Genomic DNA, 124,201 nt, shown 5'->3' on the forward strand with positions numbered 1-124,201 from the left:
AAGATAGTGCCAAATTAGTGGAAGTTCAGAGAACAACAACAACAACAAGGATCAGGAGTTCAGAGGGACTAACTTGTGAAGAAACATCAACTGTACTAAATATGTATCAGCAATGGATTAAGAGGGAACACAATAACCTTCTGCAAATGCTTTAAAGGTGTAAACAGCAAGGAGAGACCATAAGTGACAGGAGCAGTAGGATGAAATTAACCCATGGCCAATTCAGTCTAAATAGCAGAATCACTTTCTGATAATGAGATCTGTTAGGCTGTGAAACAGTTTTCCCAGGGAAGTACCCCAGCTAAGCATATTTGAAACTAGGCTGACAATGCATTGTCTAATGCTGTCCTGGACTGACAACAGGGAACAGTCCTGCATTGATAAGTGGTGAGGTTGGATGATCTAGTCTGGCTTTTCTCTAATTTCTGTAATTTTACACATTCATGTCCAAAAGAACAGATAAAATAAGTAATATGTTTGAACTAGAACTGAGAGAACTCGCACTGAAAAATGTATCCTTTTTCTGTTTGAATTGTATGTGCAAACATAGTTTGATTTTTACAAATGTATTCATCATTCATAAAGGTTCAAATACTTTATGCAACCATATTACGGTCTCCGGGTTTTTCAGGAAGTATTTGCTTTGACTATGGCCTTGGCTACACTTGCAAGTTACAGCGCTGTAAAGGCTCCCCCAGCGCTGTAACTCACTCCCCGTCCACACTGGCAAGGCATTTGCAGCGCTGTATCTCCGTGGTTGCAGCACTGCATGCACTCCACCTCTCCGAGAGGAATAGCGAGTATTGCGCTGCCGCTGCAGCACTGCGGCACCACTGTGGCCGCCCAATACGCTGTGAATGGCCTCCAGAATTATTCGGCAGTATCCCACAATGCCTGTTCTAGCCACTCTGGTCATCAGTTCAAACTCTACTGCCCTGGCCTCAGGTAACCAACCATGTGACCGACCCTTTACATTCCCCAGGAATTTTAAAAATCCCTTTCCTGTTTGCTCAGCCCGGCGTGGCGTGGAGTGCTATCAGCGAATCTTTCCAGGTGACCATGTCTCCACGCGCCAAGCGAGCCCCAGCATGGAGCAATGGCGAGTTGCTGGACCTCATCAGTGTTTGGGGGGAGGAAGCTGTACAGTCCCAGCTGCGCTCCAGCTGTAGGAATTATGATACCTTCGGGAAGGTATCAAAGGACATGATGGAAAGGGGCCATGACCGGGACGCCCTGCAGTGCAGGATTAAAGTGAAGGAGCTGCGGAGTGCCTACCGCAAAGCCCGCGATGCAAACAGCCGCTCGGGTGCTCCCCCGCGACCTGCCGATTCTACAAAGAGCTGGATGCGATACTTGGGGTTAACCCCACCTCCACTCCGAGCACCACCATGGACACTTCAGAGCCGGTTTGGGGGGGGGAGGAGGAGGAGGAAAACGGGCGTGATGGTGGTGGGCCGGATAGAGACACCCCGGAATCCCTGGAGCCATGCAGCCAGGAGCTCTTCTCGAGCCAGGAGGAAGGTAGCCAGTCGCAGCGGCCGGTACTTGGTGGAGGACAAACAGAAGAGCAGGTTCCCGGTAAGCGGGTTTTTTTTTTTCGGGAAGGAATTTTTTCGGTGCGGGCTCTTTGGGAGAGGAGGGTTAGGCATGCATGCCTAGATGTGGAATAGTGCATTGATGTGGTTTATCGGTAATCGGCCTTGGTAAGAATGTCTCATCCAGAACATGTGCAATGCGCTTGCGCAGGTTTATCGGGAGAGCCACCGTGGTCCTTGTCCCAGCCAGGCTAACGTGTCCGCGCCACTGTGCCACGAGGGGCGAGGGGACCATTGCTGCACACAGGCAAGCTGCATATGGGCCAGGGCGGAAGCCGCATTGCAGTAGAAGACCCTCCCTTGCTTCCCAGGTCACCCTCAGCAGCGAGATATCGTCCAGGACGAACTCCTGTGGAAAATGTTGGGACAGTGTTCAGTGTAGGTGCCCCCTGAAGCTGTTGGCTCTCCCCAAGGCACAGAAACCCAGAGGACAGTGCAGCCCTGAAACAATCAGTCTCCCTTACTCACCATTTTGAGGCTCCTGTGGGATATGTGTGCTCTGTTTCGGACGGGAAAATTATGCTATTGTGTAGACCCTGTGTGTTTTCTACTCCTTAAGTGCGGGGAGAATCATTACTCTGTCTGATATAAACAATGCTGCCTCTGTTAAATGTTGCATTTTGCCTATACAGCTGCATCAACCTTGAGACCTCAGCCATCCCTCTTATCGCCTGCTCAGAGACTGCAAAGACTCAGGAAGAGACCGCAAAAAAGCAAAGAAGACATTCTGCAAGAAGTGATGCGGCAATCTATTAAAGAGAATGAGAAAGCACAGGACTGGAGGGAGAGAGAAAGCAGGATCCACCAGGAAAATGCAGCGCACCGGCGGCAAAGCACCGCGCACCGGCAGCAAAGCACTGATAGGCTCATAAGCATCCTGGAGCGCCAAGCAGATGCTATCCAGGAGCTGGTAGCCATGCAGAAAGAGGAGCAGTACCGCAAACGCCACCTCCCTTACAGCCCTTGTCCCAAAACTCTTTCCGTTGTGCCACACTGTCACCTCCAACCCACTTTCCCCAACTTCCGTGTTCTTCACGCCACCCGCTGCCTCCAACACCAGTATCTTCACCACCCAGCCCTGAAAACCATGACCCTTATCCTCTGCATTCAACCCCCATCACCATGCAGTATAGCTGTCCTGAAGTGCAGCACTCACTGCACAGCACACCAGACAGGACATATGCGAATCTGTGATTGTACTGTTCCCCAATCCATCCCCTTGTTTCTTTTCAATAAATTTTTTTTTTCTTTTCAATAAATGGATTCTTTGGCTTTGAAAACATTCTTTATTATTGCATAAAGTAAAAGACTCCTTAGCCCAGGAAATAAACAGGCACTGCAAGTCTGCTTGTCTGCTTAGCAGACACTGATTCCTAAAGATTGGAACTACTGCACTTCACTCCCGTGCAGGGCACCAGATATCACTGCTGGTTTTCAGCCTCAAATTGCTCCCTCAAGGCATCCCTAATCCTTGCAGCCCCGCGCTGGGCCCCTGTAATAGCCCTGCTCTCTGGCTGTGCAAATTCAGCCTCCAGGTGTTGAACCTCGGAGGTCCATGCCTGAGTGAAGCTTTCACCCTTCCCTTCACAAATATTATGGAGGGCACAGCACGCGGATATAACCACGGGAATGCTGTTTTCGGCCAAGTCCAGCTTCCCATACAGAGATCGCCAGCGGCCCTTTAAACGGCCAAAGGCACACTCCACAGTCATTCGGCACCAGCTCAGCCTGTAGTTGAACCGTTCCTTGCTGCTGTCAAGGCTCTTTGTGTAGGGTTTCATGAGCCACGGCATTAACGGGTAAGCGGGATCTCCAAGGATCACAATGGGCATTTCAACTTCCCCTACCGTGATCTTCCGCTCTGGGAAAAACGTCCCGGCCTGCATCTTCCTGAACAGCCAAATGTTCTGAAAGATGCGTGCATCATGCACCTTTCCGGGCCAGCCTGTGTTAATGTCAATGAAACGCCCACGGTGATCCACAAGCGCCTGGAGAACCATAGAGAAATACCCCTTCCGATTAACGTACTCGGATCCTAGGTGGGGTGGTGCCAGAATAGGAATGTGCGTCCCATCTATCGCCCCTCCACAGTTAGGGAACCCCATTTGTGCAAAGCCATCCACTGTTTCCTGTACGTTACCCAGAGTCATGGTTCTTCTGAGTAGGATGCGATTAATGGCCTTGCAAACTTGCATCAACACGATTCCAACAGTCGACTTTCCCACTCCAAACTGGTTTGCGACCGACCGGTAGCTGTCTGGAGTTGCCAGCTTCCAGATTGCAATAGCCACCCGCTTCTCCACTGGCAGGGCAGCTCTCAATCTCGTGTCCTTGCACCGCAGGGTGGGGGCGAGCTCCTATGAAAGTGGCTTTTCTCATCCGAAAGTTCTGCAGCCACTGCTCGTCATCCCAGACTTCCATGACGATGTGATCCCACCACTCGGTGCTTGTTTCCCGAGCCCAAAAGCGGCGTTCCATGGTGCTGAGCATGTCCATGAATGCCACAAGCAATTTCGTGTCGTACGCGTTACACGGCTCGATAGCATCGTTGGACTCCTCACCCTCACTCTCACTGTCACTTTGGATCTTAAGGAATAGTTCGAAAGCCAAACGTGACGTGCTGGCGAGACTCGTCAGCATACGCCTCAGCAGTTCGGGCTCCATTTCCCGCAGACAGATTGCGCTGCACAGAAACCGTTGAAAGATGGTGCCAAAGGTGGACGGAAACAAAGGGATTTCTGGGATGCAAAGCGATGCATCACGGGGCATTGGGACAGGACCCAGAATCCCCCGCACCCACGCCCCCTTCCCACAACCCACGGCGCCAAAATGGGAAAAGGTGCTCTGTGGGATAGCTGCCCATAATGCACTGCTCCCAATAGCGCTGCAATTGCCGCAAATGTGGCCACGACAGTGCGCTGGGCAGCTGTCAGTGTGGACAGACTGCAGCGCTTTCCCTACTCAGCTGCACGAAGTCAGGTTTAACTCACAGCGCTGTACATCTGCAAGTGTAGCCAAGGCCTAAATCTTCGATTAGTCTGTATTCCTGGTGTGTGATTGGTCGCTAAATCACATGTTGTTTCTGCTCACTGCCCGGATGACCAAAGTTCTGTGAACAGAGGGCATGCACTTCCAGCACAAAGAAAATTCACATTTCAGTATTCTTGTTAGCATGTGAACACACGAAGAATTTATGCAAAGACAATCCCCTTCACACAAATGTTAGTGAGAAGGGATGGGAACTGGATGAGCTGAAAAACAACTCAGAATTCAGAAATTAATTCCACATGCTATTCTCTGAGCTTCAGTCTACACCAATATAGTAGCTAAAATACAAAATCTGGGGCATACAGAAATAGATTTCCCTAATCTCCTCCTTTCCACCTATATGAATTGGCTAACATTAGGTTCAGAAACAAGCTTAAACCCTGTGTCCAACTGAAACAGAATTATTATTTAGCACCACTGCTGTGTATGCCACTTTACAAACACATAAAACCACTAGTTCCAGGCCCTGAAGATCTTATGACAGTAGCAAGTTCCTTTTTGTCTGCCATGAGCTTGGTATCTATTTTTGGTATCAGAAGAATGACCATACTGGGTCAGAACAACGATCCATCTAGCCCAGTATCCTGTCTTCCAGCAGTGGCTGGGCCAGATGCTTCATCTGTAGACTGTCACCAGTTCCAGCTTCTGGTAACCAGAAGGTTAGCGATACGTAGAGTCTGGTGTTGCACCCCTGACCATCTTGGCTAACAGCGGTTGATGGACCAATCCACCATGAACGTATACCTTTACACCCAGTTATACTTTTAGCCTTCAAAACATACCTTGGAAATGAATTCCACAGGTTGACTGTGCTTTGTGGGAAGAAGTCCTTTCTTATGTTTGTTTTAAACCTGCTATCTATTAATTTTATTGTGCTACCCCTGGTTCTTGTGTTATACGAAGAGATAAATAATACTTCCCTATTCACTTCCTCATCTGCATTTATGATTTTATAGACCTCTGTCATATTGCCCCTGGGTCTTCTCTTCTAAGATGAACAATCCAATGCCCTTCTCTGTACTTTTACTAATTCTAATGTAGCTTTTTTTGAGGGGAGCAGCCAGAACTGCACGCAGTATTCAAGGTTCCATGGATTTATATAGTGGCATTATGATATTTTCTGTCTTATTATCTATCCCTTTCCTAATGGTTCCTAACACTCTGTTTTCAACAAATTATCCACAGTGACTTCAAGATCTCTTTATTGAGTGGTAACAACTAATACATTATTTTGTATGTGTAACTGGGATTGTTTTCCATTGTGCATTACTGTTCACTTATCAATAAGGCTACAATTCTGTCATGGTTATTTTTAGTAAAAGCCACGGACAGGTCACGGGCAATTAACAAAAATTCACAGAAGCTGTGACCTGTCCCTGACTTTTACTAAAACTGTGTATGACAAAACGGGGAAGGAGGAGGGTCGAGCACCCTGCCCTGCTGTGGCTGGGAGCTGGGGGGGATCCCCCACACGGGGACTGCAAAGCTGCAGGGGTTGCCCTGAAGCTTGCAGCAGCTAGGGAGCTGCAGGGGTCCCCCACATCCACAGGGACTGGGGAGCTGTGGCTGATTCTCCCTCCGCCTGCAGCAGCTGGGGAGCTGCCAGGTATCCCCCAGTGCCCGCAGGGACTGAGGAGGTCCAGGGGATTCCTTACACACACACACACACACACACACACACACGCGGAGGCTAGGAAGCTGGAAGCTGCGGGTGATTCCTCCACCACCAGCGGCAGCATCTGGGGAGCTCCGGGGGATTCCGCCCCACACACGCGGGGCCTGGGGAGCTGTGGGGGACCCCTACCACTCTGGGCGGCAAGGGCCCCCGCAGCTCCTGGCCACCACGGGAGGTGGGGATACCATGCAGCTCCCAGCCGCCGCGGGCTGAAGTCATGGAGGTCTGCAGAAGTCATGAATTCTATAACTTCTGCAACCTCCATGACCAAATTGTAGTCTTAATTATCAACACTGAATTTCATCTGCCATTCTGTTGCCCAGTTTTGTGAGATCACTTTGTAACTCTTTGCAGTCAACTTTGGACTCAACTATTTTGAGTAATTTTGTATGGTCTGTATACTTTGCCATACCGTTGTTTATTTCCTTTTCCAGAGCATTTATGACTATGTTGAACAGCATTGGTCCCAGTAGAGGTCCTTGGGGAAATCCATTATTTATCCCCCCTTCGTTGTGAAAACTGACTATTCCTATCCTTCGTTTCCTATCTTTTTAACCAGTTATTGATCCATGAGAGGACTGTACCTCTTATCCCATAGCTGCATACTTTGCTTCAGAGCTTTTGGTATGGGTCCTTATCAATGGCTTTCTGAAAGTCCAAGTACACTATATCCACTGGATCACCCTTGTCCACATGTTTGTTGACCCCCTCAAAGAATTATAATTGGTGAGGCATGATTTCCTTTTACAAAAGCCATGTTGACTCTTCCCCAATGTATTATGTTCAACTATGTATCTGATAATCTTGTTCTTTACTATAGTTTCAACCAATTTGCCTAGTACTGAAGTTAAGTTTATTTTATTGTAATTGTGGCGATTACCCCTGGAGCCTTTTTCAAAAATCAATGTTACATTAGCTATCCTCCAGTCATCTGGTACAAAGACTGATTTAAGCAATAGCTTACATGCCAAAGTTAGTAATTCTGCAATTTCATATTTGAATACCATCTGGTCCTGGTGACTCATTACTGTTTAATTTATCAGTTTGTTCCTAACCTCATTTATTGGCACCTCAATCTGGAACAGTTCCTCAGAGTTGTCACCTAAAAAGAATGGCTTATGTGTGGGAATCTCCCTCACATCAACAAAGACCAATGCAAAGAATTCATTTAGCTTCTCTGCTATGGCCTTGTCTTCCTTGAGTGCTCCTTTAGCACCTTGATCATCCAGTGGTCCCACTGATTGGCAGGCTTCCTGTTTTTGATGTACTTTAAAAAATTGCTGTTTAGTTTTTGTCTTTTGCTAGTTGCTCTTCAAATTCTTCTTTGGCCTGCCTAATTATATTTTTACACTTGACTTGCCAGAGTTTATGCTCTTTTCTGTTTTCCTCAGTAGGATTTGACTTCCAATTTTTAAAGGCTATCACTTTTCCAGCACACTGTTGTGCTAGCTGCTGTACAAACATAGGACAAAAAGACAGTCCCTGCCCACAGAGAGCTTACAATCTAAGTATAAAACAAGAGACAACTGATCTAATTAAAAGACAAGAAGAAGAATACATAGAATTCATACAGGGTGAAATTCACTCCACTGCAAAGGGCATGGGCAAGGCCCTTCATCCCACATCACATAAGGGATAAAGTGGTACAGAGGGCTTTTCCCCCAATAGAATCTCTGGTATTTCTAGAAAGAAATGAACTATAAAGTTTAAAAAGCTGTTAGGTTGTGATAGAATGAAGCATGTCTTGTCAAACCCAGAACCTCATAAAAGACACTAGAGGATTTTTTTTTAAAAAGGTAAATAAGTAACAACAGATACATTGTCCACAAACTAACATTTTTACACCAAAAAGCTTTCATAAAGAGAGCAGAGTCATAAAAGTGCTTTGACGTACGGAAGATCAAATATCATTGTTTTCTATTAACATAACTTTCTTTCTCAATGGAATACTGAGAGTGTCTGATAATGCAGCTTTATTAGGATAATTAGAAAAAGATTGTTCAGCTCTAGTTCACCCCATGAGCTCCCTGGCAAACTTCTTCTTTCATGTCATTCAGGTTTTCCCTCCTGAATACCTTTGTCATAAGGAAGAAATTTAAAAGTTTCATATTTATGACTCAAGAGTTTAGCCCAGCCCATGCTGATCCTAGCCAGCGATCAGTGGAATCTGGAAGACGGACCCTTTCTAAAAATTAAACCATCACAACTTAAATAATGAATAAAGAACTTTTTACATGAAATGAGACTTTTACAAAAGTAGTTTACTGACCTTATAATAAGTGAAAGAGAACGTAGGATTTTTTGTTTTGTTTTTCTTTGTTTGTTTGTTTTGGGGGGGGGAGTTGGGAGAGGCGTCATTAAGGGAAAATTTGCCCATGTGGGACTTTTGGGGTGTAATATGACCAGAAACAGAATTTGCATGACAGATGACAGACATAAGAGGGCACTTGTGAGGGAGTATTACCAGACATCCGACTAGAAACGTGGAATTCTTACCTTGTCTTGATATTGCAATGGTTATGCTTTTGAAATCCACAGAGGTAATTCTAAGGTCATGGCCAATTAGGCGGACTGGAAGAAGTCATTATTTGACCAGTCCTGAGCTGCCACCTGGCCCTCTACACTTTAATGCTATTATGAACCATTTTTAGCTTTCCTTTTTGGGCCCCAACTCAGCAAACCATCCCTCTTCAACAAAGCACTTAAGCACATGCTTATGATCCATTCAAGTAAATAGGATTTAAGCCTATGCTGAAAGTTAAGCACCTGGTTAAGTGCTCTGTTGAACCTGGACCTTGGTGAGGATCTGCTGTTTCCATCAGTTTCTCTTAGCCACATGATAAAATAGATAGGTAAATACCTATCACTAGGTAAATACCTTCTCCCTCACTCCACAAAGCTGCTCATGCATTTCCTCGTTGATCAATATAGTTCTGAAATGGCTGAAGTTTAATTTGATATCTGACATTGTTTCAGAGTCCCTGGAGCAAAAGAGGTGACAGTTGCTTTGAATAGGAGATAAGAGTGTCTGGTCTCAGGAAGGCTAAAATACAATAACAACACTTAGCACTTTTCACCCATAGACCTCGAAGCATTTTACTATGGTGAGTGCATATTCTCATTCCTTTGTTTCCGATGGGTTAACACAGAGAGGCTAATATCACTAGTACAAGGTCACATAGGGTACGTCTTCACTTACATCCGGGTCCGGATGTAAGCAATCGATTTTCTGAGTTCGATTTATCGCGTCTGGTTAAGACGCGATAAATCGATCCCGGATCGATCCCGGAAGTGCCCCGGATCGATCCCGGAAGTGCTCGTCTTCGACGCTGGTACTCCAGCTCGGCGAGCGGAGTACGCAGCATCGACGGGGGAGCCTTCCTGCCGCGTCTGGACCGCGGTAACGTCGGACTAAGGTACTTCGAATTCAGCTACGTTATTAACGTAGCTGAATTTGCGTACCTTAGTCCGAAGTGGGGGGGTTAGTGTAGACCAGCCCATAGAAAGTCAGCAGGAGCAGTGGGAATAGAATCAAGGTTTGCTGACCCCAAATCCCATGCTCAATCCGCTAACCAAATACATGTGCACAAATTCTGATCTCATTTACATTGTTGTAAACCAAGAAACTTTACTGCTTATTCACTGAATTCAGTGGAATTACTTTGGATTTACACCAGTGTCATTTAGATCAGACTCAGGCTCCCTCTCTCTCTGCACACTCCACCCCTCTTTCCAATTGGTCAGAGTAAACCAAACTGAAATAAATGTTTTTCACTACTCTAGTTCACAAAGTAAAGCCAGTGGAAGATTTAATCCGATTGGATGAAAAAAACCAGAAAGATGTACAAATACAATAATCTAACCTAAACTTTGATCTCAGTTGATCTGATAAGCCCTGGCACAAGGCCTTCAAAAACTACTGAACGTAGTGCTCTTAGAGGAGTTTCCTGAATAAAGGATGTAAACATGCATTTTATGTGTCTGTTTGAATTTTATAGTCATTGCCTCACTCATGTGATAACTGCAAACAAATATGTTGGCTGTTTACATTTTGGATTAATTCCAGTGGTCATTTCCCCGCTCCTGTAAGGTAATAGCATAACTTTGGATTTGTAATCTCCCATTTCCCCCATCACCACCACCACCACCAGAGAGTTTGACAGCTTTTTGATCAGATTACAATGGCGTCTTACAACTACACAAACACTGGACCGGGTCTTTCTAGTATTACTGCCAAGGCTACTCTACTGATAGGGCTGGTATTATCATACGGTGACCAGACAGCAAATGTGAAAAATCGGGACGGGGGTGGGGGGTAATAGGAGCCTATATAAGAAAAAGACCCAAAAATTGGGACTGTCCCTATAAAATTGGGACATCTGGTCACCCTATATGAGCATGTTGCATGAGCATTGTCTTGTACCTCCCCCTATTGCAACAGCCTGATACCCTTTGCCTTCCACCAAATGGGAAAAATAGTCAGACCCTAAAACAGCATTTTTGCTGGCCGATGCGAAACGGGAAATTGATGCCCTTTGCAGGACTGAGTAAAGATTTGCATACCCATAGTCAGTGTTTGGCTTTGCACCACTTCCAAAGTTTGTCACAAAAGTCTCTGGCATTTCAGCAGAAGATTTGACATCATTTTGCTGGAGCTGAAAGGCCATCTGCATGGTTGAAAAATGCTTTAATGAATGTGAATAGGCCTTTCTATCAAGCAGAAAGAAATGCTGGAAGAAATAACTATACCTCTCCTTTAGAGAGAATTTATAGCAGTAGGGTGTATGTTGGATTTTATATAATCTACTGACTCCCTTGTGAGCTAGACAGGCCTTCACGAGAGTCCTGCCATTCAGTAGCCTACATAGGAGTGTCCTGAAGGAACCATACAATTCAAGGAAAGAACTTCAACTACCATTAGACACCCATACTGTAGGGATCTCAATAACCCAATCTTAAAACTTTTGGTTTGTTTTCCCCTGTTTATCGAAATCAATCACTTAAAAGCTTCACTGAAGTAGCCTTTAACTAAAGATGGAGCAAAGTTATACCCAGAACCTTAGGGATAATTAAGAAGTAAAAGGGGGGGCACCTTCAGTACGGGAGATGATCGTTAATGCAATATGTGTTGACATCACAGCCTGGGTGGATTGATGGGAACTGAAATGCAATGGTGTACAAGAACTCCATGCGAGACCCTCCATGGCAGGCTACCAAGTGGGGGGGGGGGAAACACATTGGGGAAAACCCACACTAGCTGGCCAGCCCCAGTGCTCTGCTACACTAAAGGAGTTATGAAAAGCTGTTCCAAACCTAATGTATGTGACCTAAGGCCCTAATCCATATAATGGGTGCTTAGCCCTAGCTTTTCCCTGTTCTGGGAGCTCTTTTGGCATAGAATGTGCTTGCACTATCTCTTTATGGGTTGAGTAGCTCTTTCTGTCTACAGCCTCCACCTCCTGGGTCCAGCTATGTGGTCTAGTCCACTGACCCTACCCCAGCCAGGCCCAAGTGACTATGGCATTATTCCTAGAGTAGCACAGATTGTTGATGCTGTGCCTTTAAAAGCATAAAAAGCTGTCTAGCAGGGGAATTCAGCAGCTGCTGAAGACTTCTCATCTCCTCTTCCTAGCTGCCCTGACAGGAGCCACCAAGACAAGGAGCTTTGTCTTACAGAGCTGCCCCTACAGACATGTGAACAATATGGGTGCTGGTGGTGGCCCTTTGCCTATGACATTCCTGCTGCAGCCAAGTCACTCAGGATGGTGACAGCTGCACTAACATTTCCGTCTTTCTAACTAGAAGAGGAAGTTCGCTGAGAGCTTGAGCAGGGTGGCAGAGGAGCCTCAGTAGTGGGAGTGGGGAGAGCTCCCAGGAAGGGTAGATATGCTGCAGGAGACTTCTGGTGGCTGGAGATGAGGAAGGGATTGAAGAAAGTATGGCCCCCTACATAATTAACTCACTTCCTCCAAAATACCAACCCTGCACAGTTTCCTGGTCTATTCCAGGGGAAGAAACTGGCTATTCCCTTGAGATTCTCTCTTGGAAGTTCCCCAAGTGTCCACCCACCCAGCTTTCTCATTAGCTAAATTATGTCAACCTGGCTGCAAAAGGGCTAGAGAAAGAATATGAAGGAATGACAAACTCATTACATGTGTCAGAGGAAGAGGATACTGCCTAAAAGTCAGCAGGGAACTCCACGCCGAAATGTAGAGATTGCCCTCCTCATAGATAGAGCCCCGCAAATCTGCGGATATCCACGGACCATGTTTGCAGATCGGATATGGATACAAATTTTGTATCCGTGCAGCCCTCTATTTCTAGATGCAGTGGCCTTCACATAGTTTATCCTTTGCAGGACAGGGGAGCAAGTGCGGAAGGATGCAAAATTCACTAAACTGTCTGATCTTTCTATGTTTTTTGAAAAATGTAGCAATTTGCTCAGCTCACGCACCTTGAAGCTGAGCAATTCACCCAAGAATTTTGTCACCTGCTGCACTAGGCACCCATACTTACTATAAATTCACATTTAGCTGGTACTAAGCCAACTCTTTGCCAGGGTCACAATGAAGTTACTTCTTCCAGGCCTCCAGGTGCAGCACTGACAATTTCATGATTAGGTTTTATGCTCCCTTTAACTGAAAGCAAACAGTCTCACAGATAATTCATTGCCAGCAACTTAACAAGGCTCATTTTCAGTTACAAGACGCATACCACTTTATTACCAAGTACTCAGGTAAGACAGTTAAAATGACTTACAGCAGCAACAAATTTCATTATATGAATTTATTATGTAAGGTAATGAAAAAGTAGCAGTTAAAGTCTACAACCCTGTTAAGGCCAAATTTTGATCTTGGGTTCCTTGGAATCATTACTTTAGATAAGTTACCTTATAGATAGCTAGAGAAATGCCAGCTGACTTATCTAGTCACTGTGGACAACAGAATCTTCTGGCACAGAAAATCTGAAGAGTTAGAATTTTTCTGCAATGTTTGTTGTCTAGAATTTAAGTATTATTTAAAGGAAGAGACATATCTAGTGCTCCTCATTACAAAAATAACACAGCCAATGCGCTGTTGTGCCACACAAACAAACTACCAAGACAAGTGTGCTTACATTCAGTTCAATCGAATCCTGACTTGGAAACCTAACTGACCCTTCTGCACCTAAAAGTGACATGAGGATTTCTGTAAATCAGTGGCAATGCATTTACATAGCCCTGTGAGTCAGCCATTACATCCAGCAAAGCTGATCAGACTTTACCATCTTGTCAGGTCTCCAGTACTCAGAATTAAATAACAAAAAGGTCTTTTTGTCCACTTCATTCTTTTCCAGGCCCGCCAATCTGCTCCCTTCAACCAGGCCAGCCCCTTGGCTCAATTCTTGTGACCTTTCCAACCCATGCCCTCTGACCAAATTGATCTCCTAGTCCAGTTTTGCTGGGGTCAGTCAGCTGATTAGCTTCTCTGCTCCCCAAGAATCCTGCCTTTTCCCCCTGCAAATTCCTTCAATCCTAGCTCCGGCAACCTCCAAGTTCCTAGCCCTAGTCACCCCCAACTCCTGGCACACCACAGAGCAGGGAAAGTTGTCCTATCTAAAATAGTTGCTAGGCAAGGCATGACTTTCCAGCATCAACACAGAGAAATCCATTATGAAGTCTTCAGTAGCAACAATTTCACTGCTATATATCATATGTTATGATATATAGATATATGCTAACATATATTGTATGTTAGCAACAAGAAGAAAGTCAAGGAAAGTGTGGGCCCCTTACTGAATGAGGGAGGCAACCAAGTGACAGAGGATGTGGAAAAAGCTAATGTACTCAATGCTTTTTTTGCCTCTGTCTTCACAAACAAGGTCAGCTCCCAGACTGCTGGACTGGGCAGCACAGTATGGGGAGGAGGTGACCAGCCCTCGGTGGAGAAAGAAGTGGTTCGGGACTATTTAGAAAAACTGGATGAGCACAAATCCATGGGGCCAGATGCGCTGCATCCGAGGGTGCTAAAGGAGTTGGCGGATGTGATTGCGGAGCCATTGGCCATCATCTTTGAAAACTCATGGCGATCGGGGGAGGTCCCGGATGACTGGAAAAAGGCTAATGTAGTGCCCATCTTTAAAAAAGGGAAGAAGGAGGATCCGGGGAACTACAGGCCAGTCAGCCTCACCTCAGTCCCTGGAAAAATCATGGAGCAGGTCCTTAAGGAATCAATTATGAAACACTTAGAGGAGAGGAAAGTGATCAGGAACAGTCAGCATGGATTCACCAAGGGGAAGTCGTGCCTGACTAACCTAATTGAGTTCTATGAGGAGATAACTGGATCTGTGGATGAGGGGAAAGCAGTGGATGTGTTATTCCTTGACTTTAGCAAAGCTTTTGATACGGTCTCCCACAGTATTCTTGCCGCCAAGTTAAAGAAGTATGGGCTGGATGAATGGACTGTAAGGTGGATAGAAAGCTGGCTAGATCGTCGGGCTCAACGGGTAGTGATCAATGGCTCCATGTCTAGTTGGCAGCCGGTTTCAAGCGGAGTGCCCCAAGGGTCGGTCCTGGGGCCGGTTTTGTTTAATATCTTTATTAATGATCTGGAGGATGGTGTGGACTGCACTCTCAGCAAGTTTGCAGATGACACTAAACTGGGAGGCGTGGTAGATACGCTGGAGGGTAGGGATCAGATACAGAGGGACCTAGACAAATTGGAGGATTGGGCCAAAAGAAACCTGATGAGGTTCAACAAGGACAAGGGCAGAGTCCTGCACTTAGGACGGAAGAATCCTATGCACTGCTACAGACTAGGGACCGAATGGCTAGATAGCAGTTCTGCAGAAAAGGACCTAGGGGTCACAGTGAACGAGAAGCTGGATATGAGTCAACAGTGTGCCCTTGTTGCCAAGAAGGCTAATGGCATTTTGGGCTGCATAAGTAGGGGCACTGCCAGCAGATCGAGGGACTTGATCGTTCCCCTTTATGCGACATTGGTGAGGCCTCATCTGGAGTACTGTGTCCAGTTTTGGGCCCCACACTACAAGAAGGATGTGGAAATATTGGAAAGAGTCCAGCGGAGGGCAACAAAAATGATTAGGGGGCTGGAGCACATGACTTATGAGGAGAGGCTGAGGGAACTGGGATTGTTTAGTCTCCAGAAGAGAAGAATGAGGGGGGATTTGATAGCTGCTTTCAACTACCTGAGGGGGGTTCCAAAGAGGATGGAGCTCGGCTGTTCTCAGTGGTGGCAGTTGACAGAACAAGGAGCAATGGTCTCAAGTTGCAGTGGGGGAGGTCTAGGTTGGATATTAGGAAACACTATTTCACTAGGAGGGTGGTGAAGCACTGGAATGCTTTACCTAGGGAGGTGGTGGAATCTCCTTCCTTGGAGGTTTTTAAGGCCCGGCTTGACAAAGTCCTGGCTGGGATGGTTTAGTTGGGAATTGGTCCTGCTTTGAGCAGGGGGTTGGACTAGATGACCTCCTGAGGTCCCTTCCAACCCTGATATTCTATGATTCTATGATATCAGGAACATTCATTTCACGCAGTGATCTGGTGTGGCTGGGCAAGCTGGTCATGTTCAGATGCCCAATAATAAGGCCATAGGAGTTGGTGCCCTCAAATAGTTAAATACAGACTATTGGTGTTTAGAAAACAAACGCAGGAATTTGCTAGTTAAATATCAGCCTTGCTAATCTTAGACAGTAGGCAGTATACGTTAGTCAGTAAACAAATGTTATTTCTTACCAATATAGACAACAAAGTATAAGCCAGCTACTAGGGAGGCTTGTCAATAGGGATGGCCGGAAAACAGGAAGTCTGTTTCATGAAAAATGTCAAGGTTTTGACAATTGTTTTTGTTCTACATTAGAACGAAGCTGAGACCTTTTGAAATTTTTTCAGAAAAGCAGAGAGAAATCACCCTTCCCAAAAAAGCCGACAGCCCAGAGGCTGCGGTTCAAATTCCTGCTCTGCCTGATCATGTCCTTCTAGTCAGTTATATAGTTCATCACAGGCCATACTTTTAGCTTAGGGAGCTTTTTATTGGTATTTACTACAAGTCTGTATGTTTGAAGCAACTCCTGTGTCTGCATTGTGGCACTGTGCACAGGATGGTATTTTTATTTTTGGTTGGGGGACGCTAATCAAAACATTGTAAAGATTATGGGAGCTGATTGAAAGGCCAAATAACAGGAGTTTTATACTGGTAGCAGATCATGCCATATGCAGATATCAGTAGATGATGATGATAACGTGGATGTATGGGAATATGTACATAAAAACCGCAAGGTCACTGAGGTAAGGAAATCCCCTTGGGATAGGGAGGCTACACTGAGTCCAGGGTCTCCATCTGAAATCTTGTTTTCTTCATCCATTTGTTGAGCCATTTGAAGTCCAGGATGGCTCTGACATAGACACACACACAACTCTCCCATATGCTTATGGATGATGAAGAATATGGAGTTTAGCTCTTTCTTCTGAGGAAATCATTCTATTCCTTCTCCATCCCAGAGGTGTGAGATCTCATTGAGCATCAGCTTGTGGTTAATAGGGTTGCTCGAGGTGGGTGATTGGATGAAGATGGAATGCGAGGGGAGCCCTAAGTTCAAGGGAGTAACTGAAATTCACTACTTGGGTAAAAGTGATTGTGAAATGATACATTTCATGATTCTAAGGAAAGGAAGGAGTGAGGGCAGATGAATAAGGACAATGGACTTTAAAAAAGCAGTCTTAAGAAACTCAGAGAACTGCTAGGTAAAGGCCCATAGAAAGAAAATCTAAGGGAAAAAGGAGTTCAGGAGAGCCAGCAGTTTCTTCAACAGACAATTGTAAAGGCACAGCAGCAAACTATCCTGATGCAAAGGAAAGATAGGAATATGCAAGAAACCAGTATGGCTCCATCATAAACTCTTTAGTCATCTGAAAATCAAAAGAGAATCCTGCCAAACATGATCAAATTGAAAAAGATGAGTACAAAAGCATATGCAAGGGACAAAATATGTAGGGACAAAAGCAGAAAGGCTAAGTGTGATGGTGGATTAGGTCGAGAGGCCCCCTGCTGGAGGCTTCATGGCCCAGCCTCACCCGACCCCAGAAAAGAGCAGAGGAGAAGTCCTCCAGGCAGCAGCCAACAAGAGGCCAGGAGGGCTCTATAAAAAGAAGCAGCAGCGAGAGAGCAGTAAGTTGCTGCCTGAAGCTGGAAGAGAGAGGACCGGGTTCCTGGCTGGCTGGCTGGCTGGAAGGAAGAGCGGCAGGACCACGGACAGCTCAGTGTGGGCAGGGCTGAGCCCAGGAAGGGCTGCCAAAGATCCGGGGAGTTAAGAAGGAGCTCCAGGCTGGTTGAGGGGACCGAGCAAGAACTGAGCCCAGAACCTAGCCAGATCAAGTGAGGGTCCTGTGATGGGCACTGTTGGTCTGGTTAAAGATTGAGCCTCAGCTGCAAAAAAGGCTAATGCTATTCTGGGGTATATTAACAGGAGTGTCACATGTTAGATAGAGGAGATAATTGTTACGCTACTTGGCACTGGCAAGGCCTTAGCTGGAATAGCATGTCCAGTTTTGGGTGCCACACTTTAGGAAAGATATGGACAAATTGGAGAGAGTCCAGAGAAAAGCAGCAAAAATAGCAAAAAATGATAAAAGGTTTAGAAAATTTAAAAACGGTTTAGCAAAAATGATAAAAGGTTTATAAAAATCTCGCCTTAAAAATCCTGGGCATCTTTAGTTTTCAGAAAAGAAGACTGGGAGACTAACAACAGTTCATATATGTCAAGGGCTGTTACAAAGAGGATGGTGAGCAATTGTTCTCCATCTTCACTGAAGGTAGGACAAGACGTAATGGTTTTAATTTGCAGCAAGGGAGATTTAGGTTAGGTATGAGGAAAACTATCCTTATAGTTTGAAAGGTTAAGTACTGGAATAGGTTGTGGAATCTCCATCATTGGCGATCAAGAAGAGCATAAATAAACACCTGTCAGGGATAGTCTAGGTATGCTTGGTCCTGCCTCAGCGCAGGGGGCTGGACTAGATGACTTCTCAAGGTCCCTTCCAGCCATGAGCAACAGGTATAATAGGCCAGGGGAGGCTCGCTGCGGGAAGGCTCCTGTCGCAGCCACCAGATCCCTGGTTGCAGAGTTTAGGGGGCAAGTTTTTGCTTTATTATGCCCCATGCAGGTTCCGGGGTGGCTGAGGAGGTGCTATGTGCTATTCAGCTGCCTGGGTTCATCAGTAATCTCCCTGGAACTCCAGAGAGATTACTGAGGAACCCAGGAGGCTGAGTAGCAAATACCACCTCCTCAGCCGCCCCGGAACCTGCATGGGGCATATCAAAAGTGTCTTTCCCTAGGGAAGTTTTGGGTCTGGTGAGGGGAGGCACAGTGTGCTGGCCTGGGGCTCCTCCAGGTAGGTGTGTGTGTGTGTGGGGGGGGTCCTCAGGGCTTCAGCTGGACTGGGGCTCCTTCAGGCTGGGGGGAGGGGCTCAGGGCTTTGTCTGGGGGGGGGTCTCTAGTCTCTGGCTGAGGGGGGATCTGCTCGGGGCTCCTCTGGGTGAGGGGGGGCGGGGCAGAGGGTTTCAGGGCTCTGGCTGCAGGGAGGGGTGCTGGAGGAAGGGGGGCTCCACCTACCACCCATTCTTCCAGCCCTACATTTCTATGATTCTACTCGTCCATGGTCAATAGAGACCAGTATTCTGAGAAGTGGGCTAGTCTGCGTTCTGCATGCAAATCAGGCTGAAGATCCAGACCATCATTGTCATAGTGAGCTCTTAGAGGTTGCTGTCACTTCTAGTTTTGCTGCCTAATCCACATGTCCAGGATTTCTCCTGACATACTGGTCTGCTTTCCTTTGGTACTTCTGTGTTGAGGATGGACAAAAAAAAATGTTTCTGGCTGTGGGTGCTTGCTCCTCTCTGCCCCCTACTCCCTGTGCAAGAAGCAGGTGTGGTCTTGGGGTGGAGCGGCAGGTGAGCGGGCCTCGGGGCAGTGCACAGGCAAGGCCTCTGGGGGAAGAGGCCGAGCAGGGGTGAGGACTTGGGGCAGAACTGGGGATAGGGCCACAATCTGGGTGCTGGGGCCCACAAAAGATTAATCCAGCCCTGTGGGTGCTGACAACCCCCTATTTTTTTCAGTGAATGCTCGAGCTCTGGAACATCCACAGAGTAGGTTCCTATGTTTCTGCCTGTTGTTGGCCTAGTAGTCCCTTCTTGAGGCACTGTTTGGAGACAGGTAGGATTGCTTTGGTTTGGGTGCACTACTATCTGCCACTATCTTATCACATTCTCCAAACAGGAGAGAGCCTCTGAATATTGATCAGCACAGGGTTTGGAGTGGGCAACGAAGCTATACCCCAAGGGCATAGGTAGAAACACTGCCTGGCTGCTGAGCTGCATGTCATTGCACTGGCCAAGAATCTCATCATGTCCACTGAGGCATCTGTAACGAAAGCTGTTATTAGGGTTATTTTTTAAAGGATAGACTGGAGGCCTGGATGGTCCTTGTCATCCTGGGCCTTGTGGTCATCCAACCGTAACATTGTGACTCATGAAAAGGAGCTAGTACCTACAGACACAAAGTGGTGGAGGAAGCTTCAAAATCTTCAAAATCACCTTTGGAATTTCTGTGATGGTATTTTTTGCCCCTTGCATTTTAGCTGTGTATTTATACACTTTCCTTTCTTAGGATATTCCCATTCCTCCCCAATCACTTCCTCAAGGGAAGGGTGGCAGTTGGCTAAGACCCCTTAGTTGGCTAAGATCTGGATGGAGCTGCAAGGTAGATGCCAGTTTCCTCCACAATATCAAATGTGGCAGGAGGGGGGGAAACTTTTGCTGCTTTTTGTCTTTGTTCTGCTCTGAGTCTGAAGCAGAAAGCTCACCATCCTCCGAGGATGTGGAGTCTGAGTACAAGGAGAAATATCTTTTTTTTTTCTTTCCCTTTTGTGTTTCCTGTGCTTTTTTGGCTATTTTGCAGAGTCCATGCATGGCTGTGGCCAAGGTGGGGGAGGGTCTTTTGCAGCCATTTTTATTGACAGCCTTTTCCCCTTTTAGATGTGGCTTCTGAGCGCCATGCCGTGGCAGGGCCAGGGTCATGAGGCTGCGAAGAGGTAGGGCATAATTTGCCTCCTGTACAGCCTATAAATGCTGCCTTGCTTACAGAATATTGCTTTGATTTAGCCCAGTGCTTGCATGACAGAGGCAGGCAGAGGAGTCCCAGACAAGAGGTACTGCAGGAGCAGATATGGGTGGCTAAGGCCAGCATGCTGCCAATTCCCAATCCAGAGCAGGAAAAGAAGGAAAGAATATAATTTACTTGGCTACTATCCAAAATACAAAAGAAAATAAATTTGGCAAAGGAAAGGAACTAAGTACGGCAACACTTATTGCTGCCGTGAGAGTAAATGTTGAGGTTGGACACAGACAAGGGCACATATACAGCACTGGCTATGCTGCAATGGAAAGGCAAGAACAACCTGTCTGTCAGAACCGTGGGAGATGCTGGTTCTGCAGAAAAGGTAGCTCTTTTTGTGCAGACCTGAGATGATTGGGGGGCGGGGTGGGGGAAGCAAGAGAAAAGGCATGGGGCAATCAAGTTTCCCTTTGTCCCTTTTCTGTAAGCCTACATCAGGGCAAAATGCTCAGCGACACAGTCTCCTACGACTCACTGTGGGGGCTGCTAACTGGTGGCTACCACCACTCTCCTGGGCCATGGTCTCATTGAGGACCCAAAGTCAATAGGAGTCCTCAACCTAACAGGTCCTAAAAAGCTTGTGAGCCCCTAACAATCATGTTTTGCCTGTTAAGGGGAGGGGAGGTGAGCAGGGCCATGTGGATTCGAGACCCCTCCTCCCATCCTCAAAAAAAAAAAAAAAAACTTATATGAAAAGGACAGGGGGTGGGCAGTATGAGACTCATAAAAGGATGGGGATGAAATTGAAGGAGAGGAAGCAGCCATAAGCCTCTTAAGGCCTCCCATGGGGCCATAGGAGGCCCTGGATAAGCATCCCTGAAGCTCACTAGTGCAGTGGTTTTCAAACTGCGGGTCACAACCCAATACTGGGTGGCGGAATGTAAGGCACTGGGGCACGGCGGCTCTGGTCAGCACCACCGACCGGGCTGTTAAAAGTCCCGTCGGCAGTGCTGCCCGGCAAAGGCAGTCTAGTCCCTACCGGTTCCGACACTGCGCTGCATCCCAGAAGCAGCCAGCAGCACATCCGGCTCCTAGGTGGGGGGGGGGGGGGCACAGGACTCTCTACACACTGCCCCCATCCCAAGCACTGGCTCCGCACTCCCATTGGCCAGTTCCCGGCCAATGGGAGCTGGGGGGGGGGGCAGTGCCTGCAGGCAAGAGCCATGCAGAGCCACTTGTGTGCCTCTGCCTAAAAGCCAGACCTGCTGCTGGCCGCTTCCGGGGCGTAGCACGGTCCGTGGTGCCAGGACAGGCAGGAAGCCTGCCTTAGCACTCCCGCTGCACTGCTGATGGGGAGCCGCCCAAGGTAAGCCCACACCCGAATCCTGCCCCCCCTGCCCCAGCCCTGAGCCCCCCCAAACCTGGAGCCCCTTCCTGCACCCCAAACCCCTCATCCCTGGCCCCACAAGTCTGCACCCCCACCCCACAGCCCTCACCCCAACTCTCTGCCCCCAGCCCTGAGCCCTTCCTACACCCCAAACTCCTCATCCCCAGCTCCGTTGGGTCACGGGCATCAACAATTTTCTTCAATTGAGTCGCCAGAAAAAAAGTTTGAAAACTACTATACTAGTGGAACTAGAGGGGCTCATTGTTAAAACCATTCTCACCTCAGTTGCTGTAATGCTCTGCTTTCCCATCTTTCCAAATCAGCATCATCCCCCTTACACTCCTTCACTTCCTACATCCCCAGATTGAATACAAGCTCCTCCCTCTTTCAAAAACAGATTGCATTTTTGTGCTCCAATCTGTTTTATGCTCCTCCCCAGCTGTCAGTTTCATTTCCTCTCTAAGCTTCCCAACATTGCTTATACTGCTCCTTATCCCTGAGATAGTCTCCTTCTATTTGACATCCCCACCCTCCCTGACTCCAGCAAGCGCTGAACTTGTTCTTTATCTCATCCTAAATAGTAACCTCTTTGAGATAGGGAACGTCTAACTGTATTTTGTAAAATGCTGCATAAATTGTGTGCTTTACAAAAGTTTAGAAAGCATTCATGATAAAGTAGGGCCCATCTAGTGTAAGAGGGAAACCTGGCCTGCTTCAGGAAGGGAAGTTAAGAGGCTGCCCCCAGTGGCTGCTAGGTTCCTGAGACTGTTCCAGCAGAGCATGCTAGCTAATCTCCCTACGTTTAGGGAACAGATTAAAAAAGGTGTGATATTATCTAATGGAACAGAGGCTGTGTCAGGAGCAGCTGTGTAAATATTGGCTGAAGCTCTATTTAGGAGGTAGCCTTGGACTCTTCTTCCCCTCCAAAGGCCATTGAGCAATCTACCTCAAGAGAGTTATATAGTCTGATCTAAAGAACCCTCCACTCCCCACCCTGTTTCTTTGATGTGGTACAAGCTTTACCTTCCTACGTGGTGAAGGAAGAACCTAGCTCTAGCAGAACCAGTCTGGGAGCCTTCAGTATAGCACAGGGAAGGTTACCTAGTATAAGAAGTAGGGGGAGGGATAGCTCAGTGGTTTGAGCATTGGCCTGCTAAACCCAGGGTTGTGAGCTTAGTCCCTGAGGGGGCCACTTAGGGATCTGGGGCAAAATCAGCACTTGGTCCTGCTAATGAAGGCAGGGGGCTGGACTCGATGACCTCTCAGGGTCCCTTCCAGCTCTATGAGATAGGTATATCTCCCTATATAATTAGGGCAGTATGCTCCCCCCCAAACAGGAATGTTTTCTCTCTCTTCCCTTAAGTCTTCAATAAAAATATTGTAAGATAGGACCTTCATCTCCTGCTTCAGTCTGTTCAGCGATTGGTGCATTTGCTTTTGATAGAAGAGCAGCTCTCCCAGTGGTAGCAGACTGAACAGTATTCTTTCATAGGAAATGCTGTTTTATAACTTTTTCAGCCTAAGTGTAATGGAATCACTTACTTCAGTACAACCACCATCAGCTTTCAGTCACTTTTACACATGGACCATGCAGCTGACAGACAAGAGCAGACATCTTAAGCAATACATGCTCCTGTTAAAGTAAAATTAAGTTTCTCTAATTCATTTGACCATTCCCTGTAGTTATTAGATCTCACTCAACTGAGGTAGTATATTTTAAGAGCCTAATTAGATCCTGTTTACACCAGAGATAAAACAAAGTTAGCTAGAATCATGTTTAATAGTCCTTGCTACAGAAGTCACAGTAGAGACCAGGCTTACCCACATTATAAAGGGGTCACTAACACTATAACATCTCTAAACCCTCTGTTATACTGAAATCACAGCATACACTGTGCTTCACTAACAGTGTTAGTACTTCTCCAGTACAAGCTATTTTAACACAGCTTGAACTATAGTACAGGCACTATAAGACATACTGTGTTGTAAGAAGCAGGACACACACTAGACCTATTCAATTTAAATTGCTTCTATAAATAAAATGTGTATTTTGAGTAGTTTGGTTTTCTCTCATGATCCAGCCATACAAATCCAGGATTTGAAATAAGTGATTGTTTTAAAACAGAGGAGATGATGTTGCAGAGGATGTCCTTTTATGAAGTTAACCAACCATTTCATATTTCCCTTACAAACATAAAATAGTGCATAAAAGAGGAAAACGAAGTACTAAAATCAGCTAGTACTAGATCTTAAATGCGATTGTTTAAATGGTACTTTTTATTTAGTACACCAATGTATATAGCAGGACAAGACATTAGAATTTCAATTTCTAATGAAAACACTGAAGCCTTCAAGGGTGAGAGAAATTCTCCAACACTACCCAAGGCGTTTTTCTTTGAGCCTGGCCAGAGAAAATTCACATGAGCTTGTGCTGCTCTAAAAGATAACCATCTTCTTCGTCATTGCTTCTCTAATTTTAATGAGAATTACTTACTTAAAGTTACAAGTGTGTTCAGCCAACTAGAACTGGGCCAAGATGCAATTTATACACCAGAATTATAAATTAAAACAGTAAGAATTACAGATGACCAGAAGGGAGACAGTCAGTCAACTTTAAGCAGCATATCTCCAACTATATAAAGAAACCTTTAAGGCAGAGTACATCATTTCCTGAGGAAGATTTAAAACTTTAAAAAAAGTTTCTTTGGATTCAGAGTGAGCCAAATGGCTTTCTGCTACACAGATACAGAACAGTGATATCAAAGAGGTAACAAAACACGGACAATAAATATCTGTCGTGCCAAAGAACATGAGCACTCATACAGTCCAAAATCTGTAACTTTCATAGTAATGAACAATACTTTTAATAAGATTAGAGAGTAGCAGCATTGTGCTGAATTATGTATTGAGAATAATGTTCATGTCCCCCCCACAGATTTCTCTGCTTCCCCACAGAAAAATGGCTTCTGAGGGGGGAGTAAAGGGAAGCCCCCAAGAGCAGTCACGCCCCTCCCTAGCAGCACAGGCAGGTCGGCTCAGGCACCCGGAGCAGCCAATAGAGACGTAAATCACCACCAGCAGTATGTGAAGGCATGGGCAGTCGTGTGTGTGAGACAGACAGACAGACAGACACACAGTTCCTCTCACTATTGTAGCTCGCTCGGCATGGAGGGGCAGGGCTTCAGGGTGTGTCTGAGAAGGTAGGCATGATGCAGGCTGTCCCTTCAGGCAGAGCAAAATGTAGCAGCCTGCCTGCTTAGTGAATTGTTCCCATTGTCTCTGTGCATTCCCCCAGGGGTATAAAACAGGTGTAAAAATGTTAAGTCTCCTTTACATGGCCAGAACGGTGTAAAGGACAGTATGGCCTTATAAATGCTTATGGTGCTTTAGTCATTAGAACTGGTCTAAATTTTTGGACTGAAAAATGTATCAAAATGTGCTCCATGAACTGTTTGCTACGGACCTTTCTGGAGATGGTCAATAGCCAATATAAATTGTGAGTTTGATTCCCCGGCCCTCATTTGCTCTTCAGTTGCCTCTGATGTAACACTGAGCGCATATATATATATGGCTGCATATATTTGCTGACTAATAGCTAGAAATAAAGGGTCAAGCCTAGCTATATTCCTATTGGGCAAGGGGGGTTGGGGATTTCCTCCAATGTTCCCCACTCCCATTCTCCATCCATTGTATTGTAGTTTAAATAAATTATCTAATTAATTGAAACCAGCGTGATCATAGGGTGTTATTTTGACAAATAAAATATGCAGAATTTTAAAATACTGTGCACAGAATTTAATTTTTTGGCGCAGAATTCCCCCATTAGTAGTGTTTCCCTGAAATAGGGCATACATAAAAATGCCATGGATGCTTTCATTCATTAATGAAGTTTTAAATGCATTTTGGAAAAATACTTATGTAGCACATGCTGAAAACTTTCATACTGAGGCTTTTTATATTTTGAACAGAACAAAACATTGTATTTTAATTTCCTACATTGTGTTGTCTACATTAGATTCATTCAAAACTAAATCATTTTGAGCACTTCTGACTTTGTCTAACTAAAATAGAGCTTGGATTTATTGTTAGATTTTTTTCTGATGCTGCCTTGCCAAAACAATAAATGCAATAACCAGTTTTTATGAATGGGCAATTATTTGAAGTTTTACTTGTTTCTACAAATCAGGTGTATAAGTATGTGGAAGAACACAATCTTTCCCCGTTGCCCTGGCTTAGGACCGGCATTTTTTCCACTTAAGGCAAGACTACCTTGGCACATCCAAGAATCACAAACTTCAAGAAAAAAAATAATTGTTAATGAACTGATGTCATGAACCACCTCTCCTCATTTCCAAATTTGAGGCTTACCTACCCTCCCATTTGTGATCAAATCATCTCTGTGGCACCTGTATAAATTATTTATATGGAAAGGTAATAGTACAGGAGTGGCCAATCTTACTGACCCTCTGAGCTACATAAAATAATCTTCAGAAGTTTGAGTCTCAAGACACGCACAACCTGCCCCGCGGGCTGGCACCTGCCAGGGTGCGGGGCTTCTAACACAATTCACCCCTGCAAGGCTAAAGCCATTAGACACCCCCCTCCCCTCCCGCAGGGCAGAAGCCCCTAGTCCCACCACCCCTGCCACAGGGCAGAACCCCCGAGGCACCCCCCCACCCCGCCCAGTCTGGTAGGGGGAGAATGGGGAGGTGCGTGCAGGGCTCTACAAGCCGCACTTTAACTGTGAAAGAGCCACATGCAGCTCACGAGCCACAGTTTGGACACACCTATAATAGTATATAGCTGTGTAATTTGATTTGGCACATGGATGCAAGGGAGGGAGCTAGCACCATGTGACCAACCACTTCCAGCAAATGCCTGTCAGTTCACTGGATTGGCAGAAATATCCCATGTTGTAGTGTATGTCAGGAGGCCCTTTCTCCATGTCCCATATAATTAAAGAGTAGAATTATGGAATTTAAAAATGCCAGTTTCTATGATGCAGTATCTTGTACTTTCCAGGGCTGGAGTAAGTGCTGTCAGTGGTGACTGTCAAAACATGACTAAGTGTTTGTACCTGGGGCAGAAGGAGGAAAGACCTTTTGTGGATATGAAAAATATTTCCCAGTCACAAGAACTGTGACTATCTCAATCCCATTTTCATGTGATTAATAGAGAACAAATAATAAAGACAACAGCTTTCTTAAAAGTTAACTTATATTCAAAATATCTTTGTATAAACAACTAATACTACAGAGTAGTATCTTAATACAAAACAGTTCAATATTAACTGTTCTTTAAACTGTTAAACTTTATTATAAATTAAAATTTCTTTACAAAAAAATTGCACATAATAATTGACCACTCTTATTTCTGATGCACTGGCATTTGCAATAGTTTCTTTAATCTTCAAGTTTAATAGTCTCTGCCATGAGTCCAGAATGCAGAAAGGGCAGTAAACAACCCTCTTAGAGCCTTCAAGTGCAAGAAGCATACTTGTGGCCCTGGCAGTTACGCTTTCCTTAAGAGCGGCTGCTTTTGTTTTAAATCCTGTAATGAAAAAAAATCTCAAAAAGGTTTAAAAAAGGAAAAAGCCAAGTGGACTGCTTGCTTTTTACTGTAAACACAGTCCAGTACTTAACCCCAAACACAGATCTCTCAGGCATCAGCGAGAGTGTCAAGTGAATCAGGAACAGCACAAGATAAAGAAAAAGGAAAATAAAAGGAAAACATAAAAAAAATAATGTCTGTCATTTTGATTAACTATACTTACGTACATGATGTTATGAGATTCTGGCAGGGCCCAGAAGCAGGCCAAACAGGGAGTTCAATTATCCAGAGAGAGGAGGGTCATGTTAATTGTTTCCAGGTTCAAGGAAAGCAGATTGGAGACTTGATATGCTCAGCAATGCTCATCTGCCTGACACAGAGCTTAGGCATGGATCAGCCTGAAGAATCATTCAAATGATTTTGGCATTTAATAGGACTTAGGACTGACTGCACCCAGCGTTCAGTGATTCTTGCTTTCTGTTCTGTAAGTGTTTAAATTTAAAAGCTCATCTAGGCTGACTCCAACCTCTTGGCACTTGGAAACTAGTTTTCTCAGGTTATCAGTTTTACCTCCTCCTGATGCTTCAAACAAGAGTTGCTGTAAGAGATGGGGAAGCAGATATAAGATTTAGCCAGAGCTTGAGCATCACCACATCTATGGATATGGGATATGCAGAAAATTTATATGAAACCTCAAAGTGAAACATAAGGAGAAAACATTACATCTTTCCACAGTGTTGCACATAGAGGTAACTTCTGAAAGGCTCTCTGATATAAATGATGGACCTGTAAAATAAAAATAAATACCAAGATAATGCTACTCAGTGTATTCAGAAAATAATACATTTAAACATTTAAAGCACATAGAACTGTCTCAATAAGATTTCTGCGTACAAAAAACAATCTTATAAGAAAATGTAGGTTGCAAACTCAAGCAGTCAGAAGTTAGGAAATGCCAGATTTAAGCCTGCCTGTGCTTTAATTTTGATCCTTGAGTGCACATTAGTATGATTAATTACATGATTAAATGCTATTTTTTCCATAAAACCCCTGCCTCTCATTTCACAGGAGACATAATGCTCAGGGAATGAAGCAGATGTTCAATATCTTTTTCTCCTCATCATTCAACGTGTGGCCCCATGTCTTGCTTACTACATACACTCCAAATCCAGCACTGCATACAGAATTAACTGCCTCATGGGCTTTTGTGTATGGCATTCATCATTATATTATCTTGGTCTCAAACATTAATGCATTTACTTTCACAACTCCCCTGTGACAAGATTATTATTATTCCCATTTTATAGATAGGAAATGGAGGAACAGGGAGATTAAGGCAAAGTTTATGAAAGTCTCCACCAATTTGGGGTGTCTGAGTGACTGAGCCTCAAACTGAAACACCTAATCCATTTCTTGAGATTATGTTGCACTTTTAGAGCAGGCTATGTTCAAATCACTGTACAGACATTAATCCTCAGAACAACCCTGGGAGGCAGATGGATAAGCATTATTCCCATTTCACGGGAAGGGATTCTTTGTCTAAGTGCCATGTCAGAGGGAATCAGTGGCAGAACCAGAATCAGAATTCAGGACCTCCCAATTCCCAACCCTCTGCTCATTCCTCTAGTCTAGACTCTCCTGTTTTACTGCCAGAGGTACTGAGCATTCACAGGTCTCAATGACTTCAGTTGCAGTTACAAGTCCTCAGCATTTCTGAAATTCAGGAGCCAGATGTCTTAAGCTGAGCACCCAGAAAGCAACAAATAATTAGTGGTTTATGTGATGTTGGGCAAATCGGAAATTTGTTGCAGAAGCAAAGGTGGGACAAAGCATTCGACTGTCTTAACTCCAAGCCTATCCTTGCTCTTCCTGCAGAACCCTGCCTCCTTTTCTACATTTTTTGAAGTTCTAGTGCGAATGAGGCAGGAGTCCTACTGTCTTATTTCACTGTGCAACCTTGATTCACGCCCTGAGAACTGTCCATCTTGTAAACTGAATGAGACAAGGTCCTGTGGAACAAAGATAGGCTGTGACCATGCCATTAAAGACTGCATCAGAATGCATGCAAGGAGGCAGGAATTAAAGTTGCCTGAGCAACCCTAAAAGTTAGGAAATACCAGAATTAAGTGCTTGACTTTACAGCCTAAATGACTATTTAAAATAGGCTTTTCCTATATATTTCCCAGTATTTTTTTTTTTTAAAAGAGGCAAAACCAAATCCTATCATGTGCAATTAACAATCCCTATGCCATACATTCTGAACCCCAAACCCTTGGCAAGGCTGCACAAACTCAACTTCAGTGAAAGAAATACCAACATGATAGCTGGAAGTAGGAAACTGCTGTTATCCTCAGAGGACAAGCTCAGGATTATGACATAACAGAATGAAACCTTGGGTTTACATATGCAGAAGCAGTTCCATTTTACAGACCGCATACCCAAGGAGAAATATTTGTCTTTCAGAAAGAGTGCCAATCTTGCTAAGCGGCTGCGACTCAGTCTGCAGTATTAGAGATCTGAGTTCTATTCCCAGTTTGTGTAACCTGTGAGGTCTTGCTCAATAAAAAGTTCTGAAGAGTACAAAATAACCACCAGTTAGAAGAAACAGAAGTCTAGAACTCATGGCTTCCTGGTCCTCCAACACAGTGCATCTTTCCATGACCAAACAGTGTTTTGTTGGGGGCAAAAGCAACTAGAGCAGGATCAATTCTGTCTGTGTCCCATCTGGAAGTTCCATTCTCTTTGAGAGCTGCTGTAATGAAATGCTAGGGAGGGTGCATGAGCAATGCTATTGGCCTATTAAAAAGTATTTTTGGCCAACCATATAGCAAGCCTACACAAGTTGATGGCATTTCTCAGTATGTTTGGATGTAATGTGATAATTTTTTGATCAGATGTGGCATTTACTTCCAAATTTCAGGGAATTCTGAAAATCAAAAAAACGGGGAAGTGCACGGGGACCACAGACCTCCTGGCCTTTGGTTAGCAGACCCAGAAACTTTAACCAGGTCTATATGGGTATGTCTACACTGCAATTAGATACCTGTAGCTGGCCCATGCCAGCTGACTCTGGCTCGCAGGGCGCAGGCTAAGCGACTGTTTTATTGCAGTGAAGACATTTGGGCTCGCTCTGGAACCCTCCCATCTTCCAGGGTCCTAGAGCCCAGGCTCCATCCCAAACCTGAACATCTACATTGCAATTAAACAGCCCCTTAGCCCAAGCCCCAGTCAGCTGGCACTGGCTAGCTGTAGGTTTTTAATTATAGTGTAGATATACCCTAACTGTCTATAGACCAAAGAACCAGTTGATGGCATAACAACACACACCCATCTCAGATCTGGCCATCCTCCCAAGAGTATAATATGTTGACAAAACGAGCTGCCAAAAAGATTCCTTGTATTTGAAGTATCTGTTTCTGGTTTATGCCCAGAACATTTCAACTACCCCAAAATATTAATTTTATAAAATGAACTATGCTCTGGGTGCAGCCAGGTACACTGATAGTTTCATAGAATTTTCTTTGTTAAAACGATCAGTTGCAATGTTGACTTACCTCTCTCTGTCCCTTTAGAAAGCACTCGGCAGCAATGGCTCTGAGAAAAAGAAATACACAAAAATAATTTATCCATACATGGAATTAAATGCCATTTCTGGCAGAATATTGATTGTGGGATGGGATTACAAACGCCCTGAAAGTAACAGACTAACTTCCAATGATGATAATCTATAGCGAAAAGGAAGAAAAAAAAAAAAGTAGCCATTTTTTAAAGCAACCTTACATGAGCAAGACATTTCAGTGGTTCCCCATTATGAACAAACACTGAAGAAAATGATCAGTTGAGCATCACTGGATAATGGAGATTATTGCTACTGTGATATATAAAAGGGAGGGTAGAGAGGAGGAGGAGACAGAAGTCAATAATTGAATAATTAAAATACATTTTCTATATTTATCCAAACAATAATTGCCTATATATTTTTTCTACATGGAAACTAAATGACTCATTTTACATTAAAACTGTCAGTACTTCTGCTTGTCTCAACCAAATGTTGGAATTCTAAAAATAATGAAAAAAAGCCTTCCAAGTATAAATCCAATTTGAAGGACATTTCAGATTTACCTTTGTGATGCAAACCTTATAAACAAAAGTAATATCTATGAAAACAGGTTTATGATTGTTGCATTACATTTTCCAGATGGCCAGGCATGTTGGGATATTATATGTAAACATCTTGGCTTGCAGTTTCAGTATCTGAACATTGTTCTCTTCCCAAAGTTGTTGAAGCAGCCTGTAAAGGACATTCAAGGGAAATAAGTACAGCTCTGATCATAAGGAATAAAAAAAATATATTAAAGATACAACCACATTGATCTAAGGTATGATGCACTTATGTGCATAGTGACACCACCAATTTTTAGGTCAGCTGAAAAAACGTTATTGGAGGCAATCGTTTAGAGAATCACAACAAAGTGTGTGGTCAGAGATACATAAAGCATGCTCTTGGTGCACTATGAGGTCAGAGGTCAAAATTCTAGTCTTCAGCATGTGTGAGGTGGGTATACATCTCCAAGAAGAGTGGTATGCTAAAGAGCTCCAAATGGCGCTACAGTTTTATATGTTGACATGTCTAGGAACTAACAGCATGAAATCAGATCTCTCTATATCCAATCTGTAAATACAGATATTCCTAGCAGAGGATACAAGTTCTACATAGGTAGCAAACATTTCTAGTAAGTGCATCCTAAGAGTACCATTATAAACAGGTTTTGGTGAGGAATTTATTTCTTGGCTGAAAAAAAAAAAAAAATAAATACAGCCATTTAATCTTGTGTGTCATATAAAAAAATATTAAAAGATTTCAGGCCACTGATCCATAACAAGGAAAAGGGAGAGCTCTGGGATTTCTCAGTCTATAAAATAAGAAGCTGACCATTTGAGCTATAGATGTACATGACAAATAATAATGTCTTTTTTAGAGCTATGCCCAGTCTGAGTAAATATGCATTTTGAAACATTTCATAAATATGAATCATTCCCATCTGTTGCATCAACTGAAAATTCTTATAAACAGGAAAGAAGAAATTAAAGACAAATTCTTAGGACAAATTCTTAATTTGTCTTTATTTAAAAACAAAAACAAAAAATCTGAACAAATTTTAAGTTAAGGTTCAAACTAGCCCTACCACACTAACATATCTCCATATTCTTTATCCTCTGTTGAACATTTTGAATAGACAGTGATTGTATGTCTTAAAAAAAAAAAAAAAAAAAATTAACTCTTCCCTAGTGTTTCTCTACTCACCCCAAATCAAAAGAGTCTGGAGCTTCTAGCCTTCTGACCACACACCCCAGATAGCACTATGAAAGTTATCAATAATTCTTGCAAGTCACTTTTTAGCCCTTCTGTAGATGGAACAGAATTCTGTCAGGCATTGGGAAACAACTGGTAAGATGCCAAAATGCCACGGTGTTCTTCAGCAGGATGCAGCAAAGGAGTACTTGCAGTTTATTAACTTGTCCCCTTTTCAAACTCCTACATTCACTGGTCACCACAACACTTGTCTTTATTCTCTCTCTTCTATTATATTAAAAGATGTTCATACCAAGGATTTATTTTAGAGGAGTTTTACTTGTATTCTAGCCGATACATGGATATACTGAACCTGAACCTCTGCTTTTGCTAGACTCTTATACAAAGAACTTTTTCCAAGTTTTGGGTTTTTTTTTTTTTTTTTTTATTAAATACATTGAATTCCCAACTGCAACCATGTGAACTAGTCTTAAGATATATAGAACTGGTTAGCAATATACACCCTTAAGTTTATTTTCCTACCTTAGTGCAAGTCCAGGATTGGTAGGCATAGAAGAGCAAAACCGTTCCAAGGTTTTGGAATGCTGAGACTTTGGAACACAGCTCAAATAAAAGAAAATTACCTGTAAAATTCAAAGATAAAAGTGAATCCAATTTAAAAGGGTATGAATTCTAGTTGCCTGTAATTTTGATGAGAAATATAATTATTGGAACATGAATCTTAAGCATGAACCTTAATCTTAACAGTAAGTGTTTATTTGAGAGATACACTTACTATATTTTGCCTAGAAGTTTAAAAATTAAACTGAACAAAATTTCAAGTCCATTAGAGTAAAGCTTCCCCCAGCCTCCAGAAAGAAATTTGGTTCTCAGATTAGCAAAGTCACAATTACTATTGTAAAAAATTAATAAAAATCAAATAGCTGATGCTCAAGATGAGGATTCTTTCAGCTTAAACTTCATGGGTAAAATTTTCAAAAGCAGCTACATTACTCTGGCACTTTTGAAATTTTTACCATATGTATATAACACTTTAATTGGGAAAGAAGATAAAGACAAACACACCCATCTAGCAAGATTTCCATTCAAATTTAGCATCTTTTGTCATAACTGTATAAATACAAGTTTTGAACAATTTTCTCAATGTCCTTCACAGCAACAGCACAGGGTGCTCTACAACTAAACAATAAGGCCATATACTTAGCTGGTGTAATTAGTCATAGTCCTGTTGAAGTCAGTGAACTATACCAATTTACACTAACCAAGTAAACATATGAAATCTCTTACTGCACGGGGAAGGAGATGGCATGGAATTGTTTAATTACTAGATAGTAAGTAATACATTAGTATATAGTGTTATTCAGCCAAAAATTCCTTATACTTTCACTTCATAGACACGCATGTGGCCAACCTGTGGCTCCGGAGCCACATGCGGCTCTTCAGAAGTTAATATGCGGCTCCTTGTATAGGCACCGACTCCGGGACTGGAGCTACAGGCGCCAACTTTCCAATGTGCCGGGGGGGTTCTCACTGCTCAACCCCTGGCTCTGCGAGAGGCCCTGCCCCCAACTCCTAATTTTGCTGAACCACCCCCTTAAAAAAATAAAGTCACAACTCCAGTACCCTTCCCATCTCCCACTATCACAGCCACCCTCTTTGTAGACTTTTTCCACTGTACACCATGAAGTCTCTCCTTCCTCTCATGACCAAAACAGAAACAAAAAACACCCTCTCTTTTCCTCTCTGCAAACACATACATCCACTCTAATCAAATCTCGCCTTAACTACTATAACTTTCTCTTTAGTCTTATCCTCTTCTCATCTCCCCAATGTATTTAAAAATTTCTTTGCTGATGTGATATTGCTGTCTTGCTGGTGTAGAGCAACTTCTTCCTTGAATCTCTTCACTTTTTGTGTCTCACTGCATTTAATTCCAGCTCAACCTCACCTTTAAGAACGCATATAATCTTGTTACCAACAATATTTCTGTTCTAATTTCTTCCTTCTCCTACCACTCTTCCAAAACATTTTTTTCCATTTATCTTTATGCCCTCTATGCTCAGAACAGTCTCCCTTGTTCACTGCTTATTCACTGTCCTCCCTAAATTCACATTTTTTAAGAACTGGGAAATGCTAAGAGAAAATATAAGCTTGGGGTGCTCTAATGCAATAAATTACTTAAGAACATTTGCTAACAGGTCATTAGCAATACACATTTAACATACAATTGGTTACTGAAAATTCTTACCCTATTATGAAACTCATAATTGGTCCAGTAATCAGCAGTGCTAAAAGGAATAGGGTATCGGGTGGGGACTGTAACTAGACATCTGTTCACTAGATCAGTAAAAAGCTTGAATTCTTGAACTTTATTGTTGGATCCAACAACTTTGCTATTGAGAAAAACAAGGTAACTGCAAAAAAAAACAAAAACAAAAGAAAACCAAATTGACACTTCCAAAGGCCTTAGTTTTACAACTGTGAAATTAGGTAGCTTTCCCCCCTTCATTTAAACTTACTCCATCCAAATGTTCTGCACTGTTTCCTGTTGCATCACTGCTCCTAGAGCTGCTTCATAAGCATCCAATGCTTCACCAACACTTGCATGAAGAGACTGGCATAAACTGTTTGTTTTAAAAGTTAAAAACAACATTATGCCTTAGTGGGTTTGCTCTTATCTTCTTTATTTAATATACAAGATAAGGACAATGCAGAGTTTAACATTTCACAAAGGCAGAAGTGAAATCATTAATGCTGCTAAAATAAGCCTAATTTCAATTTTATCAGTCATAATTTATAAAATGACTAATCTTACAGCAGTTAACGAGTAATAGTTTGTAAACTAAATAGGTATTTATAATGCATTTAAATAAAGATTAAAAGTTTCTCTTACCTGTACATTTCTACTCTTGAAAAGTACCTTTTTTTCTGCCAATCCTTACCTAAGAGTGTTCTCTGACTGCTGCAGACTGGAGACAGGTGACCAGAGCTTCCCTCTGGAAAGCTCCAGAACAATAAAATTCCAAAAGGTATAATTAAATGTACACTTGAGAATATCAGACTATGATTGCTAGTTAAACACTAAGGGTTCAGAAACAAAACTGACGGGGAAATGGTAAACAGCAAATATATTGACACCCTCCCCCAAGAAGAGCAAGAAAAAAAAATAATGACAAACAATGGCTCAATAAACATTTAATATTGTTTTTCTGCTCCCGGAAGAAGGGGAGTATTAGACTGATGGACGGAACTTTTCCAAGAATAGAGATTAACAGATGAGACATTTCTGCCAGACACTCAGCCACCAATTTATACTTAAGGGTTTAGCTAGGAGTTTGCAAAGGAGAAGTCTTTGGCTAAGTAGGTTATAAGGAAAAAAAAAATGCATCCAGAAACTGAAAGAGTATAGAAATGAAATATAGCTAGATAGCTAAATGAGCCCTCTGCCATAGGATGGAGACTGATGATGTCAAAGGCAGCACAGTGGATAACCAAAAGCCCTGTGTATAGTACTTGGAGAAGGTGTGAACAAAGGTCCAAGTCACTAGTCACAAAAGTCACATGCTCTTTCCAAGTAAATGTTGTTGCTCCTTGATCCTTTCAGGTTTTGGTATTTCCACTTTGTGTGATTGTATAAGACAGCAATGAACCTGGCAAGATGAACTTTGAAATATTTGTCCTTTGCACCTGACAAGGAAAGAGAGGCACCTGCTGACCATCCATCCTTTTGAAGATTTGTTTCACTGCTCAGCAGGGCATAGCTAAAGATACTGTACTGCTCAACTTTATCAAGAAGGCTGATAAAGCTCAATGATTCTCCTTGCTGAAATTATTATTCTCAGAAACATCGATCATGGATAGGAAATAAGATATAGACTCATATGAATGGATAGTCTGTGACTACATGATGTACAAGGTTTCTAAAATGGGTGTTTCCTAATCTTGGCAGACATGGATTGTTTTTATGATTCAAGAAGCTAAAAACGTACATGTGGAATGCAAGACTAAGCTCACTGTCCAGACAGCAAGTTATCCATAGGTGCTTGATGAATCTTCAGTATACTTATTCCTAGTGCCAAAGGGGCTGTGTTGTCCTGAATAAACTTCAGGCTATATTGAATCCTGGTGCATATTAGTTGTAACCTGACACACTGTTCTTTTTTGCATGTTATTTATTATTTGAATCGTGGAGGCCTCATTGTACTAGATTCTGAGAGAGATGCAAAGTTCCTTCTCCAAACAGCTTACCATCTAATCTGAAACAATGCAACAAATGCAGCTAGGTAAAACAGCAGAAGTACGTTTTGAGAGGAGGGTTTTTATCTTTGCTGGCTTCAAAGAAACCTTCCACCAAATAAGTAAGCATTCATTTGGAGAGTTATTCCTGGCTCAGCCTCTCTATTCAAAAAGCCATGCAGTCAATCATGGAGATGGCATAAAACCAGACCATGAAGTAGGCTTCTTACATGACAAGAGAATATCCCAATGACATTGCCTATACTAAAAGAAGGGTCCTCCTTTGGCTGTTTGGGTGTTACCATGACAACTAGTATCGTCTCCTGGCAAATCTTTAATATCCTTGCTTTCAGACGGAACAGTAGAAAAAACAAAATAGATGAAAAAGAGAAATGAAGAAAAGTTTAAGGGAAAAAAAAAAAAAAAAAAGCCACTGGCAATTTTGGTAGCGATAAGCCACAGTCACTGTCCTGGCTCAGCAAGGACAGAACCTCTGGAACTTCTGCCAAGTGTGAGCCTTTGATGACATCCTCATTTACAGCTCCATAAATCCATCTCTGTTCTGCAGCAGCCAGGGAAGCATCTAGAAGGACTGGTGGATTAGTCATTCAAAGAATCCAATGTAATACACACTTAAATATGTAAAATGTACTCAAACAAATTAGAAAATCCACTGTTTACTCAGACCCAGTGTTCATTTCTCAGAGGATATAAAAATTCTCACCAGTAGATTTGCCACAAAAATGGGACTTGCTGGTTTAAAATATCGTCTGTAAGATGTCCTTTATACAAAGGTGATGTAAATTCAATCGGCATTGGAAAATTCAAGAGATACCTACAACAAAAATATGCACATACTTGAACATGAACTGCTTCACTATATATAGAAATAATACTGGCCAGACAAATATTTACTGATATACTTTAGAAATACAATTAACATCTCACATTCAAAATAGATAAGGTGTACCTAGCATCAGCTTTCTAAAAATATTCCTTAGCTGTTTAGATTTGATAAGCCTATTTTAAAAAGTCCTCCTTTTTTCTTTTTATTCTGCACCAAGAAAGATACTAGACTATATAAAAACTGCGAACACTGAGCTTCTTTACATCTGTTCTTGATGCAGACATATGTTTCCTTTTTCACATTATATGTACATCAACCCTTTACAACTGAAAATTATCTACCTTTGATCAACTTGTGGAAAAAATAAAAATTGCATTACCACCATTAAGCTAACAGTATATAAAAAAAATGAAATTCAAGTTTATTTGATTTGAATGGAGCTAGTCCTGTGCTTAAAGTTACGCGCATAACTGAATTAGGGCTTTATGCAGGTACCTAAATATAGATTTTGGAGTGTAATTTTAGGCACACCGCTTTAAAAATTTTGGCCTAAATATTCAACATATTTCTATTCCTCATCCCAAAAAGCAAGGAAATGAAAACACCAGCAGATGTTAAAATAAACTAAGACCAATTTAACTGTAAACTGCCTTGCACTGCTCAGATTAAATCAACAGAAATGACATGGTCAAATAAGGAGAGTGCAAACCTTAGAACAGTGCACAATCTAATGGATTGCAAAACGTAGACACAATGCAAGTTAAAAATGGAGTTTTAACAACTCTAGATTGCCTTGCTTTTGTGGGAAGGAGTCCTGCTGTTAGTTTTGCAATTTTAATAAAATCAGATACTTTACAATTTATTATATTATGACACCATAATTATACCAGTATGAACTAAATAACGCCTTCTCCAATCCTACCGTAACAGATCCATAGGACTGTGTTCCTGACATACATTCTCAAAGAAAGCTGCGACAAATTCTTGCAACAATGGAGGAATACTGTCTGCCCTTTTCTGTTTTAAAAGTAAATTAGACATTACATAAGACTTCTCTCAACCTACAGCACACGAGTTAAAAAATACATTAAACTATTTCTTAAAGGAGTACTTTCCCTTGAATCTTTCAAGGAGCAATATAATTCAATTATATCAAAGGGTGGGTGGCAGGAAGCGAGGAGATAATGCACTAACGTGTTTACATTGTGACATCCTCTACTCTTCTTGCACAAGGATGCGGTTTGGACACAAGACTGGGTGTCAGTTACTCAAGTTCTGAACCCAATTCTCACATCAATTCTTCCTATTGCCTTGCGCAAGTTACTCAATTTCCCGGCTCCTATTTCCCTAACTATAAAATGAGGATGACACATCACAGGTATTATGTAACTAACACTTGCAATTTGTTAAGTGCTTTGAAGATTGAAAGTATTACAAGAGTGCTAAGTATTATTGCTAACTATACATTGCAAGGTACAAATATACTCATTTTACAGAATACACAAGCCACAAAACTAATGAGGGTGTTTTTTACCTGGGAGATGAGGAATTTGCACATATGATAAAAAACCTGTGCATTTTGAGGATTTTTCTCAAATGCTGTAAGCCACACAGCACAGGCTTTGTCATTCTGTTCCATTCGCAAGTATAAAGTAACCAGCGCTTCCAGCAACTGACAGTTGATAGGGCATAACTCCAGCAATGAGCTACACAGTTCTATAGCAGCCTCCCACCTTAAATAAAACAGTTAAAAGTTTAAAAAAAGGAAGTGCTGAACTGAACATCCTTATACAAGTGTTCTGTCTGGTAACCTGTTCTTACCTTTCCAGTAGCTGCTGCAAAGCAATCATGTTTCTGTAAAGTGGAAGGCAGATAGCTATTCTTTCATCAGCTCCAAGATTTTCATCAGTACATGTTTGTACTGCATCTAAAAAGACAAAACAAGTTAAAAATCAAGCCTGTAAATATAAGCTTAAACACAGATTTAAATAAGCTAAGTTTTACACAAATCTATACAACACATATTTAAGTTGATTTTTACCTATGAATTAGGGAAAGGAAACATGTAACCTTCCGAAAAGTTGTTTTCAGATAGTTAACAACATGTAATTCAAGAATGAAGACTTTCTTACCTAATAATTTTCTGGTAATTTTCTCACCTGTGGAATTCAGATGGGCTGCCATGTTCTTAGTGGAGACTCCAGGATTAAGTCCCTCCCTTCACTTCAGGATACCAGAAATTCAGCAGCAGCACAAGCAAGTGGTTCAATCTCTCCCAAACACTTTATTTTATAACTTTTTTCTTTAATTAGTTTTTATGCAACAGGGACTTCATTTCAACTTTTAGCTGGCCTCCCCCCCTCTCCTGAGCTGAAGAATCACTAGAGCATTGAGGCTCGAATCCCTTGGTGCAGCACCCCTCTAGTGGAATCCCTCCCCCCACCACAACTGCCGAGAAGACCTTCAAGCACCAAGTCAAGTCCAAGACATGCTATAAGTAGCCTTGGTAGAATCTGACTTCTATTAAAAAAATAATTTTGACTGGAAAATAAAAATCAATGTTTAAATAAAAAAATCCTTAAAAATAAATGTACACAGTTGTGGGAAGTTATGGGGAGGGGTCAGAATTATTTAATGACAGTAGATGTTGAGATTCAAAAAGTTAAAGCTTTATAACCGTTAAACACAAATTGTCATCACATCATCAAAATATTTTTAAAAATAAAAAAACCAAAAATCCTTAAATCCGACTCCAATAAGTTCTCAAGCAGCATTTTCTTTGCCCCATAAATTTTGTTCTTCATCAATGGAAACATTTTTGTGTTGCTGTGTATACAGTGAAATCAAGTTTACAGATATTTACCAATAAAAAGCTAATCCTTCCAAGCCTAGCGATCGGCAGCTTTTCCAGAACCTCGAAGGGTGAGCTATGCACCCTGTTGCAAGCCACCACCCTGGATCTATTAGTCCATGGGGCTTTGAGTTGGACTCAAGCTGGGGCTTCACTTCCCACTGCCCTGCCTGAAGCCATGACTTCACCATAGGAGGCTTAACTGGGAGCATCAGGATTCCCAAAGAGAGGAGAATTTTTTTTACAGGTTGCTAGGAGTAAGTCTTGCCAACTCCAGAGGATGTGTCCCCCAAAAAGACAAAAGCTAGTGTGTCTCCTTCATACGTCAATAATTTGTACCACTAACGAGCAAGCGCTTTAATCAGAGTTTAAACCTTTTCCTTCCCATCCTGAGTTCCACAGGTGAGAGGCATTGCCCATTTTAATGAGGATAGCAGCAGTGCATCTGCAAAGTTATGTACTAAATAACTCACTTTTCTTAAAAAACAAAAAACAAAAACAAAAAAACCACTTACCTTCAAACACAGCTAACAACATATCAGGATTGGTCTTCACATCTTGAATTGTTTGCCATGGTATTAAAAACGGTTCTTTGTTCATTATCCTCGAAGGGTTGGCATTAGCAGGATCATAAAACTTGACAGGGAGAACACTGAATTCAATTAGATGTATATAAGCTAGCCAAGCCAAGCAGCGGTCACTTATGGTGAGGCGTTCTGCTATTATCTTTTCATTAGCTGATTTTAAAGCATTCTGTAAAGATAAAAGACAAACAGGATTATATTTTTGATTGATATGCTCTACATAGGAGAGTAGTATATTTTGAGATCTGAAAATGAGAGAAACAATGAGGAAACGTGAAGTTTCTATGTTCTCAAAGGCTCTCGTGATGACAGAAAGGCATCCCAAAGGCAGACCTGGAGCCAATACCTAGTCTCCTTACTCATACAAGCAGCCAAAGTACACATAAAGCAAACGTGATATGGCCCTTGAATAGCATAATACTATGGGCTTAGAGGATGACAATGACAATGACCTGTCTTACTCAGAGAAGTGACCATACAAAATGGACTTTGTACTCAGCATCTCTTCTCCCTGCACGTATTCTATCTTATCTATTTACCTGAAGACAGATTTGCACAGATGTCACTGAGGGCAGTAGTGCACCTTCAGGCTCTGCTACTAGTGCTATATGCAAGACTGAAAATAGTCCAGTATGACTGGCACATCAGAAATAAAGTTTGTGATGACTGGCTGTTAGACAAAAATCTGTGTGAGAGAGAATGCAGTACACGTGCTCTGGAATCAATGACGCACAACAAATAGAGCTGTACAATATCACATTTAGAATAATGTTTAGGGCAGACTAGCCCCAAGACATAAAAGACTTACCTAAACTGGTAGGTTAGGAAAAAGCATTACAAAACAAATTAAAAAAACCCACATGACTAAGAAAATCCCCTTGCTGGTAGGCACGAAACACTGAAGTATGCAGCTATTATAGCTCCCTTTTGCTAGGAACAGACATCAAAGTTTTGTTTCCCACTTCCAACTGCTAGCAGGTCATACCTAGTAATGATCAGAACTAGTCTTTCAGGATATCTTTCTACATTTCACAGATAAGTAGCAGAGCCCTGTCATTGCTGTGATTTTTTGCAGCCATGGAAAAAGACTACTAACGCCTCTATTGCTTATGAAAAGTGAAAAGAAAACAAAATCACACGCTGGCATGTTTTCAAAGGATGATGTAAAGGACAAGGAACGAAGGACAGATAAATAATTCCCCCACCCCAAGAAGTTAAAGTAGTACCCACAATTTTACAATGGTTCAAATATTAAACACAATATTTAAAATATTTTTTTGTAAAAGTGGATATGAAATCACCAACATCAGATTGCCTTGAAAGGGCCTTGGACTATTAAATTAGGATAATGAGTAAAGATACCTCACAAGCTGTAACAATCAATGTTGCTGCTTTGCAATACGTGTTCCAAGTTGTAAGATAAAAATTCAATAAACTTTTTTTAAAGACAGCGTTTTAGCAACAATTCATGCAATCAAGAGGGAATTCTCCTCAATAACTTTTTGAAAGTTTTAAAAATTTATCCAAATCTGCCTTATTAACACATGCACAAAAGCATCCCTCCAATTGTATCAACTTTCTGCAGATAAATGGGATAACTCGCCTAGAATTCTAGTAGCTCCAATTCCAGACACCATAAAGTAGTAAGGAAAAAGGCAATTGTTTGGGTGCTTAAATGAAAAAACAAAAACCCCCCACCATAATTAGTATTTAAGCATCCAGTATAATAGGGGTTAAAATGTGTGTAACTTGATAGTCACCTGAAGTAGAGCAAGAGCATTTTGATGTCTTCCTGTAAACATGCTTAAGTGAACTCTGTACAGCAGGGTCTCCAACAGCTGAAAGGACAGGAGATCAGAGTTTTCTTCACCCTCTGTACTTTCCATTAGGAACTGCAGCATTCTCCCACATACATAGTCCTTTCCATCAAAAGAGTTTTCCAAGTTCAAAAACTAGATAGAAATATTTCACACAAATAATTATTAGGGGGAAAACTTCAGTACAGTTACTAAGGCTAAAAGCTATATAAATCACTTACATTTTATTCACATGAACAACTACTAGCAAACTGTTAGGGATCAAATGCAATGCTCCTTTTTTATTTACTGTGTTTTTAGATATTACCTCAATGAAAAAAACACTACATTCAAATGTTATTTAAAATCAATATTCACAAAAGGCAAAGAAATTTCAAGTTAAATTGAGGTTTACCTTAAAAAAACAAAAAACAAAAAAACCCACACCTTTGTATCTAGGGAATGTAACACCTTGCTTTAGATAAATTTGATCATCAAATCAAGTGCAATAGGAATTGGACCCTGCTAAGGACAGCACTTTAAACTTAACTGTGAATTTCCTTGCTTTTTATCATTATATTAGATCTTTTTAAAAGCTAACGTATTAGCTTGGCTAGCACAGGGAAAAAAAGAAAAAAAGATACACTCTCCCTGTTGCACACTAAAATTCACTGCTTACCTATATTATTTGTATATTTTTGCACTATATTATATATAGGTGCTTGAAGTACATTGTGTTATTTTGTTTCTTACCGTCCACCAGATTTGGTAAGTAGGCGCATACTCTACTGCTGTCTCGCACATCTCCTGCACTTCCTCCTTGGTTCCTCTTTTTGAGAATAGCTTGAGGTAATGACACCAGATTTCAGGGTTCTCTTTGTTGTTTTCTAATGCTCGAGCCAGAACATTTAAAGCAGAATCCAAGCACTCAGAGGATGAACTGTGAAGGAAAAAATTGGGCCAATATATTACATCTCAATGTTTTCTTAAAGTGAAGAGTGGACTTGGTAATTTTTTAGAGCCCATTCGAGATGGAACATGGAAATGGATCATTTCAGAGGGAGGCATGTCAACTGAACAGAAATAAGAATTTTTTAAAGAAGTGTTTTAAATGCTTCTTGCCATTATAAAATGGAGGGCTGCAGAAGGACCACACTTTTTTCACATTTATATGAACTGCATACTATTATCACAAAAGGACAGGAGTATCAGCTCCCTGGAAGAAGGTGCCAGTTAACAGGATGTGGTTAACTTGAACAGGGGTTAGCCATGGGGCCTGAAGTCTCCCACCCTCTGACCCAGAAAGAAGCTAAAGAAAAAAAGTAGAAACATTTCAAAAGTTAAATAAAGCAAGAAGTTGGATTTCACTCTTTGGCAAGATTTTATCTGTTACATACAGCACATGTGGTATGTTACTCTTTACTGCAGACTAGAATGTATGTCATGTTATTTCACTCTTTTACTCTTGCCCAGTTTTAGGCTGCAACTCTCTCCCCCCCCCCGCCCCCCCTTTTGAGGATAATTAACTACTCACCACATTTAAGTAACACAAGTATAGTTCTGGGCAGAACTGCCAATCAAGTGATGGACTGCATATGTGGATCGCAGTTTATAAACATCAAGTAACTTCCATAAAACTATAGAGAGCTTCTCAGGCTAGCCATATTTATTCTATTTGAGGGAAGGATGTGTTCAGGAATTATTTTACACAGACCTAAATGATTGTGTTTATGCATGAGATTCAAAATAAGATTAAAACACCTTGTGTGTGCTCTGGGTCATGTATACAAACCTCTGAAATTATTTATATGCAAACAGACTTTCTACTGTGTATCTCAACAAATCAAAAAAATTGCAAATCAGCTACTGGACTTATATTCACAAGTCATAATGGGCCTGTTCACCTTTTAACAGCCAGCTCATCAGGAGAGTTGTTTCAGAGAAGGAAGTTCCATCCTGCCCACTGGTACTCCTTCCCCTGCAGCCCTCAAAACAACTTGTGTCCATGTTTTTAAGAAATGCAGCGTACATTTAGAGTGCTCTACAATGTAACTAAACAATTTTGGATTAAATTTCCATGTATATGATAGTTTGGTCAGCTTTCTGGCCCTAGCAAGTTATCAGTGAATCCTTGGTAGTAGTAAGTTTGGGGACCACAGCTCTATACTGTGGTTCCCTTACATATATTTAAGAACTAGTGGGGGGGGGGGGAAGGAGGAGAAGAATGGGAGGTTCCCCACAACCACATACCCCTCCTTTAAAAAAAAAAACCCATCACCACCAACTTAGGACACCAGATTTAAGAGAGACACTAGAATTTGGACAGTTGTGCAACTTTACTCAATTTCATAAAGTTTGTTTAATTATCTAATCCAATCTGGGTTTTTAGAACTATAATTTGAACATATGGATTTTTTGCATGTTCGGACATACCCTAAGATTTTAGTGAGAAGAATGGGCCTGTTTCAAACTGCACAGGGGCTGTGCAATGTTTGCTGTCAGACAGACACCAGACATAAGTAGTTTTCCAAATTTAAATGATTTCTATGTTTAGTTTTCACAGAAATCATTCCTGAAAACCCAGAATCACAGAAATAACTGGAAGCGAATGGAAGCAGCACTGCCAGGGATTTTATTAAAAAGCTTTACTAATGCTGAAACCTCACTGTTCTTTCTAGTCATAGCTGCAGTCCTGTCAGTGCACAGCCCCTCACACACACAACCCAGTTAAAATCTTCATCCACTACGAAGGTATCCAAGACTTTAGTATTTCCTCACTGGTTGTTCAGATTGGGATTTCTTTGCAAAATAAAAAAAGTTCTTCAACCTATTGTACCTATTTTGGCAAATCTCACGTAACACAAAAGCTGACACAAATTGGCTATGTTTGTGGATTCTTCAAGCTGCAGTGCAAAATACCACCTCTTCCTAATTTGTTTTATCAAGTGGTCATAGGCATTTTCACATGGTCATCAATGTGTCAACGGATGGCATCATTTGACACCGGAATGGTTTTCTGGGCCATGGCTGCTTGTTCCCCAATCAACATTTTATACACATCTATTTCTTTTGGAAATAGAAGGGTCTTGCTAATGCTGTGTGCTTGTCTGCATTTTAGAATTCACATGGTCACAACACAAGATCCTTCAAAGGCTTTCTGAGGAACTGTTTCTTTAGCAGTGACTATTTTTGCCACTTAAATTCTTCCTCTTTCCTAAGGGGAAAAAAAATTGCTGCTCGTGTTTGGTTTCCCTGGCCTCATACTTTCATTTACTAACGCTTAAGCAAATGACACATATTGTTGCCATGCATTTTCCAGACATATAAAAACATGAAAATCCGAACAATGTAACTATCACAATGTCTACTTTTCTTCCTTTTCCATTTAACTTGATTTAAATCATCACCTTCTTCAGCTGAATGTTTGCTACATGTAGGCTTAGCCCTTGGTAAAAGTCATTCCATTATAAAAAGATGCACCTGTCTTGCCTTCACTTCCCTTCCCTTATCTGTGAATGCTATTGCTGTTGGCACTGGAAGTCTCCTTGCCCTCCACGCCAGCAGGACTTTCAGTTGAGAGTCTCCCTGCTCAATGCTTCCCCCAGCAGAGAGTCTCTGTGCTAAAGGCCCCCTGCAGGAGCAGAGGGCACAGAGAAGTTCCCAGTCCTGGAAACAGGAGCAACTTTAGGCACAGACCAGTGGTTTTCAAACCTTTTTCATTTGCAGACCCCTACAAATTTTTGAATGGAGGTGCAGACCTCTTTGGAAATCTTAGACATAGTCTGCGGACCCCTAGTGGTCCATGGATCACAGGTTGAAAGCCACTGGTGTACACCAATAGATAAGATGAAGGTGATTTTTAAAGTTAATTGGGGGGGGGGGGGGGGGGGAAAGAGAGCATACTGATTAAAAAATTTTCCCCAAATGCTCATGGCTCCCCCATGAATCTCAGTTTGGCAAGCACTGATACAGAAGTTGTGGATCACTGTACTTCCTCACATAAATCAGCTTTGTACCCAGTGTTCATATTGCAATTACAGTCAATACAGAAGCTTGTTAAAATTCTCCATCTTAGCATTAACAAGTTAACGAAATTCAAAGTTATGATTCCAACAGTAGTAACTCCACTGCTGGGATGTGCCTGGGGAATTTTTATTGAACTCAATAAGTGGTTAGGTTACGCCAAAGTATACATAAGACAAACCCACACAACGCAGTAGGTGGGGCTGAACTGCAGTTCATGTGGTTATCTAAATGTTAATTTTTGAAGTCTAAATTTCTTGATTTGTTTAAATTAAACTTGAAATTCAGCACAAAAAAAGTTATTTTTCAAGGAAATATGCAAAAACCTGAATGCCATTTGAAATATACATCCATACATGTGCAAGCCTGCACATATCTTGATAATTACATTACTTACTTAATTTGGTAAGTTACATATTGCACATGATGCTATTTTCACTTCATTACAAGGAATTACTAGCTCCCAAATTGATAAGGCATAAGTTCCTCATTGAAGATTACACAAATACCAAATTTGAAATTGTAGAGCTCAAAAAATCAAGATTTTTCTTTAAACGTGGAGGAAGAGATATATTCATGTGCTGATGCTAAGGAATGAAGAGCTAAATTTTGTCCATGATTTCCAAAATAATTCGCATTTAGACAGAAAATTTCATCCTGAAGGATATAGATTTCTGAAAAGGGAAGCTTATTAAATATTTATAGTGCAGTAGTACCCAGAGGCCCGAGTCAGGATGAGGGTCTCTTTTGCTATGGCTTACACAAACACACATGAAGAGACAATCCCATTCCAGAACAGTTTATGATTTAAGAAATTTAGAATGAAACAGCCTACTCAACCATAAGTGACCAAGTTGCTACTGGGATGCTTTGACCATAAAATAAAAATATGTTGATTCTCTAATTCTAATCAGTTAAGGAAAATGGAAAAACAGTTACCGTATATACTCGTTCATAAGCCAAATTTTTTTAGTAAAAAAGGGAAGCACCAGAGAAGGGGGTTGGCTTATGAATGGGTATAGAGAGGGAGTATTGGTACCCAGCCCCTCCCCCCAACAGAGGGAGCAAGGAGAGGCAGCACAGCCAGCAGAGCCAGAAGGGAAGAGGCAGGGCCAGAGTCTCTCCACTTCTGGCCACGCTGCTTTCCCCCAGCCTCCGAAGCAGCTGCAGCTCCGGGGTTGGCAGGCTGCAGCCGAGTCGCTCGGCCCCGCCCCCCAGAGCAGGCTGTGGCCGCGCTGCCCAGCCTGCCAGAGCACACTGCGGCCGTGCCGCCCAGCCCAGCCCGCTGGAACATGCTGCGGCCACACCGCCCGGTCTGGCCCACCGGAGCAGGCTGCGGCCGTGCTGCCCAGCCTGCCAGAACAGCTCCAGCCAAGTCAGAGACGTCAGAGACATCCTCCCCTGGCCCTCCCCAGATAAGGTGGGAAGGGATGGGATGGGGAGAGTGTGGGGGTCCCGGGCTAGGGGTGGGGTCATGTGGGGGGTGGTCACAGAGGTTACTCCCCTGACTCCCAGCTTCTCCCCCCCAAAAAAATTTCCCCACCAGGGTAAGCAGCTAGCGCACCGGGACACTTTGTTTACTTAGGTTTACTTCCGTGCCTGCGGACGCTCGAGGTAAACAAACCATCTCGGCCCACCAGCGGCTTATCCTGATGGCCTGGGAGCCAAAGTTTGCTGACCCCTGAATTATAGGGTCGGCTTATGAACGGGTTATAAAAATTTTCCATTTTTACTTACCCAACTTGGGGGGGTCGGCTTATAAACGAACCGGCTTATGATTGAGTATATACGGTGACTAAGAATTCCAAAGGCAAGAAAATTACAACATGAAAAAACACACTGGAGTTAGGTTACCATTTTCCCACATAGATTAAAAACTGCAAAACACCTGGCAGTTCTTACTCTAGTGAGTCATCTTAAGGCACCTTGAGTACAAGTTGCCATCCCAAACATTCTAAAGGCAGATTTAAAATCAGTGTTTCCCTCTATTATACTTACCTTGATGTAAAAATTCACAGAACTGGACAAATTTATTCCACTGTAAACTTATAAACTGTGCATTTTTTAAAGCAATTACTGCTTTACTAATTCTCATTTCAACTACTTCCACTCTGAAATAAAATCTATCTGGAGTTAAAATGCAAATATAATTTATTACTCATGCACTGGACTGTGTACAGCAAGAGATCTAATCTGAAATTTTTTCTAACTGCTTTTAAGCAATAAGGTATTTGTGGCTTTGTCAAAGAAACAAAGGGTCCTTTGACACCAGGAAGGAAACCTGATTACAGTAGCACAGGTGAAAAGCATCAAACAAAAAATATAAAAGGGCAACAGATTTGTTTGCATATAGATAAGAACCTACCCTTCATTTTGACTCAAGTACTTGTATGCAAGTTTAATCCAAAGCTGTACATCACAGGGGTTTTCAAGTACACTCGCCTCCAGATTAGAAATGTCATCAGTCTCATTTGTGAAATATCTGACATCATCTGGAGTCACAACAGCATCCAGAGCTCGAACATTTGTTTTGTGTTCTACAGGATTGGCTGCAAGAATAAAGTGTCTCTGTTCAGCATGCAGATTACCTTTCACAGTGGAACTTGAACTAACTAATCATATATTTAAGATGAGTGAAAACACCATCAAACAGACTTCCCAAGTAATTGTCAGGATACCTTTCAAATACAATAGCCACCCACCACATTTAGAGAAAGGTAAAGGTATTCTCTCCTTAAAAGTAGGAAAGAAGCAATAAGTATGGCACAGAAAACTGGCTTTATTTCAAATGTGAAAACTGGAAAAAGGCAAGTGTAGAGGGCTGCTTTTGCAGGATCAGATTGGTTAGGAATAATTTATAGGGCAGCACTGAGAGTGAGGCAGAGCTCATAGGAGAAAGTTCATCACAAAACAAGCCTGATTCTCTGAAGATCCTTCTTGCAGGATTCACTCTGTGGGGGTTTGTGCCATTTGCACAAATCATGTGGGAAATCTCTCTAATCTTAGATGCTCCAGAACATTCTAGCAAGTTCCTTTCAAGAGAAGGGAATAAGAGCTCCCACTAAGCCTTTAAATTATTAATTTTTTAAATGGATATCCATAGATTTAATCATCCTAGAATAAAGAACAGGCAAATGAAGAGAAGGTAGCCAAGAAGCTTATGCGTGGAGTATATAAATGGGTCATATACTGAAGCAAATTCATGCTTTATCTGAATAAGTGCTTGCAACTTCTCCCCCACCCCCATTAGTTATTTCTAATGCACACCACAATTTTGCCTTACCATATTTAATAGGTCCCAGAGATTGTTCCTCCTCACTGCTGCTACTACTACTATCTAAAACAGGTTTTCTCCAGTACTTAGGTCTCCATTTCCTTTTGTCTTTCCAAGTGGTAAATGGAGGTGCTGTAACCAACCAGAACAGTAGAAATTGTTTGCTTTTGCATCCACAAACCAATGTATTTTTGTTCAAAGTTAGTCATTTTAGGTAAAATTGTCAGAAGCATTTAAGTGACTTAGAAGTATAGATTCCATTGACTTTCAATGAGAGCCTTAGGTTCCTGAGTGCACAAGTCACTTATGAAATTTTTACCCTATAACAAAAGAAGCTTAAAGACAGAAAACCATAACCATACGTTTCAGTGAAATGAACTTAAATAGAGTAAGCAGATCTTCTCTTTACAATACTATCGTAAGAATTTGTCAAGCTCATAGCAATGTTAACACTATAATACAACAGACTGTTTTATTAAAAATATCAAACAAGTTACTTACTGTGACCTTTACTCTCATTGATATTGCTAACAAGAAGAACGGCCATCTGATCCACTGACATTCGATCTCTGTTTACACCAAAAAGTTTTTCGACATATTTTTCTAAAATGAGACCAAGATTATAACTTAACTAGATACAGCTATAAATAAATGTGTACCATTTATGAAATATTAAAACATAAGAGAATCTCAGCAGAAAGCATAATGACAATATAAATACCACCACCATTATTTCAGTGCTGATCATTTCAAGTTAATATGCTTATCAAGTGTGGCTGGATATAGAAGTCAGAATTCGGAAAAGATATATTAGGCCATTTTATCCACCCCCCGAGATTATTCCTGCAGTACATTTTCTAGTGCTTTGGTCTAGTCTACTTGTAAATATCCTTAAAAAAGGGGGTTTCCATATGTGCTTTCTAAGCCACTGCTACAGATTACATCTCACAAACAAAAATTTCTTTCTGATTTTTCTAGTCTGACTTTCTTGTGTTACTTTCATCCCATTACTCCTCAAAGATGCAGAAGAGGAATCTGGGGGAGGGGGAAGGAACATGGAACTTCACCACTTTCCCCAGGTCTTTAGATCCTGATTTAAGCTCTTCCCCTTGCATTTGGTTAAGAGAACTAGAAAAATGAAACTGAACAGTACACAGCCACTATCCAAAATGAATGAAATATAGTCATCCTATATGATGAAAAGTACATTAGTTTTTAAAAATTCATTTATAACAATCCAACGTGGTGGTAGTAAAAAACAGATACTTTTTTAGAATCATAATGTTTAAGAAATCAATTTCTCTACTGAACCCTAGACCATCCCTCAAATTTGCATAATTTCAAAAGACATTCTCCAAAACCGTATCTGGATTAAAAAAAATGGCATCTGGCTCAACAGTCTCTTAGTAGCAGAATGGTGTAGATCATATATACTTTTTAAAACCAAGTTTATCTCGAGCTTTTTGGCATGGCAAAACAGAAGTATCAATAGAGTGCATATTACAGGAATTAACAAGAAATCTTGCTTCATTTTTCAATTTAAAAGATGTGTACACCAATATGCCATTATTAAGTTTAAAAACATTAATAATTAGACTATTTTAAACAGGTTAAAGTTGGATGGGTAAGTGGCAAAGTTACATAATCATCAGTCTTATCTCTAGAGATCTGGGCTTAAATAGGACTGATCTCTAGAGAAGAGTTTGTCTCATCCTAGATCCCAGGAGAATATGTACACTTTGGCACAAAATAATCATCATTAAATCTAGCCCTGAGGATAGATTAGAATATGATTGATTACATGTCTTGATTGTGGAAGAAGCTTTCCTGGTGCCTATTCACACTATACCTAGTTCCATTAATAAGTACAACATCCCATTAAGTTACGTATATAAGCAATACAAAAGGAAGGTAAAGAAGGTTTCCGCTCCCCACCCATGAGATCTTGTCTCCTTCATTTCTTGTTTGAGTGAAATGCCCAGTGAAATTAGGGAGCGTTTTCTCCTGAATAAAGAAGGAGTTTTTCCTGAATGCAGGAGTTACTGTCTACTACTGAGAATTTTACTATGGACTAACTGACTCAAAAATGGCTTTCCACTTTTCCATACAGTAACATTTTATAATGTATACAATGACCACTAGAAAGACTAATGATTCTTTAATTCTAGAACTTCTAATGAAAATAAAAGCTATCCTTTGGGGGGGGGGAAATGCCCAGTTTTACATTCAGTAGGAAACAAACTTAAAAACCTGTTGCAATGCTGATTTCCTCATCAGTGCTTTTCTCTGAACAGCCAATCAAAGTTAAATTGTAAGAAAGAACGTCCTGAAACAGTTGCTTTCGGTTAAGAGTGCAGTCTTTCATGTGCTGCCTAAAAAAAGAAAGAGAAAAGTTAGACTAAAAAAAAAAAAAAAAAAAGGATTCTCAGACAACAAAATATCACCAAAGTAAAGATTTAATATCAGGGCCACAATCAGCAAGCATTACTTAAACCCCACTAAAGCAGAGAAAACAACAAAAAATTAAAATGAAAAGATGTCTACGGAGCACAATGTGTAAGGTGCCCTGAAATTTCTACTAATCAACATCTATGCTTTTAGGCCTTGCCCAAACACAAACGTGCAATAAAATAATTAACATGGTTTTAATTCACCCCTTTTGATATTTCAGTACAAGTCTACATGTGGACCACACTTCAAAATACACACTTGCACTGACGTAACAAAAAGGTGCCAATTAAAACTGATTTTGTTATTTCAGTGCATGTTTGTGTAGACCAGTTTAGTATCCTGGGTATAGTCTCACCACACCGTACAAGGAATAGATGTGCACTACTTCTACTAAACATAAAATAGCTAGGTTTGCACATATGATGTTCCTGCAAAAGATAAGGGAAGTTGGGTGTCTCATGCCCTTGTGTATTGGTAGGAGAATTCCTCTCAGAAATAATCTAGTTATTGTTGGTTACAGATTATATACCTAGAGCCAGTGAATCAATACTCCACTTCCTCTTTTTTTGGGGGGGGGGTCAAGTCAGATCAACCTCATCATTTGAGAGGTTCCAATGGCAGGCAAGCAACAGCTAGCTAATGAAACTCCAAGTGAACAGGCCATTGTTAATATAACGGGTAACACCATTTAGTGATGTGCCTTCAAATTATACAGATTTTAATGCAGTTCTTCTAAAGCAGTTTTAAACTGATCTCTTGCATTACAATAGGATCTTTTATTAAATAATTCCTTAATACACCATGCTAGATATGTTACTAATTTATTTATAGTTTGCTAAATAGTATGCTTCCTCACCCACTGTTACATCAGGTAATAAAAGACCCTGCTGTAATTATGCTACAAGAGAGTTCCCATCTCGATACAAAAGAACCTAAAGGATCTGACATAATGGTGAACAAAATCCTCAAAAACTCAAGCAATCTTTCTTTTTCCAAGTTTAGACATAAGAGATCTCCCTCCAGGACTGGAATTGGCACAATGATTTTCTTTCTGCCAAGTGAACTTACGCAGGCAAGTATTTAATGAGACAAGATTTAGAATGGAAGGCTATAGCACATCATGCAGACAGACCTCGTTAAAAATCAGACATGTCTATTTTCATCTCTTGGCAGCAGTAACCTCTGCAACAGAGATTTAGTACAAATGCACAAGGTTGAAAGGGACTCACCACTGACAATCATCATCATTACATGTGCCTGTTAAATCAAAACGGCAGAAACACTGTTTTGGCTCAATCATATTGCTGTAGGATACTGAACTGAGGTAAAGCTTTTCCTTGGTTCGAAAATAAGGGCTAAACCTAAAGGGGGGGGGAAAAAAAAAAAACACACCATGATGTGAATCCCTGGTACACAAACAGGAAAGTGGTTTTAAATATAAATTTAAAAAAAGGAATTGTATTTTGCTTCGGGAAGTATCTTGCATTTCTGAAAGGCTGACTAGAGTAGAAATACAGCTGACCTACTAAAGGCAACACAGAAGCACAGTTCTCTCAGTCCGCATAGATTTCTACTCCAATATCCTGCTCTCCCTTCATCCACCGAACCTCATTACATGCACATGGGGAATTAATGCACACACTGTAGGGAGAGTTACATATTAGAGTTAAGATCTAATGCAAACCTGGGAGACCTGTGCTCTTGCACTTACTTAATTGGCATCAAGCAGAGCTGTAAGCAGATTGCTGAGGATTAAATAACCTCAGAAGCCATAGTACTAAAAGCTCAATATCAGAGAGCCTCCAGAACAGGTGCACAGAAACTCAGTATGAGCTGAGTCTTAATAGCCAGATGTTTTTGGTGGTTTTTCCTTTAATATAAAATTTAATACTCAACTATGACAGCATTTTAAGTTTGTCAATTTCTAGTATGGTAAGGGAATCACGATAGTCTGTAGTATATTGAAAGCATAGCAAAGCTGTTCTTGTAAGAATGTTATCCTTCAGCTTCTGCCTTCCCATTGTATTACAATGCTGTAATACAAAAATCTACAGCACATTGTAAATTTAGGAGTAGTGTAATATAAGAGCTAATATAAAACAAATACAAGGAGTACTGCAGTGATGGTGTTAATTTTTGTATTTAATTCAATGTAATCCTCCATTTTTAGAATTCGCTTAAATCTAGCACAGAATTCACTTTATGGAGCTGAAGTGCCATAGACTTTTAGGTCCATCTTGCTGCACCAAAATGGGGCCCTATAAGTAATGAATGAAGGAATAATTAAGTCTCTAGAGATAGTGTCCTGTTTCTTTGAATCAGAAAAATAATTTTAAGATGACTTTTGGTTAAAGAAAATTAGGTTTTACGTGTCATGCTTAAAAGTTTATCATCACACACAGAACTTTAAAATGTCAAATCTTCCAAAGAATGGAATCAATCCCAAGCTAAGGTTACAAAAGCTGTTCTTAAGCCAAATTTACCTTTGGTGTTATACAACTTGTAAGAAGAAATACAGACAGCACTGAAAGCAATTAAAATATTCCATAAACAAAGAAGCCACACACACAGATAATATAGTCGTCATACCTGTAGGATTTAAAAACTAGAAGGGGACTATGATATGGCCCAAATGGAAATGGTCTCACTTCAGCTTGCTTACTTTGTGCTGTAACAATATCCATATCCACCAAAATTTCCTAGGAAACAAATATATATTTAAAGAACTATAATACAGCAAAAACCTAGTCTTCATAAAAAAAAAGAAAACAACCATAATGTAATAACAAGTTAAGTATTTAAAAAGGAGTTGAGGCACAAGTTTACCTGACCACATAAAAACTCTTCCTTAGAAGTCATAACGGCAGTACTTTTTATGAGCAGCTCTTTCAAGCTGTCAGCTTTAGCATAAAGTTTTTTCAGTTCATCAATATTCAACCCGAGAAAAAGTTCAGGTTCCTCCACTGCTTTTTTAGAAAGTTTGTTTATTTCTTGTTTGGGGGTGTCCATGTGCTTAAGATTAGGTTTAGTAAAAGAACTGGATTCTCTGAAAGATCTCCTTCGTTCTCTGTTTGAGTTAGACAAAATTTCATCATCAAAATAGTTTTCTTCACTGTCTAGGGTCAGTTTGTCTTGTGTAAGGTCATGAAGTGATGGCTGAGGTAATACAAATTCAGATTCCTCTTCTGCATTTGGAGTAATATTTGGTTGTTCCCTGATTTGAAGTGCACGGGCCTCTTTAAGTTTCTGAATCTTTAGGGCATACTCATACTCCAGTTGCTGTAGTCGTTTCTTCTCCAATGCAATCAATTCTGCTGAATGTTTTTTTGGACTTGATGCAGGGGAATGATCCAATTTCAACATTTTGTTTGGCTACAAAGAAAAAAAAAAACCCTTAATATCTCTCTGCATTTACGGATATATTGACAGGAGGGTAATGAAACAGAGTAAAACATTTGACTCAGCTTAGAAGTACATATTTTAAACTCTTGCCTGAAAATTTAAACAAAAACAGCAGGAAAACCACAACATAATTTGCCACAATTCCACTGGAATGTTTGCTGGTTTTTCTATTAAATTAGTCTACACCACTCTATAAATCTTTAGCACACAAATTTGGGTTACCAAAGTTTAAATGTAAAATGCAAAGCAAACACATATAAAAAAGAGAAAACAAAGAAAAAATATAACTTACTAAAAACTGTCTCAAATTGTCTCAGAGCCTCGTTTTTCTTCCAAATTGCCTTCTTCAGCTTGTTTTTCAGATTAGTAATATCAGATCCTCCCTTACTTGTCTCAGCTGGACAGCTTGGGCAAAATCTTTGAAGGAGCTGAATAGTGATGTCACCAACATGCAGGAATCCTTCCCCACATAGCTAGGCCAGAGTCTTATTACAGCACTATTCGTTTTCTCCAGCAAAGAGATGGAAGTAAAACCCTAACACTTCTAACGTAAAAATCCAACAGAAAAGACTTCTGGAACAAACTTTTAGACTGTTTATATATTGCAACATAGGAGAAGTGTATGGAAAAAAAACTTGATTTTTCTTCACAGTTCACCTTTTAAAATACTTTTCCACTTCAACTTCTATTTGAAGATTCTGGGCTGAAGTTAGCTAAACAAAGTTATTATTGCTTTTTGACTAAAGAAAGGTGCAAGTTTATGCGACTGACTTACTCTGAGGTGATCTTGTTCCAGTTTTCGTTTTCCAATTTCTTTACTTGCCACTGCTTTTGCTCGAGCAAGCTCTTCTCCATATTTTAACGCCAGAGCTTTCTTCACTGTAACTCGTTGCTGAACTTTGTGAATCTGAAGAGAAAAAAAATATTTTAGCACTTCAAGAAAACATGCACTTTCTACCAATAAAAAGTTTGATTTGACAAAATTTAGGCACAGCTAAGTAAATTAATATGTTGCACAGTACAAATAAAGCCACATACTTCCAAGAACTGAATTTACACAACTCCAAAAATATTAAAGTTCATATAGTGATAGAAAATAAATTGAACAATTTTTTTTCCTGACAGTTCAAACCTACTTGTTCCTGAAGCTTCTTCAAAAACACCCTATTAACATCCAGAATCTTTTCAGTTGCTTGCAGTTGCTCAGCAAGTTTAGCAATCTTATTTTCAGCAATTCGAACAGATTCTCTCTTCTTTGCTTCTTGCTGCAGGAGATGTTTCAAAACAGATTCATCCTTCATTAACAGAAGTCTAAAAATTAAAAAGTTGGTTTAATAAATCACATTTTTCCAAAGACCAAGATGGCACAGAATTACAGACTACCACTTTGAACCCCAAACTTCTTAATCTGTTGCAACAGCCAACCAATCACTTTCATAGCACCTTTCATTAAATTAAGTCAAACTATTCTGCAAACATTAAGTATATAACATCCCATGAAACAGGCAAGCACGTGCATTACAGCTGGGTAATCTAGGACAGATATACTGAATGGGCAGATTTAGTCAGTCAATGCATCACTTTAAATATGGTAGTCGGATGAGAAAATGGCAAATCTTAAAAAAATATTTTGTTGGTAGTTTTAGATGTTTAAGGGCGCCAAAAATTCTGCCCCAGTTTCCGCAGCCTAGCTCTCTTCTCAGGCAGGCGTATACTTTAGCGGAGGGCAAGAAGATGCAGACTTGGGCAACAGAGGTTGCCCAAAGACAAGAAGCTGTTGCTTTAAAAAGAGCAGCACTTAGACCTGGCAGGAAAGGCAGGGGAAGAGAAAAAAATAGTACTTGTACTACAACTTGACTCTAAATCCAGAACAATTCAGTTGGGGGCCTACAACCGAAGTTTCAAACGACAAAGATGGGAGAGCAGGAAAGAGGGCAGTAGAGTACCGTGATGGTGGCATTACAACATTACACTCATTTTGTAAAGCAGTAAGTGACAACATAAGGTGCAAAGCAGTGGATAATCCAGCCCTATTGTATTGAAGTTACACATTCATGAACATTTTAACCTTTCATTCCCCCTAAACAAGCTCAGTGTGGTATACATCATACTGAAGAACTTACTTGTGCTTCTTAAGTTTTGCTTCTGCTTCTGTAACTTGTTTTGTAACTATTGCTATTCTACCAACCCCATCGACTTCACCATCAGAGTTTGCAGGAGATGAATTGTTCTTCAATGGATCAGATTTAATTAAGCGCTGCTTCTCTCGACTAAAACAGACATATTAAAAAACAAAACATATGGAATATCCAGCAATTGCAACTAGCTACACATTACGTCTTCTGACTGCATATACTCCCAGAACACAAATTAGTAGCAGCACTTTACTGAAAGTAATATGGCTATATTTCAAGTAAGAGGTAGTTTTTTGTAGTTGGAATGGTTTCCAAGCATTTCACATACTGAATAATCTTACTAAAAAGAATCTAAAAAAAGCCAATTTATTTTTACAATCTAAGGAAACACTTCACATTAATTCTACTGATCTTTAATTTAACATCTTTTTGTCAAAATTAAAAGGACGGGTTACTGGTATGGGTTAAAAGCAAAATATAGGTTCTTCAAAGCTGTGCTGTTGCACTGAAACTCCAACGCACCTGGCAATCTCTTCTTTTAAGAGTCGATATTCAATCTTCTTATCTTCTGGTAAGGCCTCTGGGGTTCTCATAGGATCATTTTCTTTTTCTGATTTTGGAGGTGCTTTGGGTTTTGAAGCCTGTTATAAAAAAAGAGAGCTTAATCAAAATATGCCAATATTACACCTCCCCACACACCAAATTAAATGCAAATGTTTGCAGAAGCCATATTATATTTAAGGGGCAATTACATTTTTTCTTTAAGTTTAAAGCTTTAAGATGTAGTCATTAACAGATTAGTTAATTACTCATTAACAGTGAGTAAAAGGTTTTTAAAGCCAAATATAGTCAATTAGCAGCCCCTTTTCTTACTTGCCACGACCTAGAGTTCTGTGTTTGGGTTTTATTTTTCAATTAAGCATTTTAGTACCCCTTCAAGTTTTATCCTGAGGTTATTTTTAACTAAAACAAACGGGAGTTTACATCATTCTTGCAACACAAAGAACAATTACTAGCCCAGGCACAGTACCATAGAAATGCACTCAATATTCTTCTGTTTTTGACACACGCCTGTATCTCTAGACCCTTGCTTGAAGGTTTGCTGTGAATTCTGAGGTTAGAAAAGTGCTAAAATTAAGCTTTATAGATAGATATATCATTTACCTCTGCAGTTCTTCTTGCTTCTTTGATCATGGATTCTAGTCCTCCAAATACACTATTAGTCGAGTTAGATGGCTCTCCATCAGATTCGCTATCATCTGAATCATTCAGTGTCACCACTACTGACTTATGCTTGGGAAGCTGCAGAGACAAAGTATTTATTTTTATACCTACTAGCAAAAGAAGTAAAACCAGATGCATTATAGTGTAGGCTTTATATGAACACTTTTAACCCTGCTCCAATTATATTCTGGATCTAGTTCTAGTATGTATGTAAAATTAAGATACTTTCCACTTCACATAACTGTTGTGAGACTAAATCCTTTAAATACTGAGGCACTTGGAAGTTCTGGTAATGGGAGCCCTATCTAGTGGGAGCCCCTTCCAAGTGCCTGAGTTTTTAAAGGATTTATTCTCACAACAGTTATGTGAAGTGGAAAGTATCTTGATTTTACAGATAGAGAATGGAGGCAAAGAAAACAGCAAGCCTGTGCTAGCACTACGCAGTGATCTTTCTAGTCCCAGTCCCACATACTCAGACGAGGTACTCAAGACTGAGTGGATCAAATAATTATAGACTTTCGCATGTACAGTTATAGGCAACTTCACCCTCCACTCTCCAGTTGATTCTCTCCCTTCCTCCTAACACAGGCATGATTAAATGTCAGTCAAGACTAGACACCTACAGAGTAATGTTTACCCTCTACCTCAGGGCAGTGTCCCTTCAATATTTTACAAATCCCAAATAAGCCTGTATTACTTCACTTTCCTACATATACCACTTCTGCAATAACACGAATTTGAGCAGCTGAGCAAAAGATGGTAACTTTGTCACTTTCACTCTACTATTCTTCTCAATGCAAGTGGAAACATGCATAGGGAGGAGTGTGATCTTATGTAGTTTTCCAGGGCTGCAGGAGGGTGGAACAAATTAGCTGTTTGTCTTCTCCCTTCACCACCACTCCCAGCAGTAATGTTAGGATCATGTACACATTGTTCCAGCACATGGTGCAGCATTGCCAACTGCAAGCATTCAAAAACCATGAGTCAGGCACACACAAAAATTATGATTTAGATTATTATTTTAAAATCAAATGTTTAGTTCCTTGTAAAAGTGTTCTGTGTTTTGAGCCTTCAGGGAACACACTGTACACATTTTCAAACTTTTCTCTGCAACCATGAGGGCTAGAAGCTTACTTTTTAAAAAGAAAACACAGTCTCATGATTTCAGGAACTCAAAGAATAATTAAAAAAAAATCCTGAATACCACAAGCCAAACAATTAAAACACAAAAAAACAAAAATCCCACACAAATTGGCCCTAACAGAGTGATGAGAATTGACAGTTATTGTGGGTAGAGGGGAGAGAAGAAGCTATGCAAGTGATCTGCTGCAGGTACCTACAGCCGTGTCTACACTACAGAGCATCTATCCCATATACAGTACATCTATACACTACTGGGAGATGCCATGCAGGCATAGCCTCCTATTGTAGCCATAGCGTACGCCAACAGAAGGAGTTTTTCTGCTGATTTAGGACCACCACCTCCCTGAATGACATTAGCTATTCTTTGTCAGCATAGCTCCAGCCTCACTGGGGGTTTTGTCAGCATAGTTATGTTGCTAGGGTATGTATTTTTTTCCACACTCTGACCGACATAGCTATGCCAGTGTAACTTTTAAAAGTAGATGAGGCCTTAGTCTGGCCACACCTCCTTTAATACACACAGGAAAATATTCCTGTTCTAGACATTAAGCTACCACATTCACAATAAGTAATGGCTTTTAACAAGCCTGAAAATTGAGTGATTTTTCTAGCACTATGCTGATTCAAAACACTTGATTAGAATGGCTATGCAAAATGAGAAGTTGTTAAAAATGAGCAAGGCTAATCATATACAAACATATCATCCATCATTTTTTAGTTAATGTAAAAAATAACTAAGCTGCTAATCATTAACTAGAGTATACAGAAAAACTTACCAGGACTTGCTCAACCCTTTAAAAACTGCCCATCATCACAGCTGATAAAAGCTATCTTGCAATTAAAAAGGCTAAATACTGCAGTTCATCTCTGATTAACTAGTACAATTTTTCTTTGTGTTTCTGTAACATAACAGTTGAATTAAATCTGACCCAGGAGAAATTCAAGACAATAGGACAAAGAACTCTTTCAAAATCCTCTAATAGTTGACAAAGTGATTCAGACGAGATTTAAATAAAAAGTTACCAAAAGAACAGTTTACAGAACACATGCAACTGCCAACTGATTAACAAAAGTATAATGTGCCACAAAGGCCAGGGGCCCTTTGTATCTCAAATTACTCTTGTATTGTTTGAAATTAGGTTAGATGTAGGCAGCGGACACCGAGGGTTAAGGAGATGGAAAAAACGTTTGCCAGAAGACGGGGGAAATATGACCTTGAAAGAGTGGGATATCATAAGATTTTTTAAAGTAAATACAGCTAACAAAGAGAGTGATGCACACGAGAGGTTAAATCAGAAGACTGAGAAGCTCCCATAAATTCTGACCAAAATGACATCAGCATAGTCAGCCCTCTTCTATCTTTCGACCGTACTGTCCTCCCTTCTCCTTACAAAACAATATGGACGCAGTGAAACACTTCAGTGGTGCTTCAGAGAGATCATGGACACCACAAAATCAGATGCGGACTTGATCTGAACCCACTTCTCAGAGCCATTAAAATAGGATTAAAAAATATATATCTATACACCTACCATATATACCATATATCGAGCGTGGACTCTGATAATCAAATACCAGATAAGTCAACTGTCAGAATAGAACTACCTCGACCATTTAGTGCTAATCATCTTATACCTCATTGATTCCCCTCCATCTTGATGCTGGTTTCACTGTTTTGTTTTATAAATTTTCTACCTCCAAGCATCTTCTGCCTGTAAAAATCTCCCCTCATCTTAAACTTTGTGTAAGATAATACCAAACCAAATAACTGGACTGTATTTAAACAGTCTGTCTCACAGACTCAGTGAACTTTGACCATGCCTCAAATGCTCATACAGTGCTTTGAATCTATAAGATGCTGAATGCTAAAAGCAGGAAAGGGTAATAATCTTCAGTGTCTGAAATTCCTACTGAAAGGTAACCTAAGGCAATTTAAACAATGTTTAAGTGACAGCTAAATCATTTTGCACTCAACTGCTAAAAAAAACATATGAAATTAAATTTGCTGCTTGCTTCATGCATCTAATCTTTTCAAGATTCTCTTCCCCCACCCCAACCTAAAATGGGAAAAACTTTAGCTCATTTAAAAGGTTATTTAAGAAGGGCCACTGCATCTTCTCCCAGCTCAGAGAAGCCATAAATTCTTAGATGTACAAGAGAATTAAATATTTCATTGCAAGGAAGGGAAAGAGAATGGTCCAACATGCCACAGGTTCCTAATCACTGATCTAACACAAAGTTATTTTCAAGGGAAATAACATGCTTTTATGCAGAAGAAGATCCTTTACTTCTAACTTACCATATGAGTTAAGACTAGTTCATAAGATGGTCTTATTAAAAGAAAACTGAAGTTATTTCCTTACTGTGATTACTGCTCGTGGCGGTCGCGGTACTCTAACAAACTTTGTGTTCTGTACCCGAGGCTGGGATACAGTATTAATACTGACTGCTGATAGATTGCTTCTTGGCACAGGCTGGGAATTATTTGGAACTGGAGGTGAAGGCGGACCACTATTACTTGATGTTTCCTACATAAGGAAATAAAAAGTCCAATCAGGAGGGGAGGGAGGAAGAAATAGTATACTATATCAAAAAAGTGTTTCAAAAGGTGTACAGCTGTATATGAAAAACAATTGAAAAATATTAGCATGTTAGCGTCTATGCTATCTCTCTAAACTTTTATAACAGAGACACTATACCACCAGAACATATTTCAATTTTCTGATCGAAGGTATATAACTATCGCCACTTGTGTAGTTACATAGTGATGCCAAAAAGTATATTAGGCAAGAATGGTCCTGCTCTTGTTTACAGGTGATCTGCAAAGGAAATATGTTTGTGGCCTCTTTTATGATGTCATATAGGCAGTTTAATTTAATTTTCATTACAAACACGGGGAGGGGTGGGGATAAGTTCTGTTTGTTTTTTACCTCAGAAATACTAGAAATGTCAAGTCCTGTCCATCTCATATTTGCTGGAAGACTGAAGTGAAGCAAGAGCTCTCTCAGCCTTCAAATGACAGGGAAGGTAGCGTTTGAATCTTTAACAAAAAGAACTTCCTTCCAATAGTTTGTTAAATAGGTATTAAGCAAATAAACAGTTTAACAGTGAATAAAATCCCTTTCAACTGTTCAAATTTTAGTCCCTTGAAATGTTATAATCCCACCAGTCCTCCAGCAAAAACAGGTTGGACAAGACCTGTAATTTGTAATGTAAGCCAAGCAGATTTGATTTAAAACTCATTCAGGATTGTTTTATACAGCCATAAAGCAGAAAGGAAAAAAAAAGTCCTATATTTTCCACCCTTTGCAGGTCACCTTTAAAGTTAGCTCAAGATTGCCATCTAGAGGCTATATTCACAAACTACAGGACTACCTCTGATTTGAAAGCTCGTTTGTTAGCTAGAGACTTGAGTAGCTCTTCTCGTAGTAGCATTTCTTCTTCTTCTTCTTCATCTGCAAATGGAGGTTTGGGTGGCTGTTCGGGTTCCTCAGGTGGAAGAGGTGGGAGAGGTGGAGGAGGCTCAAGAGAAACACAAGAAATGTCCTCCACATAAAGTTGGCTCAACGGCTGCACAGTCTGAGATGCATTACAAAAAGAAAAACAGAATTTGAAAACCAAATAGAATTAACTAAACTTTTCATTGCTAAATTATTCCAAAGACACAAAGGACATGAACTAAACTGATTAAGTCACGGTTTGATATTACAATTCAAATAGCAGTGATTTAGACAGTGACATCAAAGGCTGGAGTTAAATTGCTCCTATTTACAAAAAAGGAGGTAGGTTTAAGGGTTTGTCCCTTCAGCTCTATTACAATTCCCTTTAAGGCTAGGAATTCAGAGTTTTTAGTCCAAAGAAGGAGCACCAACTAGGCACAAAGAAGGATATGTGTTTAGTGGGAAGGGAAGGGAGAGACAGGCTGCTGGCAAATTCCTGGGTGAGAAGGCAACCAGAGTCTAATTGAGACAGGTCCCTTATCCACCCAGTACCAACAACACAGCCAGAATAGATGTTAGTCCCTGGGTGGGGAGTACTGAGGCTAGAGAGGACAGACATTTTGTATATAGGGCCGGGGGACCGGAGCCCAAGTGGGAAGTGCGGACTGGGTTGCCCTACCCTTCAGCTACACACCTGGAAGTGGTGATGCAAGAGGAGAAGGAACTGACTAGAACTCCAGCAGCAAAGAAGGTGGAAAGACAGCTGAGCCCAGAAAAGATTGAAAGAATGGTCTGGTTTTGTTGATCTCTGGAAAGGGAGGTCTTCTGTATAGTCACCCCAACACGAGAGGGGGAACAATAGATCAGCATAAAGATACAGAGGCACAATGGTACCACAGAAGGGCCTGGGAAGAACTACTTGATGCAGACTTGTTAGAAGTTATTAGGAAATTCTCACATATTTTAATGCAACATAAAATGTAGCATCCAAGACAGTGTTTCTTTAAGGCACAGAACTAAAATATATATTAAAACTGAAAATTTTAAAAGACAAATGAATTAAAAATTATTTACTGTAACCTGGGGTGGCAGAGGCAAGGAAATTGGTGGTGCTGGAGGAGGAAAATATTCCACCGGACACTCAAAGAAAGGAGGCTGCACTGGAGAAGAAGCTGCAACAAAGAGAGATACATTTAAATTCAAGAAATAAGAATGGTAAGTTACCAAACACGACTAAGTCATGTTATGCTTTAATTAACCAACTAAAAATATTGAATCACATTTCAACTCATGGCCATAAAGCTAAGTGAGAAAACAGGCAAGATGCTAATTTATATCTCAACTTTGGTAGGTGAGACCAGAACAAAAGAGGAGTATATACCTGCACAAAAGACACACAGAACTACTTAATGCCCTGTTCCTACCTTTTTTTTTTTTAAATTAACTTTATAATTTGTATTCAAAGACAACATTACTCTAAGTGAAACCCATCTTTGCTGTTCAGTTTGATTTAACTCACAAATGCATGCTTTCTGAAACTACATGCCCGAGCACAGAGATTCCAACTGATCTGGCAACCAGCAGTAAGGAGATGCAACATGCATGAAGGCTTCAGCACCAGATAGGTAAGAAACTCAAGGAATATTGAATACTGGGACATGTAGATCCAGAGGCTCAGAGGCCCCACCCTTCCATATGAAGGAGTCACATAATTTGCATGCCTGGAAACAGTATGTTCTGTGGTCCTTCTGAAAACCAGGCAGCAGAAAAATTGAGAGGCAGCTAAGGAGAAAGTTTGGGAACAGAGGCCAGAGGGCAAGGAAGTTTGCTGAGAAGGAAAAAACAAATATGGAAAATAAGAGAATAAAATCAGAAGATGAAGAACAATGGAATAAAAGGAATAAACACAGCTAGGAAAGAATAAAGGTTATTGAAATATTGGTAATGTTTCTAAATTTAACTGTATTTTCTGAAATAATTTCATTTAAGTTTGTGAGAAAATTAGGTGTAGGACAGGCTTCTAGGAAGTAGTCAACAGAGTCTTTTTCACACCATGCTTTGGGGACCCCCACTTCTACATGATTCCATATGAATTTATAAACAAGTTTGATGTTTCTAATCATATTTGGCTAAGTGTAAGCCTGAAGCTCTTTAGAGGATCCCTAGGGAATACAAAGCTAAATAAAAAAGAATCAGATTTAAAACAGGACAGAATTAGTTCCACTTAAATGACATAGTTCTCAAACCCACAGGGCATTATTACAAAGGCTGTGATTTAGTCAGGGAATCTGTGACTTCCAAAGACCTCAATGACTTCAGCCAGCGCCGGCTGGGAGCTGCAGGGTCACCTGCCGCCTGCGGAGGCAGGGAGCTGCGGGGTACCCCGGCCGCCCCAGGCGGCAGGAGCCCCCCCACAGCTTCCAGCTCCCATGAATGGCACGTGGACCCCCCGCAGCTCCTGACCGCCCCGGGTGGTGGTGGGGAAATCCTGGCCGCTCCGGGCAGTGGGGGGGACCCCCGCAGCTGTGAGCCACCAGAGGAGGGGGACCCTGGAGTTCCGAGCCCCCACGGGTGGTGGAGGCCCCTGGAGCTCCCAGCCCACCAGCAGATGCCCAGGCTCCCCATTTTGTTATGGATATTTTTAGTAAAAGTCAGGGACAGGTCATGGATTTCCATTAATTTTTCATTATTGCCTGTGACCTGTCCCTGACTTTTACTAAAAATATCTGTGACAAAAAATCTTAGCCTTAATTATTACCCATTCAACTTCAGTCCACAAAAAGAACACAGCCCTTCTGAGAAGACGGAGATTGTCCGTTTCATATTTTTTATATCACTAAAGTAATATTCCAACCATTTTTCATCATTATACTTTTCAACCATGCCAGAAATTGAAAGTTAACCTTACCTGGTGAGTTAGTTTCACTGTCTGTATCCATGGCAACTTCATCATAGTTGTCATATTGATAAATCCCTCCTCCGCTATCAGTAGATTGCTTATCTAAAGACCGTCTCAAGTCTGTATCTGAAGACTAAGCATACAAAAAAAAAGTGCTTTAATTTAGCATGTCTTAAAACAACTTTTAAAAAAATGCAAATGCTGTAACACTGCCACCACCTGTCCCCTCACTTATTTTTCAATCAAGTTCTACCCAGCAGAGAAAGGAGGAGGCAAGAAGGGGGTCAACCGTGGCTTAAGAAGTCAAACTACAGCTTTCTTCTCTATGTAGAGACGAGATTGAGGAGATCAGCTGCAGGTTTTGAATGCTGTTTTCTCTGAATATAACAGCAGTTTCTACAAGAGATTACACAAGCAAACAGATCCAATTATCAAACCCAAAATAAACTTATAAACAGACAATCAAGCTCCTGACAATTAGCCAGCGTTAAAAGTTTGGGCACCCTTGAATAAAGTGTTTCTGAAAGAAATGGTGTTATAATTAACTTCTATTTCAGAACTCTATTGCTCCTGCCAATACATCACAGTAATTACTAACGTTTCTGCTGAAAAGCAAATCTCTTTTTTCAAAAGAGCCAAGTAATGACTAAACAGGAAAACTAAATACATAGTTATTACGGAACAGCACTCAGCAACTTTATTGTAAAGGTTGAACAAAGCTTTCAACCCTCACAGAGCTCTAAAAAAAAAAAAAATCCACATGCATACTGAATTTGTCTTAAAAATTGCTAAGCCCCAGAGCCAGAGTTAGTTTTGTAAATTCTGGGTCATTCAGCCAAAGGGTTCCAGAGACAGAACTCCCACAAAAAAAGAACTGTGACAGGCACATGAGAGAAAGTGATTTGCATATGCACCATGAGACTGGTACACTTGATGCCTCATTCGACCAACTATGCAAAGGAGCTCAGCCTACATCAATCACTTGCTAGCTTACAGGAACAGACTATCTTGAACCTGAGCACACTCCCCCATTTTTCTCCCCACAAAAAACTGAGTTCAAGTGCTGCTTTTGGTAGACTTCTGAGACAAATTTCAGACTACTTTCTGCTTGCGCCCAGGGGCTTGTTTTTGGAAGTTCTGCTTCAAGTGCCAGCAGCATTAAGGAGCAACAGCAGGGACTTCATAGGTCTGGTCAAATAGAGCTCTGTGTTTAAAAGCCCACTTTTCAAAGTACTCTAAAATCCATGTACATAAAGGAGGTTGTCATGAACAGTGCTATACGACAACATGGGGTACTTTGTGGTGCCAATTTGGACTCATTTGTTCAAGAGGTTCCTCAGATACAGCCCTACGAGTGTAATGAAGGAGCAAGGAGGAAAGCAAAGCTAGTAGATGAGCAGCAGTGAGATGTATTTAGGAAATCCATCCATGGCCCCCATCACAGGTGCCCCTCAGTCATGCCCCCTCTTTACCATCATTTCATCAAACAAGGGAAATTCAATGCCAAAACCGTTATTAACTAAAGTTGGCTAGCACTGCCTTGTGCCTCACAGAACATGGAGGGAAGGGCTAAACTTGAATTTCTGAAAACAAGGAAATGCAGAGTTAAGGTCATTTCCCATCCCCCTCCCTCCAAATCTTACCTCTGCCCCCATGAGCAATACTCTAACCTGTCCCAGTTAAAGATCATATAACTATACCCTTCCTGAGTACCTGGAGGACAGCAGGGGAGAAGTGAACAAGGATAGCATATGGGGAACTCCCAAGCCTTAACTTGACTAGGATAAAGGCTGAGGTTAGGATGGGCTTAACCAAACACTAACTATCTAAGCCTGACTTACTATTCTTGACCACTTTGCCTATTCCAGGCAAGCCCCTAAAAACTTGACAGATGTTGATACCTGTTTATCCGTGTCTTAAGGATTCCCTGTGGGACATCACCTTTGGTTACTCCAAAATGAGCCACGTAGTGCAGCCTGTTGGCACACCTCAGTGCTAGAACTCCCAGAGCAACAGTGCAGGACAGAAGGCAGAAAGGATGCATGATGTGTGAATGCCAATGCAGATATAGAGTGCTGGTGAGCACTAAGAATATGCAAAAGTGTGTTAAAATGGGGTGAAATACTACTATCCCTCTATATTCTTGACTGGCTACCGCTGTCCTACAGTCCACTAAGTCTTTCTAGGGGCCCTCAAACTCTAAAGTTCTTTCTAGAACTCTTTCAAACATTGTTACGTTATAAAACCAGAAATGGCCATTGCGACTATCTAAAGGGACCTTCTGTATAACAAGCCCAAAACACAGGGATCCCCGATTCCTCTAGCTGCAGCTGCACCTCTCCTGATAGAGTGAAAACTGGCAGCTTGCTGCAACTATTACTTGGGGCAGTGCAGCTACACCTAAATGAGAGGAATGAGGCTAAAGAATTGGTTTGGGGACACGGCCGCACAAATTTTGTTAGTGACAGGGTCAAGTTTCATTTGGTGCCAGTGCCTATTGCCAGCTCCAGGATGACAGAATTGAGGTTGGGTGCAAAATATAACTATTTCCTGATTTTCAAATTTAAGTTTAGTGATATTCCACATTCTGGAAAAGCAGAACTAAGCAATCCTAACTCTAAATTAATGACACTTTTTGCCAGTGAATAGACTTTGTTTCTTGATAGGCAATATATATTGTTGGTTCACTTCTGCAGTATAACATGATTCGTCTTAAAATGAGCACTTTTGGGGAGTACTACCCCACTGAATTTAATTTCCAGAACCACTGCAACACCTAGTAAAAAGCAGTATTCTGGCTTTACACCTCCTAGAACAGGACTGACTACTAATTGGTTTATACTTATTTACAGAGTTTTTAACATCTTTCATGCATCTTATGCTCACAACACTCTTATGAGAATAACAATTACCGATCACTAATTTTCAGGTGGATAAATCTATGTAGAGAGATTGAGCCATGACCAAAAACAGTCAGAAGAAGAATAAAAACAGTCAGATCTGGGATTAAAACACAAACTTCTGGCTCCAAATTCTATGTTGTAACCACTAAACTATTCTGTTTCTCTGAGAGTTTGAAAAAGAAAGTATGCATCAATCAAGGATCTCAAATATAACACCTGAATACAAATCACTACCTTGCTTCTTGATCTCCTCTTTCCCCCAACAAGCTTCATGAACCGGTTGTACTGCTCTTCTTGATTTGAAAGGTCACGGATTTTTCGGATTTCCTCTTCTCTTTTTCTTCTCTCCTCCTCCTCCTCCTGTTTCCTCTGCTCCTCTTCTTTTTGACGTCTTTCTTGTTCCTTTTGCTGCTGCATTTTTTTCCATGCCTTTGTTTGCTGTTTCCTCAAAGCTTGCTTAGCTTTAAATAAAAATATATACAGATAATTGCACCTCATTTCTTTAAAAACCTCCACACATATCCAACAAGTCCCCAAAGGTTACATTTTGCAGAAACCCTAAAAGTGTTGAGAATGAAAGGTATTAGTGAGTGCAATATGGTGGTTAAGATTTGGTATTAGTATAAGCCTTACATAGCAGATTACATGTTAGATTTCAGATGGATGACTACTGCTAACCATTTTAATTTTGTTAAGCATATTACCTGCAGTGCTGGTTTTTTTGGTTGAATGTGGTTTTGTACTGGCTTTGACTTTTTGCTGAACAGTTTTTGTCTTTGTTAGTTTTTCCTTGCTTTCCTTCATCACCTGCTGTTCTTTCTGCTGCCATTTCTTACTGGCAGACTGAAGTGCAAGAAGTCTAAGCTGCAATTCAGACATCTCTTCCTCCTCATCCAGTAGCTTCTTTGAGGATGGGAGGGAGAAAAAGAGGGGAGAGCATAATTGAAAAGTCATGAAATTTGTCATTAGTTAAGTTCACACACAAAAAATTTTCACGCACAAAAACTTGAATGCGCAATTAGATTTCTATAAAGAGGCAAGCTTAAAATCCCACTCCAGATTTCATCATGGTCTTTGAGGATTTATGCTACCTATTCCTAAAGTGTGGCTTGACTTTACAACATAGAAAAAAAGAACCAGAAGATCATGCCACAAAATGTAAGATGATTTCAGCCAGAACACTCTTACCTTTTCAGATGTAGCATCTGAAGTGCTAAGCTTTCGTACTAATGTTTGTTCTTTGTCTTCTACTCCTTTAAAACAAAATAGCAAATTTTTATAAACATGACAAAGCTTCAGTTCACTTACCAGAACTACACTAAAACAATGTGCAGAACTGAACCCAAGATAGTTTATTAATATCATTGAGGTGTTAATACATTAAAATAGTATATTAAAAATAAAATTGCTGCAGATGTGTACTTTGAAAATGTGCTATTATAACTAGCATGACTGATCTTGCTTTGAGAAGTAACACCTTGACAGTACAGACTGGATCTTTGAGCTTTTAATAGGGGGAAAATACCTTAGATGGAAAACTTATGTTTTTCTTTCTGCTTCTATGGAACAGAGTCTTCCCTATTTATCCCATAAAAAGGATGAAAGCGGTGTCTGCCAAAAGACAGGCTATGTCTACACTATCGCAGTAAGTCGACCTATGCTATGCAACTCCAGCTACGTGAATAACGTAGCTGGAGTCGACGTACCTTAGGTCGAGTTACCGCAGGTTCTACACCGCGGGGGTCGATGGGAGAAAATCTCCCGTTGACTTACCTTACTCTTCTCATCGGGGTTAGAGTACAGGGGTCAACTGGAGAGCAATCTGCAGTTGATTTGGCGGATCTTTACTAGACCCAATAAATCGACCGCCGGTGGATCGATCTCAGAGCGTCAATCTCTGCCGTACTGTAGACCTGCCCACCAGCTGCTTTTGCTGAAGCAAGAGCAGCCTATGGGCCTTATAAAGTACAGCACTGAGCACTTTCAGTTCCACTGGAATTTAAGAAGCTCGGCACATCCCAGTAGCTGCTCAGGACCTTGTAGGATTAAGTTGAAAACTCAAAGCTGGAGAAGAACACTGGTGCACCTCCTCCACCTCCAACGAAGCCAGTTTCAGGGTTATCACTGGCCTGGTATGTAATAAAACTCACCAGCTGAACTCTACCCTGCGGATATGCTTGACTGCCCACCAGTCACATTGCCATCAAATGGGAGGGGAAAAACAACAACAGCAGAGGAATCATTCTCCAAGATCAGTGGGTCTCAAACTGTTTTTACTGGCGATCCCTTTCACATCGCAAGCCTCTGAGTGCGACCCCCCCCAACACACTTTTTAAATATATTTAACACCATTATAAATGCTGGTGGCAAGCGGGGTTTGGGATGGAGGTTGACAGCTCACGACCCCGTATGTAATGACCTGGCAACCCCCGAGGGGTCCCGACCCCCAGTTTGAGGACCCCTGTCCAAGATGCTTTCGCTCCATATAAAAAACCCTCTTAGAGTGTGTCCCTACCCACATGCCAAACTAGGAAAAGAGAAACTGACAACCCACTTTTCTCCCTGCTCCCAAAGTCCTAGCAGAAGACTCTTCCTAAATATCAAGAAAAGTAGATACAAGGCAAATGCAATCTCAAAACATAAAATAGAAATTTTAAAAGATTCAAATGGTATATAGCTCACCCTGGAGATCTCCCTGCTTGCCGTGTGCTTAAAAAAAAAAAAAAAACACACCACACATATATGAGAACAAGGGGAAATGGGATGACGCCAGCAATGCTTTACCTTCATTTTCTCCTTAAATATTTCAAAATCTTGTTACACAAGCCAGACCAACAGACCATAAAAGTGTTAAATAAAAGCACATGGAAGACATTGTAAAAGCATCTGAAACCACTTTAAAGATTTAAAAAATTAACTGAACAAGCTTCTTTTGTCATGGGGGGGGAGAGCACAAAAGGATTGCAGTACTGATTCTTGGGTTAAAACTTTACGCTAAGTGAAGCTTGGTATGCAAAGAAAGCTAACAGCATAGCTGAGTTATAAACTTTTACATTAAAACGCTAATAAGCCCTGAAGCATAAAGGCAACAGTAGACACCACTAAAATATAGCTGATGCAGATTGAGAACATTATTGGATTTATTAATAGTACTTCCATCCTTTTCACTTCCAAACTATAGCCTAGTTAGCCACAGAACATGTACAAGTATTTTTCCTAATAGCACATTCCTCAACACTTAGGAGTTTCTCTCCATGCCCCTTCAATCCATGGATTCAAGGTGGGAAAAGGTGCAATTAGTGCTAATTGTGGTGATAGGAGTTTCTACAATGTGGAACACATGCTCCCTAAGGCTATGTCTACACTACCGCTGTAAGTCAACCTATGCTACGCAACTCCAGCTATGTGAATAACGTAGCTGGAGTCGACATACCTTAGGTTGAGTTACCGCGGGGTCTACACTGCGGGGGGCTGACGGGAAAAATCTCCCGTCAACTAACCTTACTCTTCTTGTCGGGGGTAGAGTACAGGGGTCAACCGGAGAGCGATCTGCAGTCGATTTGGCAAGTCTTTACTAGACCACTAAATCGACCGCCGGTGGATCGATCTCAGAGCGTCGATCCCCGCTGTAGTGTAGACCTGCTTTTCCCCAGAGATGGACCAAGACTAATGCATATCACACAGCCAATAGTCATATGGTAAAAATATATGATGAACAGAATAGGGCTACAAACAGCACCTTGGGGTATTCCACAGAGAGGAAGATATAGAGCCTCCACCTGAGTAAAAGGAGGACAGTTAAAATTAGCATTAAAACTTTGTTTTAGAATTAAGGCCTGATTTACACAAGGAAATTAGGTCAGTATAACTACATTACTCGGAGTGTGAAAAATCCACAAAGCAGTTAAACCAACCCAACCCCCTCGTGTTGACAGAGAATTCTCTAGTCAACCTAGTTACTACCTCTTGGTGATATAGATTACCTACACTGACAGAAGCCCTCCCATCGGCATAGGTCTTGTCTACACTGAAGGCTGCAGCTGTGCCCCGATGAGGTTTTAAGTGTAAACAAGCCCTCAAATAGCTCTTCAGCTATAATGCACCCATAAGGGCCTTTTAATAGCATTTGATATAAATACCCTGTGATACAGGACGTTTTCTTATAATCTCCTATGCACTGTATGCAGCCCTGAATAGTATACACTCATTTATCTTAGAAATACCTACTTCACTTGAGATCAATTTACAGTTGTTGAAATCACTTGGGATGCTCTTGCTATCAGATCCTGGGATAAAACTAAGATTAGTGACAGGGCTCTTAGCTGAACGCTCTGCTTTTACAATGTGTTCCCTTGAGCGTCCACCAGAATCCAAGTTCTGATAAGTCTCAGGGTGTGGTGCAAAGCCCATTTATTCTGTTTTGTTTCTGGTTAATTACTATGCATTGCGATTATTAATTTGGGATGTATATTATCATTTGACCTTCTAAGGCATACTGGAGATACTCGTGGTACTGGTCATGCAAGTATAATTTAACAGTGGCTTATGTAAACTGTCTGCTTTTAACATTTTTTATGTAAGTGGGTTAGCTCCTACCATGTTAGATACGATATATGAATTAAAAATAAATTGTGCATCCAAGGATTACAGCATTCATTTTACCACTAGCATACGTCCAATAGCAAAAAAAAGGCTGAGAGGGGATATGATTGCTCCCCATAAATACAACAGAGGGGTAAACATGAGGGAGGAAGAAGAGCTATTTAAGCTCAAGGGCAAGTTGGCACAAGAACAAATGGGTATAAACTGGCCAGGAATAAATTTAGGCTGGAAGTTAGAACACTTCTAACCATCAAAAGAGTGAGATTCTGGAACAACCTTACAATAGGAATAGTGGGGACAAACAACCTACTTAGTTTTAAGCTGGAGCTTGGTAAGTTTATGAACGAATGATATATGGAGTTGTCTGTAACCACAGAGGACTGGATTCAAAGCAGGAGATCCCTTCCAGCCCTATGTCCTGCAATACAGAGTTAATTCATCTTGTGTTTACGTTCTTATTTTTATGAATTTGGGGGTTGGGAGGGGGTGTTTGTTTTTAAATAGCTCCTTTTTATTCCCCAGACTCACAGGTGTGTCCGTTTTACTCCTTTCTCTACATATTTACTCATCCTATATTATATTGGTTCTTGCTCGATCACAAGATATGACTGCTCCTCTAAGCCTGGTATTAAAGCCACATCCACACCTTTATCATTTTACCTTGATTACTGTAATAAGCTTTTGGGTCTCCGTACCTTTCACCTTCCCCGGCCCAGTTTATCTAAAGTACTATAGGTAAAACCATTTTCCTTAACCACTTATTCTCTCATTCCCTTCCTTTACTGGTTTCTTATCTCCTGTTGTATCACGCTCAAGCTAATCATCTTAACTCTCAATGCCTTTGCCTTACATTTCTCATGCTCTGATGCTTTGTATCTTCTCAGATTCATGCTTTCTTCTGTGCTGTGTCTACAGTTTAGAACATGCTCCCACTTCTGTTCATCATGCTTCTATCTGGCCCTCTTTCAAACTCACTTCTTACACAAATCTTCCCTACCTCTTTCCCCTAATGATTTCTCCACTTCTTTTCCTTACCTGAACTCTTACCGTGTGTTTTGTTTTATATTACAACTTAAGTTCTTCTGGGCAGGAACAAGTAACATTTATTACACTACAAGAAACACTTACGAGATAAAAAACTCTCACTCTAGAGTATACAATTGTCACTAAATTTCAATCCTCCCCTTTCAGCTTACCAGAGACACTTTTGCCATTGCACATTCTAGTCTCACAAGAAGGAAGTCAGTAAGGAAAAGAGAAGGAAAACGTAAGAGATGATTAAATGAAAGTCCAAGATTCCAGTTATGAGCATAATGCCTCAGGCTGTCAATTTAGCTTTAAAAAAAAAAAAAAACTCAAGAAAACAAACTACATTTCAAAAGCAGTAAATCAGCTCTTAGCACTAGTTATTCCACCTATTATTTTACACTGTTAACAGCAATGCTCCCAGTGAAATTTAAGGCTGCCACAGCTCTCGTTTTCAAGGGTTTTTTTTGTTTATTTAAAAAAAAAAAAAAAGCAAAGACAACACATGTTATAACAGTAATCAATTTTGGGCTTGTCAAAATTAAAATTACCATTTTTCAGTTAAAAAGACCAGCACTAAATAGCATTTTATTTAGGATGCCACAGTCAGGAGCCGCAAAGTATGACATCCATGTTTGGCCTTCAGGTGATGTTACCATAGTAATAAAACTATGTATTTTTTAAAAAGTGTTTCTTTAGGCTATTAAAACTGAAATTGTTTGGATTTTAATAACAATTTATTGTAATATGTGCTATATGTTTCCTTTCTATAGTTAGTTAATGTGGATAGGGGAAGAAGGCTGATTAGACAACTAGTGATTCATCAATTTCACTTTCTGAGTCTCAAGCACTAATATAGTGTTGAAAACCTAAATATAACAGAAGGGAAATATTCTAATGTTGTTCTCCTGCCCTACTCTCTCTACAAACAAGTTATTTATACTCAAGTTAGAAAATTTTGTGAAAATATTTATAATTTATTTTATATTTCGGATCAAGCTTTAATTAAATGTTGAAGATGTTATACTTCAAGACAAGTTCCAAATTTAAAATAAGTTACTTGATATAAAACCACTTTCTTTTAAAAATACCAAGTTTCAAAGAGGCACAACTTTCCCAAATATCTAGTAGAATCACAAAGATTCTTGCTGTAACAGGTTAATGCAGACAGGAATGTTCGATAGTTACCTTGACTGGATTCTGTGAGTTCAGATTTTTGTGACAGCTGTTTTGTTCCATCTTTAGTTTTTTTCAATCTGTTCCTCTCAGCCAGTGTAGACAGTTTTTGCCTGAGAGGTTTCAGTTCAAATGCCTGAAAGGCTATAACCTGATTTTTCTCCTCAGGAGACACTTCTTTTATAGCTTCTTTTGTAATACTGACATTTTCTACAGCTATTTGGTCCTCAGCGTTTGCTGTTTTAGCATCATCTTGGTGCACAGTTTCTTCTCTGTTATTCAGAGCCAGTTTTTCATCTTTATTAATATATTCAAGTTCAAGCTGAATCTGCTTGTATTTCAGAAGAAGATCCTCAAAGCTTTCTTCCACACAGTTTTCATTTTTAGATGAGTAGTTCTGTTTTCTAGATGGGGATCTTCCAAAAGTTTTGGCTGAATTATTTGTTAAGAAAACTAAACTGAATCCATTTCTGCCCTTAATATCATAGAGATTAAGATACAATCAATGAAGATTAAGCAACAATATGTAACAAATTAAAATGTGTTCTCCCACTGGAATAATTTTGTATTATAACTTCATATGGAACTCTTCTCCCCATTTTCAGAAACAGAACTTAATTTGTCAAACACATAACAATATGCATATTTTATACATTAGTCTTAAGAACGGAATATAAAGTTTACATACTCATCACACTTACCCACTGTCAAGTAGTATCTTCCTGCTCAATTTCATTAATTCATATTTCTTTTATAGGCTACTTTACAACTGTTCTCAAATGTAGAAAAATCCCACATTTTGTGTTTCATTTTTTAAGACTTCTGTTTACTCTTAAAGCTCAAGGAATTGCTCAGCAAGTCTCCTTTCTCTCCAACCACAACCTCCAACTCACTGGAACTGCAATGGTGGAGGCTGATAGGGAGGAGCTCACCTGCTGGTTAGACTTGCTCAAGGCAAATTAGTGAGCGTCAGACTTCTCTGACAGAAGTATGACTCAGCCACTGACTCTCTCTATGTGGTCTTGAATAAGTTACTTAACTTCATTCTGACACAGTTTAACCATCCATAAAATACTGAGACCAAGCCACAGCAGTTAAAATCTGTAGCAACCATGTCCCAACATCTGAGCTAAAGCCACAGATAATTACCACCACCAACTAAGAAAAGTACACCATAAGGAGCCAAGGACTCCAGGACCTATCATCAGAACAGACAGGAATACAGTAGTTTGCTTTGGAGCCACTGCTCAGGACCGAACCTTTTGGTTCACAAGGGGTTGTGCATGCATTCCCAATGAACACCGTTTTTCTATAGGGTTCTGGCTTGGCAACAGGGGCCTGACCCACAACCCAGAGCAGATAATGGAAAGACTCCTGATGACTTTCATGGATCAGGCCTTAAGTGCACATACACAATTCCACAAGGAGAATGCAGAATTATCTTATTAAAGACTGTATTTCCTGCCATAGTGACACATGGAAGATTTTTATAGTAATGATTATTAACATTAAGATCGTATATACTAAAAGTGCCTATTATGATTTGAAGAAGTCATGTAAATATATTTATTAAGAAATCGAAGTACTTGCCTCCTTTGAAAAGGTATTTGAAATCTGATATAGAGAACCAGATTATATTATTACTGCTACTAATACTAATGATCTAAACAGCCTTCTAATACAGTGGAAGCCGTGATTGGCCAGACCTGCGGATGGGGCAGGTAAACAAACCGGTCTGGCCCACCAGGGGCTTTCCCTACACAAGCGGCAACCCCAGTTTGAGAAACACTGTTCTAATACATTGTTAGACCAACGTGTATTACATACTATTGGTGCATTTACAGACTGCTGAAGGCACTTAAGATATTCCTTGTGCTTTATTGTTTACATGAAACCAGAACCCAAAGATAACATCTATTTGGACAGGTTATAGCTAAACTAAGCGCCTATCATAGTTTCTTATCCAAATAAACATGAGTTCTTGTAAATTTAAACCAACCTATTTGGCACAGTTCAGTGTGAACCAAAAACAGCAGAAGACCCTCTGGCATTTTGAGTTTACTAAAACATCTACATTAGAACTTCTTTTACCCTAGTCTAAACTTTAGAATGCTAGCATAGCTATTTAATAACTCTTCTGTTGGACTCTGCATTAATTAGACTAAACGCCTTAATTCTCCAAAAGTTATATCTATACTGCAAAAAAATTGTTTTAACCTGATAATGAGTCAGCCTTGCTCCTTGTGCAACAGGTGAACATTATGATAATTTAAGATACTTTTCCACTAGGGCTGATGTGTACTAACAACAGAGATAAAATTAAAGAACAATGAAATTTCTGTAATCTGTGAATTTAAACATGCTGTGTACTCAGATACAGAACCATAATTATCTGCACAGCATTTCAAAGCGAAGCCACCCTCATGACCATGGGGGCACGAGTGGCCTGAACATATCAGTATGTTCATCTCAGAGAGGTTTGAATATCTTTGAAAAACATCCTCCAAAAACTGCTTAGGTTATTCTAGCAAAACATTTACTATTGCCATAACATATCAAGCCTCAGCATAATGATCAACCAGGATAAACAGTGTACAAAACAAAACCAAAAAACTAAGATAGTATATACAAAAGTGCCTATTATGATTTGAAGAAGCCCTGTAAATATATATTAATAAGAAATCAAACTACTTCAGAATTCTGTAATGGGTAATCCCAAACCACCATAAGTGGGATATTTGCAAATTGATAAACATTGCAAAGGTAAAAAAGTAAAAATGCCCCTTACATTGGTAACTGGGGGGGCATTAGCAGACAATCCTAAAGTTTGGGTTTTTTTTAAAGTATCTTTATGTATTTCTTTTTTTTTTTTTTTTTTTTAAGTCTGCTTAATGTAAGCTATTTAGAACTATTCTGTATTTATTTCTCTTCTCTCCTGTGGGATGGCCTAAAGGTGAGGAACACTAAGAGGATAAGAGAAGCATGGTTTTTTTGTTTTGTTATTTTTAAAGAATAGGTAAAAAATAGTAGGGGAAATGCCCTAATGTGTCTCAAGAGTGGAAGTGGTGAGGAATTCTTAAAAATACAATTTAAAACGTTTACACAAATATCAAGAACTAGGTTAAGGACAGGCAACACAGATACAAATACATGGAGATTAAAAAAAGACAGGCTACAGCTGTTATCCTTCAAAACATTCTGCAAAACCTTCATTCTGAGCAGAAGAGCCAGTCAGGTTAAAGAAACCCTCAACTCAGCAACTAAAGACTGATGAAAAACAAACAACGAAACAGTTTGGAACTTATCTCCCCATTTAATCTACAGATTTGAAATTTCAGCCAAAAAATAAAAAAAAAATGTACAAAATATAAGAACAATCATACTGGGTAGGACCAATGGTCCATCTAGCCTAATATCCTGTCTGAGAGTGACCAGAACCAGATGCTTCAGAAGGAATGAACAGAACAGGGCAATCTCGACTGATACACTCCATCGTCCAGTCCCAGCTTCTAGCAGTTGGAGATTTAGGGACACCGAGAGCATGGGATTCTGACCCTGACCACCTTGGCTAATACCCACTAATGGGCCTATCCTCCATGAATTTATCTGATTTTTGAACCCAGTTATACTTTTGGCCTTCACATCATCACATGGCAGTGATTTCCACAGGTTGACAGTATGCTAAGTTACTTTACTTTGTTTTAGACCTGCTGCCTATTCATTTCATTGGGTGACCCCAAGTCCGTATGTTATGTGAAGGGGTAAATAACACTTCTCTATACCATTCATGATTTTTTAGCTGTCTACCATATTCCCCCTTAAGTAGTCTCTTTTCTAAAATGAAGTCCCAGTCTTTTTAATCTCTCATTAGGAGTGTGGAACAACTACCAAACCATTTTTGTTGCCCTTCTCTGCATCAGTTCCAATTTAACATATCTTTGTTGAGATGGGGTGACAGAACTGCACACAGTATTTAAGGTGTGGGTGTAGCATGGATTTATAAAGTGACATATTTTCTAACCCTTTCCTAACAGTTCCTAATATTGTTAGCTTTAATTACCGCTGCAACTATCCACAGTGACTCCAACATCTCTTTCTTGAGTGGTAACAGCTAATTTAGACCCCATTATTTTGTATGTGCAGATGGGATTATTTTTTCCAATGTGCTTAATTTGCACTTATCAACATTGAATTTTATCTGCCATTTTGTTGCCCAGTCACCCACTTTAGTAAGATCCCTCTGTAGCTCTGCTTTGGACTTAAACATCTTGAGTAATTTTGTATCATATGCAAACTTTGCCACCCCATTGTGTATCTCCTTTTCCAGATCATTTACGAATATGTTCAAAAGCACTGGTTCCGGCACAGATTTTTGGGGTACCCCACTGTTCACCTCTCTCAATGGTGAAGACTGGCCATTTATTCCTACCCTTTGTTTCTTTTCTTTTAACCAATTACTGATCCATGAGAGGACCTTCCTCTTATCCCATGACTGCTTATTGTGCTTAAGAGCTTTTGGTGTGGGACCTTGCCAAACGCTTTCTGAAAGTCCAAATACACTACATCCACATGCTTGCGGACATCCTCCAAATTCTAATAGATTTGGGGAGGCATGATTTCTCTTTACAAAAGCTGTGTTGACTCTTCCCCCAACATATTGTGTTTGTCTATGCACCCGACAATTCTGTTCTTTACTATAGCTTCAACCAAATTTGCCTGGTACTAAAGTTAGGCTTATCAGCCTGTAATTATCAAGATCACCTCTGAAGCCTTTTTTATAATCAGCATTACGTGTGCGCGTGTGTACAGAGGCTGATTTACATGATAGTTTACATACCAGTTAGTACTTGTGCAATTTCTAATTTGAGTTTCTTCAGCACTCTTGGGTGAATTCCATTTGAGTCCTGGTGACTTATTATTCTTTATGAGTTTGTTCCAAAACCTCCTCTACTGATGCCTCAATCCGAGACAATTCCTCAGATTTGTCATCTAAAAAGAATGGCTCAGGTGTGGGGATCTTCCCCACATTCTCTACAGTCAAGACTGATGCAAAGACTTCATTCAGCTTCTCCGCAATGGTTTGTCTTTGAGTGCTCCTCTAGCACCGGATTGGCCAGCAGTCCCAGCGACGGGTTGGCATGCTTCCTGCTTGAGGTACTTAAAAAAAATTTTGCTGTTAGTTTTTGTGTCATTAGCTAGTTGCTCTTATAATTCTTTCTTGGCCTAACCTTATTATACCTTTGCACTTGACTTGACAGAGTTGATGCTCCTTTCTATTTTCCTCACTAGGATCTGACTCCCATCTTTTAAAGAAAGCCTTTTTGACTCTGATCACCTCTTTTACTCTGCTGTTTAGCTATGGGGGGCATTTTTTTTGGATCCTCTTACTTTTCTTTATTGGAGGTATATATTTAGTTTGAGCCTCTATCACAGTGATTTTTAGTCTCCATGCAGTCTACAGGCATTTCACCCTTGAGACTATTCATTTTAAATTTCCGTTTAGCTAGTTTCCCTTTTGAAGTTAAATGCTACTGTGGTGGGTTTCTTTGGCATTTTTACCCTTAAAAGGATGTTAAATTTAATTACATTAATATAATATATGGAGATATACCTATCTAGAACTGGAAGGGAACCTGAAAGGTCATTGAGTCCAGCCCCCTGCCTTCACTAGTAGGACCAAGTACTGATTTTGCCCCAGATCCCTAAGTGGCCCCTTCAAGGATTGAACTCACAACCCTGGGTTTAATAGGCCAATGCTCAAACCACTGAACTATCCCTCCCCCCTACATTATGGTCATGATTACTGAGTGGTCTGGCTATATTCACCTCTTGAACCAGAGCCTGTGCTCCCCTTAGAACTAAATCAAGAATTGGTTAAAGATGTAAGGAATTGATAAGTATACTGTGAATGAACATCAGTTGCAAAGTTTACCCACTGAACTAAAAGTTAAAGCCAAAGAAAAATGGGAGGAGTACTGAAGACAAAATTGAAGTACTTATCTGTAACAGGAATTTAGACTCCCACATGTATTCCCTTCTAAAGGTTAGCTGTATCTCAGATGGGGATTTCTTCCACACCCAACAATTAATCTCCACTCTACAAAAGAGTTCACAATCCAGACTACTGACATCACTGAGGCTCCTGAGACATTAAGAAATATTTCCTGGTGCTGTTCAAAAAGGAGGGGCTGCTGGAGCCACATATGCACAAAGTCCTGGTTCCATAAGTGGGGGATACCACTTCTCCCTGTCAGAGATCACACATACTAAAGACTTCTCAAAGGGCTACTTGCCACTGGAAATTCCAAAGAGGGCTCCAGAGCCCATATGTGTATATCTACCCTGAAGCTTGGAGCAAGCCTCCCAGACAGGTAGACAGACTCACACTAGCATACTAAAAATAGCTGTGTGGACATTGTGGCACGGGCAGAGGCTCAGGCCTGGGTCTGAGCTCAGGTGGCTGGCCCAAGCCTTTTCCAGGGCTGCAACATCCACACAACTATTTTTTGCATCTGTCCACTTGCAGTGTAGACTATCACATCATTCTCTTAGCAGGGAAGTGAAGGGTGCTGCTGAAGGCATGTGTCCAGAAGTCCTCACTCCACTAATACCAACAGTAGTACAGGTAGCTGCACTATTTTAGAGTGTTGTAATATCAACTGTGGCAGGTGACAAAGGTTGGGGTAAGGACAAAAAATGATTAAGCATTTCCTTTTGAAATCCTATTTCTACTTTAGAGCATATAATTGATATTTAAAAATCTCAGTTCATTAAGCAGCAGTGACATTAGCTCCTCCTGTGTAATGTTTACCAATACATTATGTCTAAAACCCAGTAAAGCAGGGCTAGGATCTTCTCAATTGTTATTTCTTTTAAAAAATAAAATATCATTAGTTTCTTCATCATAAAGGGTGTAAAAGTTTCTGAAAGCACACCAGTTCAGTGCACCCATTCCTGACACTCCACCAATGCATGGTTTTCCCACTGTAGACCAGGACAAAGACCTAACCAACTTAAAGTGAGAGAAGCTTCCTCACTGGTTTTGCCATTTCACCTGCCATAGGAAGAACCATTAAGGCTTTGTCCAGACTGTCTGACCAACACTATTTAACATCTGATCATGCAACTGTGTCCAACAGTCACAGCTTGTATGGCTTTGTATTCTAGAGCAAACAGGACTCTGCTTCAAATGGCCACACTGACAACACTGGGCTTGATATATGCGCTATGCATACATCTCCCAATTAAAGTAGAAGCAAAGCAAAGCAAAGCACAGCAACAACCAAGATTCGAAGAAGTCACAACTCTGCACTACAACTGACAATGCTGAAAGCAGACTGGGAGATGTACTGAACTCATCACTACCCAAGAGGCGAAATTAGCAACTTTAGAATTTTACTGCTCAGATAATTAGTCTAAGTATTTAGGTTAAGGCTCCCTTCCCTGGGGCTTTGAAGGTCTCCTGTCAGGCTGGGGAGGACAAGGCCACATGGAACCTAGCCCACTGAGTTTTGCATCAGCCTTCAGGCTTTGCTCATAACAAAACCCATCAGGATCAGTGACCCAGCTTCACACCAACCCCTCTTCACGCACCCTGGGGAATGCGACCCTGAGGCTCAGCCCTTAGATATGGATGGGAGCGTGCTCAGGGTATTATGCTGTGCGAGGCGCTTATGAGAGGCCTTGTAGATAGGGCCTGAGTGATGAGCCATTCCCCTTCCCCACAGCCGGGTCCCAGCCACACATCGCTGTCGGGGGAAAAGGGACACAGCCAGGCCCGTCCCGAGCAGTGGGAAGAGGCCACTTCTCCCCCCTTGTTGTCCCGCACAAGGATACACTTCCGAGGGGAGGGCTCCCTCCAGCCCTGGCTGCAGCTGAATCCGGGTCCTCCCCCGCCCCCCGGCGGCCTTCCGGGGGGGTTGCTTCCCCGATCTCCCCCACCCCGGCTCCTGCCCCAGCGGCCCCCGCCGCGGTAAGGCCTGCCTCGGAAGCGGAACCGATCCAGCGCGTTGTGGCTGCGCTCCCAGAACGAGAGCCTGGGGCCAGAGTCGGAGTGGGAGCCCGGAGGCATCCGCGACGACGGCAGCGGCGGCGGGTGAGAGCGGAACGACTCCTTGGGCCGGTAGCCGCCGTGGCCGTGCAGGTGGCCAAGCTCCGGGGGCGGTTGGTGCCGCGAGCGGGGGAAGCGGCGCGAGGAGGAGAGGGAGGCGGCGCCGCGGAGCCCGGGAGGCGGCCTGCGCCTCGAGTAGGGCCTGGTGCTGATGAGGCCGCTGGCGGGCTCGGAGCCGTTATTGTCATCGTCGCTGATCTCGCCGTCCTCCAGTTCCCCCTCCTCCTTCGGGGACAGACCGCTAGGCTCCAGCGGCGCCGCCTCGGCAGGGGCTGTGGCCGCCGCCATGGGACCGGTCCAGGCGCTCCGGAGAAGCAGGGAGTGGCTCGTAGCGGTACAAGCGCTTTCGATTCCAGAGTAGCCCAGCCCCAAAACTTCCCCACCACGTCTGTCTTCAGGATCCCCCCGCCTTACCCCTCCCCCCGCTAGCTGTAGTCTCGCGAGAACTAATAACTCCCCTCTCTCACCCCCCCTCTGGAGGGGAGGGAAGCCATAGTAGATTGCGTCATAGAGAGGGGCCGCGCGCTGTATCATGGGAGCTGTAGTTCTGACTAGCAGACGGGGCGCGTCCGTTATAGAGGGGAGAGCCGGCAACGAGTCGAGCCCGGCCGTCCTGCAATGGGGCGGGGGTGGATAACGGTCTCCAGGGGCGGCGGCGTCTTCCGCCATGTTGGTGAAGGAGCTGGATGGAGCAGCCGGGAAGCCGCCATCTTATTAAAGGGAAAGAGCGAGTCTCCCCAGACCACCCCGTGTGCCGCCTGCGAGAGGAGATGCCGACCAGCTGCGCGGCGGCGGGGTGCGCCGCCGTCTACAACAAGAGCGTCAACGTCAGCTTCCACCGGTACCGCCCGGGGTGGGGTAGGGGTAGGCCTGGCTCTCCGGGCGGTTCTCTGCCCCTGGAGAAGCCGGGTTTGTGTTCGCGCCTTCGGCTTTCTAACCAGCGGTCCTTCCGCCGCCCTGAGAGCGGGCTATAACGCGCCGCTGCCGCGCGGGTCGGCTCCCCTCTCTGCGCGGGTCGAAGGACTCCCCACACCAGTCACCCGTGTAGACACGGTTCAGCCCTCCTCCGGGCCGCCGGTGTGGTGCTGGTGAAGTTTAGCCAGCGCTATGGAGAGCTCATGGAGTTCCGAGCCAGTCAAATGATCCCTTCAAAGAAGCGAATTCCGGGTAACTATTGTTATAGTTGCATAGCCTCGAACCAAGATCTCAAAGGCTTGGCCAGGTTTTTTGCCCCTTGACATTCAGATCTGCCCTATAACAAGAATGAAAGTTGAGCATTTGAGAAGGGAAGAAATTGTTAGTCGGTCCTGTCTAAAGCTGCCATTCGTTTCTTTTGACATCTTCTAAACTGTCCAATTAACAGCTGGGAGAAACAACCTCACCTCTTCAGACAAGGGGTGAACTCTCAGTATGTCCCTCTGAGACGCTCAAGCAGCCCTTTAGCCACACTATGGAAGGTCAGATATTATTCCTGGTATTTTTGTGCTAAAACACAAATTTTAACATTTGACAGTTGAACCTCTTAGACTTTATTTATACATTGAAGAAAAAAAGGGCACAAATCCCATTTTAAAAACTCCTTTATCAGTCATATTTAAATCTTAGTTCAGTCACTTGTGTTTTTTGGACTTAGTATTTGGAAGCTAACTTCTATGAACAGACCTGTCAAGTCACACTAAAACTTGAGGGAAACATTGTCATTTTATATTCCTTGTAAAGATGAATTGCAGTGGGTTTCTTTGAACAAAACACAAACGTAATTTACTTTATTATTTTATATTTATATTACAATAGCACTCAGAATCCCCAAAGTGGATTTGGTTTGTTTTTCCCCAAAGTCTCCCCACTTCCCCCCCCCCCCCCCGCATTATTATTATTTATCTGCAATCAAAGTAAAAAAAGACTGGATAGATTTCAAGACCAGAAGGGACTGATGGTGAGGTAATGAGCCATCCCTGAACTAGAGCGTCATTAAGCCATATCCAGTGGTGAGTCATTCCTGTGCTCAGCGCAGCCATTCCACAAGCCAGGAGCTGGTCTGGTGACTCTCCGGGCATATACCAGCCTCACAGGAGACACAGCAGCTTGGTCAGCCCAGCATGACTTTATGGCTTGGAACACCACTACCTGATAGTGGTGACAGACTTTACAGGCTTCAGTCTGCTCCAGCCCTGCCCTTGTTCCACCTTAACTCTCAGCCCTACTCTTGGCTTGTTCCAACCCCTCTCTTGACTCCAGCTCTGGTTCCTGGCCCAGCTGTCGCTGCATCAACTGGGCCGCACCCTCTACGTCTTGTTTTCTGACTTCTTGTATAACATAGGCCATAGAACTTCCCCAAAATAATTGTTGTATAAATAATACTGGTGATATCTTATCTAATTATTTCTATTGTCTTTTCTCTTAGATTTCCCTTGGATCCCAAGAGAAGAAAGGAATGGATACGTCTTGTAAAACGCAATAATTTTGTGCCGGGCAAACACACTTTTCTTTGCTCAAAGCATTTTGAATCCTCCTGTTTTGACCTAACTGGACAAACTAGACGACTTAGAATGGATGCTGTTCCTACAATTTTTGATTTCCCTGCTCATCTAAAACTCAAGGTAGGTTATTGGAATGTATGTCACTCTCTGAAGTCTTCTGCATTTTTTCAGTTTAAAAAAAAAAAAACCACGCACAAGTGACCATCCCATACAAAATTTAAAGAAAATAAACTCAAACAAAAGGTTACTTAAACAGTTTGTCCTTATTTTACAATCATAACACTATAGCATGTCTTCCACACCCATCAAATATTTTTAAATGGAAAAATGTGATTATAAAATCACCAGTGTTGGTAGGGAAACAAGAGTATGAATAAAAAGATCAGGAGTACTTGTGGCACCTTAGAGACTAACAAATTTATTAGAGCATAAGCTTTCGTGGGCTACAGCCCACTTCTTCGGAAGAGTATGAATAGTATCTGAAATTACTTTTTTAAACTTTGTTGTTGTTGTTTGTTTTTTAAATGGCGATTGTGTCCATTTATAAACACACACAACTATAAATATATTGCTGCCCAACACTCATCCCAGAGATGCTCTCAATTTAGTCATTTAGCATTGCTATGTGGTACAACATATTCCCAAATTACTAGAATAGAAATATTTAAACTTTTGAAGAAATGTGATTCCAGAGAAGTTTCTTCCATTGGCAATTCAGCATGTTTGCTAGTATGCCCCAGTCTTTTTCTTCCTTCCTTCGTCATCACTTGCTTTACTATTGTTACCAGGCAAGCAGTTTTGTAACTCTCTCACTTGCAACTTATACTAGCACAGATCATGGTGGATTGATTTAAATCATCTATACTAATCATGATTTAAATCAGCAAGCAGAAAACCTTGATTTAAATAAGCAATTTTAATCTATTTTGTATTTGTGCTTTCTAGTTATTTTTCTAAAGGAAGGTTGATTCTCATTGATTGGGGACCATTAGAACATTGATTTGCAACTAAATATAGCCTTCATATTAAACTTGGTGGTATTTGTTTGCTAACCAGGTGGATACACTATACGTATACGCATTGTTTGCGATAGTTTAACTTACATTTATTTGGATTCTGAAGTTTTACTTTTTTATTATGTTATAAAATTGTGAATCATGCATTTCTTATTTACTAGATGATGAATTTTTTTACTTGTGATTTGTCAAGTTGTATTTGGATAGAAATTCAAATCTAATTAAAAGTGCAAAAACAGCATTATAAGGGCTTTTTTATTATTAAATAAAGCTACCTTAAAAGTGCTGGATACATAAGACAAAAAGCGTATCAAGAAGTTTATCAAAATATTTTGCATTTAAAATTGACTTATTAATCAACAGAAGTGTAATATGTAGATAGTCAATTGAACTGATTGATTGTTTCTGGTTACTATGTCCTTCAAGATTTTAGAACTAACAGATCTCTCTTTCTCTCCCAGTCAGAGGCACTGACTTCTTTTTCTCAGTGGGTGCAGCACTCCTGCCCCTGTTCTGCCCCTTTCCCTGAGGCCCTACCCTCGCTCCGCTGCTTCCCACTCCTGACACCCTCCCCCCGCGCCGAACAGCCGCTCAGCCGGCAGGTGGTGAGCACCCCCTATTTTTTTTTTTCTGTGGGTGCTTGAGCCCAGGAGTGCCTATGGAGTCGGCGCCTGTGCTCCTAGTATTTATTTATAGATTGGAAAACGAGCTGTCCTGCCTTTTTTTTTTTTTTTTTTTTTTTTTCCTTTCCTTTCCTTTCCTTTCAACTCCCAGTCAGTGTCTCAACTTTGAGTGCACAAGACATTGAACTGAACTAGTTGAATAAACTGAATTGAAGAAAATGTTCTCTCTGCACCTGCAAAAGAGGCTATTTCTGTAAGAAGTTGTTTTAACACTTCAACAACCAGTGGTTCCAGGTGCTTAGCCAGTGGTTTCCACCATTGTGGTGTGAATTTCTTTAAAACTTCAGCAGCAAACATGGATTGCTTAATATAATTTTTTTGTGTAAATTATTTTAATAGATTAAAGTACATGTAGGCTTTAAAATAGGTTGTCAATTTCAAATGAATTTTAAATAAATAAACCCAGTGTTTAATTTAAAACATTAATTTGTTTTATCCACCTTTGCACTGACATTCTACAACTATTTGTTTTTCCCCACAGTGTTTGAAAACCATGAACTGCTGTTTCTTAGCAGTTTAAAGATGGCACTAGATTAGAGTGACCAGATGTCCTGATTTTATAGGGACAGTCCTGATTTTGGGGTCTTTTTCTTATATAGGCTCCTGTTACCTCCCACCCTCTGTCCTGATTTTTCACATTTGCTGTCTGGTTGCCCTACACTAGGTGCTGTGGTCGCGGCTGAGGGATTGTAGAAGTAGAGATTGAAATGACAATAAGTGGTTGGGATTACAATTGATGCTGCACTCAGTATCTGAGCTGTTTGCATTAATGAAAACAGATGATGAGATGGTCTGTTCAAATTACTTATCGCTGCGTTATTCAGCAAAGAAGCAGTTTATTCATCAATAATTGGGCTTTAGAATGAGCTGCTACTCTGAAAAGTAACTAACACTAGCGTCAGTTTTGAAAACAAAATGTGATCTCATGCATTTGATGACAGAAAGGTGGTGAAGTACAGGAGGAATTGAAACGTTTTTATTGTATTATACAGTATTTTATTTTGGTGGTGGTATTTTTTTTTCCCCTCTGAGAGAAATTGATTGAGAAATTCATACATAAAAAGGGGAAATTAACAGATGAAGAATGTCTCTAATCTCTGTTTCATAGTAGCTATTATAGCTCATCTTAGTGACTTAAATTTGAAGCTGCAGGGTAAGAGAGCTTCTCTGAGCTGCATTTGGCTGTGTGCCTTTGAAAGAGAACTGTGGTTGCTTCTGAAGCATATAAAAGTAAAGGATGTTTTTCTGTTTTGCAAGATTCTTTTGTTTTTGACACTGAAGAAATTCTCAATGAAGTGCAAATGAAATGGTTTAAACTACAAGAAAGCACAGGTCTTAGAGTACTGAAGCCAGGAGCTGTTCTGTGTTCTGCTCCCTGAATGTTGCCTACATATTCAAATTCGTGCAAACAACACCATTTCAGCAGCACACATTTGTGGAAATATTTTTTTATTAAGGGATGACAACAAATCTGCATACATCTGCAGCCAACAGCTACTATGTAGAAAAGTCTCTCTAAACTGTCCTAAAAATCTGCTTTATTTTACTAATGAGCAAAGATCACAAGATTGGTTAAAAAAAAATCAGTGTAGATTAATAAAATTAACATATAATAGGAGGAATTCTAATGGAGGCCTGTCCACACTTTTAAAAATATGTAAACTGTGAAAAGTACTGCTTCTCTCATAGTCCTGGCGATATTTTTTTTTATCAAGGTTTAGGTATTCCTGATACAGCAATTATTACAGCTGATCTTCAGGTTCATGAGCAAAATGCCTTAGCATAGATGGAAATTGGACAGTTGGCTCAAAATTAATAACAATACTGTGTGTTTTAAATGTACCTAGTTACTGCAGAAATGTAGTAATTACAGGTTAGATTAATTTGAAGTTTGGCATTTTATAAACTTGCATAATGCCATGATAAATTTAGGTTTTATTTCCTTTCCTTTCATTTTTATTTACAGAAACCTATGTCAAGAAATCTTCTGAAGAAGAAAGATGCTTATGCCCCAGAAGGGGTATCTAACTTCAAAACAAACATTAGCTGTAGACAAGTACAACTTGAACACAGTTATGCTTTCAGAAGCCCCATGGAAGCCAAGAAAAGGATAATTAAGTTAGAAAAGGAGATAGCAAGCTTGAGAAGAAGAATGAAGAACTGCATTCAAAAAGAACATAGAGCCACACAAAGATGGATAGAAATGACTTGCCTCATCAAAAACTTGGAAACAAATAATATTTTGCCAGGAGTTGCATTGGACCACATTTTACCAAATGCCTTAAGAAACCTTCCCTTGGAAGACTTCAAAAATATTTTACAGGAACAGCAAGATCATCTATAACAGCTTTGCCAATTTTAAAACTAGACTTCAAAATTTAAATTTATACTGAATATAATGCCAAAAAAATGTATCCAGCTTATTATGTTTTTCTAAGACATTCTTGTGGTGGTGAGGGACAACACTGGTTCTTATAGCTGCTTAATTAATTGCAAATACCCATCTATTACTAATGAAAACTTCACCACAAGTCTTTTAATTGTGATAGTAAGTTTTCAATCAGTTAATAAGAGTGCCTTATGCAAGAACTAGTTCTGTGAATTAATCATCTTTCATTTTTAAATAATTGAGGATTGTGTTTTGGTTGATGTTGATTGGTTGGTCTATTTTTGTAGAACATCTGAGTAATTGAAATGGACCATTTTTTGATGGAACACACACTCTATTCAGGTAAGTTTTTACTTTAAGAATAATAACCACTTTGTATTACTAACGATCAAACATAAAAATTTCTTACTAGTGAACACTGTCCCACAGTCCCTCATACCTCTGAGATTCACAGTTAAGTACCTCCAGCACCATCACTCGAGACCCCACAGAGGCCTCTGTGTGTGTCCAGGGTCTATAGTAAGTCATGGGATAGAGGCTGGACATGCTGGGGAGAAGTGGCCTGGTAAGCCCAGAAAGGAGGAGCATTTACTTTGTTCTGGCTCATTGGAGGTTCCTGAAGAAGATGAGACTTTTCCACTGAGTTCTGTCTTGTCCCAGGAGCTGCCATTGCAGCTGCCCAGGGTGATGCCGGAGACCACAGCCATTGTGGTGTTACAGGACCTTAGCTTGGGTATCCTGTGGATACCTGTGGTCTGCCATTTTGGCAGCAGGACAATGTAGAGAGCAAGTTCCATGAGGGGTTGTTACAGAAATTTGCTGTATATATGTTGTATATGTGCACATATACAAAAAGGCTAACTTGTATGGAAACACAATTAAGCTAACAACACAAACTGTAAGAGAGGCTACTTGTGAACTGACAGCAAATGCCAAAGTGATGTTGAAAGTATGGAAGTTGCATTTTGACAAAGTGCTAAAGCAAGCATTTTAGACATGCTAGATGAACAGGGTCTTTTGAAAGGCAGAATGGATGTCAGTACTGTACCACCATCAGCAGAAGAATCAGAAAGAGCAGTGAAAAAGTTGAAAAATGGGAAAGCTTCAACAATAGACCGTGTAACTGCCAAGACACTAAAAATCAGTGGGACAAGTGCTATCAAAGCATTAGGAAAATATACAAGAAGGTATGGGAGCAGGAGGAGCAACTGGATGACTGGGTAAAGGCAATAGTATGTACCGATCCTGAAGAAAGGTGATTCTGTCAATCTGAATAATCATAGAGGTTAGTCTCAGTATCATGGAAAATGAATGTAATTATCAACAGATTAAGACTGGTTTTCGAGGAAGTAGTAGGCAAGGAAGTGAGACTTCAGTACAGAAGTTGCATTGATCAGATATTTATGCTCCAACAGTTTATTTGGGCATGGGAGAATGGAAGGATGAGAAGGGGGATTAAAGATACTTGCTGTTTTCATCAATTTCACGAAGGCATTCCAGTTACTTTCCATAATGCTTTCCTCCAAAACATTAAAATCATATGGAGTTTTGATAAGATAATTGCAATTATAAACGTTATGTACAAGGACTCCTGTAGTGTGCCCTAAGAGTTGGTGGAAAGCTAAGCTGGTTGGGCAAAAAGTAGTACATATTGGTCTGGTTATTAATCTGGATAAAACTAAGTCCCTGACCACAACCTCCAGCTCCAACTAGCTCGGTATTAACCTTTCCAGGTGGAACATCAAGCAGGTGGCAACTGTCAAATATTTGGGCAGTGTCCTAGACTGTGCTGGAGGATGCTTGAAATATGTAGACGTTTGTATATCAGCAGCTGCTGCCATGTTCTGGGCCCTTCAGTGGCCTCTGTGGGAAGGTTATGACATCAGGCTTGTGAGGAAGCTATGGATCTATAGAGCCACAGTTAAAACAACTCTCTTATACAGAAATGAATCATGGGTGCTGAGGAAGCCTTAAGAACACCAGATTATGAGCATTGAAAAATGTCAGCTGCTCTATGTCAAGTGGCAGGACAAGACTCAAAATGAGGATATTTGAAGCCAAACCCAGCAGTCATCTCCAGCAGCACTGGTTTGGTTTCAGCAGCTTTCTTGATATGGAGGTATTATTAGAATGGAAGAGTAATGAATTTCAAAGTGTGTACACCACGGAATTCCAGTACATGGCCGGTGAGCACATGGGTATCAAAAACTTTGATGGCGCAACAAGATTTCAGTTGATATCCATCACTGGCATATACAACTAGACTTCTTAAACATCTTGCACAGAGATCGATCCAGTGGTGCTTGATTTGCAAGGAAGCCATGTCCCTTTGAGATTTGTCATGAAAACTAAATGTATAGTTTGTTATATTGGGATATTCACGATTTTCTACTAAAGTGATTTTTTTTATCATTCATAAGTTATCTTTAGATGAGAGTACATGCAAATAAGTAATAAAGCTACAAAAGAAATATTTCCTTTAAAAATATACTTAATAATGAATTCTTGTACTTTTTTTTTCTTTTATGTTTAGGTATTGTCCGTCTCGGAGATGTTTCATACAGGTATACACTACAGGCATTTTGCTGTACCTTTATTAAGGCAAGTGCTTTTTAAGTAAAGGATATAAAAAGTAGTACTTCAGAAGTGGCTAAGGAGTATACCCTCCCTGTACTCTTCAGCTGTTTTCAAATTTTAAGCTAGTTCAATATATAAATAAATTTATATCTTGCCTTTTATGAAGGAGGAGCATGTTAGCTGGGGGCGGGAGGTTGTGTGTTTCTCTCCCCACCTCCCTTCCTTTTTTCACCAATTAGAAGATGGCAGTTGTCACATGAAGAAAAGGGAATTTAGGATATTTTGAAGAGAATAACTATGCTAATCGTGCTTACCCTTTTTTTCTTTTTTGGCACATAACTGCTTGTATTGCTCAGAAGCAAAGTTTTGTTTTTAATTCTACTTGGTGAGTATCTCTCATTCTTTCCTTTGAACACTGAGTCACAAAAATAGTTGATTTTAAAAAGCTTGCCTCAACCTACTTTTTGAGGTAGATTAATACTCTAAAAATAGTGGTACAAATTTATTCAAATCACAGCTTCAAATGCTGATTATGTAAATCATGGCAAATTTAGTATTTTACAGATCTTAATAAGGACTCTCTTTATCAGTGGTGTGAACAATGGAATAACGTCTCAATCTTGATAATGTTTGGGTGTCAAATTCCAATAAAGACAAGACTTGTTTGTCAAATTGGATAATTTAATAGTAGCAGATCTTCCATACATCAGAAGAGATAAATGTAAAGATAACTAATGTATAAAGCAGATTATCATTAGATACATCTTAACTTGTGGTAATACCAAGGGCCCCAGTCATGGGGCAGGATTATGTTGTGCTTGGTATTTGTATAAACACACATGCCTCCTATTCACACCCCAATGAATCTAAATCTAACTATAAGACAAGAGGCCAAAGGTGGATACAGACAGACAGAGCTCAAGGAAACAGTGACTTAATATTGGTTGGCATGATAGGCTGTGGTCTTGGCATGCCAGCTACTTAACTGTAAAGTTTTTTGCAGTATTCCCTGGAGGTCAATCTCTTTGCATGAGCTTTTGAAGAAGGGACTTGATGACTAATGTTTATAGGGGACTGAAATTTTGGTGGGAAAAGTACCTTTTAATTTGGTTTCTTTGGGGGCAGAGTTTTCTGGAGAGTTGCAGCTGGCTTTAGTTGTATCTCTTTAAAGTCCAAGATTACTGTATTTTTATGTTCTAAATCTAAACATAGACTTACCTAAAGTTTCTTTTACGTCTAGATTTGTTTTGAGATACGCGAACACAGGACATACAACCATTTTATCACTTCTAACACATCCTTTATCCACTCTAAATATGTGTAGATAGTAACTTCCAATGGGAAACAGAGCACAAGTACTACGGTGACTCACTCTAAACACCTAGAATAAAATGTACTAAACTTTTGAAAATGGAGAAACCTATGCAGGGCAAACCAGGACTTCTTTGACTCCTGACAGCTTCAGCTTGCAGCAGATTGTGGTGGCAAGCCTGCTTTACTGAGCTGAAAAGTGACGATCACCTCATCATGCGGGGGATTCATACAAAGTGGGAACTTGTGATCCAAGTTGGGCCCAGAGTTCATGGGACTTGAATAGTACTTCAGAATTAAATGCAATATATTGCAGGCTTTCCCATCCTATTAATCTGATACTGATTACCAGTTTGTTCCCATCTCTGTTCATTCTCTCCTTTATTACTTTATTTTCCATAAATGGGAAGTAGGTTGAGGTTCTCAAGAAGTCCCCAGGAAACACTTTTTTTCTCCATTTTCTATTATTTTAATAGGGTTTGTTCCCCTGTATTTCAGACTTGTTATGCAGTTACTGAAATCAAATTTAGACTATTACATCCTGTTAATGTTTGATAACTTTCTCTGAAGTCTGCTCTTAGATATATCTTTATTGGTATCTATAGGAGCATAATTTGGAGGATTCAGGGTTGGGCTGTGTGAAATGTTTGCACACAAATTCAAAACTTATGCAACACCTTATTGGATATCAGTTTTCTTACAAAACTGAAACTCTAGGTTTGTCAAGGGCTTCAGTGAAGCGTGTGTGTTTAAGTAAAAGTTGTAGATGACTGAGTTAATTCAAAAGTTATGCTTGGAGGTGTGAATCTATGTCTAATGCAATGATTTGCACAAACCCGCACAAAGGGAAACCCCTGAGATTTGGAGAGCTTTAGATCCAGCTCTCTGGGAAAAGTAGCCCTACCTTTAAAGTTTTTTCTCTTCCCTTTGGCAGGATGGTTTTTAACTTTTACTATAAATAAGCCCTGAAACTAAATATTACTCCAAGAAAAATATAAAAATAGGAAGCAGAGCTAGTTCACCTGACCTTTTTAGAGTTGTGACCCAGAGTCATGTGATTTTATTGGACTTGGGCTTCGTACTGAATTACTATTTGAGTGTTAATTTTTTTTTTTTGTGATAATTGCAGAATGTATGCTTTGGACACACTACACTTTTGTTCATATTTCCTTTTTAATATTTAGCCCTTTACCTTTTATTATAGGTCTCTACCTTCTCCTTTTCCAGTCACTTCTACCAAAGAAGGTTTTTGTCTTCACCTCAATTTATTGATGGGTTCTGGAGCAGGTTATGTCCTAACAAAAGCAATACTCGTTAGTCTGTTTTCCAAAAATGTCATGTAGACTTATAAACCAAATGCTTATTTTGTATTAGTTTTTGAACAGAGTATAGGTTTTATTTGAAATCCAGCTTATTGCATAATTAATCATTAAACACCATGCTATGTAACAGGTGACCTTAAATCTTGTATGATTATTTTGACAAAGTGCTATGTTTTTCATAACTATTGTGCTAGTTTCAAATAAAAATGTCACTTTTCAACTGATGTATGAAATTTTGTTCTGAGAAATGTAGTTACTACTTGTCTTACACATCCTCATGTTTGCTATATGAATATTTATATGTGCTAAACTGAATTATATACAATCAATCTCCTGCTGGAATTTTATCAACTGAAGGAAAAAATGTACATCTATGCAACTGGCTACCCTTGAAATATTTTAATTTTATTTTTAATACTTTATGAACAAGGGGAACAAACATTCAAAAATAAACAAATTATAAAAATTGAAATCATGCTGAACTCATGAATTACATTAAAATCTTTACTTGTGAGAAGTGCCAGATTGATAGTCTTGGAGAACTAAATCCTGTGCCCTGAACAGATACAGCATCAGCAGGAACAAGTTGAGTGTGTGAGAGAGAGTGAGTTTGTTTTTTAACATCACTTTTTACAAATGTGCTTCAGTGTTGATCTGGAGGGACCGTTCTAGGGGTAAGGAAGTAGTTAAGACTGCAGAACCACAGCTCATTAATATATTTTTGGCATTTATAAATGAATGTTGATGAGATAGCAGTTGATAACATCTTGACCCATATATGATATCACTTGGGTGCTTGATGTCTGGGGGTATTGGACTTCAGGTCCTCAAAATTTGTAGTCTCTCCACAAGTGATTAAGAGAAGGCCAACAACTCCGTGGCGTACCTCTGTATAGAGGGCTTGGGATTTTTCCTCTCCTGAATTTGTGCTGGAGTTGGAGACCATGATTCCAGGTATCAGTGTCCAATCACTCCTGGTCCTCTGTGCTGCTGCCATGAAGCTCACACTGCCAGCTTTGTGTGCCCTGAATTGGGGGATTCAGTATCTTTCACCACGGCTGGTGCACACGCTGATTCCTGAACATCAGCCATGGTGCAAAGAATCAGCATTCCTGCTGCAGGAATCTGTACGCCTAATAAGTGTGCCTGCCTGGGCTAAACATTCAAGCACAGCCATTGACTGTGCTTCCCACAGCACTTTCAGTGTTTTAGGGCTCCCTATTACCAAGAGACAATTAAAGTTGTTTATGTAGGTGCAGGCTGCTATTTGGAGTTTGATAAGCTGAAGGATTCCTCCAATGCCAAGTACATGTATCTGCTAGGGAGGTATGCCAAGAGATGACTCCATAGGGAAAATCCTAACTCCCCCTGATTTTCACAGAAGCATTACAACACAACTGATCTTAGTTAAACCTAATCCAGGAATCAAGTCAGTGACTGAGAGGTACCGATGCCAGGAACATAGGCTTACTTTTGCATCATATTTTGGGCCAACTGAAGGCCAGGAAGGCCTTTCTTCCTTAAAAATGACCCCAGATACAGCTCCCATGCTCCCTATAAGAGTTTGGAGGAGCAGTAGTAGCTAGAGTAAGGGTAGGTAAACTTTTTGGCCCGAGGGCCACATCTGGGTATGGAAAACGTATGGTGGCCCATGAATGCTCACAAAATTGGGGTTGGGGTGCAGGAGGGGATAGGAGCTCTGGCTGAGGGTGCAGGCTCTGGGGTGGGGCCAGAAATTAGTTCAGGGTGTGGGAGGGGGCTCTAGGCTGGGGTAGGGGTGCAGGGGGAGGTGAGATCTCCAGCTGAAGGTGCAGGCTCTGGGATGGGGATGAGGAGTTTGGAGGGCGGGAGGGGGTTGGGGCATGGGAGGAGGTCAGGGGTGCAGGCTCCAGGCGGCGCTTACCTCAAGCAGTTCCCAGAAGCAGCAGCATGTCCCCACACCGGTTCCTACAGGGAGGCGTGGCCAGGCAGCTCTGCCCCATCCACCGGCACTGCCCCTGCAGCTCCCATTGGCCACAGTTCCCAGTCAATGGGAGCTGTGGGGGCAGTGCTTGGGGCAAGGCAGTGTGCAGAGCCCCCTGGCTGCCCCTACACGTAGGAGCCAGAGGGGGACATGCCGCTGCTTCCAGGAGCGGGGCAAGCCCCAGACCCCACTCCCCAGCAGGAGCTCTAGGGCCAGATAATAATGTCTGATGGGCCGGACGCAGCCTGTGGGCCGTAGTTTGCTCACCCCTGAGCTAGAGGGAAGGAAATTGGCTGGCTGAATTTAGAGCCCTTCACCCAGAATCTTGAATAGTGAATCTGGAATTTATTTGTAGGAAAGGTTTGTCAGCTCATGGCTGGTAGTCCATATTGTGGACTAACAAGCCTTCATGGCAAAAGGTCATGTAGAGCTATAGGAGGACCTCTACCCTGGTTGATTCTTTCCTCACAGATTGTTAGTAGCTTAAAAAAGCTAATCTATGGAGGCATGGACCTTCCCTGGCATGAGGTACAGGTGGCCTTTAATGCAAGTATGACTAATAAGGGCAGCTGCCTCAAAGGTGCATACATGCCCATAGGTGCTCTTGCTGCTTGCATCTAAGTTTCAAGGAAGTTTTAGAACCAGTCTTATATTAAGAATTTGTGGAGCAGGTACGAGTTTCTTTGCAGAGGGTAAAAGAAAGGCCACTCTGCATTCTCTTGAGTCTGTTTCTCATTTGAAGGAGGGACCTATAGACTTAAAGTCTCCACTTGAAAACAGACTTTCCTGTCAGTGATGATCATCTTCAAACAAGGTCAGGAAGCCCCTGACAGAATATGTCTTAGCAGCACCACAAGGCAAAGCATCCTAAGGTTCCTTTCAGCAAGCACCATAAAGCACCAATTACATAGACATAATTTTGGTATGAGTGCTGTGTGTTGGACTCCACCCTGTTTATCTCAATTTCCCCAGTCTTGCTTTGCTGCATAACACGAGTCACAGCAGCATTCTTTCCATGTGTCTGAAAGAATGTGAATAGAATTAATTTAGCATAGCAGAAAAACAGAAAAGAATTGAATGTTCAGTCTGGTCAGGATTTTTAGGCTGTTGACAGCAGAGGCAATGCAAAGAAGCCCGCTTCTCAGGACTTCAGCCCATCCTGCTTTCAGGCTATTTACTTTCCCTGGACTTCCCACAAGTTCTCCTGAGCCTGTTTTGACTTTTCAGAAGTCTCAAGTGGAGGTAAGGAATCATCCTATGTCTTGGACTTCTAAGTACACATTATATCCGCCCTCTTCTTCATGCATGCCTTGACTTCCTTGCTGTCTAGAATCTGGTGAAGCTACAGTAGAAGTCTTGCAGACATTGCTCCCACAACTAAGTTAAGACCTGCAAGCTGCTACAATGAAAAAAGTTTCCCGGGTTACCACTGCCCCAAGTTGGACTGCAGTTGACTATTATTAATTAGGTCTGCCTAAACCTTTTTTATATATAAATAATCATCCTCCTTGTGAATTTTTAAATTTCTTAACAATACAAAAACTTTTAATCATTTAAGAAACAAAACTAATTTATAACTGTTGGTGTAGGGGACAGGTTGCGGAAGCTTGGCGAGGAGCTAAGTGGCGGACCGAGTATGTGACTGAATGCAGGCGGAAGCAGTTGAAGGCCATGCAATGAACTTTGTTCGGCAGACCCTGCCAAAATGTAGTTTAGAATAGTTCAGCATGTTTTTGTCTGTAAACAAGTTAGCTTATATAATGAGTACGATTTATGAATGAAATGAATGTAGCCAGCTGTTGACCCCATGTAACCTTGAGATAAGCGCGGGGGGATATAGCATTGCAGCGGACTCCCTTCAGTGGAGTCCTGCCTGGCCAGCTGTCCCGGACGGTCAGAATCCCCCGCAGCCCCTCCGCGTGCCTCAGGGACTCCCCGCGCAGCTTGGAGTGTAAGTTCTTCCTTCAGTAAAGCCTTGCTTTTTACTCTCAGGCACTGAGTGTCAATCTTTCGCCGGTATCACGGCCCCCCTTGCGGGCACTATTGGCATCATGAACAGGATACCGGCGTGAGAATGCCTCTTTGGGGGAGGAAGGATAAGGGGGAGGGAGAGAGCCGCATCCCCGGGTGGTCTGCCATGGGATGGTGGGCACCAGTGGCTTGTAAGCTGGCGGGGATGGTTGCCCCCGCCGCTTGGCCGGAGCTTGAGAAGGAGCCGGGGGTTACCCCAGTTAGGCTGGAGAAGCTGATATCCAAGCTCCGGCTGGATAAAGCAGGACCCGCAGAGCGTAAAGCAGCGGGAGACCTGGGATGGGTTTTCCTGACTGCGCTCCGCGCAGTGGACGAGGCGCTGCTGGTTCAGCGCCAGAGGATAGGATGGTTAGAGGCTGATTTGCAGCAAGCAAATGAGGCACATTCACTGACCCAGGAGGTCATCACTGGTACAGCTAAACGGGCCGAGCGGTTGAAGCACCGATGCACGGTCATGGCGGCTCGCATTGCGAACCGCCGGCGGCGAAAGGGAGGGCGGCGGGATGTGCGCCCCCTCGCCATACGGGCACTGGTGCGCAAAACCAATTGGGACCCAGAGATCTGGGATGGGGACATCTGGGAGACAAGTGAAGATGAGTCCCCTGGGGAGGGGGACGGCGGGAAGATGGGGCTCTACCCGCAACTGTGGCCCATTGTCGAGACACGGCACGAGGGGCCGCATGGGGATAATGATAATATGGTGGGAAGGGATACTATCTGGGAATTTAAGTCCTCTGAGATACAGGACTTTGTGCAGCGTTTCAAGCAGCGCCCCAAAGAATCGCTGCTGGCGTTGCTGCTCCGATTGTGGGATGAGGGGGCGGACGCGATTACTCTTACCCCCGCTGAGCTAGGTAGGATGGGCTCGATGACCACAGACCCCCTCCTTCGTAGGAGTCTTAAGGCAGGGGCCGCCACGACGACAGACTTTCCATATCCTTCCCTTATGTCATGGTTAACCATGGCTATTAAGACCATTTGGAGTTCACCCGCAGACATGGATGACGGGTTAGAGCAGTGGGCTTCCATCCCAGAGGGGGTTAGCCAGCTCTGACAGCTGGGAATGCTCACCGGCATATTTGCCGAGGACTTTGAAGAGCCTGACGCTGTGGAGCTGACCCACACCATTCGTACCCGACTCCTGCGGAACGCTCCCCCCCACCTGAAGGCAATGATCCTCCCGATGGTTGGAGGGGCCATAGGGTCGGTGGGTGATGCGGCACAGCTCATGATGCAATTGACAGAGATTGATGGTATGATGAAAACCACCAAGCCGCGGCAGGTGAAAGTAAAGCAAAAGGAGAGGGTTAGCCGCAACACTATGTTCAAAGACTTACTGAAAGCGGGGACCCCCTTAGAGGAGGTAGATGGGAAAACCAACGCTGAGCTGTTAAGGCGCTGGTTACAGCTCAAGCCGGAACAGCGCACCAAGGACAAAGGGGGGCCCCAAAACAAGGCAGATGGCACCCCTCAGCGGGCACAACCATCTGCCCTGCCCGCAGACTATGTTGAGTGGAAGCTGCTCGCCCAATACTGACGGGGTGGCGGGTCCCTCCCGTCCCCGCCCCCTTGGAAGTGAGGCGGTTTATAGTGGGGGACCACCGCCCTTATGTCCCAGTAGAGATCTACTGGCCTAGCGGGGGGCGGCAACGAGTAATGGCCCTCGTGGATACGGGAGTGGAGGTGACTATACTGCATGGCACTCCGCCCCGTCGGGGCTGGTCAGTAATGGTGAGCGGCCTTGGAGGGGCGGATGTTCGGGCCGCGCCGATGCAGTTAAGGCTGGCCATCAGGAAAGCCCCTCCCATGCGGGTCACCGTTCTGATCGCCCCCATTCATGAGTACATATTGGGCATAGATCTCCTCCAAGGGCAAACCCTAGATACTCAGTGGGGACCCTTTTCCTTTGGGCGCCCACTGTATGTCTGAGCGGTCGTAACCATGCTGCGAGGGCATCCGCGGTGGGACCCCGTGGTGCTTCCGACCCCTACCACAGTAGTCAATACCAAACAGTATCGGATACCTGGTGGGCACGAGGAGATAACCGCCACCGTTAAAGGATTGCTCCAGGCGGACATCATCCGTCCCGCCATGAGCACGTTCAACAGCCCAATTTGGCCAGTCCACAAAGACCTGGCGCATGACGGTCGACTACCGCAATCTGAACAGGGTCACCCCAACCCTGACGGCGGCAGTTCCCGACATGGTCTCCATCATGGAGCGACTCGCAACGCGAGTAGGGCAGTGGCATGTGGTAGTGGACTTGGCGAATGCCTTCTTTTCCATCGCCATTGCCCCACAGAGCCAAGATCAATTCGCCTTTACGTGGGAGGACCGGCAGTATACGTTCACCGTGCTGCCCCAGGGCTATAAACATAGTCCTACCATCTGCCATCAGTTGGTTAGCCGAGACCTGGAGCAGGTGGCTCTCCCAGAGGGAGTGGTTTTGGAACACTACATTGATGATGTTCTACTGAGCGGGCCCCACGAGACGGCACTTTCCAAGGCTAAGAACAATGTTTTGCAGGTCTTGGCAGCCAGGGGATGGGCCGTCAACCCCAGTAAGATCCAGGGACCCAGCCAGGAGGTAATATTCCTGGGCATACTTTGGTCAGGACCCCAGCGTAAAATCCCACAGAAGGCCATTGAAACAATTACCCACTTCCCAGAGCCCACTAACGTAAGCCAAGCCCAAACTTTCTTGGGCCTTTTAGGATACTGGCGCACGTTTATTCCCCATCTAGGGTATATCCTGCAGCCCATACAAGCAGTAGTCCGGAAGAAAGCCACATTTAGTTGGGGAGCCAAACAGCATGCCGCATTTCAACAGGCTAAAGAGGCGCTCAGCCAGCATGCGGTACTGAGCCCAGGTAAACGGGGCACCCCCTTTGAACTTGAGGTAACGGTGGTTGACCACGTGGCCTCGTGGGGGCTATGGCAGCAAGCCTCGTCTCGGAAGGAGCCCATAGGGTATTGGTCGCGATCCCTACGAGGCTCGGCTGAACGGTATACGCCCCTCGAACAGCAGCTGCTTGCAGTAGTATAGGCCTTCCAGCAAACTGAGCCCATAACAGGCGCGGAGCCTGTGAAGGTGCGTACTCCGCTTCCAATTATGGGTTGGGTCCGGGACGAGAGCCCGCTTACGCGGACTGGAGTAGCCCAGGCCCAAACCCTATGGAAGTGGAAACACTACCTGCAGCTCCGTATGCAAATGACCCAGGCGAATATTACTGATACACACGCACGACTCCTAGGTGCTGTCACCTTTGAGGCACTGCCCTCTGAAGGGCAGCATGCCTACGCCCCCCCAGTCGAGGTACCTCAGCCGCCCTGTGTGGAGGCCCCTCCCTACGCCTCCTTAACCGAACAACAACGAGAAGCCGCGTGGTTTACTGATGGATCGGCTTCATATAGGGGAGCAGAACGCTGGTGGCGAGCGGCCGCGTACAACCCCTGCCTCGAGGAAATACTGTTTGAGACCGGCCCCGGCCTGTCTAGCCAGTGGACTGAGCTACGGGCAGCGTTTTTAACCATCACCGAGAACCCAGGGCCCCTCTTTATATATACAGATAGCTGGGCAGTCTACAAAGGCATGACGCAATGGATGGCCGTCTGGCATGCGGCTGGCTGGAAGGTACATGACAGACCCCTTTGGGGGTACGACATGTGGCCTGCAATCTGGGATGCCTGTAGTCAGAGGCCCGTTGCTGTTCGTCATGTAGACGCCCACCTGATAGAGGAAGCAGACGAGGCCCGGTTCAACAGAGAGGTAGATGACATAGTCACAGTCTACGCAATAGCTGCCCCCGGCCTGGCCGAGTGGATACACCAAAAGAGCGGTCACCTGGGGGGGGAAAGGCAATGCAATGGGCCACCGATCGTGGGTTGCAGACTACGATCGGTGCGCAGCGGGACGCCCGTCAGCACTGCCCCCAGTGTACGAGGCTCTCCCCCCAGCTCTTGAAAACAGGGAAGGGGTACCTGAAGCGATGCCAAAGACCTGGGGAAGTATGGCAGGTGGACTACATTGGCCCGCTGCCTGAAAGTCAGTGGCATAAGTACTCGCTGACTGCAGTAGACACGTATTCTGGCCTGCTCTTCGTATACCTGTGCGCAAGCGCTACACAGGAGCAGACTATAAAGGGGTTAGAAGAACTTATCCGCTATTACGGATCCCCCCTTGAAGTGCAGAGTGATCAGGGAACCCATTTCACGGGGATGGAAGTAAGAGAATGGGCTAGGGGGCGAGGAATTGTGTGGGTGTTTCACATCGCATACCACCCGCAGGGCGCCGGGCTCATTGAGCGCATGAACGGTTTGCTTAAAGAGCAGCTACGCAAACTGTCCCACACTGAATCCCTGGCCAGATGGAGTCGTAACCTCCGCCAGACTGCAGCCGCGCTCAATGACCGTCCGCTGTATGGCTCCACCCCGTATGCCAGGTTTAAGGGGGAGGTCATCGAGTGGCCCCGTGTGTTGCGAGTGCAGCATCTGCACCCACAAGCCCACCTCCCCATTCGGGCCACCCCGAGAAGTGCTGGTCTTGATCTACGGGTCCCTCAAGAGAGCCTCACCCTGCAGCCTAATAGCCGAAACCTCGTGAGTATTGGCTTAGCCATTGGGCTCCCACAAGGCTATTATGGGCGCATTGCCCCACGCAGTAGCCTGGCCCTCAAGGGCATAGATGTGGTGGCGGGAGTGATCGACGCTGACTACACGGGGGAGGTTAAGGTGCTTTTGGTGCACAATGGCCCGCAGGCAATAACCCTCTCCCAAGGCGAGCGGGTTGCACAGCTGATTTGCGAGCGCATTGGATTGCCTGACATGCAGGAAGTGGAGGCGCTTACGCCCACTACTCAAGCAGGGGGGTTCGGCTCGACTGGGCGTGCAGTTTGGGTCCATGACCCCACCAAGCATAACCCACTTGAAGGGGAAATCCTAGCCGATGGCCCCGGGGATACTCACCTCGTGTTGCTAAAAGGGGAAGACGCCCCAATTTATGTGCCCTCTAAGCGTCTCTCTTCCAAGCGACCATGACCGCTGCACTGCAGTTTGCACAACCCCGTGGAGCACCCCGGGCGCGCCACCCGAAGACTAAAACCTGTGTGATGTTCCTGCGACATGCGCTCTACAGCTTAATCCTTGAACTAGGTTTGATTGCGACTGGTGCCCAAGCCACATGGCACCACAATTCCGCTGTTCAGTGGATGCAGTCAGTGGCACTAGCAGGTAACAAGTCGGACTGCTGGTACTGCGCACACGCCCCCCAATTGTCAAGCACTGGCATCCCGTGGGCTGCAGTGCCGTGGAATGAATCCTGGGCTCTTAACGATACCACCTTTCTCACCAAGTATAATGAAACACCCCCCTACCGGCGCCAAGGGACACCGGTGGTGGTATTGGGGAATGCGCATTGGTGTGTGTAGCGATTTCCAGCAATGGACGCTGTTCGTCCTGTTGGAGAACTTCCCCTGTCCTCGTGTGCAGTAGTAGTAGAATACTTGCCAGGCACCGGGCAATTTAATGTCACTGCCAGCCTACCGGGATTGTACAGTGAGTGGATGGCTGGGGAGATGTGGGTCTCAAGTGACAATTGTTCCGGTTCTTCTGGAACTAATTTGACCTATTCGAATGGCACCACCCTCTGCCATCGGTGGTGGCGTTGGGGTGAGTGGGGACTACATACCCATGGGTTTTTGTACTATTTCAACACCAGCACGCCCGTATGGAAAACGCCCCTCAATATGATTAGACACGGGCATATCCCACGCACCCATTACTGGCCTCAATGTAACCAGAGCTCCGACAGCTGGTGTCGCAACACCTCAGGCAGCATATGGCTCCCCACAGCAGGGTTGCCAGGGTTGTACTGGCTATGTGGCCGCTGGGCGTATAAAACCCTACCCAACCAATGGTACGGACGGTGCACACTGGGACGGCTTCTCCCCTATTCGTATGGAATGCACACTATGCACACTCGTGCAGTGCACAATTATATATTGGTGACACGTTCACGACGGAGCACAAACCCCATTGTGCAGAGACCCACAGGCGTTTATCAATTTGTCTGTGCTTTTCTCCCCTGGCTAGGGGTGGCCGAATTAGAGAGCGCTATTGTAAATATTTCAGCCACGTTAGAGATTATAGAAAATGATACCATAGATGCAATCCACGCTTTGCAATTAGAGGTAACTTCTCTATCGCAAGTAGTATTGCAAAATCGCATGGCGCTGGATTATTTACTAGCTGCCCAAGGTGGTGTTTGTGCCTTGATTAATGAAAGTTGTTGTTTTTATTCAAATCAGGATAAGCGCATTGAAACTGATGTTCACAATATGATGGACCACTTGAAAGTGTTACATGATGTAGGTTCTGAGGCCTCTGCATGGAATGACTCTTGGCAATGGCTAACCTCCTGGCTTCCGGATCTCGGCGCCTGGGGGAGACGCATTGGACTCCTGTTATTAATGGGACTACTGGGATTTGTATGTGTATTTGTCCTCCTACAATGCTGCATAAACTGCTTCTCCACCCTCCTGGCCCGACTGGCAACACCCAAACCAGTGCGCGCGCTCACCGTGCGCTGGTGGCAGTGACTAAACTAACACACCTCACTCCGCCAAGGGGTGGAGTGTAGGGGACAGGTTGCAGAAGCTTGGCAAGGAGCTAAGTGGCGGACCGAGTATGTGACTGAATGCAGGCGGAAGCAATTGAAGGCCATGCAATGAACTTTGTTCGGCAGACCCTGCCAAAATGTAGTTTAGTATAGTTCAGCATGTTTTTGTCTGTAAACAAGTTAGCTTATATAATGAGTACGATTTATGAATGAAATGAATGTAGCCAGCTGTTGACCCCATGTAACCTTGAGATAAGCGCGGGGGGATATAGCATAGCAGCGGACTCCCTTCAGTGGAGTCCTGCCTGGCCAGCTGTCCCGGACGGTCAGAATCCCCCGCAGCCCCTCCGTGTGCCTCAGGGACTCCCCGCGCAGCTTGGAGTGTAAGTTCTTCCTTCAGTAAAGCCTTGCTTTTTACTCTCAGGCACTGAGTGTCAATCTTTCGCCGGTATCACGGCCCCCCTTGCAGGCACAGTTGGCCAAAGAGAACTTGCTATTTTCATATGTGTCGTAGATATGCCAAATGCACTTAACAGTATTTAATATAAACAACAAATTAAAGTTATTGTTCTGATAGAATTTTATGCTGAAGAAATTTAAATCATAAAAATCCAGTGCAGATGTGCTGCATAAAGCTGTGCAATGTGCTGCTCTGTTGTATAATTTTGGTCTCACCCGCATACTAAGGGTTTGTCCAAAGTGCAATTGGAGATGTGACTGCAGCACATGTAATTATAGTTGGGCTAGCTTTAATCTAGCTAGGCCAGGTAGCCATAATAGGGAAGCCATGGCAGCACCAGTTAGCTGCCCAAATATGTACCAAGGCTCCCTGGCGAACTTTGCTGCTTTGGGCCCTGAGCCAGCTAGATTAAAGCTAGCTCAGGTATATCTACCTATACTGTAATCACACCTCCATTTGCACTGTAGACATACCCTTATCTAGGGCAAGCCACAATTATGCAGTAAAGTTACACATTGCACAGATTTATTCAGGACATCTGCACTGAATGTTGTGACAATGTTAACTGATTATGAAACATTTAATAGTCTTACAACTTCACACATGCTGATTATTATTCAGTTCAGAAAGTTTCCTGACATGCAAGTTTGTAGGAGCAGGAGGCAAACACATCCAGCACAGTTTGAGCTCTGCATGGCAGGTACCTTTGCTGCAAGCCTCCCCAAGACTCAAAGTACTGCAGTGCCTGCTGCCAGCTCTCCTATCCTAAAGGGGCTCCTAAGTCTTGTGGAGAGGAGCAGTTTAGCTACTGCCTACTTCTTTTGGCCTTAGCCTGAATGGTAAAACTCAATTGAGAATTGAGATCATCCCCTGTGAGCAACAGTGCCTGGGGATGGTTATTGTTCTGTTTTCGCTACTTTTAATCTGCAAGCAACATCTTGCTGCCAGTGCTTTTAAAGGGCAGCAGCAGGCAAAAGACAGGAGCCAATTCCCCTACCATTTGAGGAAGACCTAGAACAAATGAAGAATAAAATAGTAGGGAGAAAGCAAAATGGCAAAGGAGCTCCAGAGCAGAAAGGTAGCATTTACAGATTTATGGACGCACAAGTGCTGGTTACTAGTGGAGTTCCTCAAGGATCGACCTTGAGACAGATCTTATTTAATATTTATATTAATGACTTTAGCACACTTGTACTTTTTGTACCAATGATACAAAGTTGGAAGGCATTGTCAATACAGAGGAACTAGTTGTCCTTTAAGACTGGAGTAACAGAAATGGGATGGAATTTAATAGTACAAAGTGCAAGGGTCTAATAATTATGTAGGGTCTAATAAGAATTTCTGCTACAAGCTGGGGGCTCATCAGTGGGAAGTTACAGAGGAGGAGAGGGACCTGCATGTGTAGGTCGATCACAGGATAATTGAGCCACCAATGTGACGTGGCTGTGAAAAAGGCAAATGTGATCCTAAGATGTATTAAACAAGGCATTTCCAGTAGAGATAGAGAAATATTAATGCCATTGTACAAGGCACAAGTAAGACCTCATTTGGAATGCTGTGTACAATTCTGGTCACCCATGTTTAAGAAAGATGAATTCAAACTATAGCAGGTGTAGAGAAGAGCTACTAGGATGATCAGGGGAATGGAGGGCCTATCTTATGAGAGGAGATTGGAAGAGCTTGGCTTGTTTAGCCTCGCACAATGAAGGCTGAGAGCTGATATGATTGTTCTCCATAAATACATTGGGGTAAACACCAAGGAGAGTGAAGAGCTGTTTAAGTTAACAATGTTGGCACAAGAACAAATGTGTGTAAACTGGCTATGAATAAATTCAGCCTGGAAATTAGAAGAAGTTTTCTAACCATCAGAGGAGAGAGGTTCTGGAACAGCCTCCCACTAGGAGTTGTAGGGGTAAGCAACTTATTTAGTTCTGAGAGAGAGCTGGACAAATTTATGAGTGGGATTGTATGACAGGGTTGTATGTAACAGTGGAGGGCAGGGTGCATGAGCCCTGGGAGTCCCTTCTGGTTCCTAAGATCTCAGGCTTCAGGGCTTCAGCCAGTCAGCTGCAGGGGTCAGGAAGGGATTCCCCCTCTCCCCCAGTGCATTCTTCTTTTTCTTTTCTTGTCTCCTTCTGAAGCACTAGGGAGGCCACAGCTGGAGATGGGACACAGGATGTGGTGGGATAGTACTCTGAGGTGGCACTGAGCATTCTATCTCATGTGCTTGTCTGGCTGGTTCTTGCTTCTGTGTTCAGGGTTTAACTGATTGCCAGATGTGGGGTCAGGAAGCAGTTTCCCCCCAGATCAAATTGTCAGTGACCGTGGGGTAGGGTTCACCTTCCTCTACAGCATAGAGAGCAGGTCACTTACCAGGATTATCTGAATATATCTCAATCAATTCCCTGCCACTGCGGGGACCTTGTGCACTGGTGCACCTCAGTATCTCCTATTCTGTCTGGCACATAATAGTCTAGTCAACTGTGGGCTGTAATACCTTGGACTATTTTCAGTTGTTGGGTTTAGTGTGTGGGTGGTGTTGGTGGCCTGTGATATACATGGGTCAGACTAGATAATGTGGTGGTCCCTCTGGCCTTAACCTGTGATTCTCTGACACATAGATTTATATAGCAACTTGACAAAAAGGCAAATTGTGGGGATTTTTTTTTACAGGATTGGACATTGAGGCCCAGACAATATTACTACTTGAAGAGCCAGAATAAAAGCTTCCCCAGAAATACTGAGTATGTAAAGATTGATATTTGTAATCTAAATTACAAAATAAAATTGGGCAAATCATATGCCTTACCAGTGTGGAGAGTTTGTTTTATATCAAGTTTTGACTGTTAGTAAATCACATGTCCTGGAAACTCAAATATTTGGACTTCATGTATATCATTGACTAAGACAAATAAAAAGATAGAAACAGTAAGTAAAACTAAATTTGGGAAGATAGGAGCAAGTAGCTAATAGCAAATAGCAAAGCTAATGTGCAGAATAAAAATAAGCCTAATTAAAATGAATATACTCTGCAGAAGATTCTGTATTCTCAACTCTTTACTATGAATCTCATCCACAGACAGATTTTTTTCAGGACTTTATTTAGACAATGAAGAATAAGCCTAAATTCTCCCTCCATTCAATGATAGGGAAGGTGGCAATTCCCACGTTTATACAGTATGATTCAATTATTCATTAGATACTCTATGTACACTTGACAAAATAGAGACACACCCTATCACATGGAGTCCTGGTTAAAGAATGCCTCAAACGTATTCCCTTAAAGTTAGAGTTAAGCAGGATGTAATCAAGGAGCTTACTTCTGCAGCGTCGGCTGTGTGTGTTTCCCCACTGTTGTAAGTTTTCCACTATCTTATAGGCTGCAGGGGTGCTTTTTGACTCTCAGGTCTGCTCCTTCCGGGGAAAACAAAAGTGCAACACAAACAAGTAGTTTTTGGACTCATTAATTAACTCTGTTGAGGCAGGCTAGGAAAGAATTTGAGAAGCAACTTGACAAAAATGCAAAAACTAACAGGTTTTTATTAGTATATCAGAAGCAGAAAGCTTGCCCAACACACAGTGGGACCACTAAAAAACAAAGGTGTTAAAAGACCACTCAAGGAAGACAAAGCCATTGCAGAGACGCTAAGTTAATTTTTTTGCATCGGTCTTCACTGTGGAGGATGTGCAGGAGATATCTACATCCGAACTATTCTTTTTGGTGACAGTTCTGAAGTACTGTCCCAAAATGATGTGTCAACAGAAGAAGTTTTAGAACAAATTGATAAACTAAACAATAATAAGTTATCAGGACCAGATGATATTCACCCCACAGTTCTTAAGGAACTCAAATATGAAATTGCAGAACTGCATATTGTCACTGAAATCAGCCTCTGTAGCAGATGACTGGAAGGCAGCTAATGTAATACCAATTTTTTAAAAGGGCTCCAGAGGAGATCTTGGCAATTACAGGCTGGTAAGCCTAACTTCAAAATCGGGAAAATTGGTGGAAACTATAGTAAAGAACAGAATTATCAGGCACGTAGATAAACAAGATTTGTTGAGGAAGAGTCAACAGGGCTTTTGCAAAGGGAAGTCATGCCTCACCTATCTATTAGAATTATTTGAGGGAATCAACAAGCATGCAGACAATGGTGATCTAGTTGATATATTGTACTTGGATATTCAGAAAGCCTTTGGCAAGGTCCCTCATGATCAAAGGCTCTTAGGGAAACCAAGTAGCCAAGTAGTTCTCATCTTGAACTGTTCCCCTCTGGTTCATCACTCCTGAAGGTGTGAAACCACCCCCTCACTTTGGCACACCTACTCCACACAGTTTGCACACCAGAGGCTGCTTGGGATGAAAGTGAGCAAAAAATTTAATAGAAAAACCACAGATTCAAAGATGAAAGAGTCCGAGGAAAGCAAACATATACAAGTTACACAGAAAACAAAGAGACAGCCTCCAGGTTTACACTTTCCTATTAGATGAAAAAAATCCCTTTTCTAGTAAGAGTTACCTATTGCCTTAAAACAGTTTCCCAGTGTATCCCCTAGCTGTAGGAGGGATCCAGCATTCTCGGACAGTCTCCCGTCTTAAGACTATCCTCCCAGTTCTAGATGCTCTCAGTTAAAACCCCTTCCATTTTAAAATGGTTTGCAGTTATTTTTTTCTTCTGCCACTATAGGTATTCAAAGTGAGGAAAATTCTCTCCTTTCTTCGTTTTTGAAGACTGGGGGTTTCTTTTCAGTTTCAAGCTATTCTCATTTGCTTTGATGGTTCCTCATTGTTTTTTCCGGGCTACACAATGACTAAGTACTTGAAGCCCATATCTCATAACAACTACTAAGTTCAGTGCATTACAAGCTTTAATAAAAGCTCTTACTTGATATACTCTTACAATAAAATATCATAATAATGCAAACAATTGGTTTAACTGGGGGTTCGAAACCTTCTGTTCTCTCCTTGGGATGTCTGGACCCTGCTTATCACAGCACCTAAGACACCTGACTACATGAGAGTGTTGCTGTTTGTGACTTGCAAGCAGAGATCGGTGCTTCTCTACAGTTTGTATTTAGTTACCTAGCTCTGTGAGAGGGGCAAGACTTCGGGTATGTCTACACTACGTGATTACTCCGAATTTACAGAATTCGATTTTTGGCAATCGATTGTATAAAGTCAAGTGCATGCGGCCACACTAAGCACATTAATTCGGCAGTGTGCGTCCATGTACCGAAACTAGCGTCGACTTCTGGAGCGTTGCACTGTGGGTAGCTATCCCATAGCTATCCCATGGTTCCCGCAGTCTCCCCCGCCCATTGGAATTCTGGGTTGAGATCCCAATGCCTGATGGGGCCAAAAATTTGTCACGGGTGGTTATGGGTAAATGTCGTCAGTCAATCCTCCCTCCGTGAAAGCAATGGCAGACAATCATTTTGCGCCCTTTTCCCTGGATTACCCGGGCAGACGCCATAGCACGGCAACCATGGAGCCCATTCAGCCTTTTTTCACTGTCACCGTATGCCTACTGGATGCTGCTGACAGACGCGGTACTGCAGCGCTACACAGCGGCATCCCCTTGCCTTTGCAAGTTAGCAAAGATGGTTACCAGCCATACTGAACCGTCTGCTGCTTTGCAAGTTGGCAAAGACGGTTACCAGTCATACTGTACAGTCTGCTGCTGTCATGGGTGCTCCTGGCCGGCCTCGGTGAGGTCGGTCGGGGGCGCCTGTACAAAAATGGGAATGACTCCCCAGGCCATTCTCTTCTTCAAGTTTTGTCTAATGGAGAGTCAGTCCTGCCTAGAATATCAGGCAAGCCTACTAAAGATCCAGAGAGGCAAACGGCCGCTCCGGGTCAGAGCCCCAGACATCCTGCAGAAATGATGAGCTGCATGCCATTCTAGGGGGTGCTCCTACAACAACCCCACCCGTTGCTTCCCTCCTCCCCCACCCCTCCCGGGCTACCTTGGCAGTTATCCCCCCATTTGTGTGATGAAGTAATAAAGAACACATGAATTTGAAACAACACTGACTTTATTGCCTCTGCAAGCAGAGATCAAAGGGGGGAGGGGACGGCAGTTGGCTTACAGCGAAGTCGAGTGAACCACCATTCTGCACTTGCTCAGCCTATAGCTGAAAATGGGAATCTGTGATAAGCACTAGGATAGAAGCACAGGCAGGACTGAATCTCCATTTGTGTGTGGGGCTTTGGTTGACACTGGTAAAATACAAAATGTCCCAGGATATGTATGTTGGGGGACAGTTCTAAACGGCAGCTTTATTTTTTTATTTGCAGCAAAATGTAGAGGTCTAAGTATCTGATTGTGAGCCCTGGGAGCAAGGGGTAGGCTGGGGTAGGTGCGACCGCGCAGTGCTGCCGACTGGGAGAGCAGCCTGAGGCAGAAGGCTCCAGCTGGCATGATATTCCAGGCAGGACTGAATCTCCATTACACAAAACTTAAAGAAGAGAATGACCTGGAGTCATTCCCCTTTTTGTCCAGGCACCCCCGACCAACCTCACCAAGGCCAGCCAGGCGCAGCCACGGGACGACAATGACGGTTACCAGTCATACTGCACCATCTGCCATCCGCAAGGCAAGGCAAGGGGATGCTGCTGTGTAGCGCTGCAGCACCGTGTCTGCCAGCAGCATCCAGTAGACATATGGTGACAGTGAAAAAAGGTGAGAAATGATTTTTTTCCCTTTGCTTTCACGGGGGGCGGGGGGAGAAGGGGGCCTGACGACATATACCCTGAACCACCCGCGACAATGTTTTTGACCCTTCAGGCATTGGGAGCTCAACCCAGAATTCAAATGGTTTTCGGAGAGTGCGGGAACTGTGGGATAGCTACAGTCATCAGTCGCCCCTCCCTCCGTGAGTGTCCATTTGATTCTTTGGCTTTCTGGTACACTTGTCTCAGCTCCTTAAGTTTCATGCAGCACTGTGTTGAGTCCCTGTTGTGGCCTCTGTCCATCATGGCCTTGGAGATTTTTTCAAATGTTTTGGCATTTCGTCTTTTGGAACAGAGTTCTGATAGAACAGATTCATCTCCCCATACAGAGATCAGATTCAATATCTCCTGTACGGTCCATGCTGGAGCTCTTTTTCGATTCTGGCTGTGCTGATGAGCTCTGCATGGTCACCCGTGCTGATCAGCACTCCATGCTGGGCAAACAGGAAATGAAATTCAAAAGTTCGCGGGGCTTTTCCTGTCTACCTGGCCAGTGCATCTGAGTTCAGATTGCTGTCCAGAGCGGTCACAATGGTGCACTGTGGGATAGCTCCCGGAGGCCAATACCGTCGAATTGCGGCCACACTAACCCTAATTTGAAATGGCAATGTCGATTTCGGCGCTACTCCCCTCGTTGGGGAGGAGTACAGAAATCGATTTTAAGAGCCCTTTATGTCGAAGTAAATGGCTTCGTTGTGTGGAAGGGTGCAGGGTTAATTCAATTTAACACTGCTAAATTCGAACTAAACTCATAGTGTAGACCAGGCCTTAGGACACATCCCTTTTGTTGTCATCTCCCATTGGCTAGCTTAGGCAGTACCTATCTAGTGGGCTGGCTTTTGTGGCTCGCATTCTAAAGTGCTTTTCTCTCCCCATTCACTGTATAGGGAGTGCTGGCACCTAATGCGGACTTTGTGGATTTTATTGTTGTTCCAGAGATTTCTAGCTGCCTAAAAGTAGGCACTACAACGCTTAGGTCCCTTTGTAGATCTGGCCCAAAGTCTACAACAACCTCTTCCTTGCTAACTATCAAGGTCTTTCAAATTGAAGTTGCAGGAGCTGTCGGAGGCCTGTATCCCGAGAAAGGGAAAATGGTTCATAGGCAGGAGATTTAGACCGAGCTGGATGAGCGAGCGTCTCAGACAGGTGATTAAGAAAAAACAGAAAGCGTACAAGGAGTGGAAGATGGGAGGGATCAGCAAAGAAACCTACCTAATTGAGGTCAGAGCATGTAGAGATGGAGTGAGAAAGGCCAAAAGCCGTGTAGAGTTGGACCTTGCGAGGGGAATTAAAACCAATAGTAAGAGGTTTTATAGCCATATAAATAGGAAGAAAACAAAGAAAGAAGAAGTGGGACCGTTTAAGACTATAGATGGAGTGGAGATTAAGGATAATCTAGGCATGGCACAATATCTAAACGAATATTTTGCATCGTCTTTAATGAGGCTAATGAAGGACTTAGGAATAGTGGCAGCGTGACGGATGGGAATAAAGGAGGGGGGGTTGACATTACTGTATCTGAGGTAGAAGCCAAACTCGAACAGCTTAACGGGACTAAATCGGGCAGACCGGATGATCTTCATCTGAGAATATTAAAGGAACTGGCGCGAGAAATTGCAAGCCCGTTAGCGATAATTTTTAATGAATCTGTAAACTCGGGGGTGGTACCGTTGGACTGGAGAATAGCTAATGTGGTTCCTATTTTCAAGAAGGGGAAAAAAAGTGACCCGGGTAACTACAGGCCTGTTAGTTTAACATCTGTAATATGCAAGGTCTTGGAAAAAATTTTGAAGGAGAAAATAGTTAAGGACCTTGAGGTCAATGGCAATTGGGACAAATTACAACACGGTTTTACGAAAGGTAGATCGTGCCAAACCAACCTGATCTCCTTCTTTGAGAAAGTAACAGATTTTTTAGATAAAGGAAATGCGGTGGATCTAATATACCTCGATTTCAGTAAAGCGTTTGATACGGTACCACATGAGGAATTATTGGTTAAATTGGAAAAGATGGGGATCGATATGAAAATCCAGAGGTGGATAAAGAACTGGTTAAAGGGGAGACTGCAGCGGGTCGTACTGAAAGGTGAACTGTCAGGTTGGAGGGAGGTTACCAGTGGAGTTCCTCAAGGTTCGGTTTTGAGTCCGATTTTATTTAATCTATTTATTACTGACCTCGGAACCGAATGTAGGAGTGGGCTGATAAAGTTTGTGGATGATACAAAGTTGGGAGGTATTGCCAATTCGGAGAAGGATCGGGATATCCTGCAGGGAGATTTGGATGACCTTGTAAACTGGAGTAATAGTAATAGGATGAAATGTAATAGTGAGAAGTGTAAGGTGATGCATTTAGGGATGACTACAAGAATTTTAGTTATAAGCTGGGGACGCATCGGTTGGAAGTAACGGAAGAGGAGAAGGACCTCGGAGTCCTGGTTGATCGCAGGATGACTATGAGTCGGCAATGTGACGTGGCCGTGAAAAAAGCTAATGCGGTCCTGGGATGCATTAGGCGAGGTATTTCTAGTAGAGATAAGGAGGTGCTGGTTCCGTTATACAAGGCACTGGTGAGACCTCATTTGGAGTACTGTGTGCAGTTCTGGTCTCCCATGTTTAAAAAGGATGAATACAAACTGGAACGGGTACAGAGAAGGGCCACTAGGATGATCCGAGGAATGGATAACCTGTCGTATGAAAGGAGACTCGAGGAGCTCGGTTTGTTCACCTTAACCAAAAGAAGGCTGAGGGGGGATATGATTGCTCTCTTTAAATATATCAGAGGGATAAATACCAGAGAGGGAGAGGAATTATTTCAGCTCAGTACTAATGTGGACACGAGAACAAATGGATATAAACTGGCCGTCGGGAAGTTTAGGCTTGAAATTAGACGAAGGTTTCTAATAATCAGAGGGGTAAAGTTCTGGAACAGCCTTCCGAGGGAAACAGTGGGGGCGAAAGACCTCTCTGGCTTTAAGATTAAGCTTGATAAGTTTATGGAGGGGATGGTTTGATGGATAATGTGATTTTAGTCAATAGGTCAATAACGTGCCATCGCTGGTAATTAGTAACAATGGTCAATGATGGGATATTAAAAGTTACTACAGAGAACTTTTTTCCGGAGGGTCTGGCTGGAGAATCTTGCCCGCATGCTCGGGGTTCAGCTGATCGCCATATTTGGGGTCGGGAAGGAATTTTCCTCCAGGGTAGATTGGCAGAGGCCCTGGAGGTTTTTCGCCTTCCTCCGCAGCATGGGGCAGGGGTCGCTTGCTGGAGGATTCTCTGCGACTTGAAGTCTTTAAATCATGATTTGGGGACTTCAACAGCTGAGTCAAGGGAGAGAATTATTCCAGGAGTGGGTGGGTCAGCTTTTGTGGCCTGCATCATGCGGGAGGTCAGACTAGATGATCATAATGGTCCCTTCTGACCTTAAAGTCTATGAGTCTATGAGTCTTTACTCCATCTTCATTCTACTTGACTTCTCTGCTGCTTTTTTCATTGTTCATTGTTTTTTTCCACTGGTTTCTGTGGTCCAGTCCTTTCTCTAATGCCATCTTCCTTGACTGGAACTTTGGAACACTTCACTGGCCCCTTCTCCTTTAGTGCATTAAATGTAGACTTTTTAGTGCCTTCAGAACCCTGTATGACTCAGCCTCTGTTTCCAATGATGCCAGCCTTAACTACCCATTTTTCAGCTTCCCAAAGGTATCTCCCTGCCTTCTTTCACACTGCCCTTATGCATGGAAGGACTTCACTGAACTTAGCCATAAGAGCCTAGATAATGTATGTCCTGTCTGTTATAATGCTTATACAAGTTTGCTAGCTATCATTGTTCCAGTTGAGAAATAACTTGGGCATAATTCATATCACATATATATGTATACACACAGGTATTTGGTAGGAACACTGTATTTGTTGTTTCACTTACCTCAGCTACTGTTTATTTTCATGTGTGTGACTATGAGCTTCTGGGGATACAGATCATGCTTTTTTTTTCCTGTTTGGAAAGTACCTAGTACAGTGTGGGTATTTGTAAAATAATAGCCTCTGTACCAACATATTCTGAATCAGCGTCATTTGTCTCACATCATACCTGTTTATATGTATTTAGTCGTCTTGTGTGCCAAATCCATTAGAAGTATTTCATTTATCATTCCCTCCAATATGATTATCCATAAGTTCCATACCCCTATAATTGGACACCTTTCCCTCTATTTGCTTTAGTATCCTCACTTAAAAACACCATTATCTTGAAAATATCACATTACTGTCTATTTTGTTAAGAAAGAAGCAATGCTTAAAATTACTATAAGTGATAGATTTTTTTAAAGCTATTTTTCTTACCTTTTTAAATTTTATGCATTTAACACTACTTTGTTCAGAATCAGTTTTTCCATCATCAGGAAAACCCTAATAGGAACTTAAAAGATTTTTTTATTTTTATAAAAGTTCCAGCATATACTATTTAAAGGTTGCTCTGTCAGACACATGGATTTTTAAAGCCCATTTTTTAAAAACAAATTCAGTTGATAACTTTCTATTAAATAATAAAACCAACCATCAATATTGCCTTTATGGAGGGTTACAAGAAATATAAAAGCAATGTAAAAGGCCACTTCTGATTACAAAGTTTTGCTCTGTAAGTCAAGCTAATAGAGGTATATTTTAAGTAAAAATGAATAAAATGTATACAGAACTACCAAACACCCTTAAATGATTAAGAACACTCCAAGTTTTCTAATCTTTACTATCCAACTAATTCCAAGGTAACTATATCAGCAGGCCTAGAGTTGTATTTATATAGACTCAGCTCTGCCCCTAATCGGCATAAGCTCACCTGTTAAGGTTTTCAGTTCCCCCTGCTCTTCCTGTTATTCTTTGATTAAACAAATATAGTTCCTGTTATTTAAAAACACCCACAAACAGGTAAAAATTGACTAATTTATAATGAGAGTGTTCCCTCTTGATGTTACAGCTCTAAGGAAAGAATCTGAACAGTGATACAAACAATGTCTTTTCAGAAACAGAGAGATCATGGATATGAATTTACTTTGAGAAGTGGTGAAGAAAAGGAGATTCAAAATACTATATTAGAGGGTACAAGAAAGGAAGGGAAGGGGGGGAAAGTAGTAAACAAAATCTATTTTCAAGAGCTCTCTGGGACAGGAGACATTTTATGCTCTGATATTATAAACCTACATTAGAAAATGCCAAATCCTGAAATATTTCTGGGATTTTTTCAGACAATTTTAGAATGTAGATGAGTGTATTGTGATTAATATACCGTACATAGTAGTATCCTAGTATCTTCAAACATCATACTTCCTTTACCCATTCCTTTTTCTTATTATGGTACTGCAGGGTAGGAACGTCTAGACTCAAAACCAGTATTGTTTTATAGTGCTGTGATTGGAGTGCTGTAGCTGAAGAGAAGAAGGCCACGAGTTCTAAACTTTTGCTTTCAGTTGCATACACCTTCTTTTAAAAGATAACTTTTAGCTGAAACTTTTCATGATGTTGTTTAGACCAGGGGGGCATTTATTTAGGAAAGCTGAAAGAAAAGGCTTTCAGGTCTGTTAGTTTTTTCCCAAACCATTAAGAAAATTGTTTAGTTGCTTTTTTGGCACTGGATGGCTCATGGTTTATTTAAAAATATATAGATTATAAATTTTACAAGCATGAATGAGTAATGTGTGTTGCTTAGATTTATAGAAATTTAGTTATTAGGTGTTGAACACTGTGTACTAAGCATGGAAGGCATTTTACTTTTTTTACTGATTTAAGCACATATTGAAGAACAATATTCTTAAAACCAGATAGTGTGAACATTTTAATATATTTTATTTAAATCTATGCCCATAACAAAGGTAGTGTAAATTTGTATTGCATAAGAACAATATGGAGTGAGAAAGTCTAAAACCAACATAGACCTTTACTTCTTCTATACTGTTTTGTACTATCTCTTCTTAGGTCAGAAATTACAGGGATAAGTTCCATTTGTTCTCAACTGTTTAGTGCTGTTTGCTTGGTATGTCTGATGTTGTACTGTTCTATAATCCTTAATTATAATGTATAATCCTGTTTCCCCAAGCATAGTACCAAATTCAGGATCCAGAATTTATGTATAATTTTTGCAGGTGCTAATAAAAACACAAGCCAAGATTTAAAAAAAAATAGGACACTAAAGTTAGCATTTGGGTTGACTTCACTAGAAGATGCTAGGTGCTTAGCACTTTTGAAAATCTGGCTACTTATTTAGATGTCTAAAAGACCCTAGCTTTAGGTTCCTATTTTTTTAAAATCTTGATCATATTGCTTCATGTGTATTATACAAATTACCTCTTAATCCTGGACCCAACGGGCATATATTTTGGCTTATCATAGCTGAAGACGCTTGGGGCAAACCAAACCAGGCTTTGACAGATTGTGGACCAAAGCCCCACAAACTGAAAGAAAGAGAAGGTGAATATATGTCCAACCTTCTTTATAAACAGGTAAAATTACAACTTGAAACCTTTCTGGATAGCTGAGCCAGTCTTTACAGTCTTTTGTTCAGGATGAACATAGCTCAACAAACACCCTTTTGCTCCAATAGTAACTCTTCTTAACTTTTCAGTGTGCTACTCTTATGTAAGGAGAGTCAGGATGAGCTCTACCCTGACATCTGGTGGTGAATTATGGTGAGTGTGGAAAAGAACTCCAGGGGCTGATCTTGTTTGCATAGGCACACCCACTGCCTGGCATGAGACAACAGCAACTGATAGTGGTTACTCTGGATGGGGTGGGATCCCCAGTTTCTCTGTTATTGGGGCAGGAGGAATAAAGTGTTGTTACCCTGATTATGTGAATCAAGGACAATGAAACTGATTTATGGCAGAGGATCTCACCATCACCTAAGTAGCACTCGCTAGACAAGGGACATGGGTTCTACAACCTAGTGAATTGAGAGAGGATGGGGACAGGTATTTGTACCTGATGGTGTGGGCCCCTTTTGGGGACCTGAAACCACAACCTCCTCTCCCCAACTGTTGAATGTCAGAGCTAACTTTGATTCCATTAGGAGTCTAATTACAGGCTGCTGAGCTGAATTCACTTTGGGCCAATGGTGCACCAGCACTGGGGCTCCCCTACTATGAGCTGAAATCACAAAAAAGCTAAAGTTACTGAGAGCTGAGATGACTAGTTAACTAGTGGGGGAGCCTGAAGCTATATTGCTAAGCAGCTGGCGGAACAGTTTGTGGAGCTGGCTGGAGGAGCAGCAAGCGGCGCGGAGCCTTGCGGGGACAGTTGGAGTGGCCCAAGGAATGGCAAGCAGAGCTGTTTGCGGGGACGGCTGGAGCGGCTCACAGGTCGGGGAGCGGAGCAGCTCGTAGAGCAGAGCAGTTTGTGGGACGGCAGGAAGTGGACTGGCTCGTGGTGAAGGCTGTGGCGGAACCCCACGGAGAGATGGCCGGTCGGCCTCAGATCACGTAAGGTGCCCCTTAACACCCTGCGTGCCCCCCCTTTTACTCTGGGGCTGCACTAAACGGGGACAAAGACTTTGGGGGTTGTTGGACTTTTGGGACTCTGGGTGATTTTTGGGTTGCTGGATTCAAGAACCAAAGGGAAAGGACACAGCCCAATTTGCTGGGGTGCGTCTTTTGCTCATGGTTTGTGTTAGGAATCATGTTTGTGGTGTTTTTTCCAATTTAATGCTGATGTCGTTTACCTCATGTTATTAAACATTTTCTGCTACACTCAGACTCCGTGCTTGCGAGAGGGGAAGTATTGCCTCTTAAAGGCGCCCAGGGGGTGGTATGTAATTGTCCCAGGTCACTGGGTGGGGGCTCGAGTTGGTTTTGCATTGCGTTATTGAAACGGAACCCCTAGATACAGAACCCGGCCCTTGTTGCTGCCAACTTAGATGGGCAGAAGGGTTACACTTATAACAGTTTACCACTAACTTTAATATTTTACAAACAAAAATAATATTGCAGATAGATAAGTTCATATTGGAATGAATAAATTAGGGAGTTGATTGCCACTAACTAGGCTAGGGGTCGGCAACGTTTGGCACGCGGCTCGCCAGGGTAAGCACCCTGGCGGGCCGGGCCAGTTTTATTTACCTGCTGACGCGGCAGGTTCGGCCGATCGCGGCCCCCACTGGCTGCGGTTCGCCGTCCCAGGCCAATGGGGGCGGCGGGAAGCGGCGCGGGCGAGCGATGTGCTGCCCACGGCTTCCCGCCGCCCCCATTGGCCCGGGACGGCGAACCGCAGCCAGTGGGGGCCACGATCGGCCGAACCTGCCGCGTCAGCAGATAAATAAAACTGGCCCGGCCCGCCAGGGTGCTTAGCCTGGCGAGCCGCGTGCCAAACGTTGCCGACCCCTGAACTAGGCAATGGTTTATTAGACTATTGATCTGAATAAGCATGATCTTGCCTTATTTTAAAAGTTAGGTAATTTAGATTCTGTTAAGTATTTGTATGTGTGCACTCTTGCATTGTTACTTTAGTGTGGTCCTTAAACAATTGCCTTGTTTGTAGGGTTAAACTGATAAAAACAAAACAATCATGTTAGCTGTTTGATTATTTCAGACTGCTTGCAAATAAGGCCATGTTTACCAACCAGGGGGGAGGGAGACACCAACACTGCAACCAGTTCAGCTACACCAGTGTTAGCATTTGTGGGAGTTGGAGTGCAGAGAAGATTCTAATAGCTGCTGGCTTTTATAACCACAAAATAGGGTTGTAAATAGGCTGAAAGTCACCAGAGTCTTGTCTGAAACACTTGACCTAATGGTGGCATCAGTGGTAAATTTTTTCACTAAAATTACCAGAGCCTGTATGCTGTAAACACTTATGCAGGTGCTTAACTTTAAGCACAAGAGTAGTCCTATAGACTTTAATTAAATTAAGCATGCATGTAAATATTTGCAGGATCAGACCCCTAGTGTAGACAAAACAGAAAACCCTGCAAGCAGCCATTGAATTATTCCTCCATCTCCACAACAACAAAAGAACCTCTGAGCTCTTGCAACTATTGCCAGAGGATCCCCAATCTTAGCTGTGTATGTACGTACTGTTTAAAAACTGCAGCAGATGCTGAATGAAACTTGATGTAACATGCACTGAAGACTCAATAGATGACACCTGCCAGCTTGTTCAAGCTAAAAATGTTTTAAATGGTGTAGTTCTTCAGGGAAATGATAAACTATTACATAAAACTTCCAAATTTTAATTCCAAAACTAAGATTTTTAAACAATTTCCATCCCTTCTAAGTCACCAGAATTTAACAAAAATGTAAACATGGCTGTTGCCAACTCTCTCCGCATATCTATTCAAGGGACACCATCATAGGACCTAACCAAATCAGCCACACCCTCGGGGGCTCATTCACCTGCACATCTACCAATGTGATATATGCCATCATGTGCCAGTAATGCCCCTCTGCCATGTACATTGACCAAACCAGACAGTCTCTACGCAAAAGAATAAATGGACACAAATCAGACATCAAGAATTGTAACATTCAAAAACCAGTAGAACACTTCAATCTCCCTAGACACTCAATAACAGACTTAAAAGTAGCAATTCTTCAACAAAAAAACTTCAAAAACAGACTCCAATGAGAAACCGCAGAACTAGAATTAATTTGCAAACTGAACACCATCAAATTAGGCCTGAATAAAGACTGGGAGTGGATGGGTCACTACAAAAAGTAATTTTCCCTCTGCTGATACTCACACCTTCTTGTCAACTGTTGAGAATAGGCCACTTCCACCTTAATTGTATTGGCTCGTTAACACTGATCCCCCCTGGTAAGGCAACTCCCATCTTTTCATGT

At 42.1% G+C, this 124,201-nt stretch overlaps 2 protein-coding genes across 3 annotated transcripts; one reads left to right on the forward strand and one right to left on the reverse strand.

Annotated features, from left to right (window-relative positions):
* Positions 1-27,780: 27,780 nt before the first annotated feature.
* On the reverse strand, positions 27,781-85,469 carry ZFC3H1 (zinc finger C3H1-type containing). The gene is made up of 36 exons (XM_065399903.1): positions 84,527-85,469; positions 76,703-77,122; positions 72,569-72,595; positions 71,075-71,139; positions 70,591-70,789; positions 70,121-70,347; positions 66,993-67,116; positions 65,159-65,256; positions 64,020-64,223; positions 63,008-63,172; positions 59,442-59,579; positions 58,800-58,918; positions 58,266-58,412; positions 57,279-57,453; positions 56,918-57,049; positions 55,567-56,112; positions 55,330-55,439; positions 53,970-54,101; positions 52,540-52,661; positions 50,791-50,892; positions 50,299-50,421; positions 49,381-49,564; positions 43,746-43,932; positions 42,957-43,148; positions 41,128-41,365; positions 39,583-39,688; positions 39,296-39,494; positions 38,684-38,778; positions 37,639-37,749; positions 35,198-35,302; positions 34,927-35,092; positions 33,201-33,301; positions 31,554-31,655; positions 30,919-30,958; positions 28,088-28,150; positions 27,781-27,962 (listed from the first exon to the last, which is right to left on the reverse strand). Exons 1-36 carry the CDS (start codon positions 85,467-85,469, stop codon positions 27,825-27,827), a joined length of 6,345 nt encoding a protein of 2,114 aa, XP_065255975.1. The 3' UTR covers positions 27,781-27,824.
* Positions 85,470-85,478: 9 nt separating this feature from the next.
* Positions 85,479-96,798, forward strand: THAP2 (THAP domain containing 2). 2 transcript variants are annotated; one of them, XM_065399922.1, is made up of 6 exons: positions 85,479-85,641; positions 87,205-87,400; positions 90,946-91,710; positions 93,312-93,487; positions 93,902-93,969; positions 96,461-96,798. In XM_065399922.1, exons 1-3 carry the CDS (start codon positions 85,487-85,489, stop codon positions 91,321-91,323), a joined length of 729 nt encoding a protein of 242 aa, XP_065255994.1. In that variant the 5' UTR covers positions 85,479-85,486; the 3' UTR covers positions 91,324-91,710; positions 93,312-93,487; positions 93,902-93,969; positions 96,461-96,798. The 2 variants fall into 2 exon arrangements, with proteins under 2 accessions (XP_065255994.1, XP_065255986.1); XM_065399914.1 differs by lacking the exon at positions 93,312-93,487.
* Positions 96,799-124,201: the final 27,403 nt, after the last annotated feature.

Source organism: Emys orbicularis, chromosome 1, assembly GCF_028017835.1.
Source record: "Emys orbicularis isolate rEmyOrb1 chromosome 1, rEmyOrb1.hap1, whole genome shotgun sequence".
Taxonomy (NCBI): Eukaryota; Metazoa; Chordata; order Testudines; family Emydidae; genus Emys; species Emys orbicularis.

What these genes read in the sequence shown, in the direction of transcription:
- ZFC3H1 (XM_065399903.1), bottom strand. Translation starts at nt 85,469, where the DNA reads ATGGCGGAAGACGCCGCCGCCCCTGGAGACCGTTATCCACCCCCGCCC. An exon ending in CGCCACGAGCAGTAATCACA is followed by an intron (nt 59,580 to 63,007) that starts GTAAGGAAATAA and finishes TTGTCTCTGCAG; the next exon opens with CTTCCCAAGCATAAGTCAGT. An exon ending in CAATGAGAGTAAAGGTCACA is followed by an intron (nt 50,422 to 50,790) that starts GTAAGTAACTTG and finishes GGTTGGTTACAG; the next exon opens with CACCTCCATTTACCACTTGG.
- THAP2 (XM_065399922.1), top strand. Translation starts at nt 85,487, where the DNA reads ATGGAGCAGCCGGGAAGCCGCCATCTTATTAAAGGGAAAGAGCGAGTC. An exon ending in GTCAACGTCAGCTTCCACCG is followed by an intron (nt 85,642 to 87,204) that starts GTACCGCCCGGG and finishes CTTTTCTCTTAG; the next exon opens with ATTTCCCTTGGATCCCAAGA. An exon ending in CTGCTCATCTAAAACTCAAG is followed by an intron (nt 87,401 to 90,945) that starts GTAGGTTATTGG and finishes TTTTATTTACAG; the next exon opens with AAACCTATGTCAAGAAATCT.